Below are 144,179 nucleotides of genomic sequence, written 5' to 3'. Positions count from 1 at the left end.
TGCCATGCATATGCAAGGTGGAAGGTGGTGGGACACACGTACCAACCCCCATGCAGGCAACTGTTGATATTTTTTTCCAGCCAAAGTTAGAAACTGGGAAAGTCTGTCTTTGGCATCCCCAGCATCCCTCCCTCTGCCACCTTATTTCCCTTCTCTTTCTTAGACTTGGTGTCCAGTCTTTCCCTCACTCCTGCTTTGATATGGATCACTTTTACTTGTCTGCAGTGACTCTCCACATGTGCATTTGCATTTAATCTTTAGAACCATTGGTTGCTGTGCTGAGTACAAATTGCACTGGACCTAGAATCACATGACCTGAGTTGCCATCCTCTCTCAGTGCTTACTACCTGTGTGATCCTGTAAAACTGACTTAATTTTACTCAGATGATCATGACTCCCATCAGACCTACTTCTAGGGTTGCCTTGAGAATTAAATAAATTTAATTAACTAAAAGGGAATATAACTTATTACAACTGGGACATGACCCAATTTGTCTGCTGTTGAAGGAGCTTCGGGACCTGGTTAGAAGCTGGAGGAGACAGTCTCCATGACAGGTACAGTTTCTCAGATGCTCTGCCACTACCCCGTGTGGGCAACATCAAGCAATTAAATCACAGTGGCTAAGATGGTGGGTGGAATTTCAGCTCCACCATGTACAGCTGTCTGACTCTGAGAGGTCTGTGTCTCTTTTTCCTTTTCTAAAAAATGGAAAAATGACAGTTTCTATCAGGATTAAATGAGACACAATATAAAACTCTTAGAATAGCGCCTGATGCTAAGTGCTCTATAAGTGTTAGCTATTCTTTTCTACCTAAGCTTCCTCTCTTCTCTAGTCTAACAACCTTCATCTTGGCTTGGAAAACCAGTTACTGACCAGGGAGAACTTCATGAGGGGTGGACACCTTGGAGAGGTGGATGCTCCCATGCTTCTTGTGTCTAAAACTAGGTGCTACACCTCCTCTCATGGTCGCTTCATGGAGAACTTCATAAAGGCAACTCCACGGCTATGGAATGAATGGCTATTGGGTTTGTCTTGTCTATTAATTTCCCCATAAGGCATTGCCATGAATCGTTAGGAGAGTCTGACCAGGATCAGTGATTAGGTGAAAGCATACACTTTGGATGTCAGCAGGAGTTTGAATGGCTGTGTGACATTGCATAAGTTACTCAGCCTCTCTGGTACACTCTGGCAAACCCTCTTCTCTAGACCATTCAGTGTTTATTTTCATCTCCTCTTTTTTCATCTTTCAATGCAAAGGTTGGAAAGCTAAGTGCTCACTTTCCTAACTTACCTTGCAGCTTGATGTAGCCACCTGAGAATGTTCTGGCATGTAAATAGAAGTCTTCTGGGGCTGGGAGGGTGGGGACTTCTGGAGAATATTCTACTCCTCCAATTAAAAAAAAAAACAATGAACGTACCACCACCTCTTTGTCCTTCCTCTTGCCTTGAATACAGCTATGGCAGCCATCTTGCACTCACGAGGAAAAGGACAAAAGAACAGCACAGATGCCATCCTGACACTGTTGAACTCTTGAGTCAATACCAAACTTATGAGAGGAAAACAAACACCTCTTAATTTCATCAACAACAGGCAGTTTTTCAGAATTCTTTAGTTAAAAGCATTTCTACCTGAAACAATCAATTCCAGATCTATAAATGAGATTACCCGATTCATAAGGATATTGAAAGAATTAAACCAGATCCTGTATGTAAATCACTCTGAAGCTAACAGATGTTCAATAAATGTTAGACCCCGAAGACAAATTCTTTGCCTTCCCTCTCACTTCTTCCCCTGTCAATTTACTGAATTACATCTTAGACAACAACTACATCAGCCACCATGGTTCTCCATTCTTCTTGTTGTTTCCCAGAAATAGTTCCAGCAACAAGAAGTAGGATAGCAGAGTAGATAAGAGTGTACACTTTGAGTCAATGAGATTTGGGTTCAAACCCGAGGTCTGTCACTTATTGGCTGTATGACCTTGGGTAAGTTGTTTCTCCACTTCTGAGCCTTGGTTTCCTCATCTGTCACATGATATCAACAACACAGTATTGTGAGAATTATAAAAAGTAATTTATTTCACATAGTGCGTGGCACATAGTGCCTGGTAGGAAGTGAGTATAGTTGATGGCTACTGCTGGCTCTCACTAATCTGTTAAGTGTCAAGAAGGCTAGGACTGTGGCTGACTTTTTCTCCTTTGAACGTCAGGGCCTGGGAAAGACTAGGCATCCAGTGTGAATTGGCCAAATGAATGAATAAATGAGACAAGATGCTGTAGGAAAGCAAGTCCCCACCATCTTGCTTGCTGTTGTATCCCTATATCTAGGACTGTTCCCAGCAAACTGTGGGAAACGAATAAGTATTTGTTGAATGAACTATTGTCCTTTAATCAAAATGAGTCTCCAATTATATAATGGAGAGCACTGAAAATGAGATTCAACATAAGAAATTTCATTGTATGAACCTTTCACAGATAACCTAGTTTATTAATTTGGATATACCCAACCTTGATGCCCCCTCCATTTGCAAATTATATGTAAATAAAATGTGTGTATATCATTTCTTCCTTGTAATAAAGACATCCTGATAGTAAAAGTCATCTTAATAAGTCAAGCTACATTTTCTCCCTCTTTTGGCTTAAACAAATATCTCTGTGATACAGCCCAAATTTTTACACCTGTATTCAAATCTTTTCTTTTTACAGTTTAGTGACATCATTCTCTGCATTTTGTGAAGTTCACAATCTTATCTAAAAGATTTTTTAGATTTACTATTTTTTTCCTTCTGTTTTTTCATTTGTTAACAATATATACATATCCTTTTATAGATTTTTTTTAATATCTGAAACATTAGCAGGACCTCCTATGAAGGTCACTTACATCATTATTCATCAATTGAATTGAATTATTGCCAATGGCTTTTAAAATATACTAAGTTTTTCATAATGTTTAATTTTGTACTATTACTTCTCTTGTTGTAACATAACTGATTTTTCTTTCTCTTTAATTTTCCAGAACCTAGCCTAGAATTTTTCATTGTCTTTCAATTGTTCTGAATTAAAAATATTATTAGTGATTCTCCTTAATATTTTATGACTGTAAAAAGGAATAATTTATTTATAGCCTTAAGTGTTCACATTTTGCCTGAGAAGCAACCATTTTTTATTTAAGGAAGATTGTTGCCATCATTACCTCTCAGTAATAATTCAAGATGCTTATTATGAATAGATATAAAATTAAATTAAACCTCGAACTCACTGTTCATGCCAAGAACTTTACATTAATCAACATCATTATAACCATAACTCATATTTCTATATATTTTTTCAGTTTACTAAAGCATTTTCATATTCACTATTAAACTTACTCAATATTGTAACTCTATGAAGTGGAAATAGTTTTATTAATTTGGAGATAAGAAAACTGAAGCTCAGAGTAGTTATCCAAGCTATAAATAGAAAAGAACCAATTCTGACACCAATTCTGGCTCCATCATTATTCTGTAGGAATACCATGGAAACAAAAGAATGAAGGGAATTTAGAGACTAGTTGATGGAGGAAAAAACGGCCACTGTAGCAAACAGACCTGGAGTTGAAGTTCATTTATGCCTTAAACAAGATTTAGCTGGGTGCCTGCTGGGTTCTATGCCACTGGTACTCATTGTTGGGATAAAATGGTGAACAAGGCAGATGTGGTCTCTGCCCTCCATGAACTCACTCTCTAGTGAAGAAGAGAAAATAAATAAACAGGGATTGGGTATTAGAAAAAATCTCTGAGGTCTTCTTTTGCAACTCATTCAATTTGCAGGTACAGAAACTGAGGTCTTGAGAGGCAAAAAGACTTGTCCAAGATCACAAGACAGATTGTCAGAAATCCAGGACTAGAAGCTAAGATTCCTAACTTCCAGTCTAAAGGAATATATATAAATATCATTTTCAAAATTATTGTTGAATAATAGGCCAAAGAAAACAAAGAGACTTGGAACTGGAATTCTTATTTCATCTTTGACATATATAGGGATTACAGCACATCCATTTATTTACATACTGTCACGGCTGCTGTCACTACAATAGCAGAGTTGAGTGGTTGTGGCAGAAACTTAGGAGGGGTTTAGCTGTAAATAGCTGAGGACCAAACACAACGGCTTAAATAAGAAGGAAATATACATGGAGGCCCATGGACAGGCAAAGAACTGAGCTATAGTACACTCAGTGGGTCAGTGATGTGGTTAAGGACCAGGGATCTTGCCATGTCTGCCATCCACAGATAAGGAGTTAGATTGGTATAGTTATGTTTTCATTTTGTGAGCTCCCTAAAACACAAATAAGAAACAGCACTGGGGATAATGAATACAAATAATGCCTTGACTTTTGAGTACTTAGGGATTCACTAATTTATTCATTCGTTAAGAAAACCTTTCTGAGCATACACTCTAAGTCAAACACCACTCTGGTTGCTGGGGCACAAGAAGATTAAGACAAGGAGTTTCTACAGTGATTTATTAATATGGCCACATTCTGTGACTTTTATTTATGGAGTTATCATTACCTGGTCCCAAAGTTCCTCTAAAAATGTTTACACCAGTGTTTGAAATGGGAAAGCCCAAGGATTACGGTTAAGCACTATGACCATTTGTTTGCCCAAACAATATTTTAAATAATTGGAGAATTTTGTACAATAATCCAAATTACTGCCTTCCACATGGGACGCTTGTCTGGATTTGAGGAGTGATTCTCTCACTGGATGTAGAGGGGGCATGAGCTCTCCAGGTTCCAAATATCATCATCACTGCCTTTTACTTCACATTTTGCTGGCTTCACTCATTTACATTCCTTGCCTGCGCCTGAAGGGAGATCGCAGGTCCTGGTGTGGATGGATCAAAGTGAAATAGATGACTGCGTATTTGCTCAGCAAGTTTGTAACAGTCTGTCAGCGGCTTTTACTCTTTTGAGGATCAGAGGTCCATTTATAATCTGATGGTAGCTCTGAAAATGTACATAAGCACAAAAATCTGCATACAATTTTAGGGGGTTATATTAACCCCCAGGAAAAGGTTTTTTTTAATGTGATAGTTGTATCACTTAGGAGGGTTTTGACTGCAAGTAACAGTAGGCTCCAACTGGAACTGGCTTGAACAAGAAGGAAATATACCTGGAAGTCTGAGTAGACCTCTCGTTATGGACTGAACTGTGTCCTGCATCTCTGCAACACACACACACGCACACACACACACACACACATGCAAATTCATATGTTGAATCCCTAATCCCCAATGTGACTCTATTTAATGATAGAGCCTTTAAGGAGATAATTAAACTTAGACAAGATCATAAGGGTGGGACCTTACTCCAAAAGGACTGGTTTTCTGTAAGAAGAGGAAGTGACACCAGTGATCTCTCTCTCTCTCCAAGAAGAAAGGTCATGGGAGGACACAGCAAGACAGTGGCTGTCTGCAAGCCAGGAAGAGAGGCCTCACCAGAAACCAGCCCGACTATCACCCTGATATTGAACTTCTAGCCTCCAGAACTATGAGAACAAAGATTTCTGGATAAGCCACCCAGTATGTGGAATTTTGTTATGGCAGCCTGAGCTGACTAATGCACATTTCCAAGACTGGCAGTGGTCTAAAGTCTTCAAGTGACCAGAGATGGGTAAAACAAGGATAATATGACTCTGGTGGATTTGGACAAGGCTGCAAAAAGCCCATTCATAATAATATTAAAGATAGCAGCTAATTTGCATTGAGAACGTACTATATCCCAGGTACTACACAGTGCACTTTACATGTACTATCTCAGTTAAATTATTATAAGAGAAAGTATTGTCCCTATTTCCCCCCCGTAAAGAAAGGACACTTCTTGATGTGTAGTGGGGGCTGATAATTTGCCTGCTGGACTCATCTTGCAAAACTGAAACTTTGCAAAACTAGCAACCACCATGCTATTTTCCATCTTAGGATTTTGACTATTCTAAGTAACTCACATAAGTGAAGTCATACAGTATTTTTCTTTTTGTGACTAACAATTCATTTAGCATAATGTCCTCGGCGTTCTTCCATATTGCAGCATCTGTCAGAATGACCTACCTTTTTAAGGCTGAATAATATTCTATTGCATTTATTTACCGTGTTTTATTTATCCATTCACTCATTAATGAACACTTGGGTTGCTTCCACATTTTTGCTATTGTAACAGTGCTATTATAAATACAGGTGTACAAAGGGATTTATTATTTGTGAATGTGGATTTTTCTGGGTATTATGATCTCATTTGATTTTCCTGGTTATCATGTGACATGGGATGGCAGACTGCTAGTCATCCCCCAATATCCATTCCCCCTTCTTCCTTAAGTAGCAGAACCCTCCCTAGCACATGGACAACCAAAGTAAAGATGCTAACGCCCCACTCCCCTTGCAGCTAGATGAGGCTACGTAACTAAGTTCTCTCCAATGAGTGTGAACAGAAGTTATTGTGCAACTTCCAGGCAGGCTCTTAAGAGCTAGGGGAAGACCCTCCCCTTCCCTTTTTCCTTTCCCTACAGGCTGGAATGTAGATGTGGTGGTGACCTATCTTGGATCTTGTAGACAAGGGTACCTCCCCCCTCCACAGAAATGGGTAGCAGGAAGATAAAGGAGTCTGAGTCACTGACTTTGGCTGTTAATGTGAGGGGTATAACATCCCTCTGTCTTATGTTGGGATCTCTGCTAAGATGTTCAACCTGTATCCCAAGTAATACGGATATGTTATTATTACTGCTATTTCACAGATGAGGAAACTAGTGCTCAAATAGAATGACTTCCATGCAATCATAGCCGAGAACGGACCGGCTCTGCCTGGCTCCTTGCCTGCTTTCTTTCCATCGTACCATCTTGCCCCAGATAATGTTTAGGTGATGTATATGCCTCCGTGAGTTCATGTGTGCACATGCATGTCGTGTGTGTACATCAATTTAGATTGTTTTGTAGAATTAATCTTTCTAAAAAAATTAAAACTCTAGAGATTAAATAATATTTTAATTGTACCCAGGACACTTCGGATTCAAAGACATTTTTTAAATGAATCATTTTGTAAGGTGAAGACTAAGTTCCAGTTTTGTTTTGTTTTGTTATGCAAACTCAGATTATACACATACACACACACACACAGAGACATAGATATACACACATGGACAAATATGTCTCAATTGCCTTGATAGCCTGTGAGATTTGCTTTCAGGCTTCATTTATAATAATGGAGGAGGGAGAAATACAGAGAGGTGAGGACAAGATGGGTAATTTGCAGTACTGAATTTTTAAAATTTCCCTAGCCAATCACATTTGCAACTTAATTTGTTTTTCTGTTGCATGAGTGGTTTAGAAACTAAAACACATTAGAGGGAAGACAGTGGAGCAGACTGAAACATTGATTTTGAACCACAAATGACCATGAGTTTAGTGGGAGTATATTACTATACTTCCTTAATTCTGCCATCTGGTAAGGTTTTCCATGTGATTGATGAGAGACCATCATACAACATTACCAGAAGGGAAACAATTCCACTTACCAATACAGCTAAGCCATAATTACTATGCAAATGATTTCAGTAATGTAATAGAATGGAATCTCTGGTCATTACAGGGCAGACAACTCACAATGCTAATTGGGGTTAGTCTGTTTTCAGAAAGTAAATAATATGAACAGTAAAATAAATCCAAACTAATATTAAGTTTGATTTTGCTTATAATCAAGGAGAATGGTACGCTTCTGAAACTACATTTCTGTTCAAAAGATAAACTATACTTGCTGCAGTCTCTAGTAAAAGCACAATGACTTGGGATTGAAAATACTGGGGAACAAAATCATACTAAGATGAGATTTAGGACTTAAGAAAAATGGTCCTCAGTTGAAGGTTTTCAGGCCAGAAGATAGACGTGGAAATAGACAAGCTAGAATTCTCAGAGTTGTCTAAATATACTTGGGGCAGGAGGTGATGGCTCAGAACATGAAGAAAAAAAGAGGACAACGAGGAAGAAAACTGCTGGTAAGTCATCCTTTTAAATCTATTTTTTTTCTCCCCAGTCTCTCTTTTGCTACCCAAGTTTAAGTCTTACATTACCACCTGCTTGTCCGGTTATAATCATTTTCAAATATGTCGCCTTCTCACTTCATCCTCTGCCCCATTCATACTTACCCTTGCCCATTTCATGCTCTAGGAAAGCAGAAGCTCCTTCCTGCCACAACTAAAGTCCCACACTTTCTACCTCGGGGTGGACGTACCCAAAGACTCCTTCCATCAAAACCTTTCTCTCCCCATTCTGTACACCCACTGGGAGGGCAAAGAACCCAAGCTTGGACAATTCATTCCTTTTCCCAAGACTCATAACAATGGAGTCCATTATTCCAGCAGCACTGCCCTGCTGCCTGTCCTCCATAGCAGACAGGATTTCTGTTTGTGGCTCCCCCCACATCCTGTTTTTAGGCCAGATTCTCCAGCTTCCCTCTCATTCCCTGATCCACACAACAGCCCTCTAACAAATTCTCCTTTTATATGATCTTAGCCAAAAAAGAACCCTAACAGATACACTTATCCTAAGAAATTTAAGTCAAATCTTCACAGCATCCAATGGACGGCGGTGGGGAAGAAGGCAAAGATTATGCAGTAAATTGGGGCTGTTTCTTAAGACTCCTTGTGGTCAGTTTAAATTTGGAAATATCCTGTGAGTAGATGACATCATCATCAGAAGTGGAGGTGGTGGTTAATAACCAAGCTCCAAACCCAGACCATGTGGGTGTGATCCTCACTTCCTCCACTTCATAGCTGCATGACCTTGGGCAAATTGCTTACAAGGAAAATTCAGAGAGCAGTATGCATTCCTCCCAGGATTGCTAGGAGAATGAATGAATTATATGTGTGGAATGCATAGAGCAGAGCCTGACCCCAGCAAGCCCTGTAAGCACGTAAAATGTGATTATGAAGACCTCTGAAAAAGAGCTTATGTGGGTAAGCAAGTCAGATTTTAAAAATTGTGATTCAATACACTGACTTGACATCTGTGTACAAGGAGTTACGTAGCATCCAAAGAAGTCCCCCTGGGGCTGCAAATATTCCCACGATATTGCCACTATTCAAGCTGGGGGGTTTTATTCCTAGAATTTCTCCTTTAGAGCCTGCCGTATGTATTGTAGATAGGTTTGATTGCCTTTGTTCCAGTTAGAAAGGGATTCACTTACTAAATACCAAAAGATAGTAACTATGAGAGTATGCGGCTATGTCTGACCATTCCTCCAGGCGGTCACTCACGCCCTGCCAAAAACTTAAATTGCAGAGGTGAGGAATTATGAACCTTTGCTCTCACAGGCCCCACTGGCTCAGGAAAGCAAGTCCTGGGAAACAAGCAAGTGCTTGCCTGACAGCAAAGTCCCCAGTCCAGGACCCCAAGTCTCCCCATGGTCCCTGATGGGCTTCTTAGATGGCTTCCAAGGAACCCTCGGTCCAAGGAGATGTTCTTACCTCTCCCCCTCATCTCACTTCTCCTAGAAGACCTTGATCAGTACCTGCTTCCGCTGCTCTGCCTCCTGGTCCTTCCCCAGGACTGGGATGGGATTACTCCCCAGCCCCATCTAGAGCGCTTTGTTAAGCTCTCCAAAGGCAGCCAATCGGATGCGCGTTAACTTGAACCAGCTCCCAGCAGCTGGATCCACTAGGTATTTGACAGGCCACCAGTGTCATACTAAGTTTAACCCTCTACACAGTTCTGGATTTGAAAATAGTGGGACAATCCGTACTCTGAATGAGATGCTGGAGCTCCCAGCTGCCAATAAGAACAGGAAATCAAAAAGTCTATGGATCTCAATCCCAGACTCCATCATACACTGTGCTTTGCCTTCAGAACTTCCTGCTGCCTAGAGATGTCTTGCTTGAGCTGTGATGGTGGTGGAGATAATCAAGGCACAGGCATATTTCAGGGCAGGTCTGAGTCAGAGAAACAGTGGTGGGTGAATAGAGGCTGGCCTTGCACAGTCATATTCTGATCCCCATCTGACTGGTGGTCCAGTCACCAAGTCCTGTAGAGAACACAAGTGGTGGTGTCATTCCCCAGCAGTCCCTAATCTTAGGTGATTGGCTGCTGGCTCACCAGCGATGCAGTCCCCGAAAAGACTCTGGTTAGGCCCTTAGATGAAAGCTCGTTAGCTCCCCACAGCCTCAGAGATAAGTTGTCTCTGACGCTAGCCTGTGCCATGGAATTTAAGTACAGCGCACTGAGTGAGAAGAGACTTTGGAATAGAGGATGGGGACATCTCTCAGCCAAAGCCAGGGCTGCTCAGAAACAGGGCCACCGTTGAGGCTGTGCCGTGGCAAGCTTCCAGGAGGGAAACCTCTGCTGGGGCAGGGAAGTAGTCCCTGACATTGAGGCAGGCAAGCATGGATGAAGCCCATTCACAAGGAGCTTCTGGATTGGAGACACTTCCCACCAGCACAAGGCTCTGGAGACATTCAGTAGCACTTACCAGGCTGTGCCCAGTGAGTTTCAGTGGTTGGCGTGGGTCTTCCTCCACAATTTTAGCACTGAGCACCTCACACCCTGCTAGCAAAAGATGCCAGGTAGCCGACATTCTGAAGTCTCAGCGCTGCCATAATGGGAGAAGGGGAGGGATAATGACGTCTCTCCTTAAAACGCTTACCGAGCAGGGTTATTTCTGTAGAATGAAATCACCATCACCCTCCCAGCTGAGAGGGATGGGGCAGAGGTTAATTTAGGGCTTGAGCAGGAGGAAATTTAGATATTGTCGGGTGCCAACCTGGCCTTCCTTCTTCTGAAGACAGGGACAAGATCTCCAATTCATCATTTTAGCTCCAGCACCCAGGGCAGGGCCTCCCATTCAATGGGGGCTGGATAAATACTTGTTCAGGAACAGCTCAAAAAAAAATTTTTAAGTCTTCAGGATTACAGGAGATAGAAGTTTTCTTTCAGTCCTACTACTCTGTCTGCTTCTCAGTTGAAACACAGTGACAATCGTCATCCCCCTTCTCCCTTCTTTTTCTCCCATAATTTTTTCTCTAATCTATTCACAGAGATTAAATGTATAGTTAAAAAATGAACCAAAACAGAACATGATTAGATGTTTATTGAGCTCCGTGGAAAAGAAACCTTCCCATGTTCAGAGGTAAGCAGGAATATATGGCCATGGTAATCTTTTATCTATTCTCATTGTATCCAACCTAAAAAGGCCCACATCAAACAAAACCCATTCCAAGCTTTTCCCTATGCCTCCTTGTCCCAAAAATAAAATCTGCCCCTTATCTGAATCACCAAATCCCCATGGTACCATGTGGTTTGCTTGTTTGGATTTTTTGCTTTCTGCTCTTTGGGTTTGAGTTTTTTAAATAATATAAAAAATAAAAGTAACGCAGAAATATACAAAAAAATAAAAATTCCCTCAGTCCTCAAGGACTGTATTTCTCTTATAGGTGTTCTTTTTTTTTCTTCGCGGTACGCGGGCCTGTCACTGTTGTGGCCTCTCCCATTGCGGAGCACAGGCTCCAGATGCGCAGGCCCAGCGGCCATGGCTCACGGGCCCAGCCGCTCCGCGGCATGTGGGATCTTCCCGGACCGGGGCATGAACCCGTGTCCCCTGCATCGGCAGGCGGACTCTCAACCACTGTGCCACCAGGGAAGCCCTAGGAGTTCTTTACTTTCCTTTTTTATTGTAAAATTTAAAAAATTCGACTTGTCTCTCCCTGCCCTCCAGCTATGCAGAAGTTCATGGAAGGAAAACATTGCCTCTTACTCACTTTTAATCTACTCCATATTGGTAAAATTTGAGATTTGAGTTGGACCTTAAAGAATGGGTGGTTTCAATAGATGGAGAGGATGGGGGAAGCTATTTGGAGCCAGCACAGTGCCTGGAACTTAGGAGAAAACTTATGTTTGTTGAATGTATGAATGAATGGGAGATCTATCCTCTATGATAGTGAAATGATGGACAGAGACAAATTCAAGATTAATAACGTTTATGAATAAAAAGTCTCCTAAAAGATGGAAAAGGAGGATAAGACAAGAAAAAGAAATCCATCTCAGTGATCACGTCTTCAGCAATGTTGCTAAATTTAAACTGGTACAAATTAGCAGTTTTTATTTCCCAGCTTTTTATACTTTCTTCTTCCTTAACTACCAAATTTGCTCACACGTATACAATGCTGAATTACATGTATTAATGCTTTATTTCAAACTTTAAAAGTATATATTCTTAAAGAAGATCGCTCTATATTTTTATTTCTCCTATTGTCCTTGTTTTGTTTTGAGGGGAAACCAGCTTTGTAAAGTGAATTTACAAGCTTTCTGTCTTTCTCAATCACCGGAACAATTTGCATAAGCTAGTGAATAGACTTCCTTCACAATCTGACTGACTGAATCTTGAAACTAGTCTGATCCAAGTGTGTGATGGAGGGCACACGTGTGTGCATACATGCGTGCGTGCACATGCACACATGTGTGTGTGTGTGAACATTGATTAAATTTCTTCAAAGTTAAGAGGACTTTTCAGGTTTTCCATGTCCTCTTGAGTCATTTTTGGTACTCTTCATTTTTCTACATGTTTAATAAACTAGTTCCAAGTTTATTGGCATAAAATTGTTCACAATATTCTCTTGAAATATTTGTAATCTCTTCTGTATCTGCAGTTGTGATTTCTTTTTCATTCCTAGTAATAATTATCATTTACCTCGATATTAATATCAATCACCATTGCTGAAAGTTTATCTATTTTGTTAGCCTTTTCAAAGAACTAGTTTTAATGTTTGCTGATTATTATTTTCTGCTTCCTATTTAATTTATTTCTGCTCTTATCTTTAGTATCACCTTTTTCTCTTGCTGTGAGTTTACTTTGTCATTCTTTTTCTAATTTCTTGAATTCAATCTTTTTTTTTTGTAATTTTACATCTTCTTTTGTCTAACAATGTATTAACTCCATAAATTGAAAATATTGCAATCACTAAACCCCATTATCTTTATTTGTAGGGTTTTTATTGTTATTCAGTTCTAAATATTTTAGAATTTTTATTATGCTTTGTTTTTAAGATACATTTTGTTAATTGATCACTGTGGGTTTTTTTTAAAACTGTGGGGATTATTTGTAGTATGGGTGCTAGTTTGAGTACATTTTAGCAGGACAACATTATCTATAGTATATTTGTTTTCAGGTGTTTGCTGAGACATTTCTGTGGCTCTGTATGTATTTACTCTCTAACTGATGGGAACAGGTGATTCTATTATGCCCATTTTGTTGTATTGTTCAGATTTTCTAAATCCTTTTAAAAAATACTGTCTGCCTTACTTAGCAGATTCTGAAAAAGATATGCTTTCTTGCCATTAGTAGAAATATACCCAGTTCTCCTTAAAAGGTTTTTAAAAATATTTTGAAAACAATGCTGTTAGACGCAGATGAGTTCAGAACTGTTCAGTTTTCCTGGTGGGTTGTTTTTGTTTATGTGGTGATCTTCCTTGTCTCTAACATTGATTTTACTGCTATGAAAAAGCTAATACTAATTATTAACATACAGTTAAGCCAATATTAATAATTACTAATAATAATTAGGTGAATTAATAATTAATTAGTAACAGTTAATAACTAGTAATAGTATATTAATTATTAACATGCAATTAAGCTAATATCGATGATTAACAATTACTAGTAATAATTAGGTTGATTAATAATGAGCAAGCATTAATGACTAGTGATAGTATAATAATATTGCTATAGCAGCTTTTTTTTTCTCTTGGCGTATATAGAAAAAGGTGTTTGGAGAGTCAAGGAGGATTGACTCAACCCCATTGAGTCAAGGTTCAGGCTCAACCCCATTCAAGCCAGCTGTCTGCCCCTGAGTTCAGCACTCCTCTGCTTCCGCCAGCCCCTCTGATGAGGAAGGGTGGACGCACACCAATCATCTCAGTCTTGTCTCTCCTTGCCCTGCATGACCTGAACAGGCACGGGGTGAGGCCCCACAGGCTGGGTGAATAAGAGTTTGCTGATAAACACTTCTTCATTGGCTGCAGACCATCCCACACGCTCCAGAGCTGAGGCTCCCTCTTCTGACTGGGGTCCCCCCAACCCCTGCTATTGAATGGCATCTCCTCTCCATCCCAGCTCAGCCCTATCGAACTCTCTTTTCAGGACAAGGAGCACGTCCTAGTGTCTAGGACACTCAATGGCCATTAAGACACTTCAGCCTCATCTCAGCTCCACCGTGGAGAAGCTCTGAGCCCAGAGAACACCACACGGCCCATCTGGGTGGGTGTTTTGTCTATAAAGAGAGGGAGGTACTTTTTTTTTTTTTAAGTCTGAGGTTATTTCTAGCAGAGGGAATGCTATGAATCTGTGAATCTTATTGCAATAGGTGACCTACTTTTCACATGTTGGAAATTTCAGATGTTAAGTACTTTGCTGAGAAAGTAAACAGACAAATCCCCAGAACTGGGCACAAGATGGTGCAGTGAAGGGGAATGATGGGAGGGGCAGGGATGTGAGAATTTACTTACTAGGGTGGAGCCTGGTGGAGCAGGAAAAGTTTTCTTTAAACACTCAAAATGAACGATGACTTGTTTTCCCAGGAAATTCCCTTTTTTGTGAACTCTACATCTCTAAGAAATGAAACATGACAACTCTCAAAACATAGTAACTTATACGTAAGGATAAAACATTGTAAACATATCACATGCCTTTGAATTTTATTTTTGACCTCCAAGAATCTGAGTAATTATATCTGTTTTAAAAAAAAAAGACCAAAAATGTACACATTATATAGACCCTCTGTTTCCTGGGAAGTCTAACCTATACCAGTGTTTTCACTCTAAAGCGTTCTATAATTTGGGAGAATCCCAATACTCATCAAAATTCAGCTACAAAAAAGCACAAAATCTGAAATCACCAGCACAGCCCTTCTGCTATTTCACTAGGTGGCAGCATATAATAATAAATAATGATATTACGAGTAAATCATATTATTTACAAGTAGTAAATAATAAAACTGTGAAAAGCTACTTTAATAACAAATGCCAGCCTCACAAAGGTTCTAAAACAGAAAGAACTTCAGTGCTTTTCAGGTTAATCTGAAAGGACAGCGGACCCTTTAGAGGCATTATTGCACTCTACGCATCCACACATTCCATTTTAGGTAAAAACTCTTGAAACTAAAGTATGATGGAGAGAAGGGTTGGATTCTCTGAGACATCTTTTCTTCATTGACATTTAATCAAAGGAAATAAAAACGCACCTCTAAGCAAAGAGAGCTGTCAATAAATACCAACAGGAAGTAATAACGAAGCTTTTCTCAAAGTCACATCTTGAATTTTACTTGGCAGTGAATGATCTAGAAAAGAAAATCGAAATTTTAACTCTAAGGAAACATAGCAGCACAAATGAGAAATTTAAGGGCATAGGTAGCAAACTGGCATTCTACAGATTCAGGGCATGAATATGGTTTTCTTGACCTGAAGCGCATGCATGCGTGTGTGTGTGTGTGTGTGTGTGTGTGTGTGAAGAACTGCCCATATTAAAATTCGAGATGTTTCATACGGAAATCCAGATTCCTGGCTTCTCTAGAGCATACAGATCTGCCAGCACTGAGTCCCTATTTTCACATGCAACAAGAAGCTGGCATCAAGTGGTGGCCACTCCTTTTAACCAAACGAGAGCCCTCCAGAGTCTCCCATTTACTCTGACTCTGGTGTCTGCTTCCTAACTATGTTAGTTTTCTGTTGCCGTGCAACAATGAGCACAAACTGAGAAGCTTAAAACAGCACCCGTAGGTCAGCTCACAGCTCTGTGGTCAGAAGCCCGGGCACAGCATGACTGCGTTTTCTGCTCAGGATCTTGCAAAGCTACCGTCCATGTGTCAGCCATCCTGCTTTCCCTTCGTCTTCCAAGCCACGTGGTTGTGCTCGAATTCAGTCCTGTGCGGTTGTAGACCTGTGTTCCCTGTTTGTCTCTTGGTTCTGAGCAGGGACACTGTCAATTCCTGTTGGCTGCCTGCATTCCTTACTACGTGGCCCCCTCCATGTCCAAAGCCAGATGTGGAGCACTTATCATGCGCCAAACCCCACTCATGCCCCAGATATCTCTCCAGGAGGAGCCCAGTCCCCTTTAAGGACTCACCTGATTAGGGATGGCCCACCCAAGCTATTCTCCCGTCCTTAAAGCCAAGTCCGCTATGTGATATAAGCTACTCATGGGGGTGACGTCCCATCACAGTCCCAGTCCCAGGGATTATGCAGGGCATGCACAACATGAGGTGGGAATCTTAGAATCCTGTCTGCCACAATTGGCTAGGTTGGTTTATCATTCATTATCAAATTTGCACTGTTTTTTTTTTCAGAATAGAGCTGAAATTGAACTATTTCTATGACACGTTTCTATCAAAAATTGAGACAATGAAAAGTAGAAAGGCCATAGAGTTGGAAAACAATAAGAAAAATGTTCCTACATGTTTCCTATCAAAATGAAGTGGACCTTTTTTTTTTTTTTTTTGCTGTACACGGGCCTCTCACTGTTGTGGCCTCTCCCGCTGCAGAGCACAGGCTCCAGACACGCAGGCCCAGTGGCCATGGCTCACGGGCCCAACCGCTCCGCGGCATGTGGGATCCTCCTGCACCGGGGCATGAACCCGCGTCCCCTGCATCGGCAGGCGGACTCTCAACCACTGCGCCACCAGGGAAGCCCCAAAGTGGACATTTTTTTAGACTCAGGCCCCATGACTCATCTTTGTTGCCCAACTGGGAGTTTCAGTTTGTGGCCCTACTTTAAACCATACCGGATATGTGTTCACTGAAGACAAATGAAGCGCCTCTCCACTGCCTCTCATGTGACTCCTGGCTCCCCAGTTCTACTTCTCCCTTTCCTCTTGACTTCATGAGCTTCAATCTTTGGGGTTCCCCGAGCTGAGACACTGTGCTTCCTTTTACCACTGCTTCTCAAACTATCTGGGATGAAGAAACTTCCTTCCCCAACCCGTCACAGACTGATATATTTTTTAAATACCATAGAAATAAAATGAGTTCACCAATTAGGTTCTCAGATACTGGAGCAATGTAAAATTGCTATAAAAGTTTCCAAATTTTACCTTGTTAGAGACTGTTAACAGGTTGTTCGTGGGCAGCTACCACACCCCTAACCACACAAAGCTAATAATGACCATTCATCAAGCATGTTTTCAGTGCAAATGACATATAGCATCAAATTACATATATTGCTAAAGTTATAATAGCTAACTTTTCTTGTGGAATTATTACATGCCACTGCCCAGTATTTTTCTATCTAGCTCTTTATATATATTATCTCCTCTGGTCCTCAAAATCTACTTGTGAAATAGATTCTACTACTATTTTATAGGTATGAAGACCAGGCCCAGAGAATGTACATAAGTTGCCCACATCTACACAGATAGTCAATGCTCTCAAATACCGCACTCTGTGGTCATTCATGTCACCAACATTCATGGGGCCACAAGGAGTGCTGGAAATTGTACATGATTTGGTGTCAGGGACCAGAGCTCAAACCACAACTCCTCCAGCTCCCAGATACATGACATGGGTCAAATTATTTAACCTTTCTGAGATTCATTGTCTTCCTTGAGATGTAGCATTATAATATGTAACTCACTGGGATATAAAGGGGGGAGCCATGATTATATGATATAACTTGTGTTAGTACTTTATAAATCATAAAATTCTCCTCAAACATTAATTATATACACACGTCAATTTTTTATTGAGATATAGCTGCTGTACGATATTATATGTTACAGGTGTGAAACATAGTGATTCACAATTTTTAAACTTTTTTTCAAGTTGTGGTTCACAATTTTTAAAGGTTATACTCCATTTATACTTATTATAAAATATTGGCTATACTCCCTGGGCTGTACTATGTCTCCTTGTAGCGTATATATTTTATACGTAATAGTTTATACCTCTTAATCCCCTACCCTTATCTTGCCCTTCCGCCTTCCCTCTCCTCACTTGTAACTACTAGTTTGTTCTCTATATCTGTGAGTCTGTTTCCTTATTGTCATATTCATTAGTTTGTTTTATTTTTTAGATTCCACATATAAGTGATATCATACAGTATGTGTCTTTGTCTGTCTGACTTATTTCACTTAACATAATACCCTCCAGGTCCATCCTGTTGTTGCAAATGGCAACATTTCATTCACTTTTTATGGCTGAGTAGTATTCCATTGTATATATATACCATATCTTCTTTATTCATTCATCTGTCAATGGACAATAAGGTTGATTCCATGTCTTGGCTATTGTAAATAGTGCTGCTATAAACATAGGGATGCATGTATCATTTTGAATTAGTATTTTCATTTTTTTCAGAATTTATGTCCAGGAATGGAATTGCTGGGTCATATGGTAGTTCTATTTTTAGTTTTCTGAGAAACCAGCATACTATTTCCACAGTGGCTGCACCAATTTACATGCCCATCAACAGCGTAGGAGGGTTCCCTTTTCTCTGCATCTTTGCCAACATTTGTTATTTGTGTTCTTTTTGATGACGGCCATTCTGACAGGTGCGAGGTGGCATCTCATTGTGGTTTTAATTTGCATTTCCCTGATGATTAATGATATTGAGAATCTTGTTATGTGCCTGTTGGCCACGTCTTCTTTTGAAAAATGTCTGTTCAGGTCTTCTTACCATTTTAAATAGGGCAGTCTGTTATATTGATGTTGAATTGTATGAGCTATTTACATGCTTTGGAAATTAATCCCTTATCAGTCATATCATTAGCAAATATTTTCTCCCATTCTGTAGGTTGTCTTTTGACTTTGTTATAGTTTCCTCTCCTGTGCAAAAGCTTTTAAGCCTAATTAGGTCACATTTGTTTATTTTTGATTTTATTTATTTTAATTTAAAAGACAGATTCCAAAAAATATTGCTATAATTTATGTCAAAAAGTGTTATGCCTATGTTTTCTTTCAGGAGTTTTATGGTTTCTGGTCTTACATTTAGGTCTTTAATCCATTTTGAATTTATTTTTGTGTATGGGGTGAGAACACGTTCCAATTTCATTCTTTTACATGTAGCTATGCAGTTTTCCCTGCACCACTTATTGAAGAGGCTGCCTTTTCCTCATTATATATTCTTGCCTCCTTTGTCACAGATTAATTGATCATAAGCATGTGGGTTTAATTCTGGACTCTCTATTCTGTTCCATTGATCTATGACACACATCAATTTTTAAGGTAATACTGGTATAGTCTCTAAACAATGCCTTTCAAAACGCTTCTTTCAAATATGCTGTATCAGGGAGGGGTCAGAGAGTGGAAAGATAACCCAGAGATGATCTGTATCAGTCAAGGCTCTGCCAGAGAAACAGAACCAGCATATTAGATGGATAGATAGATAAAGAGATAATATAACGTATGTTATGTATTATAAGGAATCAGCTCATGTTGCTGTGGAGGTTGGCCAGGCAATTCCAAAATTCATAAGGCCAGCTGTCAACAAGCATAGCCTGGAGACACTTGGGCAGGAGGTGATACTGCAGTCCACAGGACCACAGGCAAAATGTCTTCTTCCTCAGGGAAACCTCAGTTCTGTTCTTAAGCTCTTTCTCCTGAAGGACCTTGGATCAGGCCCACCTACATCACTTAAAGTTAACTGATTGTAGATGTTAATCACATCTATAAAATACCTTCCCCCAAACACCTAGATTAGTGTTTGATGAATAACTGGGTACTATAGCCTGGTTGACACAGAAGACTGACTATTACATTACTGATAGCAAGAATCCACAGCAGCGCCTGGGCTGGGGGAACATTGGAATGACATGGTATCCTAGAGTCCAAATGGTGGGGAAGCATGATGGTAACTGCCTGGTAAGCGCTGGGACCACGGAAGAGGCATTGCAGGTGGTAGAGCTACCACGTTTGGTAGGGGAGCTGAAGAAAACAGGGAGAAATACTTGGCTATTCTCCCCTTTCCATCTTCCAGTTTCCACCAATGTTTCCCATGGGCCAAAACTTCAGGAAACCAGAGGGCAAAGGAGCCTGGGAAATGTAGCTTCCTGTGTCGCAAAACAGCTTGGAGGAATGAAGGACAATGGGACTGATGACATTTATATACCTAAACAAGAAAAAAAAGAAAAGATAATGTGCCCCTTCCTAGGGATGCTTAAAATTGAGAAGGCACTCATAAGGTAACTTGAAAGATGGCTTCTTCAGAAAACAAAGAACTGCTGTGTCATTCCCCCCTTTCATTCATTTAGTAAATGTTAAAGCTTTATGAAGTTGGAGATAAGGCTTCAGAAGAGGAACTTGTGTGCAATGCTTAAGAGCCTGGAGTGTTTTTCCTGTGGGTCCATGTGCCACCAAGCGCGATGCAAGTACCACTTTCATCTGATGATCTATGCACTTGTAGAAATAAAGATTTCTGAGCCCATCCCAGATCTACTGAGTCAGAATCTATAGGAATGGAATGCAGAATTATGCATGTTTCTCAAGTTGCCCAGGTGATCATGAGGCAAACTGAAGATCGAGAACCAGAGTTTCAGGCAAGATGAAGCCACAGGAAGGATTAGCAGGGAAGTGTCATGATAATATTTAAGTTTCAGAAAATGATAATACAGATAACCAACACTTATGGACCAAAAGATCAAACAGTACCTTAAGTACTTCATGTGTGGATTTATTTAACTACTCTGATGTCTCTGTGGAAGATAGTTGGTTTTTTGGCTCTGGGTAGCAAAATGGTAAGTACCAGTTAATTAGTGTTTACTAATTTCAGATATTGAAAATAACCTCTGCAGGGGCTAAATCAGAACTTCATAAAACAAGCGTTATTGGCTCCAGATTTTTTGAAGATATCTGAACACGTACCATTGATTGAGAATTCATGTGGTTTATTCAAGCACAAATTTGAGCATACTCAAATGCATCTACAAATAATACTCAGTGAGTTTCTGGCAATGTAGTAGTTTCCTTTAGCCCCATTATTAACCCTTCCCTGCACCCACACTCTTTGCCATGTGACTTTGAAGTGCCCTTCTACAGGAGCAGGGTGCTCTGCTGTACCCCCTTGACCTTGGGCTTAGCCGAGTAATTTCGCCTGTGGATGTTAGCAGCTGTGACACAAGCAGAGGCTTGAAAGGGGGTTGCACACTGGGGCTTGCTCTCTCTTGTGCCTCTGTCATCACCGTGAGTGTGCCCAGGCTGGCCTGTTGGAAGAAGAGAGACATGTGGAGTAGAGCTACACCCCACCAGCTGCACCAGCCATGGCCAGCTTAGATCAGCCAGTTTAGCCCAGATGCATGGGAAACACACTCTTAGTGTAGATTGCACTAAGGATTTATAATTGCTTATTACATGGCGTAATTGGACCATACATAGCTCTATCAGCACTATATTTCAATCCACTGCATTGCACTGTGGACCAAGAATCACATCTGCCACATCAATAAACAGAGGATGTTGCAGCCATCAAGCCATCTCAGGATGGAAATAGGATGCCTGCCATCAAACCCTCAGCCACTGCAGCTACCCCCAAGGATGCACCCTGAGGAAACTTAGGATGGATAAAAACAGGATACTGGTCCTAGATAGCTGAGGTTCATATCAAAGGAATGATTTCAATGAGCCCAAACTTTTGCATCTTCCCACACACAGAAAAGCACTAAATTCATTAACTTGCGATGTCTGGTTTTCTTTAATTAATAGTCATCTTTTGATGTTCCGACCACCTGGTTTTTGTTGCAAACTCCTCTATATCCTGGCTCCTCCCTTACATCTTTGGGGCAGTCCCTCAGAGCAATCTGAGAGTCCTGTCTCTGGGGATTGAAGTCTGCAGAAAATCTGCCAAATAAAACATAACTCACAACTTTTATGTTGTGCATTTTTTTTCAGTCGGCGGCACGTTGGTAAAACTCTTTGTAAACAGTGCTTGGTGAACAGTGCTGGTCTCCCTCCAGCGATTCTTTTCTTCTTTAATTGTTCCACCTCTGTATCACCCTATAATCATCTTCCATATTCCACGTTTTTAGAGGTTGTGATCCTAAGGAATGTGGAATGATCCCCCATTCCAGAGGTGTCTAGGAAGGAAGTTAGGATTCTTGAGGTTAGCGCTAGAGTTGAGTGAGAGTAAGGCATTCCCACCAAGACAATGACAGACTGCAACCTCAGAGGAACTGGTGAAATCAGAGGCTAAAAGAAAATGGCCAAGGTCCAGACACAGAGGACGGAGAGAGACAACAGATTCGAAGAAATAGGATAGTAGTCCAGCTCTCAAAGGAAGGCATTCAGGGATATGGAGCTGATTTTAAAGGGAATCATACATAGAGAACTCTAAGGAATCTAAAAAAACATGCCCAAACTGACAGAACTAATTAAATGGAGTTAGCAAGGTTTTAGAAAAGGCCAGTGTACAATCGTATTTCTTTGCATTAGCAACAAACATATGGAAACTGAAACTTCCAAAATAAGCCATTTATAATAGCATCAAAAGACACAAACTATTAATAACAAATTTAAATATATGTATATATAAGATCTATGCCTTGAAAAATACAAAATATTGATGGGAGAAATTAAAGGACAGCTAAATTAATGGAGAGCCATATTCACAGATTAGAAGACTCAGTATTGTTAAGATGTCAATTCTACCCAATCAGAATTGCAGCAGGCAGATTTTTTAAAGACTTACAAGCTGATTCTACAGTTTATTTGTAAATCTAAATGACTTAGAATTGCCAAAACCATTTTGAAACAAAAGAACAAAGCTGGAGAACTGACATTACCTAATTTCAAACTTACTCTAAAGCATCAGTAACCAAGACAGTGTGATAGTGGTGCAAAGATAGACACAGAAATCAATGGAACAGAATAGACAGTTAAGAAATAGATGCAAACATATACAGTCCATTGATTTTTGCTGAAAATGCTAAGATAAATCAATAGGAATAGTCTTTTCAATAAATGGTGCTGGACAACTGAATATCCATCCACAAAACATTAACCTCAGGTCTTAGCTCACAGCATACATTAAAACTAGTTCAAAATAGATGAGATGTAAACATAAAAGCTACAACTATAAAAACTTCTATAAGAAAGCATAAAAGAAAATCTTCGCAACTTTGGGGATAAGCAAAGATCTTTTAGGTGGAACACAGAAGTGTGCATTATAATAGAAAAATCGATAAATTTGAGTTTAATAAAATTAAAAATTTGTCTTCAAAAGGCACTATTAAGAAAATGTAAAGACAAGCCACAGATTGGGAGAAAATATTTGAAATGAATGTATCTGACAAAGTACTTGAATTCAGAATATATCTAGAATTCTTACAACTGAATAATAAAAGATGAATAAAATTAAAATATGCAAAGGTTTAAACAGACACTTCACAAAAGAAAATGATGTATGAATACCCAATAAACGCATGAAAAGGCAAGCAACATCATTAATCATTAGGATAATGCAAAAAATTAAAGGCAAAATAAAATACAACTATACATCTATTAGAATGGATAAATTTTAAGACTGGCAAGAAGATATGAAGCAATATTGCCAGTGGAAAACAGTTTGTCAATTTCTTATAAAGTTAAACATATACTTGTCTTCTCACTCCTGATTATGTATCCCACCCCAAATATTATTAAAATATATGTTCATACACATGTATGTTCATAGTAGCTTTATTCATTAAGAGCCAAACATTGGAAACAACCCAAATGCGTGATTTGATTGGATAAACAGATTTTGGTATATTTATACAATAAAATACCACTAAGGAATAAAAAGGAACAAACTACTGATACGTGTAACAACATAGATGAATCTCAAAAATACTGTGTTGAGGAAAAGAAGTCAGACATAAAACAGTAATACTGTATGGCACCATTTATGTAAGCAGTCAGAACTAATATGTGATTCCATACTAGAATATGCAACACTAGTCTATACTAAGTGTCTTAATCAGCTCAGGCTACTGTAACAAAAATACCATAGAAGGGGTGGCTTAAACAACAAACATTATTTCTCATAGTTTTTGAGCCTGACAAGTCCGAGATCAAGGCACAGGCAGATCTGCTGTCTGGTGAGAGCCCCCTTGCTGGCTTACAGAAACACATCTTCTTACCATCCTCACATGGTAGAGAGAGAAGAGAGCTTTCTAATAAGGGCACTAATTCCATCATGTGGGCCTCACCCTCAAGACCTAATTATCTCCCAGAGGCCCGACCTATTAGTGTTCCAACATACCCATTTTGAGGAGACACAAACATGTAGTCCATAACACTAAGAGAAACCAGATCAGTGGCTTCCTGGGATTGGGAGTAGGGGACATTGAATACAAAGGGACATGAGGGGACTTTTTGGGGTGATGGAATCAAAACTATATCTTGAGTGTGCTAGTGATTACATAACTGTATACATATTTCAAAGCTCCTCAAATTGTGCATTTAAAAGGGGGGGTATTCTTTTACATAAGTTATACCTTAAGATAAACAAGATAGCGGGTCCAGCTGTGGGGGCAGGGAGATATGGCAGGGAGGAGGCCTAGTCATTGTGTCAATGTAACTATTGTCTGCAACTTGCCTTTAATGCATGATAAGTGCATTCCGGTCACCAGACTCCATGCTTTCTGTACTAAAATGCATTGAAGATTCAGTACTAATAGTACTAATAGCAAAGTATTCTCAGGTTCTCCACCTACAAATGCTTCATACTTCTGTATTTTTATACATCTGCTTTTCTTTCTGTCATCCTCACTTTCGCACTAGTCCAAACGTATAAACATAGATAGATAGGGGGAGTTCCCTGGTGTCCTAGTGGTTAGGATTCTGGGCTTTCACTGCTGTTGCCTGGGTTCAATCCGTGGTCAGGGAACTAAGATCCCACAAGCCACGCAGCGCAGCCAAAAAAAAAAGAATTTGTAAGGAATAAAATAGATAAACAACAAGAACCTACTGTATGGCACAGGGAACTATATTCGATATCTTGTAATAACCTATAATGGAAAAGAATCTGAAAATATATGTAATATATATATATATATTACATATATATCTGAATCACTTTGCTGTACACCAGAAACTGACAACATTGTAAATCAACTATACTTCAATAAAAATTGTTTGTTTAAAAAAATATAGATAGATACATAGATAGATAGATAGATAGATAATCTCACTCATCTGGTTTACATATAAATTCTGTCAGCCATAAGCCTAGCATAGCAGACATTGAGACAAAAGAGCCTACCTGCTACAAAATGTTAAGTGCAGAGCACATCACATATTTATTTCTAAAGAATTGTATATTCACCAAATGAGCAAAGACCTGGAGAAGGTGGAAAGGATAGGGCCAAGCACACAAGCAGGTAAACTGGCCTTGGGAAAAATCCAGGAAACCCATTCAATGAGATATAAATAAAGAAGATCTAAAAATAGGGGTGTTTGAGAAGAATGCTACAGAATCGGTGGCCTTTTGTCTCTGCACTGAGGGAAATAAAGTGGACGGGAGTGAGGGAAAGAAAAGAGAATATTTTGTGACAGCCACTGGGAAGAATTGGAAGTAAGCTCACCACAGAAGGTCAGGAACGAGTGACCAGCTATGATCAGAAGTCATCATTTATTAATGATTCCAATTAGTCTTGAGTCAAAATTCATCTCCTTTGAGAGTCCTGTTTCTGCTCTTTGCCTTTCACATGCAGGCATTTGAGTATTTTGAAAATGCACAAGGTATATAGGATATATATATCTTATCCACACATTGTATATCTCTGGGTTGTGAGAACACCAATGTGTTACTATCTTTGTATTACTATACATATGTCCCTAAGTCTTCTTCTTTCCGGTTTAACATCTCAACCTGCAGCTACTCCTCAGATAGCTGTTGTTTTGCCATCTTGGCAGCTCTATCTTACAAATAGATAAATAACAACAAAAAGTTAGTCATTCTTCACAGTACATTATGTGATGGTTAATTTTATGCATCAACTTAGCTGGGTCACAATTCTCAGATATTTGGTCAAACATTATTTTTGATGTTTCTGCAAAGGTATTTTTTTGGATGACATTAACAGGTAAATTGGTGGACTTGGGGTAAAGCAAATTGCCCTCCCTAATGTGGATGGGCCTCATCCAATAAGTTGAACGTCTTAATAGAAAAAGACTGGCCTCACCCATGAAAGAAGGAGTTCTGCCAGCAGACTGCATTTGATCTCAAACTGCAATGCTTCCCTGGGTGTCCAGCCTGCTGGTTACTGCATCAGAATTTAGACTCCTCAAGCTTCCACAGTTGCAGAAGCCAATTCCTTAAAATAAATCTCTTAGATAGATGATAGATAGATAGGTAGATAATAGGTAGATAGATAGATATAAAGTTAGATATAGAGATTGAGATAGAGGCAGAAACATCCCGTTGGTTTTATTTCTCTGGAGAATCCTGGCTAATACACTTTATAAATAGTGCTTTCACATAAGCTCTCCAGTAGGTGAATTATGGAAGTCATTTGTGCTAATCAGCTTATACAGCCTTTTCAAACGTCTTTCACTTGGAAAGGAACATAAAGATTTGTGGTCCCTCCTCCATATCTCTCACTAACTATATTTTCTGAACTCCAAAACAGAGGCCACAGACTTTTCATGATGTCTAATATATCAATATAGATCTTAAAAGAGTTATACAGGGCTTCCCCAGTAGCACAGTGGTTAAGAACCCTCCTGCCAATGCAGGGGACACGGGTTCGATGCCTGGTCTGGGAAGATCCCACATGCTTCAGAGCAACTAAGCCCGTGTGCCCCAACTACTGAGCCTGCGCTCTAGAGCAAGCCCGGGAGCCGCAACTACTGAAGCCTGCACGCCTAGAGTACGTGCTCCACAACAAGAGAAGCCACCGCAGTGAGAAGTCCGCGCACCGCCACGAAGAGTAGCCCCCGCTCGCCGCAACTAGAGAAAGCCTGCGCACAGCAACGAAGACCCAGTGCAACCAAAAATTAAATTAATTAATTAATTAACTAATGTTTTAAAAAAGAGCTATACAGAGGAACTTGAAGGCTCAATTCCTTAGTAGCACTTTTAAAAAAATAGTGACTTGAAGTTAGTTTATTCCCCAACCCTTCCCTCTGATCTTCAAATAAGTCACCTTTCTTCAAATAATGCAGGGTTTCTAACGTACCAGTTATAAATATCATTACTAAAGTGGATTTGAAATTCAACATCAAATCTATAGAGAGTGATGAGGATTTTATTGGAATAAAGATGACTAATAATGTATTATCAAGAGCAGCAACGGCTAGGGATGATGCAACTGGCAGCTCACCCACATGTTACCAAAAACAGACTGCCTTTTACAGAGCCCTAACAGAACACTCACACCATTTTCCTGATGCTGGGTTCTCGGAGTCTTTTCTTTGACCCAGCTCTTTAACAGAACATTACTTACAAGCAAACAAACCCTAGTTGAGGATGGGAAGTGAATGGGAGAACAGTATACATAGGATGTATTCTCTCTCCTTTCAACTCCAGTTCACAAAGGGTGTAGTTTAGGGGGCAGAGCTGCATCTGAATGTAGGCACAAACACAGCCGATTCAGATATTAAATAAGTGAAATTTTTTATTGAAATATAGTTGATTGACAATATTATATTAGTTTTAGATGTATAGCATAGTGAATCAATATTTTTATAGATTATACTCTCTTTAAAATTATGACAAAATAATGGCTATATTTCCCTATGTGTACAATATACCCTTGTTTCTCATCTATTTTATACATAGTAATTTGTGCCTCTTATTCCTCTACTCCTAGTTTACCTCTCCTCCTTCCCTCTCCCCACTTGGTATCCAGAGTCTGTTCTCTATATCTCTGAGTCTCTTTCTGCTTGTCTTATCTTTTGGATTCCACATATAAGTGATAACATGCAGTATTTTTGTTTCCTCTGTTCAACTTACTTCACTAAGCATAATACCCTCTAGGTCCATCGCAAAATTGTTTTGTACTTGTTAGAAAATGGCTACTACCCTATGCAAACCTCTCCACCCCAGACCCCTCTTCTTTCCCTCTGGTCCGTCGATGGGGCTCCTCCAAGGCCTTCTCACCGTTTCCAGTTAAAAGGACAGTGCCTGGCAGAGTGGGAGCCCTTGGCATCCTGCTCTCTGTAGCTACTGCCAGCACCCATTCTGATTGGTCAGCATGCATGCCCTCCTGACTGCTAAATATTCTAAATATCATACCTAGTTGGATGGGGAAGTTTTGAGCATTTGTTTTCATACAAAGGCTTTTAGTTACTCAGTCTATTTTTGTTGAGAAAATAAATAATAAAATAAAAAGCAGAAGCATTTTTATAGCAATCTATACTTCATAGTTTTTCCAATACATTAGCCTCTTCAACAACTATTTATTGAGTCTTACCGTGTTCCAAGCACTGTGATAGGTATTTACACACACACACACACACACACACACACACACATCATTTACTCCTAATGACAACCCTGTGACTTAGGTGCTGCTATAATAATTTCCCCCCAAATCATGTTACTATTACCTAACATTACTCTGTGTGCTAGGTGACCGGCACTGTGGTAAGCACTTTACATGGTTTAGCTCATTTAATCTACAACAATATCATAAGATATATGTCTTTTTCATCCCCAATATATAGATGAGTCAACTGAGACTGGAAAAAATTAAGAAACATCCTTAAGGCGAATGATCTGGCAGGAACAAAGCAAGAACTCTCATCCATGTTTTTCAGTTCCAACTTTTCCACGGCCTTCTCCATTGTTCCTTGTTCCCTTGTATTAGGAGTGGACGTTGGCAGAAGTCTTGAATAATAGGGCAGTTGTAATTTCTAAGTGGCTCAAAGTATCTTGAGCTCTAACTTTCAGCTTTAGGATTGACAACTTACAGATTTCATGTTAGAGAAGTGTCACGCTCATACCAACTAATCTAACGGATATCTAGATGAAGTTCTGCTCCATTTTCTCAGTGGTCATTCTTGTCTTTAAAAGGTGGGCATTTTGCTATCCCTTACAGACTCTTTCTGTGTTTTTCTTTTACACTGTATTTGAGATGAAAAAAACTGAGCGTTCAACTTCCTGGGGACATTATAGAGTCAAGGAGTTACTGGAGACTTGCTCCATTCCTGCCCATTCCCCACTTTTCCCTGCTCTCGTGTATTGTAGGATGCTACACCATAAGTTTTGGGGGCAGGGACTGTGCCTATGTCATGGTATCCTTGGCCACTAAACTTGTGCTTAGAACATGAGAAAATAATAAATATTGTCTGAACACAGGAATAAGTATAGGTGAGTGGTGGTGCTTTTTCATTGCCTCCAAAAGAGACAATGGTCCTAATCATGATGAGTATGTGCTCCCCCAGCATACCTCCCACTCCCACCAGGTCAGAACTCCACCATATCCAGTATATGGCATCCAATACATGGTTCTCTCTTTATTCTTTCATACAACAAACATTTACTGAAATTTTCATTCCTTTACTTAACTGGCATTTTTTGAGGACCTATTACACATGAGGCGATATGCCAGATTCTGGGAATACAATGATGAAGAAGAAGGTAAGCAAGGTCCCTTCTTCAGGCGGCTTACTTTCTAGTTGTAGGGAGGAGGTGGAAATGAATGCCTCCAAAAAACAACTCAAAAAAAGAATGCACAAAATAATTACCAACTGTATGGAGGGCTATGAAAAAATAAACAGGGAAGAGAGATGGAGTAACCAGGAATAGCAATGAGTAGATGACCTTTGAGTTGAGCTCTAAAGAGGAGGGTGATCTACCCACACCTAGAGTGTGTCATACAGAGCAAAGTAAGTCAGAAAGAGAAAAACAAATACTGCACGCTAACACATATATATGGAATCTAAGAAAAAAAAAAAAGTCATGAAGTACCTAGGGGTACGACGGGAATAAAGACACAGACCTACTAGAGAATGGACTTGAGGATATGGGGACGGGGAAGGGTAAGCTGTGACAAAGTGAGAGAGTGGCATGGACATATCTACACTACCAAATGTAAAATAGATAGCTAGTGGGAAGCAGCCGCATAGCACAGGGAGATCACCTTGGTGCTTTGTGACCACCTAGAGGGGTGGGATAAGGAGGGTGGGAGGGAGATGCAAGAGGGAGGAGATATGGGGATAAATGTATACGTATAGCTGATTCACTTTGTTACACAGCAGCAACTAACACAACAATGTAAATCAATTATACTCCAATAAAGACGTTAAAAAAACAAACAAAACAAAAACAAACAAACAAAAAAAAACGATGGGACAATAGCATTCTAGGCAGAAAGAGAGCACGTGCAAATGCCTGGGCTCCTGGGGAGCAGAACGGAGGTGGTGCTACTGAAGTCCAGTGAGAAAGGGGGAAAGCGTGAGAGCAGGAGAAGCCAGGCCTTGCAGAGCTCCATAGTACAGAGTGTGACTTTTATTCTCAGACAAATGCAAGACCAGTGAAGGAAATGAGAATTTTCTGTCTCCTGTGGACTAAGGAGGAAAGAGTAAAGGCAGGAGGTGATAGTGGCTTGGACTAGGAAAGTGGCAGAAGAAATGGGAAGAAGGCAGTGGATTCGAGTTCTACACTCAATAAGGGAGGCGGATGGAAAGGATCTGGCTGAAGCAGCTGAGATGGGAAAGAGTGAGATAGGGACAGGTTTCAATCAAGAGTTTTTGTTTTGTATATATTATTTTCCATTGCCTATTAAATACCCAAATGGGGCTATCACATAAGCAGTTGGATATACAAGCCTTGAGTTCAGGAGAGAGAGAGAGAGAGAGCGGGAGAGAGATTAGAGCTGGAATTTTTTTTTTTGCGGTATGCGGGCCTCTCACTTTTGTGGCCTCTCCAGTTGCGGAGCACAGGCTCCGGACACGCAGGCTTAGCGGCCATGGCTCACGGGCCCAGCCGCTCCGCGGCATGTGGGATCCTCCCGGACCGGGGCACGAACCCGCGTCCCCCACATCGGCAGGCGGACTCTCAACCACTGCGCCACCAGGGAAGCCCCTAGAGCTGGAAATATTAAATTTAGGTATCAAGAACAGACAGATGGTATCAAAACCAAGTAATATATACAAAGATCTGTTTCTTTCATCAACACTAGTCAGAATCATGTTCATTCTATGATCTTAAGCAAATAACAACTTCTTCGTGCCTCCATTTTCTCATCTATAAAATAGGAGTCAAAGTCCCACTTCTTAGGGCTGTTGTGAGGGTTAATGAAATGATCCATACCCTGGAACTAGAAAAGCACTTCATGAGTGTTAATGGAACTAGCTTATATTTTTCTCACATAATTGCCTTCATAATCACTCTGGGTATGACTGTCTTAAGGCAACTGAATGCCTTCTGTGGGGTTACTCAGACATGCTTCTCTATCAACCTCTTGAAGTCCTGGCCAGTCATCCCGGCCCCCAGTCTTCAGCTGCCGTCTCAGACAGCTCCGGCCAGACTCCCACGCTCAGGACCCCCCAGGCAAGGGGAAGGCCCCAGTCTCATGGGGTAGGATGTCGATATTCCCTCCTCGAAGACTTTCCTCTTTTCTAGGTTTGCCTTTAGGACCACTCTAACTTGGCTTAAGGGGACAGCCCTCCTTTCTTACCCCAGATTGAAGATCGGGAAGATGCCATGATGCTCTTACACCTATGAATCCCATCTAACTCATCCTCCAGCTTTTTCTTATACAGTTGAAGGTGGTTGATGGAGTTGATGAAGCTCTGGACAGTTGAAGAATCCATTTCTTCACCTCTCAGTAAGTCCTACAGAAATGTGTCTAGCATTGCTCTTTATAACATAGGGAATTTGTCACACATTTTAACTAGCTTTGAGTTTCAGCCGGAATTCCTGCAGGAAACATCCCATTTCTCATCATATGTATTTTATTTTTAATTTTTTTCTTAGTGTCTGATTTATTAGCCCATTACGACCTCCATGTAAATAAATACTGGCCCATGAACCTGAAGTCTAAAGAGATTTAGGAAGAATAACAGTATAGAATATTGCCTCTTCTTTCTATGTGCTTATGATCGTGGGTTACTAATCTGAATAAGATTATAAAATTTGTACTATAGAAGAGTGCATGAAAAAGCCCATCTGGATGATGTTTGAGTTTAAGGGAGGATGATAATTAATTGCTCCTTCTCTTCAGAGTCCAGAACCAATTAAGAAATAGAGTCCAATGCACAGAGGCCAAAACATTAAATTTATAATTCAGCAAGGCTAGATTGGAGAATGGAGCTCATCCTGTAGCAAATGGAGGCTTCCGCCCACTGCCAACTCAGAAAGGCAGGCCACTGCATCCCGCAAGATGAAAACCTGTCTTTGAAGTCTACCATATAGAAGCGGGAGCCACGGATGCATGCCGATTGTTGAAAGGCAGATCCCAGAGAGACAGTCACATGACCCATTTGAAAGGGAGCGAGAATCAGAGAAGCTTGGACAAGCGGACGTCCAACTTTCCCTACCTCCCAAATAAGAATGGTGAGAGAAGAGAGAGATACTTAAAGCATTCCTTGCATCCTTTTCCTTCCTTCCTCCTTTAAGGAAATGTCGTCCAAGAACCCAGGTTGGTAACAGTAACACTACCCACATTTTAAGTGCTCAGCAGCCACACTTGGCTATACTGGCCACTGAACAGCAAAGATAACGAATCATTCTGTCATTACAGGAAGACTTATCAGCTCTGTTTCACTCTGTATAATTACATAACAATGTAAGATAGAATATATTTGTTTCATGTGGGTGTGCCTTGTTTGTTCAGTGAGCTCAAAAGTTTTTCATGGGCAGGACTCTTCTCTTACACTTCTTTTGTATCCCAGAGCGCTAAGCCAGTGCTGGGCATGTATGGAAATAGTTTATAAGTATTTGTTGAATTGAATTTTTAGTACTAACTTGGCAATGTGTTATGAAGTAGAGTAGTAGAAAGAGAACTAATTTGGAAATCAAGAAACCAAGTTTCTCGGCCAAGCTCTTCTGCCAGTTAGTGTGTACCTTGGAATATCTCACTTAACCGAAGTAGTTCCTAGTTTCCTCAAATGTAAACAGTTATAGATTAGGCTATATTGGAGGATTTTTCCAGGTTTGGAATTTTGTGATACATGTGGAGTGTTCACTTTTAAATAGAAATGCGCTCATGCGCGCACACAGACACACACACTCAGAATGGAAAACTAGCCTGTTAAAGAATATTCTAGCCTGTTTAAAATCTCTGGAAGTAACAGTGCTCCCTCAATAGGAAGATCTAAATGCTATTAACATTCAGAGAGTAGAGAAAAATCACCTACAAGTGGAAAAACACTGGGAGGGGAGCATCATGAGGTTCATTTGCTCTGACCCTGCCAGGTGTGAATTTTTCAGGGGAAGGTGTGTAGGAAGAGTTCCTGCCAGAGGGAGACTGTGAGTGAAGAAGAGGGGGAAAGGCAGCTGTCCTCGGGGAGAACTGAGTGGTCTAGATGGACTTGAACACCAGCAGCTTCAATGGGGGAATAGAGGGAGAGGGTGAAAAGGCCATCTGGAGCCAGGTTGGGGAGGATCTTGGTTACAAGCCATGGAGTTTGTATATTATTTGGTCAGAAGTTGGAAGACAGTCAAAGTTTTTGAGTAGGAGAGGAACATAATTATAACAGTGCTTTAAGAAAATTAAGTCGACAGCAGAGTTTGGAATATATTTTCTGGTGAGATTTTGGAAGCAGGAAGATCACTTAGAGGTCCAAGTGGAAGTAATGTTAATTAGTGTCAACGCAGGGGAGCTGGAAGGCAAACGACATGTGTGTGGTGCTTTAGAGTTCACAAAGTTCTTTTCCCATCAAGTACTTCAGTTGATACGGCAATTGTGGGAAGTAAGTTTCTCAATGACAGACACAATGCAAGGCAATCAGTTTGCATCAATAAATCTTAATTGAATTAACTTCAGGAAGACTCTAAAGGACTTTACACGGGAAGGAAGGCAGTGGGAAAGCAAAGATGACTCATAGACTTCAAACTAGAATAACTCGTTCATTTGTCAGACATTTATTGAGCTCTTATTATAATGCTAGGAACTGTTCCAGTTGCTGGGCTGCAGCAAAGAATTTGACGTACAAAGACCTCACCCTCAGGGAGCTTACATACTAGGAATAAGAGTTCATCAATAGATATATAAAGAAATATAAAATATCATGGGGTAAAGAGAAAAAAATCAGGGTGAGAGGATGGAGGGTCAGGAAGTTCTTTTTTTTTTTTTGCGGTACGTGGGCCTCTCACTGTTGTGGCCTCTCCCGTTGCGGAGCACAGGCTCCGGACGCGCAGGCCCAGCGGCCATGGCTCACGGGCCCAGCCGCTCCGCGGCATGTGGGATCTTCCCGGACCGGGGCACGAACCCGTGTCCCCTGCATCGGCAGGCAGACTCTCAACCACTGCGCCACTAGGGAAGCCAGGAGGTTTTTTTTTAGTGTATTCAGAGTCCTCTTTCTGGAAGTGGCCAGGACAGAGGCATCTGGAGGCATCTGGCCAGGACAGAGGGATAACAAAAGACCAGATTTAGAAGGGTCTCATAAGCCAGGCTAAGTCATTGTGTGGAAGAATCATTCATAGAGGAACAAAAGTGGACATACAGAGACCAGCAAGAGGGTACTACAGGGGTTCAGGCAAGAGATGATGATGCCTTGGACTAATGTGATATTTTTAGAGAATACAAAAACCAGCCAGATTCCCAATACATGATAAGATAAGGCTTACAGGATCTTTTTCTTGGATTTGTTGTAGCGTGGAAGAAAAAGAGAGAAATCAGAATGCTTCCGAGGGTTTTGCTCTGAGTGGTTCGGTAAATAGTTGTGCCCTTCTGAGATGGGGAATAGTGGGCAAAGGAATCAAGAGCTTTGTTTTGAACCTGTTATCTTTGATCAACGTGCTGAACATTCAAGCGGAGACGTTGCAAAGGAAGGATATGATTCTGGAGTTGGGGGAGATGTCTGGGTTAGAGATCTAAATGTCAGATGGCTTTACCATCACCAAAAATAGAGGAGCCAGGAGGGGGAAGCTGTTCTCATACTTATCCAGTATGTATTAAGTACTTAGTATGTGTAAAGGATTTCTCTAGGCCCTGGGGGTGCAGAGGCCAAAGACATGGTCCTTGCCTTCGAAGGGCTCACAGGTTGTCAGGAATACAAGCAAAGAAACCAATCACACTATAGTATGATAAGTTCTATAGCAGGAGTTTCCAGGGGTGATACAGGAGACTGCAGAGGGGCAGCAGATCCAGAATTCAAGGAAGTCTTCCTTAAGAAGGTGATACTCAAGAGAAGTTTTGAGAATTGAAGAAGTGTTGTCTGGGGGGAAAAAAATCCAGGCCCAGGAAGAATGGCAATTCAGGTGGAGGGAACATACTTTATAACATAGAGGCACAGGATAGCATGGCATGGTCATGCATCTGTGGTTATTTCGGTATGACTGGAAAAGAGGGTGCTTGTAGGAGGGCGGCAAGAGATGAGACTAGACAGGTGGGCAGGGATAGATCATGCAGACCCCTCTAGGCCATGCTGAGGAGTCTGCCAGGTGGAGAAGAGGACAAGTTTAGTCTTAGAATTGCTGAGTTTGAGATAGACATGGGACATGTCGAGAAGGTAACAAAAAACAGAAGATCAGAACTCCAGTGAATATTGGGGCCAAATTCCTCCTTTTATTTCTAGCTATATTTATAATATTTCAGCATCTCCCTCACAGAGATCATTGTTAAAGACATAGACATGAATTAAACATCCAAGAAACAGGAAATGCAGAGAAAAGAGGAGCAGGAAAGGAACAGAGCTGTAGGCAATGCCCACAATTGGAGAACTGGTAGAGGAGCAGAGTCAGGATGGAAATCAGGGCCCGAACAGTCAGAGAAGGTTAAGAACTGGAAGAATACATCGTCACTGTAGCCAAGGACAGAGGAAGGTGTGTGAAGGGGACTGTTGGTGGCAATGTCATAGACTCAGTGAGGTTAAGGAAGGTGAAATTTGAGGGAATGTCATCCAATGTGGTGACCAAATGGTCCCTTGGTGACCTTTGGGAGAGTAATTTAGAAGCCTGGGGGTGAAACTCAGCAGCCAGGGGTTAGAGTGACTAGGATTGGAGTGAGAAAGTGAAGCCAGAGAAGGGGGACTTCCAAGCCTCGAATGCCAAGCCTGTCCTAGTTTCACACCTGGCATCTGCCGTTTGTATTCAACCTTCACTTGACCCTTTTTTCCTGGCTTTCTGTCCTGCCTCTCTTATTCCCACTGTCTACTTCCCAACAGGACAGCATCTCCTGCCAACAACAACCCTAGCATTCAGCCAGCCAGCAAGCTATGAACTGAATCATCAAGTAGACTTTATCAGATAACAAAATAGGGCAAGGTTTACCTTGATGAAACATGTGCTGTCATCGATTCTGTAAAATGAATAGAATCTCATTAAGGACACCTTTGACCTGGAAGAATTCACACTAATCTATGAACAGTGGTTACTAACTGGGTCCAGGCAACTAGGAGGTTGCGGGGACAGGAGATGTTTTTTCATTTCTACCATATGCACCATTTTATTGTTTTAGGTTGTTGTTGTTTTACAACAAAAATCTGTTGGTTTTCTAGTTTTAAACATTTTGGTTAAAAAATAAAAACATGACACGCCTCCCCCACCATGCTTCTAAGCTGCAGAAGTACCATTTGGCCAAGATCACCTATATTTCTTCTTTTCTTTATGTTCTCCTCCCATCAATCTTTGGCAGCTAGAATTAACTCAGTGGAAATGCTGGCAAACTCTCCAGTCAGACATTCGTTCTCTTTAACATCTGGCCATATCGAGATAATTGTTCTTCTATATCCATTGATATCTTGCTTTTAATTAATTGGATCTCTGCATATCCAAAAGCCACTTATGCAAATTAAAACAATGACTCCACTCAAGAAACTGGGAATGATAACCACAGTCATTGTGAAAATGAGTGAAGCTAATCAAAGCCCCATTGTCATAGTTTTCTTCTTAGTGACCAACAGCTGAAACAAGTGGAATCAGGAAAAGAATAATTGGCCATTTATTCCAATTCCCACCATTTATAATAGTAATACACAGCACAAATAGCAAACAGATTAAGTAGTGCTCCCATTGAGCTAATCAGTTAACAACATGACAGCTTTACCTCCCACTGCTTGAATCTTTCCCTTCTATCTCTGACTCATTCGGACCCCATTCCACTCCCTGGACTATGACAGTAGCCTCCTAGACTCTACTCTTGTTCCTCTTAGGCATAGCCTCTGCATTGGTCACTGGAATGAACTCTCTAATACAAAATCCAGGCCACTACCTTGCTTAACACCTTTCAACCTGGAATGTTTAAGCTTTTTATCATAGCATCAAAGATGGCTGGTTTCTTGGCTCCTACCTGTGAATCTTCTGAACTCAGGCTCGTGGTGTATGAGATGAAGATTTCATCTTGATTTGGGACTATGGTGTGGAGCTCAGATCACTGCCAAACTCCACTTTCTCTTGTGGTGAGTTTCCCTTTGGGGAACCAGAGTGTCCTCTTCTGTCACTGAACAGTGGTCAGGACTGCCACCGTCCACTGTAGCAGGTTTTACTAATTTTAAGATTTGATGGAGAGGGTTAGTACCTCACTTTTTCCCTCTCAGAAGGCTTTTAGGATCCTTATGCAAATACATCCACCTTCTCCCCAAACCTCTGCAGACTGAGCAGAGGTCTTGGCTAAATCAACAGCATTAAAAAAAAAAGTTAACAGTATGCCATTTTCCATAGTCGACATACCTCAATTCTTATATTTATATAGAGGATGCAACTCCGAAGTGACTTTCTGTTTGCCTCTAAATAAAAAATTCCACCACACCAGGTACTCATCATAGGTATAAGCACAGACGTATATCTTAATTCTTTTTATGTCTGCTTAGAAAATTACTTTTCTGAAAACTTCCTTTAGTAATACTATTGATATTTTATAGGTGATCTGACAGATCATTTTCTAGAGTCAATAGCACTAAGATTAGAGCCTTCTTAACTTTAACCAAAACCCAAATGAATGAACCATCTCAATCAACTGTTAATTACTTCTTTTGCTCCAGACTTCTAAAAGAAAGAAGGCAAGAAGCTAATAATTACAGATTTGTCAGAGACCATTTACAGGAGCTGTTGAGACAGCATCAGCCTCTATAGACCTCAATCACACATTCACACAGAAAAATGCAGTATCTACAGTTCTTAGGATCAAGTGGCTCTTGGGAAGTCAAGGTTTTCAAACTTGGCCTATTAAAGCTCTTTCACCAATGATAACCCTGCCTCATGGAAGAGCTTCTCAGGCCTCTATCAAATAGTGACTGCAGAAGTAGGAATGTCTATTGAAGACTTGACGGGAAAAACTTTAGAAATACAAGGCTGGACCTTCTGACACCAGTAAAAATATTAGCAGGACCCACAGACATACAGTCAACTAGCATGCTGTGGTCTTTTTAAAGATCCTTAAATATATAAAAATACAGAGTTGGCCACGTGGATGTCTTCAAGTCCTCCAGCTTTCTGAGCTCATCCATTCTTACATGTACAAGTTGAAGCAGACAATGAACTTATTTAAGGACACTAGGCAGCGCTAGAACCTCTGGGAGTCACATTTGGAGCTGTCTGAGCTACCAGGCCAGGAATAAGGCTATCCAAGTCATGCAAGAGTCCCACCTATTCGGTTTGAGATGGTTAGGAGAGGTAAATAAAGCTTTGTGTCTTTCTTCACACTATAGTTCCTCATTTTCCCCAAATAATAGACCCTTATAACCCAACACTTATCCCATTTTTGTCTTAGTTCTCAGACCTCCCTGTAGTAACTCCTCAACTAAAGGTTTTGGCAGCATCCTCTTCCCTTTCAGAGTCGCCTTATTTATATGGGTTAAACTCTACAAAGCCAGGGTAGAAACTCTAAATAAATTAGTTAAATTAAGTAGAAAGGGTAGCACATCGCCATAGTCAATTGCTGCCAGACCTAGATACAGACATGGCATAGCTCTGGTCTTTTAAATAGACCATGGATTATCAAAAAATGAATGTCTGTTATTTCACTTTTGCTAAGTCCTTGTATCTTCAGAGGACATCATCCCTTCAATATCCTAATGAAATTGCCTGGGCCCCGTACCACGTGCCTTGGGAAATCCAGGCACAGACACGTGCATGCAGGAGCCATATGCACACACTTAGCCTATCCCGTTTCAGTCTCTCCAAGGCACCCCAAGAGGTTATGTTTCTAGTTGTCGGTACGTGCTCTGAGCTACCTCTTTCCACTTCTTTGCTCAAAGATTGTTGGCATAGCGGACTCTGTGGGCGCTCAACCAAAAGGAGCTGCCCGACCTTCAGAGAAGATAGGAGACAATGACTGACCGACACAAGACTTTGAAAAACCATCCCTTTGCCTCAAGAGGAGACCAGCTCCGTGGTGGGATTCATGCTCCAGAGCTCACCGAGGGGTCACATCCAAGTCAGCCCCCTGCCAAGGTCACATCCATGAGGGGCTTTCCTCTCCTTCCCTGCTCTGGTTCTCCCACTCCCCTTCTCCAAGCACTGCCTCAAAACATCACTGTCACAACAATCCCTGACCCAGGTTCTGCTTCTGGGGAACCAGACCTAACACAGTTGGATTTATAAGATTTTTTCCAGAAGGAGACTGAGAACTCAACACGGAACAGCAAGGATTCAGATCTGGGTTCCGTGCTACATTGTTAAACCAGGAGCCCCAGCGTGAACCGCCGCAGGGTAGAGAATGCAACAACAGGACAAAATCATAACTACTTTCATGGTTTCAAAGGCTTTTATTCTGTCCTCTCTAAACTGCCTCCCCCGAAGGAGGTGAGCACAAGAACAAGAGGGCAGCAAATTCTTGGCGTAGTTACTTCCCAGAGTTTGACACTTGTATTATAAGAAGTTTCTGAGAGCTGTGGAAGCAGACACGAGGCGTGGCAACCAGACTATTTAGCTCTTATAAAACTGCCCTTCCCCAGACTCATTGCTCTCATTTTCTTTTCTTTTGTTTTATACTTCTTGTCATTACCAGATTATGGGTTTTTTTTAACATCTTTATTGGAGTATAATTGCTTTACAAAGTTGTGTTAGTTTCCATGGTATAACAAAGGGAATCAGCTATATGTATACATATATCCCCTTATCCCCTCCCTCTGGCATCTCCCTCCCACCCTCCCTATCCCACCCCTCTAGGTGGTCACAAAGCACCGAGCTGATCTCCCTTTGCGATGCAGCTGCTTCTCACTAGCTATCTATTTTACATTTGGTAGTGTATATATGTCCATGCTGCTCTCTCACTTCATCCCAGCTTACCCTTCCCCCTCCCCGTGTCCTCAAGTCCATTCTCTACATCTGCGTCTTTATTCCTGTCATGCTGCTAAGTTCTTCAGAACAATTTTTTTTTTTTTAGATACCATATATATGTGTTAGCATACGGTATTTGTTTTTCTCTTCCTGACTTACTTCACTCTGTATGACAGATTCTAGGTCCATCCACCTCACTACAAATAACTCAATTTTGTTTCCTTTTATGGCTGAGTAATATTCCATTGTATATATGTTCCACATCTTCTTTATCCATTCATCTGTCGATGGACACTTAGTTTGCTTCCATGTCCTGACTATTGTAAATAGTGCTGCAATGAACATTGTGGCACATGACTCTTTTTGAATTATGGTTTTCTCAGGGTATATGCCCAGTAGTGGGATTGCTGGGTCATATGGTAGTTCTATTTGTAGTATTTTAAGGAACTTCCATACTGTTCTCCACAGTGGCTGTATCAATTTACATTCACACCAACAGTGCAACAGGGTCCCCTTTTTTCCACACCCTCTCCAGGATTTATTGTTTGTAGATTTTTAAATGATGGCCATTCTGACTGGTGTGAGGTGATACCTCACTGTAGTTTTGATTTGCATTTCTCTAATGATTTAGTGATGTTGAGTATCCTTTCATGTGCTTGTTGGCAATCTGCATATCTTCATTTGGAGAAATGTCTATTTAGGTCTTCTGCCCATTTTTGGATTGGGTTGTTTGTTTATCAGTGGAACAGGATAGAAAGCCCAGAGATGAACCCACGCACATATGGTCACCTTATTTTTGATAAAGGAGGCAAGAATATACAAAGAAGAAAAGACAGCCTCTTAAATAAGTGGTGCTGGGAAAACTGGACAGCTACATGTAAAAGAATGAAATTAGAACACTCCCTAACACCATACACAAAAATAAACTCAAAATGGATTAAAGACCTAAATATAAGGCCAGACAGTATAAAACTCATAGAAGAAAACATAGGCAGAACACTTTATGACATAAATCACAGCAAGATCCTTTTTGACCCATCTCCTAGAGAAATGGAAATAAAAACAAAAATAAACAAATGGGACCTAGTGAAACTTAAAAGCTTTTGCACAGCAAAGGAAAACATAAACAAGATGAAAAGACAACCCACAGAATGGGAGACATTATTTGCAAATGAAGAAACTGACAAAGGATTAATCTCCAATATTCTTAGTTTTTGAAGGAATCTCAATACTGTTCTCCATACTGGCTGTATCAATTTACATTCCCACCAACAGTGAAAGAGGGTTCCCTTTTCTCCACACCCTCTCCGGCATTTATTGTTTGTAGATTTTTTGATGATGGCCATTCTGACTGGTGTGAGGTGATACCTCATTGTAGTTTTAATTTGCATTTCTCTAATGATTAGTGATGTTGAGCATCCTTTCATATGTTTGTTGGCAATATCTTCTTTGGAGAAATGTGTATTTAGGTCTTCTGCCCATTTTTGGATTGGTTATTTGATTTTTGGTATTGAGCTGCATGTGCTGCTTGTATATTTTGGAGATTAACCCTTTGTCAGTTGCTTCATTTGCAAATATTTTCTCCCATTCTGAGGGTTGTTTTTTTGTCTTGTTTGTTGTTTCCTCTGCTGTGGAAGAGCTTTTAAGTTTCATCAGGTTCTGTTTGTTTATTTTTATTTTTATTTCCATTTCTCTAGGAGATGGGTCAAAAAGGATCTTGCTGTGATTTATGTCATAGTGTGTTCTGCCTATGTTTTCCTTTAAGAATTTTATAGTGTCTGGCCTTACAATTAAGTCTTTAATCCAATTTGAGTTTATTTTTGTATATGGTGTTACACAGTGTTCTAATTTCATTCTTTTACATGTAGTTGTCCAGTTTTCCCAGCACCACTTATTGAAGAGGCTGTCTTTTCTCCATTGTATATTCTTGCCTCCTTTAGCAGAGATAGGGTGACCATATGTGCATGGGTTTATCTCTGAGCTTTCTATCCTGTTCCATTGACCTATATTTCTGTTTTTGTACCACTACCATACTGTCTTGACTACGGTAGCTTTGTAGTATAGTATGAAGTCAGGGAGCCTGATTCCTCCAGCTCCGTTTTTCTTTCTCAAGATTGTGCTGGCTATTCAGGGTCTTTTGTGTTTCCATACAAATTGTGAAATTTTTTGTTCTAGTTCTGTGAAAAATGCCATTGGTAATTTGATAGGGATTGCACTGAATCTGTAGATTGCTTTGGGTAGTATAGCCATTTTCACAATGTTGATTCTTCCAGTTCAAGAACATGGTATATCTCTCCATCTGTTTGTATCATCTTTAATTTCTTTCATCAGTGTCTTATAGTTTTCTGCATACAGGTCTTTTGTCTCCTTAGGTAGGTTTATTCCTAGGTATTTTATTCTTTTTGTTGATCACATTGATTGATTTGCGTATATTGAATTATTGCATTCCTGGGATAAACCCCACTTGATCATGGTGTATAATCCTTTTAATGTGCTGTTGGATTCTGTTTGCTAGTATTTTGTTCAGGGTTTTTGCATCTACGTTCATCAGTGATATTGGCCTGTAGTTTTGTTTCTTTGAGACACCTTTGTCTGGTTTTGGTATCAGGGTGATGGTGGCCTCATAGAATGAGTTGGGGAGTGTTCCTCCCTCTGCTATATTTTGGAAGAGTTTGAGAAGGATAGGTGTTAGCTGTTCTCTAAGTGTTTGATTGAATGCTCCTGTGAAGCAATCTGGTCCTGGGCTTTAGTTCGTTGGAAGATTTTTAATCACAGTCTCAATTTCAGTGCTTGTGATTGCTCTGTTTATATCTTCTCTTTCTTCCTGGTTCAGTCTTGGAAGGTTGTGCTTTTCTAAGAATTTGTCCATTTCTTCCAGGTTGTCCATTTTATTGGCATAGAGTTGCTTGTAGTAATCTCTCATGATCCTTTGTATTTCTGCAGTGTCAGTTGTTACTTCTCCTTTTTCATTTCTAATTCTGTTGATTTTAGTCTTCTCCCTTATTTTCTTGATAAGTCTGGCTAATGGTTTATCACTTTTGTTTATCTTCTCAAGAAACCAGCTTTTAGTTTTATTGATCTTTGCTGCTGTTTTCTTCATTTCTTTTCCATTTATTTCTGATCTGATCTTTATGACTCCTTTCCTTCTGCTAACTTTGGGTTTTCTTCGTTCTTCTTTCTATAATTGCTGTAGGTGTAAGGTTAGGTTGTTTATTTGAGATTTTTCTTGTTTCCTTAGGTAGGATTGTATTGCTATAAACCTCTCTCTTAGAACTGCTTTTGCTGCATCCCGTAGGTTTGGGGTCGTCGTGTTTTCATTGTCATTTGTTTCTAGGTATTTTTTGATTTCCTCTTTGATTTCTTCAGTGATCTCTTGGTTATTTAGTAGTGTATTGTTTAGCCTCCATGTGTTTGTATTTTTTTACAGATTTTTTCCTGTAATTGATATCTAGTCTCATAGTGTTGTGTTCAGAAAAGATACTTGATATGATTTCAATATTCTTAAATTTACCAAGGCTTGATTTGTGACCCAAGATATGACCTATCCTGGAGAATGTTCCATGAGCACTTGAGAAGAAAGTATATTCTGTTGTTTTTGGATGAAATGCCCTGTAAATATCAATTAAGTCCATCTTGCTTAATGTATCATTTAAAGCTTGTGTTTCCGTATTTATTTTCATTTTGGATGATCTGTCCATTGGTGAAAGTGTGGTGTAAAGTCCCCTACTATGATTGTGTTACAGTCAATTTCCCCTTTTATGGCTGTTAGCATTTACCTTATGTATCGAGGTGCTCCTATGTTAGGTGCATAAATATTTACAATTGTTATATATTCTTGGATTGATCCCTTGATCATTATGTAGTGTCCTTCTTTGTCTCTAGTAATAGTCTTTATTTTATAGTCTATTTTATCTGATATGAGTATTGCTACTCCAGCTTTATTTTGATCTCCATTTGCATGGAATATCTTTTTCCATCCCCTCACTATCAGTCTGTATGTGTCCCTAGGTCTGAAGTGGGTCTCTTGTAGACAGCATATATACAGGTCTTGTTTTTGTGTCCATTCAGCCAGTCTGTTTCTTTTGGTGGGAGCATTTATTCCATTTACATTTAAGATAATTATCAATATGTATTTTCCTATTACCATTTTCTTAATTGTTTTGGGTTTGTTATTGTAGGTCTTTTCCTTCTCTTGTGTTTCCTGCTTGGAGAAGTTCCTTTAGTATTTGTTGTAAAGCTGATTTGGTGGTACAGAATTTTCTCAACTTTTGCTTGTCTGTAAAGGTTTTAATTTCTCCATTGAATCTGAATGAGATCCTTGCTGGGTAGAGAAATCTTGGTTATAGGTTTTTCCCTTTCATCACTTGAAATATGTCCTGCCACTCCTTTCTGGCTTGCAGAGTTTCTGCTGAAGGATCAGCTGTTAACCTTATGGGGATTCCCTTGTACGTTATTTGTTGATTTTCCCTTTCTGCTTTTAATATTTTTTCTTTGTATGTAACTTTTGATAGTTTGATTAATATGTGTCTTAGTGTGTTTCTCCTTGGATCTATCCTGTGTGGGACTCTCTGAGCTTCCTGGACTTGATTGACTATTTCCTTTCCCATGTTAGAGAAGTTTTCAACTATAATATCTTCAAATATTTTCTCAGACCCTTTCTTTTTCTCTTCTTCTTCTGGGATCCCTATAACTCAAAGGTTGGTGTGTTTAATGTTGTCCCAGTGGTTTTTGAGACTGTCTTCAATTCTTTTCAAGCTTTTTTTCTTTATTCTGCTCTGTGACAGTTATTTCCACTATTTTATCTTCCAGGTCACTTATCCATTCTTCTGCCTCAGTTATTCTTCTATTGATGCATTCCAGAGAATTTTTTATTTCATTTATTGTGTTGTTCATCATTGTTTACTCTTTAGTTCTTCTAGATCCTTGTTAAACATTTCTTGTATTTTCTCCATTCTATTTCCAAGACTTTGGATCATCTTTAATTACTCTGAATTCTTTTTCAGGTGGACTCCCTATTTCCTCTTCATTTGTTTGGTCTGGTGGGGTTTTACTTTGCTCCTTCATCTGCTGGGTATTTCTCTGTCTTCTCATTTTGCTTAACTTACCATGTTGGGGGTTTCCTTTTCACAGGCTGCAGGTTCATAGTTCCCGTTGTTTTTGGTGTCTGCCCCCAGTGGGTGAGGTTGGTTCAGTGGGTTGTTTAGGCTCTCTGGTGGAGAGGACTGGTGCCTGTGTTCTGGTGGGTGGGGCTGGATCTTGTCTTTCTGGTGGGCAGGGCCACGTCCAGTGGTGTGCTTTGAACTTAGTATGACTTTAGGCAGCCTCTCTGCTAATGGGTGGTGCTGTGTTCCTGTCTTGCTAGTTGTTTGGCATGGGGCATCCAGCACTGGAGCTGGGTCTTAGCGTTGAGACGGAGATCTCTGGGAGATCTCTCACCAAATGATATTACGTGGGGCCGGGAGGTCTCTGGTGGTCCAATGTCCTGAACTCTGCTCTCCCACCTCAGAAGCTCAGGCCTGACACCTGGCCAGAGCACCAAGACCCTGTCAGCCACACGGCTCTGCAGAATAGGGAAAAAAAAAGAAAGAAAAAAGATTTTTAAAAAATGATAAGTAAAAAAATTATTAAAATAATAAAAGAAGAGAGCAACCAAAACAATAAACAAATCCACCAACGATTCAAGCACTAAAAACAAAACTAAGATAAACATAAAAATCAGAAACAAATCAGTCTCAGACAGCAAACCCCAAGGCTACAGCTGCTCCCAAAATCCACTGCCTCAAGTTTGGGATTCATTGTCTATTCAGGAATTCCACAGATGCAGGGTACATCAAATTGATTGTGGAGCTTTAATGCGCTGCTCCTGAGGCTGCTGGGAGAGATTTCCCTTTCTCTTCTTTGTTCGCACAGCTCCTGGGGTTCAGCTTTGGATTTGGCCCCGCCTCTGCATGTAGGTCGCCTGAGGGCGTCTGTTCTTCTCTCAGACAGGACGAGGTTAAAGGAGCAGCTGATTCAGGGGCTCTGCTCACTCAGGCCGTGAGAAGGGAGGGGTACGGATGCAGGGCGAGCCTGCAGCGGCAGAAGCCAGAGTGATGTTGCATCAGCCGGAGGCGCGCCGTGCGTTCTCCCGGGGAAGTTGTCCCTGGATCCCGGGACCTTGGCAGTGGTGGGCTGCACAGGCTCCCCGGAAGGGGGTGTGTGGATAGTGACCTGTGCTCGCACACAGGCTTCTTGGTGGCGGCAGCAGCAGCCTTAGCGTCTCATGCCCGTCTCTGGGGTCCACACTTTTAGCCGCGGCTCGCGCCCTTCTCTGGAGCTCCTTTAAGCAGCGCTCTTAATCCCCTCTCCTCACGCACCAGGAAACAAAGAGGGAAGAAAAAGTCTCTTGCCTCTTTGGCAGGTCCAGACTTTTTGACTCCCTCCCGGATAGCCGTGGTGCACTAGCTCCCTTCAGGCTGTGTTCACGCAGCCAACCCCAGTCCTCTCCCTGCGACCCGACCTCCGAAGCCCGAGCCTCAGCTCCCAGCCCCCGCCGCCCCGCCGGGTAAGCAGACAAGCTTCTTGGGCTGGTGAGTGCTGGTCGGCACTGATCCTCTTGGCGGGAATCTCTCCGCTTTGCCCTCCGCACCCCTGTGGCTGCATTCTCCTCCATGGCTCCAAAGCTTCCCCTCTGCCATGCCCCCGTCTCCACGAGTGAAGGGGCTTTCCAGTGTGTGGAAACCTTTCCTCCTTCACAGCTCAGTCCCACTGGTGCAGGTCCTGTCCCTATTCTTTTGTCTCTGTTGTTTATTTTTTCTTTTGCCCTATCCAGGTACTTGGGGAGTTTCTTGCCTTTTGGGACGTCTGAGGTCTTCTGCCAGCGTTCAGTAGGTGTTCTGTAGGAGTTGTTCCACATGTAGATGTATTTCTGATGTATTTGTGGGGAGGAAGGTGATCTCCATGTCTTACTCCTCTGCCATCTTGAAGGTCCCTCATTCCTCTCATTTTCTTTCTCAACCACTTTTATGCACAAAATAAAGCACACTTCCCTCCATTCCTTTAGGGAGTGTGGCAAGTGCTACAATGAGGGATGTGTGACGGTTTGAGGAAAGGTAGAAGGTGATCTGGGCACAAGGAAATCCTGTGGGAACCGAGATGTGCAGGAAGGGCATGGCTTCCCCTCCATGGAGCAAGGGTAACATGGGGTGCATATGCATTCTCCCTGCTGCAGCAGATGGGCTAAGTTGGAGGGGTAGACAGATTGCCAGGGGACTGCAGAAAAGAAAGCCGTCAACATGACCTGGTGATCAGGAGGTGAAGGTCAGCAAATTTTCACTGAGCTTAGGACATCTGATCTATGCCTGGAAGGATAGGAAGTGGATTACCAAGGAGAAAAGGAGAAAGGAGGAAATCCCAGTTGAGAGCCCTGAGCTGCAGAGATGTGAACCCAGAGAATCCCGCAGTGGTAGGACCAGGGAATCCTGCAGGGCTGTGGCAGGAGATGAGACTGGGATGATAGCTTGGCATCAGCTTGAGAAGGTCCAGAGGATCATGGAAGTGATTCCAGTGGGAACCACTTTGTTCATATGCCCACCCAGTGGGGAATAGACTAGAGAGAAATAGAGAGAGAGAGGTGAGAAGGCAGTGAAACCAGTTAGGAGGCTTTTGAAATGATCTCTAGTGCTTACTGCATACTTATGACATGCCGGGCACTGTTCCAAGTATTTTCCACATTTTATTTCACTTAATCCTCACAAGGGCTGAATGGGACAAATACTATCGTGCATCTCAAATGGCAGGAGGAAACTGAGACGCAGGAGGCTAAGTAAGTGGTCTGGGGGGGTCCAAGCTAGTAAGCACAGAGCAGTGACTTAAACCTGGGAGTCTGGCTCCAGAGTCGGCAGGCTGTTCTGCTCCCCTATTCTGTAATCCTCCAGGGGAGAAATGTTGAAGGTCTGTCCGAGGGCAATAATTGCTGGAATAGAGAAGAGGGAACAAGACGAATGACATTTGCAGGGTGAGTAGGTGAGACAAAGAGATCAGTACAAATAACTGAGGTTTCTAGTTTCAGTGAACGAAGGCATGGACTTTCGCATTAATAAGATGGGGAATAGCAGCTCCAGGGGTGAAATACCACCTCTGTGTGAGATGTGAAGTTTGCAGGGATTAGGAGATATCCTGGTAAAACGTTCAAAAATGTGTCTTACTCCTCCCCTCCCCTTCCTCCCTCTCCCATCCTCCCCAACTCGCATCATCACATTTGCACTGTCCTTTGCTCTATCAAAATGTCTTCTCGGGACTTCCCTGGTGGCGCAGTGGTTGGGAGTCCGCCTGCCGATGCAGGGAACGCGGGTTCGTGCCCCGGTCCAGGAGGATCCCACGTGCCGCGGAGTGGCTGGGCCCGTGAGCCATGGCCGCTGACCCTGTGCGTCCGGGGCAAATGTCTTCTCAAGAAACTGCCTGGGACAGATGCCATTGACACACTAAGGCCAGTAAGTTCTCTCTTCCTGGGCAACTCTAATCATAAATGAGAGGCTTATTCCTATCGAAGGAGTCAGTAAAAATCAAGATAATATGCTGGAGAGGAGGCTTCCTGGCACCATGGAGAAATTGACCTCCTCAAGAAGAGGACAGTAAGTCCCACCCACCACGACCAATCCAAACTTCCAAATAGATCAGGGTCTCCCATTAATTCAATGGCTGTGGACAGACTTGGGTAGTTCTCAGGGTTCTCTCACAGGACACAAAAGCCGTTGGGAAGAGAGAACACTGGAATCTCAACTAATTCCCAAGAGCATACAGGTCTTCTTTCAAAAATGTTCTTGTCCAAAGCACCATATTTTTAAGAAATCAAGCATCTCTCTCTACTTCTTCATCTCTTCCTCCCTCCATCTCTCTCCTGCCCTCCTGTCCTCCCTCCTAGTTGTTTTTACTTAAATAAAGTCATCAATAAATGCAAAAGGCTATTCATTGTGTCATAATTTATAATAGCAGAGGATTGGACACAATCCAAATGCCTATCCATACGGGACTTAGAAACTATGATATGTTCCCATAGTTCTGTCATTCAGCCTTGAGGAAAAATGAGGAAGATTCCATACATATCAATATGGATACTGAGATAAATTATGTGCAAAAAGCAAGGTGCAAACTGGCAAGTCCTATGCCACCTTTCCTATATATTTTTTTATATTTGCATAGAGAAATATATTTGCATAAAGACTATTTTCAGAAACAACATTAGTTACCTGCAGACAGCAGAGGCAAGCAGGGTGGAGGGTACAGGATGAAAGCAACAGGGCCCTGGGTATAACCATTTAATGTTGCCTTTGGAATCATACAAATCTTATGTTCAAAAAGTAAAATTAAATGTAAAAAAACAAGGAAAATAGCTCATGCAGAAATTAAAAGGAGATATTTTACAGAAGTAATCCACAGGAAGAAGTCAAACCATGGTGTATGGCCCTCTGGACAAACCCTCAAAGTAGGGGGACCTACTAGGCCCCGGCCGGTCCTCTCTAAACGGTTTTCGGTGGATGGGTATAGGATGAGAGGAGGACAATGGTGGGGAAAGACGGGGATGGTTGGAGAAAGGGGACAATATGGCTCAGGAGGAGAGAGGTCCAGAGGAAGTGACAGGAGAACAGGAAGGGAGAAGCAGCATGATCAAGACATCACTTCCCCAAATGGCCTCCTCCCCCAGCCTGCAGAAACTTCTCCCTCAATCTTGCCACAGATCTTCGTCATTCGCCAAAACTTTTTAGAAATATTTTTTCTAAATATTTAGGGGAGACCATCTTCCCTATTAGCATTATTTGCTTGTGGGGCAGGATGATACTAATTTAAAATACTAAACTGTGTCTTTTTTTCTCCAGGTCTGACCATTCTTTTCTCTCTGCTGTCCTGCCCCCATCGGAGCAGGGGAGTGCCTACATGTGTATTGCCTGGGGAACAGATGTGGAGGGTAGAACACAAAGGCCTGTCTGTCCAACTTTCACTGCCCCACCCACCAGGAAAGAGGGAAGAAGAACGAGAGAATGATGTCTGGCATACTGAGAATGAGAGGATCCATCTAATATTCCGGGCACAGACAGGAAGACTCATGGCCATGTGGCCGGGACCCTCCAGGCAGAGCCTGGCCTGAGACCTGTGCTCCAGGCAAGGCAGGGAGACAGAATGAGACCCACATGGTGTGAAAGGACTATGCAGAGACAAACCTATAAAGATGGACAGTGAAAAAAGCCCAGATCCAACCCCGCCCATTCTCTGGCCGGGGACAATATCCGGAACTGTGACACATGTCAGGAAGAGAGCCAGCCCCGGGACAGGGTGAGGATTTCCTCTTCTTTCCTTTTTCCAGCAGCCTATTACGATGTGAGTCTAAAGTTAGTATTAAATTCGTCTACAGATCACTTTCATGCAGTGTTTATTGCACACTTCAATTTGGGGGATGAAATATATGCCCAATATCTCTGATTCTTTCTCAACCTAATTAGACCCACTTATACTCCAAGCGGAATTGTGGCTTGGTGCAGGGAAACAGAAGAAGGGCATCTCTGATTTTCCCTGGGCTCCCCCAGCCCCGTGCTGTCCCATTGCAGTGTCCCACCTACACAGGGTGCCAGTGCCGGAGCCCAGAGGCAATGACATGTCCGTGGCGTAGGGAAACAGCAACACAAAGACGGAAGCTTGGGGAACTTGTCAGGGAGGAATCCTGACTGCTCAGTCCACCTTTATTTAATTCATGTGCCCAGAAGTAAATTCCACAGAGGTCAAACAAATACGCTAGACTCGAGAACAGCCAACAAAAGTGTCCTGCACTTTGTCCTGAAGGCAAAAACAAACAAAAAAACAAAACGAAAAAAGGGTCAGAACAGGGACAGGGTGGAAGGGGATGCTAGCTATAAATATAAAGGATTCAAAGAGAATGGAGTTTGTTCAATGTCCTGGAGGTCCAGTAGCTGATGTCAGTTGCTACGGAAGGAGAAAAGTTTACTTGAAGGTAATCGCAGTACTGAAACCTGTCCCACTTCCTAAAACAAAGTTAACCTTTGGAGCTGTGTGAACTGGCAGACTGGCAGGTGAAATGATTACATTAGGATAAGAAGAGTGCATTTCATATGTTCTTTTGCCCTCATAAGATTGCTATAGATTGTACTAAAAAAAAAAACAAAAAAACCCAATAATAATTAAGGCCATCTACCAGTCCCTACTTACCTAGACTAACTGGTTCTTTTTTTCCTAATAAATTTATTTATTTATTTATTTTTGGCTGTGTTGGGTCTTTTTTGCTGCACGTGGGCTTTCTCTAGTTGCGGCGAGCGGGGGCTACTCTTCATTGTGGTGCGCAGGCTTCTCACTGCGGTGGCTTCTTTTGTTGTGGAGCATGGGCTCTAGGTGCACGGGCTTCAGTAGCTGTGGCACGTGGGCTCAGTAGTTGCGGCTCACAGGCTCTAGAGCACAGGCTCAGTAGTTGAGGCTCACGGGCTTAGTTGCTCCGTGGCATGTGGCATCTTCCTGAACCAGGGCTCGAACCCATGTCCCCTGCATTGGCAGGCGGATTCTTAACCACTGTGCCACCTGGGAAGCCCTGTCTCCATGTCTTTACTTCCTTCTCAGTCCTCCTGTTTGTCTCCCCAGCTGAGTGTTTCTCTCCCACTCATGAGGTGGCTGGCACTAAGGACAGTGATGGTGTCATTGCTGCTAACTCTAAAGGACATGCTTCATGTGTCTCCTACACGCCCTCTGCTGCATCCGTCATCATTGGACCCTGCTCTTCCTTGACCTGACTTCCGTGATAATACCCTCCGGTGGGTTTCTTCCTGCCTCTTTCATGGACTCTTCCTGCCTCTTTCATGGACTCCTCCTCAGGCTAAGTCTTTCTGGAATGTTGGTGCTCCTCTACTTTTCCTGGGTGCTCTTCTCTCATGCTATATACCCTCCTGGTAGATGTCACCCATCCCCTTGTCCTCAACACCCAGATGCAAATGACACCCATATCTGTATTGGACCCTGATTTCTCTCCAAATCACTATATCTGCATCCATATCCTATTTCCTGGACACCTCCCCTTGGCTATCAGTGGGCTGAAATATGTCATTTTGATTCTCTCAATGGAGGCAGTTTGATCTTAAGCAACGGTCCCCAGACTTTTGGGCACCAGGGACCCATTTCGTGGAAGAAAATTTTTCCACGGACCCGGGTGGGGGTGAGGGATGGTCCAGGCGGTAATGTGACCGATGGGGAGAGGCAGGTGAAGTTTCGCTCGCTCGCCCGCCACTCACCTCCTGCTGTGCGGCCCGGGTCCTAACAGGTCGCAGACCCGTGTCAGTCCATGGCCCGGGGACTGGGGACCCCTGATATTAAGGACTGAAATGAAACTGGCAGGGGCCAAAATGAGACATAGTAAAATTTGTTACAGATGAAAGGCTGACTTGAGGATCAAATATCGTTGCTAAATTTAAAAACTGCAAAAATTCTTTCAGAAAATATTGGGCTAGGTTAAAAAAGCAAAGTAAACTACAGTGGACAATAGCCAAAACAGCAAATGGTAAAAAACTTTTATTGCTCACAGATTAATGAAAAATCAGAAAAGATTTGATAAAATTTACATGTATAAAATTTAACATGGTAAAAATAGTGAACCTAAAAGGAAACTTGCCATAGTAAAAGCTATAACCTATAAAAATTTGACAAAGATGAAGAAAAGAAGTTGAACAATCAAGGCTTCCTTGTAAAAGGTACATGAGAAAGATTTTATCCTGATGGAAATAATGTTGGTTAAAAAAAAAAAATGAAAGTGAAAACAATTGGAAACAGTTTTAATAGGCTATATAGAAAATAGATCAGGGCATTAAATTGTCTCAATGGAGTTCACTCTGGAATATATCTTTGCCACAGAATTCATCCATGTTGATATCAACCTAGCAGAAATGTTTACATTCCAGAACAAAAGCCAGCAGGGCCAAAATATACAAGTGCTCAAAATGATGATGTCAAAATGTCCCACACTCCCCACAGGTACTTCAAACCCTACAATTTCCAAACCGGACTCACTTTTCCTTCCCTACGTACATCCCAAATCACTTCTGTTTCCTCTCCCTGACTCCTCTCCCCTCCTTACCACCTTTTCCCCACCATCACATCTGATCCCATTCTGCCTTTTCTGGCTCCTAAATATCTCTCAATATGTTCTTATCATCCCGTTCCCAATGTGGTTCCTGCTGTGGAGGCCACCATGACCTCTGGGCAACAGCCTCTTAACTGGTCGTGCTGGTTCCCTTGAATATCGCAAACTACCCACACACTGCCAAGGAGGGAGATCTTTCTGAATCTCAAATCTGATCATACATTCTTCACAGGTTCCCTCTGCCTCATGCCTGATATGCAAGGCCTCTCATGGTACTTACATCTCCAGCCTCAACCCCGCGGCCACTGCTAGACAATGTCTCTCTCTGCCTCCTGACTTGCTGTCTTCTCTCTGGCTCAAGAGCATCCTACCCCATGTGCTTCCCCTACCACCCCAAATCCTGCTGCCTTCATCCAACCCCAAGAATCCCTGTGCTATTCCTTCAAGAATTATATTGCAGGGACTTCCCTGGTGGTGTAGTGGTTAAGAATTTGCCTGCCAATACAGGGGACACAGGTTCGAGCCCCGGTCCGGGAAGATCCCACATGCCGCGGAGCAACGAAGCCCGTGCGCCACAACTACTGAGCCTGCCCTCTAGAGCCCGCGAGCCACAACTACTGAAGCCCATGCACCACAGCTACTGAAGCCCGCCCGCCTAGAGCCCGTGCTCCACAGCAAGAGAAGCCACCGCAATGAGAAGCCCGTGCACCACAACGAAGAGTAGACCCTGCTCGCCGCAACTAGAGAAAGCCCGGGTGCAGCAATGAAGACCCAATGCAGCAAAAAATAAATAAAATAAATAAATTTATTAACAAAAAAAGAATTATATTGCAATTGTCTGTTTTCTTATCTGTCTCTCCCAAGAAATTATGAAGTTCTCAGGGAAGGATCATGCCTTATTCACCATTATATTCTTAGTACCAAGCACAGTGGCTGACATGAAATAGGACCTCTCTATGTATTTGTTAGACAGATGGATGGATCGTATTTAATCTTCACAACAATCCTGCACAGCAGGCATTACTACCCTCACTGAAAGAAGCACAAAGAAGTTAGGTAACTTGTGCAAGTTCCCATAGAAAGTAAGTAGCAGTTAAGATTAACCCTATAACAGTTTAACTATAAGGCGCATGTTCTTTTTATTCCACCATGCAGTGTCTTTTAATTAGATGCAACCCAAATACAGATATGGAGACACAGTTCTTACAAACATGGCATTGAGAGTCAACAGGGAGAATAATGCATTAAAAAATAACAACAGAGTGTGGTCATGTAGTTGTAGGCGCACGGACATACAGAAAAGAGACTAGCCATGGGGAAAAGGGAGGTTAGGGAAGACTGGGAAGGGGTATACTCCAACTAGGGCTTAAAGGATGAGTAAGAGTTTGACCGGCAAAGTTGGGAAGTGAATCCTGGACAGATGTAGAAAATGAGTTTAGTTTTCTCATATACCAGTTGCTGCATCAGAATAAGCTTAAGAAATTAATATTCTCTCTGAGTGTAGTTTAGATGACAAAGCAGCTAATGCCAATATTTTGACATTTCAAAACACTAAAGTGATTAAATATATGAGTGTAAGTGCCAGTGAAGATGATTTCTCAGAAGCATTGGGCATTATGATGGAAGTGTCTTTCCTGGATGCTGCCAGGTCCTCAGGCAGGCCATTATGAACACATTTCTTCGTGTCTGGTACCTCGTCAACCTATTCTTCTGTGTTCCAAGTGCTAATTAAAATTGTATGCTGCCTGCCAAAGGAAAAGTGCTTATATTAAAACAATGTGTCTAAATTAAATGGCTCAAAACAGCCTGATTCCAAGCTGACGTACAGTTCTTACCCCACGCTATAATTGTTGGGGGAGAGGGCTGAAACTCAGACATAAAATTTAACAGTGTATTCCTTCTGATATTTATAATTAATCAAAATAATCTAGAACTTTAAAGTTTCCAAAAAGCAGCTTCCAAGCCATCATCCCATTTTACCCTTTCAATAGACTAAAATGATTTGATTTGGGATTTTGAGGTGAAATATGATATTCTATACGTGAAGAATACATTGCTTACGGTTAAACTGCATCTGTGATTCCTTGTCAAAAACCTAACCCTTTGTCTTATAGCCAAACAAAACAATTTTTTTAAATGTTTGTTTTACAAATTTTATACAGAGATAAATTCTCAGTTAAAAAGATGTTGGTAAAAGTTCTTAGGGACTTGGACATTGAGAATAAGACTTAATACACAGTAAATGCCCCATAAACACAGATCGACTTTCTAATTGTTCTACTTAACAACTATGGGTAGAAGTGCAAGCAAATTTCACTATATATAAGGCTCAAAAAAACTATGAATTATTCTTGTCAAGAAGGCCCAGAGGTAGTGTTAGCAACCTTTTAATCCCCTAATTCCTCATTCTACTTCCAGACCATTTTTGCCCATTCTTCTGTCTAGTCAATGCCCTGCCTCTCCCACCATTTTTTCCCTGGGTTTAGCCCTGGAAACAAACCCAGTCTTGAAGCTCTACTCAAACACTCTGCATCTTCCTATCCGGCTCCCTCGGCACACGCTGCTCCATCTGCCTGTAAGGCCTTTTAGCTACCTGTCTCTGCCCCATTTTCTACCTGACAAGCACATCTTCCAAGACCTGTTCAAATGCCACTTCCTTCTAAGCTGTCCAGGCTCCCCCTGAACAGAATTACTCGGTCTCCTCTTTGAACTACCATGGCACTCCATTCATTCCTCTACTGTAATACTTATCACACTGCAATGTAATTTCTTGCGGACAAGAACTACATGTCATTTTCGTTGTTACTCTAGGGTTTTGTGTAGTAACTGACATAAAAAACATTCAACAAGTGTTTGCTGAATAAGAAATACTAAAGTCTGTTAAGTAAAGGTAAGCAATTTAAGGTAAACATTATAATTTAGAATAGGGAATTTGAGTTCATCAGAAGAAAAATAATATTACAAGCTTATGCCAAGTCAACATTTAAATTCAGCCTAAATACCCCAAGAGGTACCTAAAATCTCTTAAGTCTAGAACTTAAAGGAAACTTCAAGACAATATAGCCAATCCTCTGCTGTATGGATCAGGGAACTAAGGCCCAGAGCTCATCCTAAGTATCATGGCTAGTAAGTGGCAGCACAGAATCCTAACCCAGGCCTCCTGACTCCGAGTTTATAGCTTTCCCCATTTAATCTGCTGTCTCTCTATCTGAAGACCTTTTCTAGTCTACTGCCATCACTTGATATTAGATTGTAGAGTCTAGCCCCAAACAAATATGCCACACAGTTTGGCAAAGAAGCAAAACAATCAGACTGTTTTGAGAAAACCATCCGTTAGCTAGAAATAAATGCTTGCATGGGTGAATCCACCTGTGTGTTTATATAGGTCCCTTAAGAATTAACAGACACTGCCTCTATGAAAATTTAGTTAAAAAATTACAAACTCAGAAGAAAAAAATCCTTGCTGATATGTTGTTTTTAAAAACACATCCTTACAAATACAAAGAAAACTATTTTCTTTCAAGGGAGAAGCCAATTATACTACTCTCCATAAAACAGAACACTGGGAACTTCCCTGGTAGTGCAGCAGTTAAGAATCCACCCGCCAATGCAGGGGACATGGGTGCAAGCCCTGGTCCAGGAAGATCCCACATGCCGCAAAGCAACTAAGCCCGTGCACCACAACTACTGAGCTTGCGCTCTAGAGCCCACAAGCCACAACTACTGATCCCATGTGCCACAACTACTGAAGCCCGCGCACCTAGAGCCCGTGCTCCGCAACAAGAGAAGCCACCACAATGAGAAGCCCGCGCACTGCAACGAAGAGTAGCCCCCGTTCGCCGCAACTAGAGAAAGCCTGCGCAGCAACAAAGACCCAACCCAGCCAAAAATAAATAAATAAATTTATTTTAAAAATAAATAAATAAACAATGTTTTTTCTCCTCAAAGATAGAAATCTGGACTGGAAAGCTTGCTAAGCCATCGCCATGTTCTCTCTCATCAGTATTTTGGAATTTTCCAGAAATTTAAAATTTAATATGAAACAAACCTTACATCTGATCTTGAATAAAGGGTCTCATTAGCCAATAAAGCATGGATTTACGTTCATATACTTTTATTACATAAACAGAACCTACTTTTAGGTCTTCAGAACAGACTATCTTTTATAAAATATCTCTTGTAACAATATACAGTTTTCAATAGGTCCTGTTTAAAATGTTTTCAGTCCTATATTCTTGTGCCAGAGAAATGCTTTTAGAAAAAAGATTTTGCTCATGACCGTTTTAGTTAAGTTGTAACAGGTACATTAGAATCAAAGGCACATTATTCAATTTGTGCTAGATCTTCCAGAAACAAACTGAGTTGATGTCCTTTAGCAATCCATGGAATAAAGCCCAGACAGGATAAAACATAATAAGCATCAGTCCAAAAAAAATGATTGCCGAAGATAGAAAGTATTATTACTGAAACTCAGAGATTCAATATACTCACATAAATTTACTGCAAAGCCTTGCTCTGGGGCCCTCAGTATATTTTATTTCTTTAGAACATCAGTTGCAATGCTGCTCGGATTTTCTGAAAACATCAATTCATACTTTTCTCTTGGAAAGACAAGGGTGAATGAATTAAATTCAGTACTACATTTTGTGAATTAGGTGTGTGGTATTTATGGTTTAGAGAATAGAAGTCATGTACTGCTAAAATAAATTGTCAGTTGGGAAATACAGAATTATTTTAAACTGTATTCTATTCAGTGGTTGAATCTATACTACCAAAATGAGTGGTACAATAGTAATCATCTCAAATACCTCTTCAGTTGCTGTTAAATGCTACCTTCAAGCGGTGTTCTTTTTTTTTCTTTTTTTTGCGGTATGCAGGCCTCTTACTGTTGTGGCCTCTCCCCTTGCGGAGCACAGGCTCCGGACGCACAGGCTCAGCGGCCATGGCTCACGGGCCTAGCCGCTCCGCGGCATGTGGGATCCTCCCGGACCGGGGCGCGAACCCGTGTCCCCTGCATCGGCAGGCGGACTCTCAACCACTGCGCCACCAGGGAAGCCCCAATTGGTGTTCTTAAGAGTTATGCATGTATCCAGTACGGAAAACTTGTATAAAGCACAGAAACCCTGAGTCTTGGGGTGAGGAGTGGAAAGGTCAGCGGGAACCACCAGTTCTCCTCACACAAAGGGATGAAGAGCTAATGCTTAGCTCATAAAGTTGGGACATTAAAGATGACACACCTTGGATGTGTTATCAATAAAGTTACTGCATTTGAATTCCCTGCATTCAAATTTTAGACCCAATTACAAAGTCACTCTGTAATTAAGGATTTCATACTTTTCTACGAACCTTCAGAGTATAGGCAAATATCTAGCTCTTTATAACCCAAGGGTCCAAGAATCTGAAAAGGGTTTGGAAGGGTTTTATCAGAAAATTATAGAAGAGGCCATCAGGGTAATCTGGTGTAATACTCTACAGTGGAGAAAATGAAGCATAGAGAGGTCACATGTGTCACCTTAGATCAAAAGACTCTTTGACTGGACAGCCAGAGGGTCCAGGCCTTCTCTTGATTCAGCACCCCTTCAAGTCATCAAAGTGCCTGATGTTCCCGTTACTCAGGAAAAGTATATGAAACTAATTTCAAACATATTTTAGGGGAAATATACGAGAAATGTTATCAAGAGATAAATTGCTTTGTAGTTGAAAAGTAAAACCTACTCAGTCTAAACAAAAGGAAGCATTCGAAGTCAGCACTGAGGAGAAAGAAAAAGGGAAATCTTATTTTTTTCAGCTCCTACTGTAGTATAGGTATTGCCCCATTTACCAGCGAAAGATACTGAGAACCAGAGTTTATAGGCTTCATAAGATAATTTTCTGGAGCTTGAATCCATGGTTCCTACACAATGTGTTCAATGTATTTTGTTTAGTCACAAAATCACAATCATTAAATCTTTACTAAAATAGGCTATTTATTGTTTTAATTGTGTACACTACTCACCCAATTTTCATTCTTTTTAAAAACAACATTTTGCGTTTTGCTATTTTCAAAATACAATAGCTACATGGTAGATATTACCACCATTAGGTAAAGAATACAGTTAATTGAGATTGACATATATACACTAATATGTATAAAATGGATAATAAGAACCTGCTGTATAAAAAAATAAAATTAAATTTTAAAATTAAAAAAAGAATACAGTTAAGAATACGTGTAGCAATTTTACAAACTCTTAATTGAATTTATATAATCATAGTTATTATGCATATATATTAAAATATAATTTGAATATATAAATCCCTTATTATTTAAGAAGTTTCTTCACTCATTGAGTTTTTTTCCTTCAGTACTGTTTACATGTAAGACTCTTCTCCGCTTCTCATTCTTGCTCATCACTTTCCTCTACTGAAACTATTCCCCACCAATGAATTATCTCTTTCACTAGCAACTAATATAGTGACATGTTAACAGCACACCATCCTACTGTTTGCTGAATTAATGTTTTAAGTTCAATTCCTGCAGCTCATTGTTATCCAAATTCTGCTTTTAACTTATAATTTAACTCAGAATGTTATTTGATGTCTCGTTAATGGCGAGGGTTATCATGTTTTTGAACTACTCCTATTATTTCCTAACGGTGGCATTATGAATCTAAGCTTCTATCTTTTGTTCTACAACTGATATCAAGAACATTATGATATTTTAAGTTCTATTTATTGTTCTCAGAGAACTGTTGGTTTTCTATGCTTTGTAACTATTTCTTGAGATTATGTGTAACTTAAGTTTTGATGATTTAGAATAAAAATTTCGTAATACCCTTTTCCTGGATTCTGAAAATTTGCCAATGGGTTGAATTAAGTCAGAGAAAAATTTTCATATACAGTAAGATATCTGATTATCTAATTATCAATACCTAGACAAGGAAAGAATAGTGTTAATTGAAAAAATTATTTATATTAATGTTCATTTCAAAAATGCTTTTTAGTATATTAGACTTATGTGTTTGAAATTGTGCAGTTTCACAAAACGTCAGATAAAATAATGCAGCTCCAGTGAAAAGACCCAATTGATGAAAAGCTACAAGAGCTTCAGCTTTCCCATTTCTGCTTTGCTCCTCTGCTATAACACCTTCAGACCTGGCCTGGACACACTGCTCCCTCCCTCTCTTTGCTGACTATTTTAAAGGACAGAGACAGGCCTTGGAACACCATGTTCTTCCTCAGGCTATTACAGAAAATGAGAGAAATCCATTCCTACAACTGGCTGCCTTAGGAAACAGAATTTTAGATTCCTTCCCTTCCAGCTCCTGTTGAGTTAGAAGCAGGGGCCATAAGCCAATAAATGTGGTGAGACAGCACTTGGGAACTGACATAAACAAGCAATAAAAGCCTACTTCCTTATTCACAATCAGTGCATAATAGAATGGGATGGTTTTACACTATAAAAGATCAGAGAATAATAGAATCTGAGCTGTAAAGGAATCTTAGAGGCCATACAATTTTCAGTACCTTTTGATTTTCAAAATGATTCTGAAGATTTGACCAGAGCACTTGTTTTTGATTGATTCATTAAGACTCAGTTTTGACCAAATATAACCAAAACAGAGAATTTCATGGTCACAGGAATGTTTAGAAATGTCATCCTCTGAACTGTTCCATTTTATGAAGGGGAATAAGGATGTTCCAAAGGCATCAGTTCCTCCTTTCACTGGCGGCCGAGGGCCAGTTCCCAGCTACGGGGCCTTTTTGGTCCATCTTGGTCGCTCGCCCGTCTCTTACCCTGCTGTTAGACTGTTAGGCGGCTGCCCGCAGCACGGTGCCCAAAATAGCTCACCGTGAGTCTGCAACCAGGTGGGTACTCGTGGTGACAACAGAACACTAGTGACAACAGAACACTCAAGGTCTTTGGTGAATCAACACGAGATCGACTTTGCTCTATTCACACCCGTTTATATCTGGCTCTCAAGTTTAGGTCTAGGGTAATTTCCAGACAGCTTAATGCTAAGGGAAGAATTACAGTTTTCCGTTTTCGAATCAAAAGGGTACCAGAGGTACAGGTGAAGTTGGCAGAAGAGAACTCGACCTGTCACGGTCCCCCTAAATGGAGTGCCCGGCCCCTTCCCCGAGCCCCGGGCATCTTCACTTCCAGGAGTCCTGCGGGGGCGGTGGTCTCGGCACCGCCCTCGGTGCGGAGTCACACGCCTGAGCTGCAAAGGACAGTCACCCCAAGTAAAGAGGTCGCCCAGGTGATGGAGCAAGGGCACCACGGCGGCCAAGAGCTGTATCCGAACCCTAATGCCGAAAGACAATCTAGTTTGTCCGCGGGCGCGGAAAACGTATAAAGCACACAGCTCCTCGGGCTGAGTCCCTGAGACCATCGCTTCTCCTCCGCGCCCCCCCTGTTGGGTAGCATCTCCGGGCTCCTCCTTGCCCAAGTGCTTTGGAAACTGTCAACAAAAACCTAGAGGCCAAGGAATGTGGCAGGTGATCATAACTATGCAGAGGAGATGGAGCCCAGATAGCGGACCTATGGGGCCGGGCCTCGCGGGGGTCGGGGATCTGGAGCCGGGCCCTCAGAGCCGCGGCCACGCGAGCTGTGCCAAGACCGGGCGGGCGGCGCCGGCGCACTCCGGGCACCGAGCCTGCAAAACGGGCCCCGGGCGAGCGGCCGGCCACCTCGCAGACAGCGGGCAGCAGGCGCAGCGGCCGCCGCCCCTGGGCGCCTCGGCCAACCCTCCGGCCGCCGCCGCCTCCGCTCTTGCCCCGCTCCCGCCGGGGCCCCGACCCGAGCCCCGGAGGCGCTCGCTCTCCCCGGCCGCGCGACCCGGCTGCATGGAGCCCGCAGCTGGGGCCAAGACGGCCGAGCCCGGCACGGCGCGGGAAGCCAGCGCGCGCTACGGCGACGGCAGGAAGAAGATGGCGGCGGCCGTGACGGCTGCGGCCTCTCACGCGCAGCTGACGCTAATGGCGCGCGCCGGCCGGCGGACCGCGGATAGTGGTGGCAGCGGCGGCCCGGGCTCCACCGAGGGGCGGGGCGAGGCGGGAAGGGGGCCGGCCGGAGGAGGAGGCCGGGCGGGAGGCTGCAGGGAGGCGGTGGGGAAGGTTTGTTGTGCTCGGAACATGGCGGGCGTCGGCGACGTGACTGCCCAGAGAGAAGGCGGCGGCGGCGGCGGCGCCGACATCCCGGAGAGGGAAGGCCGCGGAGACGCGGAGCAGCCGGGCGGCGGCGGTCACGGGCCCCCGCCGGCGCCTCAGCACACGGAGACACTGGGCTTCTACGAGAGCGACCGCCGGCGGGAGCGGCGCCGCAGCCGCGCAGGTGAGAAGGGCGGGCGGGCGGCGCTAGGCCGCGGCGAGGGAGCGGAGGGGGGCGGGGGGCGCCGTGGGACTGCCGGCTGCGAGCTCCGGGGTCGCCGCTGCCTCCGGGGCCGCCGTGGTGTGGGCGCGCGGAGCCGCCGCAGCTCCCGAGGCTCCGCGGCCGCTGACAGCTCCTCGGGCGGGTCCGCGCGCAGCGCCGAGGCCCCGGCGGCAAACGCCCAGCCAGGTAGGTGCGTCCGAGAGAGAGGGCTGTGGCCCGGGGAGTTCGTCCCCACTCGCTTTCCTGCTTTTGAAAGGTCTTTCAAAACAAAACAGAACGCCTGGTATCCTCACGCCTCGATAACGTTGGCGAGCATCTCCCCACGTCTCAGGGAGCCCAGAACTGAGAAACGCAAGACTGATTTCATTATCTGTGTGTCAAGGTGACTTTTGTTCTGTGTTTTAAGCGAACTTGAGTCATCGAAACCTGTTAACTTGCCCTCTAAATTTGTGTTCTTCTGCTGCAGATAACAAGGTGGTAATAATGACCGTAAAGTTCAGTCATTTTGCTCAGGACATAAATATTTAGCACTCCTGCAAATGTTACCTGTGAACTTTTCCTAAACCGAAACTTAAGCCACTTTGAAAAAAAAGAAAAAGGCTGCGTAAGATGCACTTGTGGATCCTAATTTCAATGACCGGTTTTAAGCATATTGTTACAATGTTGTTTCTTTAAGCTATAGGAATTTATTCTTATTTTTAGGGAGTTTTTAAAAGTTGCATTTGTATTCATATTGCAGTTGTGTATTAAGCTTAAAAAAGGGGAAGACTGAGATGTATGTTTCATTGAATATAGGGTGATAACAGCATTTTAATTCTTAAATCTAAGTTTTGAGCAGGAACAGACCCGTAACTACATTAATTTCTTCCAACTAAAAATTTGCTTCTGGTACACAATAGGAGCTGCATTAGCCGTTATTTCCTGCAGTTCATGCAAATAAATGTTTAAGTACTAAGGCTACTGCATCATTGATTGCACTCGGGTATTGAAGACGTGGGAGTACTTAAATGCTAACTTAAGGCTGATCAGGTAAGATCCTGATTGATTTGCTAATTATCAGAAGTAGACGTAGGTTAGACTTTGAAGAGGACTTTATCTTTGAAAAATTAAGTACAGACTGTGCCTTGTTTTGTCTTTTTCAATGAACCACTTAGAAATTCTCAACTCTAAGTTGTCAGTTAAACACTTGCTTGGGAGAGTGTTTACTTTCTAAATTGGTCAGATTTAAGTAAGACAAAGTATTAAATCTCTTAGCTGTCTGTTTACTTACTTGGACTTCAAAATTAAAAGCACTCTGGTGCAAATAGAAAAAAATGTAGCCAGGTTTCACTATAATTTCTTTGAAATATTTATGAGTTTTAGGAAAGCCAACATTATAAAAGCCTTTGTTACTGTTTGCATGCACAAAAAATGAAGTTGTCACGTGCCTTTTGATGATCATAGATGTTGGGCTTCTGGAGTAACCCTTAACACCCCTTCCGTGGCCCTGCTGGTCATGGGTCTGGATATCTGGTACTGTGGACTTCCATTGACTTCACGCCGCCTGTGCATTCTTCATCATCATGGGTTACGGAGCGTGGTTTACTTAACATGTTTGAAGCCGGACTTTTAACCCAGAGTTGCAGGAAGTCGTTATCAGGGACACACTTCCGGCTTTAGTCTTTGGGGTAGTCATTGTTTCCCCAATTCTGGACGTTATGTTGAGGAGAGATGACCGTGGCAGCTCTTGGGGATGAGGACTTAGGTGAGAATCCCAGGAGTATTTCAGCTGGAGTCACCAGCCAGCGTTGTTGTGTCTGGGCCTGCACATGGGCCCTTTGTTCTTTCCCCCGGGTGTCTGTCTCTTCTCCGCTAGTTACACAGCTCTTGCCCTTGCCAGTGCCCACTCTCCAACGCTGATGCTGCACTGGTCAGGGCATCGTCGCTGGAGATTAGAATTCTTTCAGTCACTCTGAAATGCCCTGGGCTGCTAAGTGGCTTCTGCATTCACCCTAACCCTGCAGCATTGCTCCCTTCCACTGCTCAGCATCCTTTCCTTCCTCTCCTGTCCGGAATTTAGAAAACTCTTACCTAGGGGCTGCCCTGGGCCAGAGGGCCTTGGAGTGGCACCACCTAGTGTCATGTGAGAAATATTTCTTCCCGAATCAAATGTCTTCCAAGCCTAGGTGCTTGCACTTAAGGTGTTACATGTCCATTTTTTATATTCTGGTGCTGCCTCTGATACTCTAGTCTTCCCCCCCCCCCCCCCCCGTCCCCTGCCAATTCAGGGCAACCTTTGTCTTTACTTTTTTTTGGCGGTACGCGGGCCTCTCACTGCTGTGGCCTCTCCCGCTGCGGAGCACAGGCTCCAGACACACGGGCTCAGCGGCCATGGCTCATGGGCACAGCTGCTCCGCGGCATGTGGGATCTTCCCGGACCAGGGCACGAACCTGTATCCCCTGCATCGGCAGGCAGACTCTCAACCACTGCGCCACCAGGGAAGCCCTGTCTTTCCTTTTGAAAGTCATAATTTTAGTGTCTTGTTGGCATGAACCATCAGTTAGTTCCAAAGTCCCCGTTATCATTTCTCCCAAGGAATTTAGGACTCTTATAAATTAGACGTTTGTTGGCCTGCCCTAACCATCTACGGTCCCGTAAATGAATATACAGATTAGGTGATTATCCACACCCGCTGAATCCAAGTAAAATAATTCAAAACATAATGTTTGAGGTTCCTGTTTTTATTTTATACCTGTCTGTGTTCATTGATAGTTTTTTTTTTATGTTGGGAGTAGGAGTTTATTAATTAATTAATTTATTTTTGCTGTGTTGGGTCTTCGTTTCTGTGCGAGGGCTTTCTCTAGTTGTAGCAAGCGAGGGCCATTCTTCATCGCGGTGCGTGGGCCTCTCACTATCGCGGCCTCTCTTGTTGCAGAGCACAGGCTCAGTAGTTGTGGCTCACGGGCCTAGATGCTCCGCGGCATGTGGGATCCTCCCAGACCAGGGCTCGAACCCGTGTCCGCTGCATTAGCAGGCAGATTCTCAACCACTGCGCCACCAAGGAAGCCCGTTTATAGGTTTGTAGAATATTTATGTATATTAGTTTGTATATATACAGCTACATCAAGGGTAAGCTTTCTTTTTGTTTGTCTTTTCAAACTCTTCTAATCACTTTGTTCACTGAACTCCCTCTGACTTATATGTAGCCTGGCAATGGGCTGAGACTTTTCTCAGGTTCTAGTACTTAAACCTTAACATAGATAGGAATGGATATCCCACTCGTCATTCCTGGTTTCATTCTCTCACTCATAATGGTCACTGTGTATTCCACCGTAGCCTTATGTGGTCACCTGTCTTGAACTCTGGGTATAGTAGTCATCAAGAACCGCAGATTCATCTCTTCTGTCTTCTTTTTTTCCTCTTCTTAAAAATATGACCAACTTCTATTGTCCTTTTTGATATAAGACCAGATAATAAGTACATATGACTGGGACTTCCCTGGTGGTCCAGTGATTAGGACTCCATGCTTTTGCTTTCTCTGTTCAGGTTTGATCCCTGGTCAGGGAACTAAGATCCTGTAAGCTGCATGGCACGGCCAAAAAAAAAAAAAAAAAAAAAAAAGTACATATTACTATGTTTCCATGCTTGTGCCCCACTTCACAGGTCTGCAGAAGTTCTAAGTGGGAGAATTTCTGTATAGCCATATTCCCATTTAGGAATCTAGGCCCAGCAAGTCAACTTTTGACTAAGAATTAGGCAATCTGTGCTTGGCTTGGTTCAGTTGTTCAATTGCTTTGTAGACTCTATGCTTGCCTAATCCATTTGGCTCTGTTTCATAACTCCACTACTAAATAGTTTAGTATCTGAAGTATCTAAGTTGGCTCTAGTGACTGGAGACTTAACAGTAGAAGACTTGTTGTAAAATAAATATAACACCTACTGGTGAGGATGAAACAATACCTATATAATGCAGGTATTGGAGTATGCATAGGGATAGGTATTGCTTGTAAAACAAAAGAACTTGAAGTAAGGTATGGGTGAACAGTATGGTTTTTGACTGTAGCAGTGCCATGGGCCCATTTTGTTCCTTTTTAGGTGGTGACTCGTCACTCTGGAGCTCTCCATCCCTTGTGCTTCTCTCCTCTTTCTTTACATTTTAAACTTCTTGCTTTACCTCCATAAGAGAATGAACAGAGGCAGGAAGAAAGACTAAAACTCAGAAAAGCCAACTGATCTCCTTTTTAGCAGCTCCCACAAAAGATTTTGAGTGGGACAAGGGTTTTAACTGTTCGTATTCACTATGTCCCATTGTGTATTTGAAAATTTAACATTTTGAATATTAAAATACATTCTCATTTAACCAGTCCTGATCCTCTATAGTATGTTACATAGTTATTCTTATGGCCCCAAACTTATCCCTGATGGATGATTAAAGGCTGTGATTCTGAAAATTATGCTCTAGAGTAAATCAGTTTCTCATTTACAAAGGAAAGTAAGAATAATTGTAAAACTGCCTGAGAAATTACTTGGAGTGAACACAGCCCTGTTGCAGATAAAGTAAAATTAGCTTCTTCTCTTCTGACAGATGATTGCTCTCCTTTGAAAATTCTCACTTGCTTTACTTAACAAGTACTTGTAAACTGAACAAGCAATGAAAAGTTATTTATTTTGATCTTTGACTGGTTCAATATTCTTGACCTTTTTAAGATGTTTACCTTCCACCTAGTTTACCTTCCAAAATTCAGTCCTAGCAGCTCATTTGCAGCCCACTTTGGGGATGCTTGCATAAAAGAGAAAGAGGTCTTTGGAAAGACTGTATCATTGACTGTCAAGTTAATGATTTTTCGTTCCCATTTTTAGTCCCCTACTTTGTAACCTTATGACCTTGGAAAAAGTCACTTCTCTTTTTGTATCTGTTTTCCATCTATAAATTTATGAATATTCTACCTATTCTTTACTTCCCTAAGTGAGATTATTTATAAACAGTTTGAGGACCTTAAAAGTTCGACTGGAACCTTTACTGTATTTGACTTAGGAAAGCAGAATTGCTGTCATTGATTCCTAGTTGGCCTTGTACAAGGGTGTGCCTTTGTATTTGTGTAATAAACTTGTAACTAATATTTTAGTGTAACTTTAATGAAGCCTATTAAATTTTTGCATTATTTAAGACTGTGGAGATTTGCATGTTTCATAGTATTTTCCTAGCAGTTAACCAATATTACTTTACAGGTTTTTGATGGTCAATGGTATTTTAAGAAAGATATATTTAGACATATTACTGAACATGTAAATATATGATTACTCATTACTTCAAATTAATACTTTTTTATACTGAGTTTTTATTTCTAAAACAAGCTCTCTCAGAAGATAATTAAACAATATTTCTTCTTTTAGGGATGAGGAAGAAACCATTTATACTGTACTTTTTCTCAATTTAAGATACTGGATCACAAGGCAATTCTGTGGTAGATGAATATTGTTTAAAAATAATCTGGAAGAATTGATCCAGGTTTATGATTGGTATTATTTTCCTAGTGTTAAATATTCATAATTGGCAAGACTAACTTATTCAAATGTAGAAGCTCGTTTCTATTATAATTGTTGATAAATAGTAAAATACTTCTATTTTTTAAAAGACTTTTACTGAATATTTCTTCTTGGTGAGATCTGGATAAATGAACCAAAATTGGTTGACATCTGAAGAGTTCAAACGGTATTCAGAAAATAAACAATTGGATTATTTTATTTTGGAAAATAATTTGCACTTAAACTATAAAGAAAGATGTTTGGCATAACAAATGAAAGTGACTCTTGCTAAGAAGGAATGAAATATCACCATGGTATGGAAAAAGTTACGGTTCAGTTAGCTAGCAGAATTCTTGAAGAGTGGCACCCACAGGTCAAAGAACAGTAGTAGCCTTCCTAAATCATTAGCCAGGCACTCTACCCAGTATCACGGGACAAGTGAGTTCAGGTAAGTCTGTAGAATGCTAGAGAACAGCGTTTAAAACAACAGCAGCAACAAACAAAAGCACTGAAACACAGCTATACTTTGGAACAGAAGATTGAGTAGCATCCTGCAGACAATATCTATGGCCAGGAAAAGATTGGAGATGGGGAGACCAGACAGAGCGGCAAGACTACCCTGTGCCTTAGGAGCTCGGGCCACCGGGCAACAGAATCTTGTTCTTCAGCGTGAATCAGACGGCTCCTTCTGACAGGTTGAAGCCAGATCAGGGCTAGGTCATCTTCTCTAGTACGATTGTCAGATAGATGGGTGATAATTATGGTCCAGGGGAGAGAGCACGCTGGACTTGGAGTTCAGAGATCCAGGTTCTATTCCCAACTTGCCCCTTAGCTTTTCAGTGACTTTGGACAAGTCTCCTAACCTCTGTGAGCCTCAGATTCTTCATTTGCAAAATGTGAATGCTGTTAACTGTTCTTTAGCTCTCAGAATTGTGAGAATTTCATGAAGTAGTGTGAGCAGGACCTTTGTAAACTACCCCAGGCCATCTAGCGGGAGGATCCTAATCCCTTAAGTAGGGCCAGTTCTCCAGGAGTGGGGGAAGAGGAGGAGGAGGTAAGAAAGCTTTCAAAATATTTCACCCCATGAAGCTTTTTTTTTTGTTGTTAGTATTGCTTTAATGTTTCTTTTAAAACCATTCCCCAGCCATTAGTATGGTGTTAACTGTAGGCAAACACTGCCCTTACACTCAGAACTCACTGCTGGCCGGACATGAAGAAGATCTGGGTACATGGTGCTTGCTTTCAGAAAGCTCATAGGCTGGTAAGGGAGCTGATTAGTAAACAGTGTAACTTCATAGAAGTAAACCCAGAATGCTACAGGAGCACAAAGATGGGGGGTGGGGGGAGACCCAGTTTTCCAGAACACAATGGCCTGTTTACAAAAGCACTTGAGACAGTGATAGAATAATCTGGTGCCAAAAAGCACACACTTTAGGATAGACTGCTTGATTTGAATGCTGGCTCTACCATTTGGCTTGCTCTGTGACCTTGGAGACCTCCTTAACTTCTCTGTGCCTTGGTTTCGTCATCTATAAATTGGGCGTAATTATAAAAACTGTCTCATAGTTATGAGAGGTGTCTACTCAAAACATGTTTTATCATTTGATTTTTAAGTGTTTACTTTTAAATTTTCTATGGAAAATCAAAATTGGTGTTTATAACTAAAATTCTTGCATTTCTAGAGGTAAAATCCTGACACGACACTTTTTCATATTTACTATATAGTTAAAACACTTTCATAGGTTTATATTTTATAACTTGTTTAAGGAAAATTAGTTACTTAAGTTATATAGTTTGTTAAAGATGCTTATTTGATGTGTTACCTTTTATCCATGGAAACAGGATTGCAGAAATAGCAGTAAACATTAGGTAACCACCAAACTAGAATTGGTTAATACTATAGATCATGTGAAATTACTAGTCAGTAGTTCAAGCATTGTGTCATGCTTTGCAGTTTTCATATCCTTTCATTCAAGTCCTCTCTCAGTCCCTCGAACATCCTTTGTGGATGGCAAGCAGGTAACAGGTGTTGTAAAACTGCTCCAAGCCTTGGTTTCCTCTTCTGTAAAATTGAGATCCATGAGTGGAGCGGGGTCACGGCACTAATGAGTGACAGAACTGGTGCCAGAACTTCCTTCTTCTAATTGCTAATCCTGTGCTCTCTTTGTGCATCATAACAAAACCCTTATTATGGTGGAAGTTCAGTCATCTTGTGGGCACCAGGGAAGGCACCATTATGGAGGATAATTTTCTAAGTAAACAAGGGTACAGTGTTGGGCTGCACCCTGCAGGCCTACAAGCCCTGTGCTTGCCCAGCTTCAAGACTGAAGAAAGAGCCTGGACTCAGCAACAGAGACATCAGTAGTTTAATGGATGGGGGATCTTACACACGTGAAGCAAGGTCCTGGAGTGACATCCCACAATGTGTGGCTGACAGCAGGCAGGACATGGTGGCAGTCTTCGCTGTCAGGGAGAGTGGGAGATTACCAGTTATAGGGCAATTGACCCCAGGTAGGCTCATTAGTTACCAGGGAAACCAGTAGGGGGCACACCCCTCACTACCCCTTTGATAAGAACAGCCACTAGCTGGGGCTTGAGGCAAGTATATAGGAAGATCACTCATGTGCCTAAGATGTAGGTGAAGCAGGCACTGGCTGGGCAGGGGAAGTACAGAGAGCAAGAGAACAGCCTCCTTTAGTGGCCTCACCATACATGCAGCTGTCTCAACCTTTTAATTTAATTTGAGTTTTTTAAAAAAATTATTTATTTATTTATTTTTGCCTGCGTTGGGCCCTTGCTGCTGCACCCAGGCTTCCTCTAATTGCGGCGAGCGAGGGCTACTCTTCGTTGCGGTTCGCGGGCTTCTCATTGCGGTGGCTTCTCTTGTTGCGGAGCATGGGCTCTAGGCGCGAGGGCTTAAGTAGTTGCGGCACGTGAGCTCAGTAGTTGTGGCGCACGGGCTTAGTTGCTCCGCGGCATGTGGGATCTTCCCGGACCAGGGCTTGAACCCTTGTCCCCTGCATTGGCAGGCAGATTCTTAACCACTGAGCCACCAGGGAAGCCCTTAATTTGCTTTTTAAAATTTAAAATTGTACGGTAACCTGTTTATCTCCTTCACACACTGTGATACTAGTGCGCTCCCCAACTTCCTGCACTTACTGGGAACGATGCACCCAGCCACTCACCAGCTGTGACTGCATTGCGGTGCCCTGTCCTCCTAGGGGTCGAGGGACAGGTACCTGTTGGGGGACCTTTTCCATCATTTGGATGCATACGGACTGGAGGCTCCTTAGCTCCGGCGACTGCTGAGTCCAGTGAGACACCAGGAGCTTTGCGTTCTTGCCCTGCTAAGAACACCCCAGTCTCAGAACACACCTGCCTCAGTCACGGGCTCTCTTCCCAAGAATCTGCTACTCTCTGCTTTTGCCACTTCTAATTTCTGATTCTGTTTTTCTCTCTGCTACACCCTCCATTGTGATTTCCCTTCCTCTTCTCTGATCCACACATTCTTTCAGCGAGCATTGGTTGAGCACCTCTTACGTGCTGTACCCCGAGGATGCAAAGGTAGAGGAGAACACCAGACAAGAAAACGCATGTACCGTGTGGAGCTGAGTTGGGGGAGGACTTGTTCTGCCTGGGGAACCTGGGAAATCTTCACGGGGCAGGTGACTCTGCACGTGTTCACCTGTGGAGGCTGGAAGGGAGTTCTCAGGCCAGTGAACAGTGTGATCCAACTGACACATTTGCCAGCAGTGAGAAGTGATGTAACTAGAAAATCATAACCTTGAGGTTCAGGGAGGCAGTTCAGGGCGGCACTGCTGGAAAGATAGCCAGGGACCAAGGCTGCAAGGCTCTGGTGTTGCCACTGCTGAGGTGTTGACCTCACCTGGAGGTCCCACGACCCCCAGAGGGTTTCCATGGCTGGCCTGCGTGCACACGGACAGGCGCCAGGCCAGGTGGGACCGAGGGGACAAAGGATCGGAAGGAGGGCTCCGGTCAGGAATCCTCTGCAGTAACCTGGAGAGAGAGGACGAGGACCAAATGCAGGCTGAGCCCGGAAAGAAGAGGGCACAGTTAATAAACATTTCGAGAAAGAGTCATTAGAGCTTGGGGAGAGGAGGGAGGGGATGGTCAGAATTGGCCCCAAGCCGCCAGCGTAGAACCCTCTGTATCACTGGTGAGCCCTGAGCTAACAGCAGGGCTGCAGGAGGTCGGGGGAGGGGGAGGGGATTAGTGGAGAAGAGGTGGTGTTTGGATTTGCTAGTTTAAAGGTGCCTTTGGGATTTCCAGGTGGCAGTTGGAAATATTGGTTCAGGCTCAGGAGTCAGAGCTGAAGGTATGGTGACTTAAGGATTTAGATGATGGTTTTGACCTTAGACAGCCCAAATAGAGTATGTGTAGGAAAAAAAAGACAAGAAAAAGAGAAGGTGGCTGATGACACATCAGAGAATATGGCCTTAAAGGATGGCTGGCATTTTACTGTAACCGTACTTTGTTCGGATGTAGTGAATAGAGCACCGAACCGACCAGCAAATGCTTAAGGGTCCGGTGGTGGAGGAGGCACCCCGCAGAGACTTAGGTTAGCAAAGGTGATTCCGAGAGCAGAGCGCCACTGATGGGGGTGGCAGGCAGGAATGTGAAGCTGGGGGCAGATGCCGCTCAGCAGTTATGGTGAAGTGACCTTTGGGGCTCATGACTCAGCTCGCTGGCGCCAGTGAAACTTTGTGTAAGTGCAGTTTCTTCCGCTCTCTGAATGTCCTGTTGCTTCCCAGTTTTCACAGGAAAGAACTGATATTTTAGATATTAGCTAATTAAAACATCCCTTTCTTTCTAATTGGAAAACTGAACTGTGTGCACATATAACTGTTTGATCTTTCTTTTCCATTTTAGCTGTCTTGCAGCTCAAAAGACTCTTTTTCTCTCCTTCAGACGGTAGATCATGTCCCGTACCTAGCCAGCCAACAGCATATTAGAAAGTTCCTAGCCAGAAATTTTACTCTACACAGATTTGGTTATACTAAGGCCTTTTTTTTTTCTTTTTCCTTTTCATTAATTTATTTTATTTTAATTATTTATTTTTGGCCGCGTTGGGTCTTCGTTGCTGCGCGCAGGTGTTCTCTAGTAGCAGTGAGCGGGGGCTACTCTTCTTAGCGGTGATCAGGCTTCTCATTGCGGTGGCTTCTCTTCTTGCAGAGCACGGGCTCTAGGTGTGCGGGCTTCAGCAGTTGCAGCTCGTGGGCTCAGTAGCTGTGGCTCACGGGCTGTAGAGCGCAGGCTCAGTAGTTGTGGTGCACGGGCTTAGTTGCTCCACAGCATGTGGGATCTTCCCAGACCAGGGCTCGAACCTGTGCCACCTGCACTGGCAGGCGGATTCTTAACCACTACGCCTCCAGGGAAGTCCCTATACTAAGGCCTTTTAGTCTGAACATCTGTTAATATATGCAGTGAAGTTTACATCTTGTGTACATGGCTTCAACCACAGATGTACTGAGAGTACCGTGCTCGTGGTGCACTGGATGATTTGGCCTGCCCCTGCGCTGGGCTGCAGTAGGTGGAAGTCCGGTTTTCTCTCCATCTGTTTCAGTCTCCTGTTTCAGACAGCTTTCATGGTATCACTGACTCTCCAAATGGGTTATGAATCTTGTATTTTAAAAAAATGTGTGTAATTTTTTTGGGGAAGCTGTAACTTCTATACATAAGCAAACCACTTCACCTGACGCTCAAAGAACTAGCGATCTGTCCCAGTGTTGGAGGAAGTAAGCTGTTTTTAGGCCCACTGGGAGATAATATGTCCACTTCTGAGTCTTCCTAAGGGCTTTTCAAGGGTATTTTGGACTATACGCTGTTCTCCATCCCTGCAACCTTTAAATCCTAGCATCACATAAGACGTAACTATGAGGGTCGATCACTCGTAAATGAAATCAACCTCCCCTCTTCGTCATTTTTTGGAGGGAACACCAATACTGTATTTGGTAAAAGAACTACGAGGCCAGCTCAGAGCAAAGAGGACAATTTGAAACCTTTGGTGTGCTGAGTTCTGGAAGAGAGGATGGCCTCCTAGAGAGTAGAAGTAGGGATGTCTGTGAAGTTGGGGACTGAGAGGTCACCGAGGTGCTGGGCTGTCAGAGAAGTGTCACCCAGTGGGAAGATTGGGATCAGGCATTAACACCCTTACTTCTCATCTCAAGTCCTCCAGGTACAGCCAAATGGAAAGCATTCCACCTCCTTTGGCCTTTCTTTCCTCAGCTGAGATGAGATGACTGTGGGTGAATTTGCCTCAGAGGAACCGAGGAAACAGGTGGACAAATCCAAGGAAAGGGAGGTCTTTCAGATCGGGTTGAGGTTCTGTTTTGTATGACTTATTATAATTACCATCATGTTGGGAAGCCTTCACCTGGGGAAGTGGCACTATTTAGATACTTGCAGGATCTCTGAGGCTGAACAAGGAAGAATTTGCACCAGTGTCTGTGTACTTCACCCAGGATAGTTCTTGGGCTGAAGCAATGCCTGTTAGGTGACTTGGCTCCCTTTTGAGTGTGTGTGTGTGTGTGTGTGTGTGTGTGTGTGTGTGTGTGTTTGTTTCCATTTTGTATGTACTTGGTATCTACTCTTTTTACCTGCCTTCATCTCTCTATCAGTCCAGGTCCTATATCACCTGTAAGACCCAGGACTAGACTCTCACAGAACACTTTTCTAACTATTCTGGCTCATAGTAATCGTCCCTTTTATATTCCTGTGACTTTTTCAGTTTATATCACACAGAACAGCAATTTTCTCAACAGTCTTTTCCGGTGGTTTGTGTGCAGTTCAGTTCTGGGCACAGAAATGTAGATTACTTTGTTTTATTCTCTTGTTGTTTTGCATATACATTACCTGTAGCACCAGCTAGCATGGAAGTTCCTTGATAAATACTGTTCTTTTTGTTTTGTCATTTTTTTTTTTTTTCCTGTAGAGCTTTCATTGTTGAGGTTCCTCAGTGCTGAACTAACCAGAGGGTACTTCCTTGAACATAATGAGGCCAAGTATACAGAAAGAAGAGAAAGAGTGTACACTTGTATGCGAATACCAAGAGAATTGGAAAAGGTACTTTTTTTTTAACTCGTCGTTTTGAAAATGATGTCAATATGTTAATTCTATTAAAAAAATTGTGAACAGCTTGAGTTGCGTTTTTAAAATATTGGAAATAACGTGATCATAAATAATTAAATATATTGGGGGAGTAGGAATTCCCATTCAGGAAGAGTCTTTAAAAGTGTATTTTTAGTGTAAGATCCAGTGATTTTTAACTTTGCAACTTATTAAACTTACCATATTCCCATTTGTGTCCCACCCAAATAACTTTTTCAAGGAATTGCTCTCTACTTATTCCTTTAGTTCTCTTCAGTTTTGTTTTACTAGAAGCAGTTTTCTTCCCATTCAGAGTAATATAAATTATTTAATTGCACCCTTTTTTTTTAAGGTTTCAGTTTCTCAGAAAGCCCTCATTTTTAAAAACAGTTTCTTCAAAGAAAAAAGACAATTTGTTTCACCTTCATCACAGAAAACATCTCAGCATAGGATAAACATAGTAATAGCAGCACTAAATCTTTGCACATAGGGCGCTCCCTTGATTGTGTCCCAGGCCATCAAGACCAGTCAGATACGAAATCAAGGCCGCTCTGTCTGCATTGATAGAGTTGACCAGTCTGAGCAAGAAGGAAAGAATTAAGAAATAATTCAGCTTTAGCTATACTGAAACACGTTTTCATACTTTTATAGTAACGTAAAATTTGTAATGTTCCAGTCACTTCTCTAGAATCATACTTTACTATTGGAGTTGGTATCGGAAGAGTTTGGTTGGTTTGGAGTTGGGTTGCTTTCTCAGTGTATTATAATAACAAGAGGTGTGGTACAGTGAAAAGGAAGGATGCCCGGTTTGTGAGATGTTGCTTTCAGTAGGTTCTTAGTGGCGCATCATGTGCTGAAGCTTTGGAAAGTTCTGTATTAGGGTGAGATTTAGAGAGCTAGGGAGCCAGCAGACATTTGAGACAATGAAACAGCTTGTTGCCTTTGGTCAGGATCATTAAACATGCGTAGCTATTATTGTGTTGCTGCTTTTCTGGGGAGTTCTAGGGTTCTGTGGAGGAGTGAGGGCTGGAGGTGAGGAGGGAGGTGGAGGCCTGGGGGGCACCCTCGACAGCACTCCTCCCCAGGTGCAGCATCAACCTTATTTTGTGTATTGGAGTTGCTTTAAGATTTTGTCCTGGAGGGACCTAGGGGGTGATGTTTCTTTTGCTTGAGAAAAAAAAAAAAATTTTTTTAAGGTAAGTCTTGTGTCTTTCTTAAAACACTTTAACCTGCTTTTCAAAGCTCACTGTTTTCTACCAATGATAAGTCATGGCTGGAAATGTGAGGACACTGCTGGAGGCGTGGACCTCTGCGGCCTGGACTCTTGTCGGGGACAGTGCCGGCCTCGTCCGCCCACCTGTCTGAGCTGCTCTGGACTCCCATTTTGCTCTGGGAGAGCACAGAGGGATTTGCCTGCAGTCACAGGCAGACTTTATGGACACGCCCGGGAAGCTGGTTCGACACGGAGAGGTGTCCATCTGACCCCTTCTATCATCCCACCTGTGGCAGAAATAGTGCGTGATGGCAGCATCCTCTCGTAATTCTGTCACCTCATCAGAGGCAGGTTCAATACACCCATCGTTCTCTCTTTACTAGCAACATTGAAATCACAGACAGGTTTCTGGGTAGATTTCTCACAGAAACTTGTAAGCGTTTCATGTTTGTTACTGTATTAAATTGTCTTCTGGGGGAAATCCCTGCAGGTCTTTCTGGGACTGCAGTATAAACCATTGTTTTTCAAACTGTGGTCCGTTACAGGACCACTGATAGGTGGAGTAACCCATACGGTTACTAATCAGTTAGGATTTATTTTTTTTTAATTAAAGAATAGAAAAAGTATCAGATTGCATTCATTGCCTGTGCTAAGGGTAAGTATTTTTTCTTAAAACTTAGGTCTCACTTCTATGTGTATAAAATGTATTAACGTCAGAAAAGTTGAATGGGCACTGCTCATGCACAGTTGTAATTATTCTAATCCTGTTTCCCATGAGAGAGGCTTTTAGCTTTAGGCCTATTTAGGAAATTTTCATTTAGTCTCTTAGAACAACACTTTAGCAATTTTACTGCTTAAAATGTACGAAAGAATGTCTTCTTTTTCAGTTTAGAGCAATTTCTTCTTCTAAGACTAAGTGAAGCACAGAGGAAAGTTAGATTTCAGTTTAATTCCAGGCTTAAATGTCTCTCAAAACAGCATGAATTCACTCTGCTCTCTCTAAGGCCTTTATTTGATATGTGGGGATCCCACTTCAGACTTCTATTGTGAGAGGTGAGAGGCTATCTAGATATTCACGCTAATCTAATTTATTTTTTATTGGTTTCCTTTGTGTTTGTCTATTCTAATAGGTAATACCTTATTCGTTTTTTTATTGTTCTTGTTTTTTTGGGTAAATGCTAATATATTTTCACCTAACCTTTGCAGGAAGAGAAAGTTGATAATTAAAGAACACTTTGCGTCTACAGGGATTGCAGATACTATAAAGCATGTAATTACTGCATATTATACTTTAAAGTCAAGAGAAAGGTCAGCTTAGTATCTCTTACCGAACCTGTTTAATGATTGTAAAAAAAAAAAAAAAAAAACCCATGTTTTTTGTGTCAGTGGATAAACACATTATACTTGACATTTAATAAAGGTGAATTGCTTACATATTTAAAATAGTATTTCCAATTATTAGCACTTTTTTACATTTGAACTTTTCAATCTTAGGTAAGCGTATGAAATTTTGGAGCATTTTGTTGGCTTTGGGGCAACATTTCCTCTTTTCCTCCACAATCCCTTTTCCCCTGTGCCCACACACACCCCTTGGGTTCTTGTCCTAGATCTGCTGCTAACTGCTTACGTGGTCCACTTTGGGGGCTGTGTTTTTCTCTTCCATTACAAGGAGGAGGCTGAACTGTACTTTCTGTGCATCCTGAACTGAGAGCCAGGATAGCAACGTGGGTTAAGGGCATGAACTCTAAAGGTAGTCTGCCTGGACTTGAATCTTGGCTCCACAGTTTATTAACTGTGGGGCCTTGATTAATTTACTTCTGTCCGTGCGCCTCGGTTTTCTCATCTGTGTGTTAACTATGTGGTGAGCCTTCTGTAAGTGTTTTAAAATCTTTACAAGCCTCTCTTCAGCAAATTGGGAATGCCTTGCCCTGGGAGAGCAAGAAAAATTTTGAAAGGTTTCTTGTCCCCAGGTTGCGTTCCAGTGGAAGTCTCATTTGCAATAGGGGTAGCTGTCATCTTGGGCTGAGTACAGCAGGAAGTGATTGGGAAAGGACTGATTTTCAAGGTTCTCCTGTGTCCCTCTTTCATCTCCTGCTATACTTTCATCTTCCTTCTTTGCTAGCTAATAAACGACTTTTCTAACCCTGCAAGGGCCATGATTTTCTGACTCTCAGCCCTCTTGGATTGCTGACATCCTGCAGAAAGAGCCTTTAGGGAAAACTGTTTTCTTCCCTCTTTTTAGCCAGACTGTCTTAGGGTAAAGCTTATCTCTTTCATGAGGATTTAGCTAATGGCCATAGAGATAACATACCTTACACCCTGACATTTTCTGCTGAGCCCTCAAGTCTGACCTCAGCAGGCACGGGGCTGGAGCTGACAGTTAGGATAGACAGTGGTTGCTTTAATCAGGTGCTGGTGGAACCAGGGCAGGGGATCACCAGTTTCCCAGAGAGGAAATTCCTGGTGAGTGACTTTCACTGCTTCTTACCCCACTTGGCTTGGCCAGTTACATCCCATCTCTGGCATCCATTTCTGTGTTACTAATAAAACGAATAGCATTTATCAAATAAGGATTAGATGCTTAGCACTGTCCTGAGCACCTGAAATGAAATAGCATTAAATCCCATCAGCAGCCTCCTGAGGTATAAGTACCATGAAAGTTCTGTGTCCTCTTCCTGCCACACTCTGCCGTCCCACGTAGACGCCCAGACAGATCTCACCTTCAACCCATGTTTTGGTTGAAGCATATGCTAGTGTGTGTTCTGCATTTTGACCCCATAGGAACAGTTTACCCCACACCATGTACAAAATCATCCCTTGTCCAAGGGCTAGTTTTGTCATCTGAGTGAATCCAAAACTGCAGGAAGTAGTGAAGAAATGCTCAGCATGGTATTGGATTGGCCAAAAAGTTCGTTCGGGTTTTTCCGTAAGGTGTTACACGTTTCCTTAACATCTTAACAGAAAAACCGGAACGAACTTTTTGGCCAACCCCATATTTTTTAAAATTCCCTAATGTATTTAAATACTAATTTAGAGAGATACAGCTCACTCATGCATTTATTTATTAATTTCCTCTGTCTTTGTTTTGAGTGCTCACTGTGTTCCAGGCACTTTTACAGTGTGGCAGTAGAGAGATAAACATAAGACTCGTGAAGGTAATGGCAGGGTGATGAGGAGAAAGGTCACTTCTGTACATTTTACAGCCTGTGTGGCGGGGACAGGGGTGGTTGTACTAGGGAGATCCAGAGGTGGGAAATTGCTAGGAACACACAAGAAAGGACAGGTACACTGGAAGGTTGGGCTGGATCCAGGTTACTTTGAATGGTTAGGCTAAGGAGTTTAGACTAGCTTTGGGAGGAAATTGAAATTTATTTCTCAAGAATACTTTTAGCTGTATAGGTAACAGAATACCTAATGGTGACTTTAAAAGGTTTTTGAAAAAAATTTTTTTTTTTTTTTTTTGCGGTACGCGGGCCTCTCCCGCTGCGGAGCACAGACTCAGCGGCCATGGCTCACGGGCCCAGCCGCTCCGCGGCATGTGGGATCTTCCCGGACCGGGGCACGAACCCGTGTCCCCTGCATCGGCAGGTGGACTCTCAACCACTGCGCCACCAGGGAAGCCCTGAAAAAATTTTTAACAAGTGAAGAGGAAGGAGATCTTAATTGTTCCAGCGGATTAATGAGGCCAGCATGGACTCAAGTCCTTTTTATCTTTCTGTTTCACCATCACTGGCAAATTGGCTCTCAGTCCTCCTTTTAATAGAAAGATGACAGCTGCAACCTTGGGCATTACATCTGCATTATAATCAGAAACAAGAGGAGACGGACAGTGCCACCTTTTCCACTGTCCCTTTTATAAAGAATTTAAAGCTTTCCCAGAGGTGCCCCAGCATGCTTCCTTCCGCTATGTCTTATTAGCCACTGAGTCACACAGCCATCCCTGCTGCACAGGAGACTAGGCCAGTGAATATCATGCTTTTCCAACAAAGGGAGAAACAGATTGAGAATGATAATCGGGTTATCCACCCCTCAGAGCTCTGCTTCTGAAACATAGCAATGTTCAACATGGATTAGAAATAAGAGAAGCAGGGAGAGCTTAAGATCCCTCCACAAGTACGCTCTTTCTTCAGATTAAAATCAATTGATTAGGGCTTCCCTGGTGGCGCAGTCGTTGAGAGTCCACCTGCCAATGCAGGGGACACGGGTTCGTGCCCCGGTCCGGGAAGATCCCACATGCCGCAGAGCGGCTGGGCCCGTGAGCCATGGCCGCTGAGCCTGCGCGTCCGGAGCCTGTGCTCCGCAACGGGAGAGGCCACAACAATGAGAGGCCCGCGTACAGCAAAAAAAAAAAAAAAAAAAAAATCAATTGATTAATTTTACCTCTTAAGAAATTTATTCCTCGTGTTAAATACATGTCATATGTGGGATGTGATTATTATGAAGCCTTTTATCAAAATTACTTTTCTGTAGTTACATATGTTTATGTAACCTTGCCTATATCATAAGAGGTAGAACTAAAATGAAAATATATTTTTGACTTTACCTTATAATTCTGTGCTTTTTGACAATCTTTTATTTCATCATTACCATGCTTTGTATGTTATAGTTATTTAATATATTTTTTTAGAAAATTGAGTCCAACTGCTTAGTCTTAAATAGAACTACTTAAGTTCATCAGGTTGAAGATATAAGTATACAGTAGGTATAGAATACTGTGTTTGGGGCATAGACTTTGTTATTATTGGAAGGGAGAGGTTACTGTCACAGAGGGAACTCTTGGGGTCGAGGTGAACAACCTTAGCTTCTCATCTCGGGTCTGCAGGGAAGAGCCCAGTAGCCCGATCATGGTGTTCCTTTGGCTTTGACTTTCTTCGTCTAAGATTAGGCACTTGGACTAGGTCATCTCAGGAGGGTGGGTAGTCCATGACCGTGTGAATGAGTTTGCTGACGAGGGGCAGAGGAAATGGGAGTAATGGAAACGTTCACAGCAGGGAAATTTTACATCTCTAGTGGAGGAACTTAGTTCTGCTTTTTTGAGAGTTGGAAGGGGTAATAACATTTAGGAAAAAATAATTCAAAAAGTTCCTTTCAAAATAATGAACTTAGTGAAAATATATAAAGCCTTTTTGTTGTTTCACAGTGTAAGTGTATATTAAGAAAATGTAGTTATAGCCAATGTTTCACCTTTATTTCAATAAAACAGTCCTGAGATTTTGTTATGAGAGTACTTAGATCTGTTTATGGCAGTGATTTTTTGGGGCATCCTACTCGGTTTCTAATTTTCATGAAAACGTGTGGGGAATCATCCCTCTAAATTGTTCTCATGATGCAGCTCTTGCTTGTGACACACCCTGACTCAAGACGTCCACCACATGACTACTAAGACACCGGAAAGCCTGGGGTATCTGCTCATGTCAGCATCTCGGCAGCCTTGGCTGGTGTTCCTCCTGGCCTGCCTGACGCTTGGCGCCCCTGGCTTGCAGCAGTGGTGACAGCAGCTTCCACGTGTCTTGTGTGACAGTCTTACCGTTCCTAACGCTTCTTGGCGTGGGGCAGGTGGGAGTGCAGATCCATTTTGGCGGGGGCACGAGTAGCCCACTTCAGAGGGAGGTCTTGGAGGTGATGGGGGATGGCCCAGGCATCCAGGGCTTCCTTGGCCTGGTGTCAGCCCTGTACCTCTTAGGCACATAGGATCCATCAGATGGTTCTAGGGCAACCAGCCAAAGACTTCAGGCCTCCGTCCCATTCACTGATGTGTTTAAAAGACAATTTGTGACCTTGGCACTGTGGGGCTATGTTTATCTTTTTGGATCAGTAACTTATTTCTGTCACGTTAGCTTTGGAAACAGTCTAAGCTCTTTCTCTTCCTCTCTCTTTCCATCGTGCTGTATCAGGCCACTGTGCTGTCTCCCTCAGACTAGTATTCTCCTTCGTAACTGTTCCTGCTGCTTCTCTCAGCCTGCTGCAGTGCTGCTGGTCGCTCCCTAAAAAAAGCAGATTTGAGTCTAGAAGGTGTGTGATTGTAGCCTGCAGCAGCTGCTAAGACCTCGCAAATGTGCCATAGGGTCCTGAGGGCACACCCAGCCTTGTACATCACAGCCCTGTTTGTCCTTGCAGAATACCAAGTAATGGCCCCTGCCTCAAGCAAGGGTTGTTGTAAGGACTAAGTAAGTTAATACAGGTCAAGTGCTTAGAATATTACAGTATTCAACAATGACTAAAAATAAGAGAAGGAGGAAAATCTCAAGATCTTTCCATGTGCAGTCTTTCTACAAATTAAAATCTTCAATATATTTATTTACCTCCGAAGAAATGTATTCCTTGTGTTAAATATGTCAGGCATAAGTTGACTGTTATGAAGTCTTTTATCAAAATTACCTTGTTTTCTGTACGCACATGCGTTTATGTGGCTTTACCTGTCATGAAAGTACTTGGCTCCTTGTAATCCCTTTGTTTACCATCTCCTAGAGTGCAGACTTCCCAGGGGTATGAATTTTTGAATTCAGATGAATAAAAATTGTTTTATTATAGGGATGACCTTGAAGCAGTAATTGCTTTCAAAGTCAGTCATTTGTAAACTTCCTTATTGATAACCCAGTCTCCTTGACGTCCTTTTAATTGATCCCCGCATGTGAGTTTGTTGAGAACTTCCAGAGCACAGGATAAAGATTTGTGCCCCTTAGTGGTTAACTGTGCAGATTCCTGACCCTCTCATCTGATGATTACATTCTGGCCACACAGCCTCCCACTCACGTTGCACCCGAGCACGCTCTTGTCTTTGCTTGAAATGCTGTTCCTCCTTTCTGTGCCTGGCGGCAGCTAGTACCCATCTTGTCTCCTGGTGGGAGATCTTTGCTAACGCTGTTCCTCCCTCCCCCAGGTGCCCATCCCAAGTTCACCACCACCACCCCCCACTGCCCCCAGCTCGCTGCTCAGACTTGATCTCAGCGCATCCAGAGCACATCCTTCATCCGGCCCTTACTCTGCAGTCTGTGTCCCGCTCGCTAGATTTGAATTCCCTGGAGAAATTGTCCTTCCTAAATGACCTTTCAACCCCCGTGTAGAATTAAGCAGGACGCGGGTTCTGCTCTGACAGGAGTAGACCCAGAGCTTTATAAACTGAGACCAGGGGAAGGAAAGAAAACACCCTTCCTGCTTTACTACTGCTTCCCAACTCCCACCCCAGAGCAGCCGCCCTCAGCTCTGGACACTACTCTGTGGTCATGGTGGAGGAGGTAGATTCAGAATTGCCAGAAGATGGTTTGTGCAACTCAAAGAGGCATATTCCAGAATCACTGTGCTTTAATTTTGGCCATAACATTTATTGAAATTTCAAATGGCATTAAAAGGAAGGCAGGAGATTTTTGTCAAAAAAGGAAGCATTTTTAAAAGGTTAAGAAACCTTGCTCCACTCTCCACAGAGAGAGGCTGGCATTTTATTTATTTCTTTTGAGGCTAGTATTTTTCATATGATTAAGAGCAATAGTGTTAGGTTCACAACGAGTGTGGTAAGAGCTGGTTGTGGAAATTTTCACTAGCGTGTGATGTTTTGTTGACCAGAAGTGTTACAGAATTGTTGTAGTTTTAACATTGATGTTCAATTATTAAAAACTTCTGTTAAATCTTTTTTTTTTTTTTAAACATATAAAGCCAAATCCAGTGGCGAGGTTGAGGCTGAGTGACAGGTGTCTTCAGTAGAAATAGTGCTTTAGTTTCAAAGCCATGTCTTCTGCAGACCTACTGGCCTTGCCTCTACTGCTCAGGAACTGGGCAAGCTCCCGAGTTTCACTGCAGAGTCGGGGCAGGGGCGGCGTGCTCGGGTTGGAGGTGAGGATGGACGGAGGCCCTCAGGCCCTGTGCACAGCACCTGGCCAGTGCCTGGCCGTATTGCCCAGTACCCGTAAAAGGCTTCTGAAGCCTTTGCACACAAGATCTCCCGCCAGACAGAAAGTCCAGGGAACATTAGAGCATGCAATATATGTTTCGTTAAGAGAGAGAAGGAGGAACAAATCAAAGACTGAGCTAGCTCTGGAAAGTTTTCACACAAAACCTTCTGTAGCATTTTGTCTTCCATCCCCGGGAAAATAACACGGAATGGAAAAGAGGTACAAGCCAAAAACTCCAGTGTGGGGTTTCTTCTTGAAGTTTCTCCATTATGCTTTGGTTTTCTGCATTCTGTTATTCATGTAGTGGCCAGTTCAAAGAGATGACATATTTATAAGGCCTCCCCCACCCTGCCCCCCGTAAAGGTGAGATACAGCTAAAGTAAGATACCGCCTTCTTCAAGATGGATAAAGTGAGGTGGGGCTGGAGCAGCAGTACCAGAGGAGGAGAGAAATGGGGAAATGGGGTGAGAGAGCAACAAGGGTCCAGTGCGCAAGGCATGACTGTCAGCTGATAGGACGGATGTTCACCCGTGGTTTAAAGAGGCATGTTCCAGAAGCATGGTGCTTCTTTGGTTTTAGCCACAACATTATTTATTTTGAAATTTCAAGTGGCATTTAAAGGAGATTTTTGTGCTTCTCGAAACAGGGTGGCATATGACACCAATTTCATTGCTTTATAGTCTCACCTTGTGTATTTCAGGGCCGATTTCATTAGCTGTTACTTAAGACTGCTTGAATGCTTTATGGTTATTTGGTCCAAATGAAGAGGAAATAGTACTTGCCTATTTTATCAAGATGCCATACCAATTAACTGAAGGTGTGAAAGTACACGTTATTCTTGTTAATAATATATACTCAAACCTTTTTATTTTATTAAGATAACATTTTCAAAGCTAGCAGTAAATCTATATGTGTGAAATGTTTATGCCTTTTGTAAATTTGATTCATTAAATGCCTTTTATTTCTACATTTTTTATGACACTAGGCAAATTGGCAAAAGGCAAGTTAGCACAAAGAAAATTACGTTAACTCCTATGCCTAGCAAAAATAGGGAGTAAGATCTTTTTGCTGTGCTTAAACTGCTTCAAAGAGAACATGTAGGGCCTTGAGGCAGACAGACCCAGGCGTGAAGGCCAGTTCCTTCACTCTGACCCACAGCCTTGGGCAGGTGTTCAGCCGCCAGAGCTGTGGTTTCCTCATGTGCTGAGCAGGGATGAAAATCACTAGCTCAAGAGCTGATGGGGGATTAAGTAGTCAGCACTCACCACTCGCCTGGAGGATGGAAGACACAGGAGTCCCTCTTGGCACATCTCCTTCAGACTCCTGGATCACCAGGTAAATTAAATGAGATGCCCTCCAGCGCCCAGTAGGGCGCCAGGCTCACACTCAGCCCAGCAGGGGTTTCTTTACCTCCCTCAAGGATGAATGTTTTCAGGATTACATCTTGTTTACTTTTTTGGGAAGTTTTCTCATTTTCATTTGTAAAGAATTTAAGAGAATGCTGTGCTTTGTGAAAAAAGTTAACACCTGAACAGTAGATAGAGGAGTTGGGTCACTTTTCCATGTTTCTAAACCCTGAAAGGCATCTCTTTTGCTTTACTTGTGTATTGCATGTTCTCACATAGATGGATGCCTTCTTTCCACCCAGTTGAAGTTTCTTTAGATCACAGCCACTTGCTTTCCTTCCATTTTATTTTTTAAATTTTATTTATTAATTTATTTTTGGCTACGTTGGGTCTTCGTTGCTGCACGCAGGCTTCCTCTAGTTGCAGCGAGCAGGGCTACTCTTTGTTGCGGTGCACAGGCTTCTCATTGTGGTGGCTTCTCTTGTTGCAGAGCATGGGCTCTAGGCGCGCGGGCTTCAGTAGTTGTGATATGCAGGCTCAGTAGTTGTGGCTTGCGGGCTCTAGAGTGCAGGCTCAGTAGTTGTGGCGCACGGGCTTAGTTGTTCTGCGGCATGTGGGATCTTCTCAGACCAGGGCTCGAACTTGTGTCCCCTGCATTGGCAGGCGGATTCTTAAACAACTGTGCCGCCAGAGAAGTCCCTCCTTCCATTTTAATATTGAGATCTGTCATATCGACAGCTCCAGGTGGTCTTTATGTGGTCAGCACACAGTGGGGGGAAGATTTTTTCTTGCCCACTGAGTTTACTGGGCTGGTTTAAAATGTGAAGGGGAGGATAAACAACAAGGTCCTACTGTACAGCACAGGGAACTATACTCAGAATACTGTGATAAACCATAATGGAAAAGAATATGAAAAAAGAGGGCTTCCCTGGTGGTGCAGTGGTTAAGAATCCGCCTGCCAATGCAGGGGACACGGGTTCGAGCCCTGGTCCAGGAAGATCCCACATGCCATGGAGCAGCTAATCCCGTGCACCACAACTACTGAGCCTGTGCTCTAGAGCCCGCGAGCCACAACTACTGAGCCCGCATGACGCAACTACTGAAGCCCACGTGCCTAGAGCCCGTGCTCTGCAACAAGAAAAGCCACTGCAATGAGAAGCCCATGTGCCGCAACGAAGAGTAGCCCCCGCTCGCCGCAACTAGAGAAAGCTGCACACAGCAACAAAGAACCAAAAGCAGCCAAAAATTAATTAACAACAACAAAAAGAGTATGAAAAAAGAATGTCTATAACTGAGTCACTTTGCTGCACAGCAGAGATTGACACAACATTGTACATCAACTCTACTTCAATAAAAAGAAAAATTGAAAAAAAAAGTGAAGGGAAGGCCCGTTAGACTTTTGTTACTGTTGTTTACCATGATACTAATACACATTCCTCTAAGCCTAAGAAAGGTGACTGTTCTTTAAAAGAAGGTTTGATTCTTTAAGAGACAGTTTTCGTCATGATTACTTTTCTCATCGGTGTTCTTGTTCACGCTTCTTCCTCCCCTGGAAAGCTTCCTTCCCCTGTTCCCACCCGTCCACCCCCTCCCAGTTTACCCTCTCCAGGTGTCAGTAGCCCTCATCTCAGATGTCATTAAGAGTCTCCTCTTCTATGGAGCTTTTTCTAAATCTCCCAAAGTTGGGTTGGCCATTCTTTCTCAGGGCTCCCCTGTTCCTTGTATACTTAGTTCTATCATAGCAGCCGTTACCTCTGCATTGACCTCCTTTATCTACATGGTCGTGTCTCTATCTGTGAAAATGCGAATAAGCTTGCTGAGGGCAGGAACCCCCTCATGAGGTCCTGCCAGGCTCTGCCCGCCAGGCTGAGCATCTAACTTGGCCCGTATTAACAGCTTAGTAGATGCTGATGAATGAGTGATGTGTTAATCCCCAGTGTAGGGTCACGAGAAAGACAGCCACTTACACGGACACAGCAAAATACCTTCTGGGAATGTCAGGTTTCTGTCATTTTCTGCCTTTGGAGTGTAAACAACAGATCACCAGCAAACAGGGAAAGGATTCTTGGTGACAGGAGAGTAAGGACCACTAGCTTTCGGTGGACCTTGCTCAGTCTTTTGTAGCACTCCTTTGTGTGTAAAACAAGGGGACAGACAGAAAGAACTGTGACTGTGCTGACGACAGGATGACTGACTCAGACCAACTACTAAGAAACCTGGCACATATATGTATACATACACATACGTGTGTGTGTATATATATATTTTTTCTTTGAGACATTCTTGCAAAAAATTAATAAAATGTGTCCTTTCTTATAAAGGTGTGTTAGTTTGCTAGGCTTGCAGTAACAAAGTACCATGAACTGGGTGTCTTAAACAACAGAAATTTGTTTTCTCACAGTTCTGGATGCTAAAAGTCCAAGATCAGAGTGTCAGCAGAGTTGGTTTCTTCTGAGGCCTCTCTCCTTGGCTTGTAGGTGGCTGTCTTCTCCCTGTGTCTTTGTGTTCTTCCCTCGGTGTCTTGTCTGTGTCCAAATTTCCTCTTCTTATAAGCATAGCAGTCATATTGCATTAGGGCCCACCCTAATGACCTCATTTTAACTAGTTAACTCTCATCTCCAAATATGGTCACATTCTGAGGTGCCAGGGGCTAGGCCTTCAACATCTGAATTTGGTGGGGAGGGATGCGATTCTACCAGTAACAGTGTGGATTTTAACTGCTTAATATATATATGTAGGACAGTTTATTGACTAAGAATACATCAAGTGCTGTGTGTGAGGGTGTATATATCATACCGTGTTTGTGTGTCAGACATACAGAAAGTCACCACTCTTAAAATAGGGGAGTTTAGTAGCCTGGGTATGGCTACTTCTCTAAGCCATCAAAAGATTCTGTCCTCCTTATGTGGCAGGTATACAAGAAAGGGGGAAACATTACAGATATTAGCAGCTATTCCTCCAATTAAGAATAATGCCTTCTCTGTACAACAAGTTAAAGTATACATGAAATTTTGTTAAAATTAGTAATCTCTTTACATAAGAGTAAGGTTAGACTTTACAAGTTTTATCTGAAAGGTTTTCTATAATATCTCTAAAGTTTGAGGAAGTACCCAGAAAGCTACATCAGATGCTGTGGTCAAGGGCAATTTGTGTTTTAATTGACTTGTGTAGGTGGTAAACCAAAGACTCTGGAAGAAGAACTACAAACTTGCATTTTGAAAAGGGATTTTTCATTAGAATATGGCTTGTATACACAAGGAGAAGTACTAACTTGTTATTCCCATGGATAAGTTATAAGAAATGAATTTCCTACAAAGCTTAGAAATTCCTTGATTGTTTGAAATTTTCATCTGTAATATTTTAAAGAATATTTATTTTACATTTTGTTTTTTATGTTCTTCTCTGCTTTTAAAATCCAGCTCATGGTCTTTGGAATCTTTCTGTGCCTGGATGCGTTTCTGTATGTGTTCACCCTGCTTCCTTTAAGAGTTTTCCTGGCGCTGTTCAGGCTCTTCACACTGCCTTGCTATGGCTTAAGGTAAGTTTAAGATTATGAACTATTTTAAACATTTAAGTTATTTTTACTACTTGTAGTTGAGCTAAATAACCACTTGCATAGATTTTTTAGAATAGGGATAATCATTAAGTTTCTTTCACACTTTGGCCCTTAATGCATAAATGAATACTGTTTATCTTTTTAAGGAATATTATATAATATGCTTATATAATATTTGTACATTTTATATGTACTTTTTTTTTCCAAATGGTTTTGGACCAGAACTTTGCTTTGGCTAGTAAACAAATGTTAATAATGCAGGAGGCTGTGTAGAAGAATAGAAAAGGCCTAGCACTGAGAGTCAAGGACCAACCACATTGCCACTGTGCTAGCTCAGCCTGTACTTTTATTTTCTTCAAGTCCCTTGGCCTCCTGGGCATCATCTGTAAAGTGAGGACCAGGTGCTAGGCTGGGAGGTGGGCGGCGGCTGGCATCAGAATCTCCTAGGGAGCTCTTAGTACAGGGTTCCTCCTCCGTCTCATTTGAGAGTGTCTGTCTTCATGGCCTAGCTAGCCTTAGTTACTGCTTACAGGTGAGACCCCCCTCTGATTTGTGAGAGGGGAAAGCTCTTGAAGACCATTGTCCTGGTGGGAAGGATCAGACAGTCTGGCCCAGCATAGATTAACTGACGAGTCATCAGCAACTTCTCTAAGCTTGTGTCCCCATCAGTAAAAAGGGGATGTTTAGAGCCAGCATCTGTTACCACAAAGACTGAGAGATGTGCAAAGAATACCTAGTGTAGTGCCTGGTTTGTAGTAGACAGGAATAAATACTAGCTTCCTTCCTTCTCTTCCAAAACTGGGAACAGGAAGATGAAAATGTAAAGCTTATGTGAATCTTATTGCTTTTTTGGTCTTGAGGTTAGAAATTTGGATTTTACAGGTTTTTTCTCTGTGGTTATATCAACATGCCTCTGCTCTGTGTGGTCACTCTCTGTAACATTATTACAGTGTTCTTAGCATAGTTGCCCAATTTACGTTTCTCACATGCGTCATTTTTCTAAATACGTTTCATTCCGAAAAAGTTGCAAAATACTGAAATGGACAATAATATGTGAAACTTTATTTAACTATAAAGTAGGTGACTCTTCCATGGTATATTAAATATATGAATAATAACATTATCATCAGTAACCATGGAAACTGAGTTATAAAATTATTGATCAACATACAGAATTATATGTTGATTTTTTTTTAAGACTAAAGTCATGGAAGAGTCTCTTTTAAAGTAATGAACAAGCATATACTTGATATTTAGTACGTACTGAATAACACATAACAGTCCTTTTAAAAATGGCCTTAATCAGTCTTAATAAGGAAGAAATCCCTCCAGTGTAAACTGGAAGAATTTATCAATCATGATGATCATATTGTGATAAGAGTAAAAGTTCTTCTTTGCGAGATGGCATGGGGTAGATTATAAGAATTAAGATCACATCATTGTTACATGTGATACTTCACATTCTATAATCTTCCTCTCCTTCCAGAATGAAAGAATTATGTTATATATTTTATTAATTTCTTGTTAATGAAACGGGAGTATCTTTTTTAGGAATTTACCGTCAACTTTAAGATATTCAAGTACGTGCTTTATGCCTTTGGGAGAATTTTTAAGAAGACTTTATTCGTATCAGCAAACCTTTTTTTTTCAGACATTTGTAGCATGGTACTCCAATATTCAGAAAGCCTAACCTTGTATACTATCACTATTCCTTTATCACTGTTGGGAGCTCAATAGAATCATGGTTATTTCAGTTACCTTTTCAGAAGACCAAGAAAAAAATCTAAGACATTACTAAATGGAAGTCTTCATGTGTGATTGCATAACAAGAATAGACGCATGGAAAGTTGGATAAAGCCCAGGTGAGGCTATCTGACATAAAATAGCTCGTGTCTACACTATGAGCTAGATTATTTTTTAGTTATTCTTTGATCAACAATGTGAGGCAAGTTCGTGCTCTAGCTGTCTTTAAGCAAATGGCTTTTAAAGACAGAGCATGTTCTCCGTGGCTGTTGGCACTATGAGATATAGCATTAAAAGGATGTGTAACCTAAAATCAACAAGAGCCATCTTGTTGTTACACAGGTATCTAAACTGTGTCCCTTGTCACTTGGGGAGCAAGGCACCAAAGCAGCATTAGAGAAGTCTTTCAGTGTTTGTTCTAAAAACTGGGAGAGGTGTTGCAGAGAGCTGGGAAGACTTCATCCCTCTACTCCTTGTTGGCTTTAGTGTGAGTGGTCAGTGGTCCCTAGAGCCAACCTTTTCTAGGTATTTTAAGGGGGGTTTTTTTTGGCATAAAAAGTAAAGGTGATAACTTTCGTATATTACTTTAAAATACTTTTCAATCTAAATTAATTTGAATAACATTTTAAAACAGAATTCAAGTCCGTTCTATTTTCAAGTTTTTATGGCCAAACTGACACTAGAGGGCAGCCCATCACACTACAGTGAAGACTCCGCTAAGTTTTCCTGGGCAAACAGTTCTTGCTATTTCTGCAGTTTGGATCAACTGAAAAATTACATTTTATGCCATCACTAATAAATATGTGTATATATAACGTGAAGTGCAGTTAAAATTATATAACAGAACTTCAGCACTTTAAATACTCCGTGAGTGTAGGCAGATTATACAGAATATGAAGATACTGCCTTTCTGTCTTAGTGCCTTAAGTATACTTTATCAGAATTAGCAAAACTATTGTTAATATTAAGTCTAAGACCTTTCAGATATTTTAGGAATATAAAAATACATTTTATTTTTACAAAATTATTAATCAGCCAAGTTTTGTCATCTTATAGCTTTTCTTCCAGCATTCTGTACTTCCATTCAAGATTATTTGATTTGTCTTGCCTGTAGCTGTATCATGTCCCATCTTTTTAAGCAAACAAAAAGTGCTCTTTCCTTCAGTCTGACTTTATTTTTTCAAAGAGGTAAGAAGAAATTAAAGAGACCAGCAAAGAGGTTAATTGCATTCTTTTTTCTGTTTTCTTTTTCTCACTCTCCTGTATTTTAGTTTTCTTTCTGTTAGAAAAAAAAAAGAAAGTTACTATTGATATCTTCCTAGTCTCTTAGTTGTTTGAAATTATTCCCCAAAAGTCGGGTGGGGGGTGGGAAGGGATATTTGTCAAAGTAATCAAGATGCTGACATGAAAACAGCAACAGTTTGCAGGCTCTAGTGCTGTGGTTTCAGTGTCACATCATAGCAGAGTACTATTATTGCCCTCTTTTCAGAAATGGGATTGGTGTTCTCACCTCCTCTACGTGCAGAGTTGTATCTGGTACAGCGTTTGTGAGAGGCTTCCGAAAGCTGACAGCCTCCCGGGTTTTCTGCTTTAGAATTGATTTTTTGAACCTATTTCTAAATCTTCTGCAGACTTGCCGTGGGTTTTGGTTTGGGGGTGTTTGTCAGTACTGACAAACTAAATAGACTTTCTGCCTTTCACTAAGCCTGAGGGCCAGGGCGAATCTGCAGCCCTTAAGAAACCAGCCTTTATCGTGACTGCTCCCCTGGTGGACATTTTGCCAGCTTTTGACCCTGTTAAAATATTTTTCATTTTGAGATGTTGGCAGGGTTATTTTCTTGACTCGATGGTTGTGTGTGTGTTATCTGCAAAGGGTGTACTGCTTGCATAAAAAGTTTACACCTGTCCTTAGTAATTTCAAGAATATTTAGGTGAAAGCTGTTGCTAATGAATTTACAGTCTTGAAAAGTCTTTGCCCTTAACTATTTTGTTGTAGACTAAAATAAAGAAATACATCCAGAGTCTTTAAAAGCCAACTGATTTATGTATGTCTTCCCTCTTTCTCAGGATAGTATAATTTTTTAAAAACATTTGAGAAACTTCTTGAATTAGGATAATTTTTTTAATGATGGGGACATGAAAATCAGAATTAAGTTTTGATTTATTATATGAAGTATCTTTGTTCTTGGAAGAATGAAAGTATTTTGTTTTTTAGAAAAGTAGACTGCTCTATATTATGCTAAAGAGGTGTCCAACATTATTTTTTCCAAATTTACTTATAGAATAAATAAATAATAACCAGTTGTATGTGTGTTTTTAATTCACCTGGCATTTTTTCTGGATCCTTTTTCCTCCTCCAGCCTGTGGCTTCATTTTGTGTTGTAGAAGCCTCAGTCACATTTGAGTTAAAAGTTGAGGGAGATTGTAGAGAAAAGCAATACTATCTGGTGCCAGGAACTGATAGTTTTGAATACTTTGCTAAAATATTTTTAGACAGTAATAAGTGTAGAGTAGGTTTAAGTAATAAATGCTAGAGTATTTTTCCTTTACTATTGGAGCAAATAAAATATGTGCAAGTAAATTTTACTGATTTCTCACCTCGGTTTTAGGCATAACTCTTACTTGGGCTTTATGTACTTTTTTGTTTTTCAGAGGCAATGGTGTCTTTTTCTTTTGAGAATTTACCCCACAGAAAGCTCTCATCTCCCGAAGAATTATGAATTTCAAATGCTTGAGAGTTTCTTAACCCATTGGGTTTCTTCCGTATGCCTTACCTCCTCCAAGGTAGTTCTACCTAAAATTAACTGCACACATATGAACACACACACACATACATAATAGATTTTTCTCTTTTTAGATATAAGCCTTATTTTTGGCCTGAGTGATTCATGCCACCCCTGTCGCGCATGTAGGGAGAGCTCTTGGTAACTTTCTCTGGGGAAACAAGTACGTCTGTCATTTCCTCTTACCAGGGCTGGTCTACGTGGCTGATTTGTAGAGAGCAATATATTTGTTAGAGAGTCTTCCTAACCTCAGTTTTATTGTCCGCTGTTTCCTCACCATGACGCTCTAAGTAGCGTAGCAACATTACAACCTTCTCTCTTTCTTTCTCTCTCGTAAATCAGACCGAAGGGAGGAGCACTTTCACTTCCTTTATAGAATGGAATGTGGTGTCACAGGGACTCCTCGTGGTGAGTAAACCCTGATTTTTCCTTCTATACTCTTGGCCAAATTGACATCAGTACAAACGAATACTGATTATAATGAAAAAATATAGACATAACCATTTGGAGATGGACACATACTGAAGAAAATGTGGTTCCCTGTCCTTACTTGGTCATAGAGCTTTGTCCACATTTGTGCAGGATTTCACCGTGATCTCATCTAACATAAGAAAATCACTTGATAAAATGATCTTTAATTATACATGTCGGACTAGACCTGACATCAAGTACTTCATTCCCAATGCCACCTCAGTCAGCTGAGCCCTTCAATGTGAGCAGTTTTTATTTTGCATCCTCCAAGCGCCAAACATAGCTTATAAAACCAGTGGGTTTTTCCTAGTATAGTTCGAAATTATTTTCAAAGCCCAAGGAACGCTTTAGTCATTCAGTTTAAGCTTTTATAATTATTTTTCTACTGTCTGTCACAAAAACTTAAGATTTAAAATTTTCAGTCTCCTAATTAAAGAAAATATCTTAATCTTAATACTTTATTACAGTTTACTCTAAAATTATAAAACGACTTATCTTTCAAAAATGGAGACCATTTTTAATATTTCACGTTTTTTTCAATAGTGCTTATATATCTTCATTCTTTCAGTTATACCACAAATAGCTAAAAATGTTAAAAGAGAAAGAGAGAAAAAAAGAAATCCCATCTGCGTATTTTGTAATGAAGTACTCATGCTGATACCTTGGCATGTTTCAACGCCAGTTTGAAAATTAACTAGGCAGGGCTTATCCCAGTTCTCTTAGTCATTTGTGTTGCCTCCTCTTCTTTCCTGATCTTTTTCTGTTCACTATCAGTTTTTACTTTAATCTTAGTTGGCATAGTACCTTCTGCTGAACAGGGTGCAGGAAAAGCCTACACCTGATCATCTTGGTTTACTACGTCATTCTGTTCCCCAAACGTGCCCTTGAAACAGCTGGGTCACTTTATTCGGTAATTGTGCAAATCCAGGGAAAGTATTTGAAAGACCAAAAGATAAAATTTAGAAATGTAGACAATTTAATTTCTGTAAGAGTGGCTTAACTTGAAAATTTAAAAAAATTTAAGTTGTGTTGACTCTCTTGTTTAATATTACTTGTCTTGTGATAACTCACAGCCAGCTGTAAATTAGATTTAGTGGGTTTTTCACTTTGTCCAACAGCTTCCTCCGCTTGTTTATGTGTTAGTGTGGGATTTTCAGTGCTTGCAAAACGAATTGCCAGTAAGCACTGTTTAACAGGCATTTATAAGGAAGAGCTTCAGCCTGAAAGTATTGTTCATAAACCAATTCAGAGTTGATTGGCAGGGCTGTAGAGAAGCTTCTTATGGAGTTGGAAATACTTATCATATATCATATCTAAAAATGTCCTGGCAGAGAAGGAAACAAATGCTGGAACTGGTTCAAGTTGTTTTAATCAGCTGGACTTATTTTGCGGTTAGATTTTTTCTTACTCAGAGAAGCTGTGATGCCCCCTTAGAAATGATTTTTTTATTTTTGCAACTTTCCTTTTTCATTTACAGGGAAATTTATATGAAAACAAGACCCTTGTTTCTTAAGAGTTATGCTTTTATTTTTTTATTTGAATAAATCCTCTTAATTTTGAAATTAAGGAGAAAATCAGAGTCATCTCTGTAGCACCCAGTTATGATGTAAGCAATGGAAAATTTTCACCAAAGCAGAGAGTGCACATAAAGCAGTGCACAGATCCAGTGAAAATAGTCCTTTTTTCCCTCTTTTTAGAAATGAAAAATTATAGCTATTTTTGGTTTTTAGCACAATAATTTTTCCATATGAGATGACAGTACAGTGATAAATTATACAGTATTAAATTATGCTGAAAGATAAAAGATACTGAGTTGCTGATTCCTGTAAGTTTAAAAGTTCTTTTAAAGAAAAGTCTGGGACGGTAGATGGGAGTGAGAACATGCCTTCTGGAGCCAGATGCAGAGGGTCAGATCCCTGGTCCCCCACATCTGATTCCTGACCATGCAGCTGCAGGCACGTTCTTGATACTCTTTGCGTCATCTGTGAAATTGGGATGGTGATGTACCTTCCTCATAGGATCTCATAGGGTTGTCGTGGAAACTAGAACAGATACGTGCCAAGTGCCTAGAATGGTGCCTGCCTCATAGGACCTGTGGATTGTAGCATAAGGTGTTTCTTCAACTCTTCCGCCATTTTTACAGCCTGGTTTAATCCTAAGCAAAAGAAAGCTAAATTAAAGTTGTTTATTTAAAATTTAAAAATTTAAATTTATTATCATCTTGGTTTAAAATGTGTGGTATTACGTTATTTGGGGAGACAGCTTTCCAATGTTTAGTAGCTAATTTCTAACAATGACTTGTATCGAATATAATAATATTCCTCCTTAGATATACTAACACACTGTTCCTTTGTTGCAAATGTTTATAAAGAAACAAAATTGGACAGATAGGTATTAAAAATCCTTTTATCTCTTAAATAAAGTGCTTTGACTGAGATCACTTAACTAAGTAGATGCCAATCTAGTACCAAAATCTCTAAGTATAGATTTCTACTTTAATTAGTTATCTAAATCTTTTTGGTAATTAATGCAAATTCATTAATACCACCCTACTTTTCGTTCCTATCGTTTTCTTTAGTTCATAAAACATGACCTCTAGTTCTTAAACACAAAGGCCCCCGACTGTGGGTGATTTGTGCTTTTCAGCATATGCTCAGCTGTGCCAGCACTTCTGAGGGGGAGGTGGGTGTGTGCTCCTGGCTGATGCTTCGGGTTGACGCTGGCCATCCAGGGGAGACAGGCACACGGGCCAGACGCCCAAGAGTGTTCAGAATGTCTCCTCTTCTCATTGTTTGACTTAAAAATATGTTTACCTCCAGCTCTTGACAAAGCAGCTCTTGACCGCTTCCATTTTTTATCTTGGGGTCCAGCAGCGAATTACCTCGATATTTGAACAGCCGTTGGCAGAGTTCTGTGTTCTGGGCTAGGTGTTTGGATATGGGAAACACAGCTCACTCTGGATTTCATGAGGAGAAAAGGTCCAGAGTCTACAGGGAGAGAGAGGAACAGCACTGGAGACAGAAAGGGACAGAAAAATGATGATAGACATTGATCAGCTTTGTCCTTGAGGCAGTTTTTCCCAAGATTTCAACTTCAACTACTAAGAATAACTTCCCTCGGCTTGTGCCGTGGTGGTATGACTTGGACACGTGGCGTGACTTGGACTATTCTGACCCGTCTCTCCATCTAGCTCGTTGGTTCAGCCCAGTGTCTTCTCATCCTCTGCTAGCCCTCCCTGGACCCAGTCTTCTCAGAATTTGTCTCTTTTCAGGATTTTTGCAGATTTCCTATTCTCTCTGTGAAGAGGTCAAATTCACACCTGACTGAAAACCTCTGCATACTACAATGTAGTACGCAATGCAGTGTGTATTGTAGAAAACAAGTGTGAGGTTCTGTAGCACATCTGGCAGAATTGGCATCGCATGCCTCGCTGTTATCTTATAGACCAGCGTTCTGGGTGGCAGTTACGGGTTCCTTGTTGAGCCCTACAAGGATCTTTGGAAGAAAAGAGCCCCCGATCTGAATGTGGACAAGGGCTAGGAAGGAGCTCCAGAGAGAATAAGTAGCCAGGAAATACCAAGTAAGTAGAGAGCTCAGGATGCCAATAGGCCGCTGGAAAGGGAGCTCACCCCTTAGGTAGGTCCTAATGTGTTGTCACAACGGGCAGAAATGAAAAGACTCTGGAGCTCCTAATGCCAGTCTTCAGGCTTTTTATTGATTGTATGATACATATGTAAAAGCTGCCAAAGCAGGAGACTGAGCATTTTCTATCTTGAGGAATCAGCCTGTAGTTGACTTAGAGAAAACACCTTTCCCATTCTTGTCACGGGAATTTTACGTTCAGTGAAAGAAGTCTTAAATTTCTTCTTTTCTAATGTATTTTTTTGCTGTGTCTTAGGAAGACATTTCCATTCACAATTTAGGTTTAGCTCCTTATACTCTGATCTCAAAAGTAAGGAATGATTCTGCTTGTATTAATTAGGAAAAAACCACAGTTGACACTTGAGCGACTGGGGGTTAGGGCACCAACCCTGTGCTCAATAGCCAGCCCTCCGTATACACGATCCCTCCGTGTCCGAGATTCCTCTGTATCCATGGTTCCTCATCCATGGACTCAACCAATCGCAGAGCACGTAGTACTGAAGTACATATTTATTGAAAAAAATCCACATATAAGTGGACCCGTGCAGTTCAAACCCATGTTGTTTAAGGAGCAACTGTATTTTCGACTCATGTCATAGACGGCTAACTTTTGTAATATAAAAGCTGTCCTACAAACCAGTAAGAGAAAGATGCGGGGAGAGAATTCACACACAGTATAAATAACTTAAATATACAAAGAAGATGTCAGTCTCCTAATGAGAGAAATTAACATTGAAACTACTAGATTCAATTTTTCACCAGTGGCATTGGCAGAGATCCCAAAGTTGATCAAATGCTAATTGATGCACGTGGGCTTACAGGTGTCTAGTGCAAGTGTAAATTGGTACAACCCTTGCAGAGGGCAGCGCAGCTGCTATTATCAAAATGTCAAGTGAACATAACCCTGAGATTCCAGTTTTAGGACTTTATCCTATAGATTCACTTTCACTGACATGGCATGACATGTACATTGCATCATGGTTTATAGTTGCAGAAGGCTGGAAATCTGTCAATGATATGTTACATAAATTATGATACATCCACACAGTGGGGCACTGCACTGTCATGTAAATATGAATTCCTTATGAACTGATATGGAAAAATCTGTTACGCTGTTAAATAAAAAGTGCAAAGTGCAGAACACCATGCGTAGAGTGCTAGCACTGCGTAAGAAGGGCTGAGCCAGTGGGGCTCCAGGGCTTCCCGGTGAGGTGGGAGGCTTGTGTCTTCTTCGTGGAAATCCATTGCTTCCAGGCACTCTATCAGCAGCCGCCTGCCTTCGGTGTTCACTTGTTTAGGTTCCCCACTTCTAGCAGTAATTCTGGTTTAATATTTTATATTCTCTCCTTGGGCAGAAAATTTCATACTGTTGAGTAGTCAGCATAACTTTCCTTGTTAGTTTGAAATTTTTGAAAGATCAACCTAAGTCCCATTACCTTTGTTTGCCACTGTATGTCCAGTAAAGATTATTTATTCAGGGACACAGAAGGTAAAACTCATATTTTCATTACTTCTCATATATTTCAGGGACAGACGTTTGCTTCAGCCTGCCCAGGTGTGTGACATCTTGAAGGGTGTCATTTTGGTCATCTGCTATTTTATGATGCACTATGTGGACTACTCCATGATGTATCACCTGATAAGGGGCCAGTCCGTCATCAAGCTCTACATCATCTACAATATGCTCGAGGTGAGTCTGGGCCCTCATTTACCCTCCAGGCAGTCCAGCGCCCCAGCCTGCACAGGCCTGGCCGGTGGCACACGGCTCCAAGCCTTCCAACACAGAACACTTTCCTGCAGGCTCTGGTAATGGTGCTTCTGGCCTCCAGTGTTCATCCGGTCATTGGCGACCTTGTTAAAATGCACATTCTGATTTAGTAGGTCTGGGCTGGCACTGGAGAATCTGTCTTTCTAACAAGATGGTGCTTGTGCTGCCGATCCTGGGACACACTGAGGGTAGCAGGTCCTCAGGGCACAAAGTGTCCTCAAGTAGGGAAGAGGGGCACCTGCTGCCTAGACATTTCTGAGTCAGTGCTCCCTTGAGAATGTAAACTGTCAAATGGTAGAGAAATTTATTTTGCAAATTCATTGGAAACCTATGTATACTTTTTGCTAGAATTTTTAAATTTATGAAGATACTTTTAGGGTTATGTGTATGTTGGCTATAGTAGATTTATATTTTAAGTTGCTTTTGAATTTTCACACCAAGCAAGTAAACAATTTCCCGATTTCTCTAAGTACTTAACATTTTGAATACAATATGTCTTCCAAGTACGCTTTAAAACAGTCATCATATGAAAATCTGCATTTACGTAAATTAACAGTTACACAAAGCAAAGAAAAACATGCTTTGCTTTATAGGCAGAAACTTAATAAGTCAGATAGATAGTAAGCCAACCTGGGTTATATAATTAACCTCTGAGACTCAACTTGCACTTTCCTATACTGCTCTTTGGGGACACAAGTAAGGTCTACCTGTCTTTTCAATTAATCACAGACGGGCTTGTCCTGGCGTAGACACGTGGGGTGGTGTGGAGGCTGCTGGCCTTTCTGCCCTGAAGCTGCGCTGCCTGGGCAGCTGGGGGCTTTCCATCTCTTAGTAGAAGCCGCAGAACTCTAGCCGTCCTGGTTAGTCCTTAATACATTGACTGGGATGATTTAAAAACCACACCCCAGCTTCCTGGTTGTAGGCTCGTTGCCGTACACTTGCTTTGCCCCGTTAAGTGTGGGTGTGGTTTGTGAAGCAGAGTAGCCATCCTGCTCTCGCCTCCCTCCCACAGAAGGAAAAGCCCAGGCCTCCTTTCTTCCCCGGCCGCGTGGGTGGCTCTCCGTGCCAGCACCCCACTAATCTCCTCCATGCCTTCCCTCCAGGGGATTGCAGGTTACCGGGCTTCTCCCTATTCCCAAACTTAAGGCAGACGCCGCCTGATTTACGCCGCCTGATTTACACAGCCCTCTACAAGGTGGTGGTATTACTGTTACTAGGAAACAGGGCAAGCAGAAGGATCCATGAATTGCTGATCGAAGTGGCTTAAGTACTGATTCACTTTGTAGACTAGAGTTGATGAGTGGTTTCAGCATAGTGTAGAAGAGTCCAGGCTCTGGTATAGAGATAACTACCTCCAATCCTGGTTATCCTGCACATGGCCGCCGGTTGCTGAATGACTCTAACCTTCAGCTTCTCATCTGTGAAGTGGAGATACTAGGGGAGTTACCAGGAGTACATGAGACAGCCCATAGAGGGGCTTAGCACAGACCAGGCATGTGGTAGGAGCTCCCTAAATGGTAGCAGTTTATCCCTTCGTTCGGCAAATATTCAACCAACACTCCCTACATGCCAAGATCCCAAAGATCCAGAGATGAACAAAGCCTAATCCCCTGGAGCTTGTATTCTACAGGTGGGAGAGAGGCAGTAAACAAGGAGGTATTTGGAAATAATGAATAACCGTGATGAAGAAGAACACGGTAATAGTCAGAGCCCACGGGAACCACAAAAGACTGGATGGTCTGGGAAGGTCCTGTCTTAGAATGTGACTGAATCCTGATAAGCCCTTCTGTTTTCTTTTTTTATGTGCTTCTCTTTATTTATCATACTGTATTCATGGAGATCAGAACTTGAAAATGTCTTTAGGAAGCAAATCTGCTTATTATATTCTTATATAATAAACCTCAAACAAATTACAGCTATTGTTATTTACTGCTTTAGGTGTGAGTAGAGTGGGTCAAATGATATATTTGTCCTAAAGGATTTAAGTTTGAATCCTGAATTTGAGTTCAGAGTTTTAAAACCAGAGGAACTGTGATTTTGATGTATCCTCTCCCTTTTATTTTTGCTACTAAAACTTTTCTTGTTACAAACAGAGTTTACTAGACAAAGTCTAATTCAGGTAACACAAAACTTGAGCACTCATTGTGTGTCAGAGAATAAGGAAACGTAAGTGAAGAAGTAAATAAAGATCCTGCTCTCTTTTGGAGCCTAGCTTCTAGTAGGATTTAAAAAGTGAGATTTCCAGTATTTGAGTTCACCTCTGAATTTTAGTAACATATTCAAATGGAATATTGAGAAACACCTTAACAAAATTTTTCTCTTTAGGTAGCAGATCGTCTGTTTTCATCATTTGGACAAGATATATTAGATGCTCTCTATTGGACAGCAACAGAGCCCAAAGAAAGAAAAAGAGCCCACATCGGGGTGATTCCTCACTTTTTCATGGCCGTTCTCTATGTCTGTATCCTTTTAGACTTCTCGGAAATTCCAACCATCAATGCATATTTTACATTATTCTATTTGGTTAGCTGTTTCTCAGATTTAAAGATGTGTGTGTGTGTCCATATCCTGAAGACTAATGTGAACCCTCTGCTTTCTTTTGAGAAATTGCTTATAATAGTACAGTTGACCCTTGAACAACACAGGGGCTAATTCAAGTATAACTTACAATTAGCCCTGTGTATCCAAGGATTCAAGCAACCACGGACCATTCAATAGTGTAGTATTTACTATTGAAAAATATATGCGTATAAGTGGACTCATGCGTTTCAAACCCATGTTGTTCAAGGGTCAACTGGATTGTAAATTAATTTAAAGGGTCTCATGTGTACATGACCCTTTGAACTGCTAGAAAGTAGTTCTGTTCTCAGTGTAGCTGATTATAAGGAAGAATTTTAGAATAAAGGGATAGTATGTTTATACATATTTTAGATTTATATAGATCTATATAACTTTTTCATACATATATTAGAATTTTTTTGAAGTTATCTTTAAACCTATGAATTCTTTGTTTTAACCTTCAACTTAAAATGTATACAATTCATCTAGAAATAAAATCTGAAATTGGTTAGGGAGGAATTTTTGAGCTTTTATTTCTCCCTCCTGCATCTCCTGAAAGCTTTTCTTTTGGAGAGTGAATGCTTTACTGTATAGCACAGTATGCACGTGTGTGTATGTATATTTACACACACATGCATACCTACACTTAAGGTCCATATGGGATCAGGACTCATTCAAAGGAATGTGTCGTGTGATTTTTTTTGTCTGTACTGTCTCTGAAAGAACAATGCTTGAAAGAATTGGATTAATATTTGGGAAGTTAAAGGACTATGTAGGAAAAATTTCTGTGGAGAGTAAAAACTTGTTCCAAGTATAATGAAGTAAAAAGTTGCTGTTCTAATTTAAATAAACTATTCCATATGTAATATGGGTATAATTCTGCAGCTTGTGGATGTCTTCAAAAATGACATTTGAGGAAGAATCTTAATTATCAGACATTTCTTATTGTCTTATATTCCCTGCCCCCTGCAGAACCAGAGAGGAAAATCAGTTCCAGACTAACTTTTACTTTGTGTTCTCTTCTATTTTAGAATGCGAATTATCTTAATTCACAATGTATATATCTAGGTCTCTTCTTTCAGTATTTACCGTAGTTTATTCCATTTATTTAATAAACTTTTCTGAGATCCTATTTCCCAAGCATTGTACCAAATGCCAAAGATCCAGAAAGAACAAGACAACTGTTTTCCAGGACTCAACAGTCTAAATGACTGGATTCATTTCTGCTTTTGTTTTGTTTCATATGAGTTGCATACATCTTATCCCATCAAATTTATATCAACTATATCTAATAGGGGAATTACAAGGGTAATAAAATACTTACATAAGACTTGATTTAGAAAGCATAGTCATCTTTTTTCCCCATTATAAACTTGCAAGATTTTATAGCATTATCTGTTAATATAAACTGAAAACAGACTTAAGTTTTTTCCTTGACATCACTTACTGCTAGTTTTGCATGCGATCCTTATAATGGTTCAGGCAACAACTCTCAACGTGGCTTTTAACTCACACAACAAGTCCCTGCTTACTATTATGATGTCTAATAATGTAAGTATGAGATTTTATTTTACATTTTTGAGGTTGTATGGTACTTTAACAGTAGTATTCTGAATGGGAAAAATTATTTTTTCTAAATGTTATTTATTCCCTGAGAAGTTTTATATGTAGCATATCCATTTTTAAAACTGTGTTAATGATGAAGATGATATTTGTGTTTACTATTTCAGTTTGTTGAAATTAAAGGAAGTGTTTTCAAGAAGTTTGAAAAGAACAATCTTTTTCAGATGTCAAATAGCGGTACGTACAATCAGATTCTACTTGCAGCTTTATGCAGTATTATTTTGTAACTCATTCTGGAACTCTAATGTCACGATTCCTATGGGCCACTGTTTTCTTTGACTTAAGCTGTGCTTGCTTTTATTCTCCCAACATCTTTACTAAGTATTTTTTTTTATTATTTTCGTTATTGTAATCTCAGGATGTTTAAGATAGTAAAAAATTACAGGTATTTGTATCTCACCTTACCATACTTTCAGAAGCTTCTCATTGATCCAGAAATTTCTTAGGAGCAGCTGATATTATTCCATTTTACAGATGTGAAAGTTGAAACAGAGAGTAATTTGACTTCCCTAAGGTCACTCACTTAGCTACTAAAAGAATTTTGGTGATAAACCTCAGATTGGCTCTTAGTTCTAGGCTTTTTCAGTTGTGCCTTACCGCCTCCTTTCTAATTCTAAGATGTGTGAGGGCACAAAATTTATCCCCAGAAACCTTATCTTACATAGTTAGGATAATCATAGCAGCACAGTCTTGGTTCTCAAGGTGTGGCCCATGGAACCCTGGAGGGGAGTCCCAAGACCCTTCCAGGGAGTCTGCAAAGTCAAAACTGTTTTCATAAGAATATGAAGACATTACTTATCTCTTTCACCATGTTGCCATTTGCACTATGGTGGAAAACAGGGGTGAAAAAGCCAGTGAGAGATCACCACGCGCCCACTGGAATGGCTGGTCCTGTGGCTGCCAGTGTGTGTCAGTGACGCTGGGGAGTGCCCCGCACTGATGGTGGATGTGAATTGCTGCAGCTGCTCTGGGAAACCTTTTGGCGGTTTCTTACACAGTTACACATTGACCTACCCTATCACTCACCAGCGGGAACACAGTTTCACAAAAGGACTTGTACTTGTAAAGAATTGTAATGGCAGCTTTATTCATAGCCCGAAACTGGGAACAGCCCAAATCCTCCCATTAAGAAGAGAGCAGATAAATAAATTTTGGTATATCTACACTGTGGGACACTATTCAGCAGTTAGAGAGAACTACATATATTCAGCTACATGGATGAATCTCAAAAGCCTCATGCTGAGTGAAAAGAGGCCAGACACAAATAAGTACCTACTGTGTGATTTCATACTTATGAGGTTTATGATCAGATAAAATTAATTTATGATGATAGAAATAAAAGAGTGATTACTTACTGGCGGTGGGGTTGACTGGGAAGGGAGCAAGGAAACTTACTGTAGTGATGGAGCTGTTCATATTTTAGTGATGGGAATGGTGGCATAGCTTATGCATTCATCAAAACTCAATGAAATTGTACACTTAAAAGTAAAATTTCACTATACATAAATTTTTCTGTACGTATATTAGACAAGGAAAGTAATGGCATATGAATATATTAAAGCAAAGGAGTGTTTAGAATTATAGGAGATTTGATAGCTAGGCAAGGAACAGAAAGAACTAATGAAAAACTTTAGATAATTCTGTGGAGCAGTGATAGACCTTAGATCTCAGAGCTCTGAAGGGCAGTTGGCATGGTGTCGTTCTGTGCAGTAATATTCTTTCAAACGTGTGCTGCCAAGCTCTTTACGTTTGAAATGTAAGAGGAGGGGAGGGATAGGAGGGAAGGGGCATGCTCTTCTCAGCTTCAGGAGTTAACTCTAGAATATATTGCTTCAACTATAAGAATTTCACTTGTAGCAGAAATCATATTATTTGTATTTAAATTAATAACCTGGTTTGAGTAGGCATTCTTTGTAGAGTTTTAAACTAGACATGCAGATCTTTAAGTTATAAGGGTTTTCAGTCTTTATGTATCGTGAGGAGGAGATTGTGAACGATTTTCAACCTTATCGCCAGTATGTTGATATAATTAATATCCCTTTTTCCTTTCTTTTATAAACAAGTCCCCCAAATTTTAATCTCTTAGCTTAGAAAGATAAGGAATTCAATATTTCAGCTCTAAGAAAACTGAAAACAGTAGCATATTAATAAAGCAATGCATGTGAGTCTATAAGGAATTCAGAAGTATATTTTGGCTTAAAATGGTTAGTAATCAGCATGAAAAGTTTTGCTTTTTGTTAGAGGTAAAATAATTCACGTTACAATGCAGGGTGATCTGCGTTGTACCCACTTCTGTCTCCCTTCAAGTTTTATAAGAAATTAATTTTACCTAAGGTAGAATTTTAAAACCTGTTCCCAGGTAAGAAAAAGAAAAATCTGTCGGAGACAATTTCGCTGATGTTGCAGGCGGTGCTCAGATATTAAAGGAATAGGTAAGGAGTCACTAACGCCTGCCTTTCACGTGGTGACTGAGTTTATTGCCTCCTCCACGTGCATTAGCATCTATGAAATGAGAGCCAGTCCACAGAATGCTGCCGGTCACACACCAGCTATTTCTTTCCCTGTGAATTTCCCTGGGAAACTGAGCTGCCATGTACATGGGATCAAATTTAGTACCTCATGCTAGTTTAATGTTGAAAACTTGGTTTGGAAATTTTAGAGTGACTTTATCCCTTTCAGTTTCTTGCCTGACTGTACATTGTCTTTAGGGGAATTACCTGAGGACACACGAAATAGAGTTTAGTTAATAAAACCCAACTTTTAACATTTTGTCCTTTCTTCCACATCATGTCGTATGCCCCAGCTGAGTATGGAACCTAGACCTTTCTGACCTGGGTTCTTAAAATGAAATGTTTTACATAGCTGTTAACCCACTGACAATGTGAACTGTACGTTCAGAAAGATCCTGCAGGAGTTAACATTGGTCTGAAGTAAGGTTCCAGCTCAGGGTGATTCTGTTTAACTCTCTTAACATAAGCCTGAGTACCTGCATTAATTTGAATGACTGTTGGAAATAAAAGAGTCACTCATTGCACATTTAAATTGTGACTGTAAATATGTTAAATATCCCTGTTAGTGGTGACTTAGAAGAGGAAAAAGGAGCTTAATAATTTGAATATCAGAAATATTCTTAAAGCATTAATCACCCGTGTTTTTAAGCTCATTAATAAAGATTAAGAGAAAACATTCCCATTTTGGTAGGAGTTCCACTTTTTGACTAATGCGAGTTCAATCCAAGTCAAAACTGTGTTCTGAAGATGAGATATGACGTAAATACGTTGTGGATTGCATTATTAATATTGTAAATAGATAAATTATTCAATCAGCAACATATTTACATCTTATCATTATCAGAATCTGTTATTCTAAAAAATGTTACTTCTTTATGTAAGATTTTATTTTATTGCAGAGGAACTGTGTCAGAATTTCGGTATACTTTAGTGATGCTCAAATTTTAAAAGTCAAATCTCTGTAAATTATTTAAATGTACAAAAAACAAAGTTGTGAAAGTACAAGAATGAAACATAGTGGGATTTTTTAATAGCCACATAGCAGCCTCATTTTCATAGTTAGATTGATAAATGAGTGCTTTTTTTATTGTGTTTTTAATCTTCAAACTTACCACCTTTCACGTCCCTCATAGTGTAAAATTGCATTTATCTACCAGAATCTATCAATTTTTATTAATCTCTACAGTATTTTGAAATAGTCTGCTTTTCTAAAATCTATTTGACCTTAAATATCCCCCTAATAAAATGGAGTTTTGGGCTTCCCTGGTGGCGCAGTGGTTGAGAGTCCGCCTGCCGATGCAGGGGACACAGGTTCGTGCCCCGGTCCGGGAAGATCCCACATGCTGTGGAGCGGCTAGGCCCGTGAGCCATGGCCGCTGAGCCTGCGCATCCGGAGCCTGTGCTCCGCAATGGGAGAGGCCACAACAGTGAGAGGCCCGCATAACGCAAAAAAAAAAAAATGGAGTTTTTCCCCTTTTATCAGTATTCTTACAATTGAAATGATTATAGGTTTCCTCTGTGCCAGCAGCTACCATGTGTCCAAGAATCAGATATGATTAATTTAAGCACTGCTGTTGTTTTTGTTTTATTATATAAGACTTCATAAAAATTTTGTTGGATTATCTCAAATACTATTTTAAATTTCACAAGGCAGTTTCTTTCCAGGTAATTCTGCAGTGAACCAAGTCAGTATCATGGAAAGTGGAAAGGTCAGAAATAAGTACACTTCTTTGCTAAATTTGTTAATGGAAATTAGAAATCCAAAGGGCTTAGCACACATATAGATGCAGCTCTGTGAATAACTGTACAGAATTCCAACTGAAAGTACATGAACAAATTTAATTAGTCCCATAAATTAAGTCCCACAGTTAACTATACATAAGTAGCAGAGAATGCATTTTATTTAGATTATGATGGAAATTATTCTAGGACAGGCTTTTCTCAACTTCTTTTTTTTTTTTTTTTTTTTTTTTGCGGTACGTGGGCCTCTCACTCTTGTGGCCTCTCCCGTTGCGGAGCACAGGCTCCGGACGCGCAGGCTCAGCGGCCATGGCTCACGGGCCCAGCCGCTCCGCGGCATGTGGGATCTTCCCGGACCGGGGCACGAACCCGTGTCCCCTGCATCGGCAGGCGGACTCTCAACCACTGCGCCACCAGGGAAGCCCTTCTCAGCTTCTTTTAACCTATACTCCCGTTTGAAATCACAGAATAAGTTGAAAATGTGATCTAGAACTAGTCACAACATGTGTGCTTTACACTCCAGAGTGTGCTTCCTTGCAATTCTGCAGTGCCCTTCGAGGGGGCACGCCTGTGCTCTTCACCTCACTGTGCTGTGAGCTTATACCCCAAAACATGACATTTCGTAAGAAATAACGCTATGGATTCATAATAGAACAGCAAATTGTGACCCCTAGCCTTTGAAGAAGTAAAGGTACAGCTCAGACTCCTCACAAATAGGGGCTAGGAGCCAAGCTACCCTAGAAAAGAGGTACTGCTACTAACTAGAGAGAGTTCAGGAATTTAGGGAAGAAGACACATGGAAAACGCCAGCTCACTTACAGAGGCCAAGGTTTAGCTGTAGAACAAAAGTCCAAATCATTTGCTGTAGATTGACAGGGTAAGGTGGAAATCAGAAAGGAAGAACAAAGCTGTCCCAGGAAGGACTTCAGAGTGAAACTGAAATGCAGAGGGCTATAGGGGGTCCCACAGTTGAATTCCTGAGATATTAGATTTATTAGGGAAATGACAGATGTGTACAGGCTTTTGAGATGGGCACTACATGCGTGATGGCTTCTAGCCACAGCCCGCCCATTGCATAGACCCAACACGTGGATGTACCAGACTTACCACAGACAGATTTATTTCATTCCATTTTTTGGTTACATAGCATCTTAGACTCTGATAAGAAGATAACAGCTTCAAAAGTGAAATGTGTAAACTAGCCTTTAGCAGGAATTTACTTATTTGCTTTTATTAAATTCATTCAGACTAAGCTCAGAATACTTAGTAACTTACGGTAAATATCATGAAACCTAATTTTTTGCTCGTTTTATTCCCCTAAGTTCCACATATATCCCTAGTAATGCTATCGTAATACTAGCACTTTCTTAGCTGAAGGAGTCATCAGGTCGGTACTTGTATGCTTACTATTCACCAGATCGGAAATAGTCTGGGAAGCAGGGGTTTTATGTTACCCAAAGTCTTACATTTTACACTCTTCTATTATTTCTTCTTCTATAAAATGAAAACAGTTTTCTTACGTTCCCAAAGACCACTGGAGCAGTCTGACTCAATATGAGCAGATTGATGGTTTGAATATTTTTTGAAGTCTGTAGAAAACCGAATTTCCATACTAGAATTATGTTGGTGAAAGAAGTAGATGGCCTACCAACGTAGCACCACCCTATATATAATTTTACAGACATTTTATATATTTTTTGTAATATATTAATTTTACACACATTTACATATATAATTTCATCATGCTCTGACTAAAAGAAAGTTATTTTAGATACATACTATATAATTGTTATTTATATACAATTTGCTATATATCTACTATTTGTTAAACTTTCTTTCAGATATTAAAGAACGATTTACAAATTATGTGCTTTTGCTAATAGTGTGTCTAAGAAACATGGAACAATTTTCTTGGAATCCAGGTAAGTAACTCTTAACAAATACGGTGCCTTCCAATTTTACTCTTGAACCAAGAATCATTCTCTTCCATGGAATAAAATGAATATTGCAGAAAACTCAAAATTTTTAGCTGTTCACCTCTTTGGGTGTTGGAAATAACCGTTCCAGTAGGACAGATTGAGTGTGCTCTCTGTGGTATGGTGGGAGCCAGACCACGTGCCGTGGTGTTTGGCCCGTCATTTCCTGTGAACCACACAGCATCTCTATAGAGCTGTGTACCCAGTGGGTGAGTGGACCCTGTCGAGCACTGCAGCTTCCAAGCCTCTTTGCTGATTTTTCTAACTGTAGTGTGCTGTGGTTATCTAAATACAGTCAGATCTTTTTCATTTTACGGGTTCACCAGAAGAACTTTTACTCTTTCCTAAAATTTATCTTTTACTCATTCACTGCCTATGAATTAGCATTTTGAATAAAGATAAATTAAAGAAATATAATGTAAAGCAGTAAACTTTGTTACTTACACTCTCTGAATCAAGGCTGGCAAGGAAGTTGTTGAGATTCCATGAATTTTCATCAGTCATTCAGCTAGCAGACATTCACTAAGTATATGTTATGTGCTGGGCACTGGCACAGGTAAGAAGGACTAAGATGTGCGTAGGAATCACAAGCTAATAGAGGAAATAGATAGGTAATTATAACGCAGTCTGGTGGTGCTGAAGTCAGCTTGGTGGGAAATGATCAGGTATCTCAAGTAATTTAGAATTTTTTACGTCTGACATTTCTGTATAACCTTGTTCTTAAGCATCGAGGTCATGTTTTGCAGTTTAGTACCCCCAATGCCGTGCATGTTATAGGTATTTAATAACTTCTTGTTAGTTTTCAGGTGTGTGTGAAACATCAGAAACAGATGTAAAATGAGATATGTGATCTTGGAAATATATTTCCAGAAGTTATTTTCTTGTAGAAAGCATACAATCAAATGGTATATCTTAACAGTGGCTTGACGTCTCATCTGAATAGATCCAAAGGCTACTTGACCTGTGGTAGCAAAGCCCCTCCTACACACACACACACACACACACACACACACACACACACACACACACACACACACACACACACACACACACACACACACACACCTAGATTCTCTGCATAGCTGGATTCTTGCTTTATAACTAAGTCAGCTAACAGGATGTCCATGAGAGGCAGTAACGGGCGAGTGTGGCTGGTCCCAGCAGAGCCCGCATGGGATCAGCAGTCCCTAAACAGCGGTATTGTTGCGCCCCAGGATAGTAATCCCTAAACCTACTGACAACTGGATGTTTAAAGTCGTGTTCTCATTTGTACTTGATTTTCAACAAGTTGTCTTAGTTTTCTTTGCAAGTATGATAAGAGGAACACTTCTTTGTTGGTAAATTCATCATTCTTTTACTCTTTGTTTTTGTTTTTTTTAGGTTTAAAAAAAATTTTTTTTTAAACCAAATACCACTTACGGAAGCTTACCCTAAATTCCCAAGATGATGAATAACATAGAAATAGTACAAGCTTTCCTGTATGCCTGGCCCATTGCTATGCACTTTACATCGTCTCATTTAATTCTCATAATGGTGAAGTGTGGATACTTTTATCTGGTAGATGAGGAAACTGGAACTTAGGTAATTGCCAGCATCATCTAGCCAGTCAGTGGCAGAGTTTATTGTTGAACGAGGTTCCCTGATTCCCCAAACCTCAACAGGATGTGAAATTCCCTAAGACTGCCTTGTCTTGTCAGCAGGCAGAGCCCCCGCTGTGCTCTTTCCACCCCACCTTCCAGCTGCCCAGGTGCTGGGTTGCTACAGGTCCCTGCCAACAATTGCGATCCTTTTCTTGCTCTGTCCCACTCATATCCTTCTTCAAGGTCTAAGGAGGTTATCTGTTGGCATTTTTTTGTCAGGTACTTGGTGCTGAATTGACATTCTAATAAATATGGTAAAGATGAGCAAATCTGACAAATAACATCTGTATGACAGTGAAATAAATGATCAGTAACTTTAAGTCTTAGTGATCAAGGAGGGAAAAAAATTTGTTCAGTTGACTTCAGCACATGTTCCTAGTAGTTATTCACTGTCACATTAAGGCAGCCAGAGAGTTTTACAAGGAGCCTGCTTAGTTAGCCGTCCCACCAGTCCTCCCGTGCTGGTCCGGAAGGAAGCCAGGGGCTCTGCTCACCACTGTGCCCCCTTCAGTAGGGGTTGGCACAGAGGAAGCACAGAATAAATAATTGTTGAATGCCTTATCTTTTATCTGGATAAAATAGGGCTCTTCTGATAATTAATTGAATGCTGGTTCTCTCTCTGTTATCACTTATTGAAAACGTTATAGTTTTGCCCTGTGGAGATTGCAGGTTTCTGTGGTAGCCTGTGATAGGATATTACGGATTCTCTTCATATTAAAAGATTTAATTGTCTCTCTTCTCCCCTACTTTATAGATCATCTCTGGGTGTTGTTTCCAGATGTCTGTATGGTGGTTACATCAGAAATCGCTGTGGATATTGTAAAACATGCCTTTATCACAAAGTTCAATGACATTACTGCAGATGTATGTATTTTAATAAGCAATTCAATGTTTGGTGTTGACTTCTGGTTAATATTATAAAGTTGTAGAAGAGCAAGTTTAAGTTTACTGCATTTATGAAGAAAAATAGAAAAGTACTACTACTTTAAAGTTAGAATTATAATTTTAAATTTCTAAAAATAATTGAACTACTGAAAGTACATTATTTCAATGTTAAACAGTTCTGGTTCCATACATTTGGGTAGAAGTATAGATTGACCAGTAGTTGAGATCAGGGTGTCAGTAACTCAAAACCATTATAAACTGTTAATAACCATCATAATCTGTCTACTTAAACTGTTTAAAAATCACATTGTTTCTATTTAAAACATTAGATATCAAAACTTCTCTCTCTGCCTAGATTGTTTAATATTTTATATTTAAAAATTGATTCTTTTTCTGTGATTATGAATAGGTTTCTGATAAGTCCTAGAAGACAAGAGCCTTATGTTATATTTTTCTAGTGAAAGCATTTGCTGGAACTTTGAGAGATTTGTTTTATATTATAACCAGGTATTCTGTAGAATTTCCAGAAATAGAAATGGGGCTTTAGGCTTGTTGTAAACAAAACGTAGGCAAGTTTTCTAGTGCAGTCCTCATTCCTACCTCAGGCCCAAAATGAATAGTAATTTCACCAGTTATCTAGATTTGGTTTGGTTGTGCTTTGTCTTAACTCTGATGCGTATTATTTCAAAAGGCAAAGACTTAAAATGTAATGCAGTTGCAGCTGCTACAATGTGATGATTGGATTATGGGGTTTCTGAATGTTTTAATATACTTGAATAAAATATAATTTTGCACTTTTTTGCATAAACGGTGATAAAGTAATTTTACCCTTTACTCTCTTGGCTTCCTCCAAACAAGAATCCCTTTTCATGGGATCATTTTCTCAGCAACATAAGTCAAAACTAATAGGCTTGATTCTAATACTTCGTGCAGTTTTTAGTGGAATACTAGTGCCTTCATAACTATGTTCTCTAACTCAACTTTATATTATGTTTAGCGTTCATTTTTCTAAGAAGGCATCATTATCATTAGATATACAGTAATAATAATTTTTAAAGTGTTCATTTAATTTAAATTTTCAGAATTATTTTCTGTGCCTTACACTACTTAAAATATAACCATTCCTCCCCAGATTCTAAACTCTCAGGATCATAATCGTTGAATATTTATCCCTCTTTAAGAGAAACCTTTACAAAGCCTGTGAACTTACCAGCTGGGGGAATTGAGGCTATGTTTTACCCTTATTGTAGGAAAACGAATAAGAGAAAAAACTACCCAGATGTCGCTTAGTTAGTAGCACCTTCTTTCTGGCTAGTTATTGAACGTCTTATCTACAAGGTAAATCTTTCCACGTTGTATGTTTGCACTATATTACTTAATATTTCATTCTTACTTGTCTTTAGGTCTACAGTGAATATAGAGCCAGCCTTGCTTTTGACCTTGTTAGCAGTCGACAGAAAAATGTGAGTATTATATTGAAGACATAGTCTGAAGTTAACTGAACAATGGTTTAATTCAGCATGGGATATTAATTAAGGGAAAGCTAGGTAAACTTCCTACTTATCTCTGTTCTTGACCCTAAATGTTTACAAAATAATAAAAATAATACTAATATGTAACATTACATAGGGTATGGTTTCTGCAGTGTTGTAACAGTTATGCAACTTTGTATTTTAAACTTCTTATGAACACTTAGATTGCCACATCATTTTATTAAATTACATTATAGGTGCTAGGTTCTCGCTCACAGCCTCACCTGTTTATAACATTTGCTGGTGATGAGTGAATTGTACTTTTAAAATGCTATTTAATCCCGTAAATCCTTTTCTCCTTTCTCTGTCTAGGCATATACTGATTACAGTGATTCCGTGGCACGGAGGATGGGGTTTATTCCTCTCCCACTAGCTGTTTTAGTAAGTCCATACTTCTTTTCCCTTTTTTATGACGAGATGATTGTCATTATGGAATATTAATAAATGGATTATCAATAAGTTTGTTTTAAAAGGACTTGATATAAAAATTAAAGGTACATGACTTAGAAGGAAATTTTGTTTTATAGTATCTTCCTTTTGGACTTTGAGCCATCCAATAGGTAAATGATATTAAGGCTCTATTTTATGTAATGGCTTTCCTGACAAGGAGAATATTCATTTTTGCTTATTCATTTGGCAACGATTTTTCTTTTAGAGTGGAAATACCTAGTGGTTGGCATTGATGTGGCCACTGTAACACATATTGGTGGAAGTATAAGTTGATCCAGCGTTTCTGAAGGGCACTGTGACGGTATTATGCTTTGATGAAGTAATTCCAGTTCTAGGAATTTATCCTAAGAAAATAGTTATAAAAGGCACATGATGATTTATAGGCAAGGTTATGCATTGCAGTGGCATTTATAGTAGTAAAAATTTGGCAACAGATGAAATAGATAAATATGGTATGCACAAATGAAGAAATACTCTGTGTTCGTTATAAGCACTACTTCTTAAATTTTTTCCAAAGTTTTTACAAGGATATTTTCTACTGTTATACACAGGAAATATCATATATATTTTTTAAATAATAGCACTGAAATTTACTAGATCAACCAAAAAAATTAGTCATCAACTTCTGATATTTTAATGAATTGCTCAGAACAGCCTTGCATATAGTTACTATAATATTTAATTAAGGCTGTAATAATGTTAATTAAGATTTGCTGGCTGCACTTATATATGATTATATTCTTTTTGGGGGGGGTTGTTGTTATTTTTTAATTTTTGGCTGTGTTGGGTCTTTGTTGTTGCACGCGGGCTTCCTCTAGTTGCAGCAAGTGGGGGCTCTACTCTTAGTTGGGGTGCATGGGCTTCTCACTGCAGTGGCTTCTCTTGTTGCAGAGCATGGGCTCTAGGTGCGTGGGCTTCGGTAGTTGTGGCACACGGGCTTCAGTAGCTGTGGCTCGTGGGCTCTAGAGCGCAGGCTCAGTAGTTGTGGCGCACAGGCTTAGATGCTCTGCGGCATGTGGGATCTTCCCAGACCAGGGCTCGAACCTGTGTCTCCTGCACTGACAGGCGGATTCTTAACCACTGCGCCACCAGGGAAGTCCCTATATTCCTTTTTGGCTACCTATTCTCATATCAAAACAAATGCCATCTTTTTGTCAAAGGACATCTGAAGTTCTCTTATAATGCAGAGTCCCATAGAAATTAACTTAAGAGAGGTATAAAGAAGTTGTTGATTATACTAACTGTAGTTTTGACCAGCTTGCGTAACTTTTTTTTAGAGGATGGATGATTAATAGATTTAATGTTATTTAAACTTCAGCAGGACTCTTCTAATAACCACATCCTAAATGTTTTCAGTTGTATTAGGAGCTTGTTTTTATTATGTACTAACTAATTCAACTTTCTTTTGCTTGGGAAAAGGAGCTCCTAGAATTTTGGAAAAACAGAAAATTTTTCAAGAGTAAAGTTATTTGTTAAAGGTGTAAGAGATTGATGAAATAGAATTTAAAATTTTTCTACATTTGTTTTCTACAACTGGAAAAAGGATACAACGGTGTGAGAATAAACCTAGGTTGCCTGACTTTTTTTTTTTTTAAAGGATTGGTTAAGTGGTTGGATTTAAGTGTGTCCCTGCTTTGCCAAATAATACTTATTTATCTAGTAACTTATTTGCCAGAAAACTCGATTCGTAATTAGTATGAATTTTTTAAATTAGTAGATTTTTTAGATTTTTCTTCAGTCTTTGTTTTACTCTTTAAATAAGTTTTTATGGTTGTTATACGAAAAGATTTAAGTTTAATTAATAATTGATTAGCAGAACACTTCTGGGAAACCTCCTGTAGTTTCAAAGGGGATTACGTAGTTATGCGAGGGTCCAGCAGGTTTTCTTTTGCAGCGCTTTTCTCACAGAGCGCCAGAACGACACCCTAGCTTTGGCAGAAATCTTGGGGCCCTGAAGAATAAGCTGAGGCCTCAGTAACTAAGATAATTCTTTAATTAAGGCCAAGAGTGGCAGTGTTTCCTTGTAAATGTTACCGTTGGTCCTAGAATGAATTCATATCCAAGAAAAGTAAAATAAATCATATGTTAAGGTCTCAAGGAAATTGGACTTGGGACACATGTATCTTAAAGTTACCTAATAATATACTGGGTAAAAATGAAGTCGTTTAAGCCTTGAATGTGATCGTTGGTTTGCCTTTCATATTAATGAATAAAATTCTAGAACCATGTTACTTTCCATCACAAACGTTTGTACGACAGGTCATTTCCCCATTAGAGACTGTGACAGAGATGACGACTTCCATATCTTTCCTCATCGTGAAATTTTATTGAATATATGGCAGTCCATTCTGTCTATCTCCTCCCAATTGCTCTTTTATTAAAAGCTTTTTTTTTTTTTTTTTTTTTTTTTTTGCGGTACATGGGCCTCTCACCGCCACGGCCCCTCCCATTGCGGAGCACAGGCTCCGGGCGCGCAGGCCCACGGGCCCAGCCGCTCCGAGGCATGTGGGATCCTCCCAGACCAGGGCACAAACCCACGTCCCCTGCATCGGCAGGCGGACTCTCAACCACTGCGCCACCAGGGAAACGCTATTAAAAGCATTTTTTAAATGTCATTTAAAATGTATCTTATGATATTTATTTAGAGACCCTTCCATTTGATGATAACATTACTAGATAAGGTCAGTTATTTTCCCTGACTTTCTATTTTCACATAGCAGTCCCCCATACCCTAATATGTGGGCTCATTATGAAGCTGAACTTATAACGTGTAAACATTTTCCAGCAACAGATCCCACCAGATTTATTCAGCAAACTTCCAAGGATAGTGCTGTTACTCCTATGTTTCTGTGAGATAAGTAAGAAAATAGGTGTTTAATCATAACTATCCAAAGGAGGCAGAACATTTCTGGCCTTTAAGTGATTAATTTTGCAATAGTATTTAGTTTTTTTAAACAGTACAAACCCCCTAAGGTTCCCTTTTCCCTCTTCCCCTGCAAGTCATTGGGGGTTCTTAGAGAGTCAAAGAAAAAAGGACAGAAACAGCAGGAGCAAGGGAAGTGCCCACTAAGTGCTTCTAGTTCTGGTAGGGACACATGCAGCAAGATGAATTCATTTGTATCTTCCAGAATAATTTTTATGTTAAAAGTCAGCTGATTTGCATCTATGTATTAACATACAGGTAAACATGTCATTCATGAGCTAGGTATAGTGTCTGACTTTAGAGTCAGCAGTTGAACATGGCATTAGCCACAGCCATCCTGCAGTTGTCTAAAGAATCCAAATCTACCACAGAAGCTTTCACAAGCAGCCAGATTCTGATATGAATCAACAAAACTAGAGCTGCTTTCTTCAGTTTAGACAAAGGCCACAGGTATGTGCCCAAAGTGTTAAAATCCACATGGAGAAATCTTTATTTAAATATTAACTAATAACTCTGTTTGTATGTTTTGTTTATGTGTTTTGTTGTTTTGGTTTGTTTCTGGCTAGCTCATCAGAGTTGTAACAAGCTCAATTAAAGTGCAAGGAATCCTGTCTTATGCCTGTGTCATACTCTTCTATTTCGGGTAAGATTAACCATTCTTGAATATGTTTTTGGTTATACAGTAGAGTATAAATGCAAGATGTGATGGAAGTTAATAGCAGCTAAATCATAACAATATGCCCATCCCAGCTGTCTTGGGGGTCTCCCTTGACAGCATGTATCTCCAAATGTATTTGTGACTCAGTTAAATTCTAGTTAAATTAAATATGCTGTTTGGTAGTAGTATTAATAGCACTTTAGATTTAATTTTAATCTTTTAGTGAAATCATTTAAAGCCCTTTCTGCCTAGGACTTAAGTTTCATCCATGTTTTATGATAAAATCTGCCATTGTAATCAGATATTGTTCTGTTTTAAAAAAAATCTTTGTTTCTACTATATTTGCCATACTGATTATTTAGCATGCTCTAGGCCTATGTCATATAAACCCAAAGGAGATGCAGAAATGTATCATTTCTCTGCCTGTGACTGGTTAAACTTTTATCTGCAGATTTGTTGGTCTCACGTGGCTTATATCTTGTTGGGAAAGACAAAGGGTAACAAATTAACAACTAAAATACTTTAAGATAGTAATAAGCGGTATGAAGAAAATAATATAAAAAGGCATTTTTTGCCACTGCTAGTTTTTTCACTACGTGAATTTATGATAAAGTAGCCCCGCCTAGGTTTAGGTTTACTTTAGAAGAAAGGGACCCCATCCCTGGTCCCTGTGCTCACGTGCAGTGGCGCATCAGGTGGCGCATCAGGAGCCGTGCTCTGGGCGGCAGTCAGAACTGAGTGTCTCGAGAGGAGAAAGTGAGGAGAGGATAAGCGTAGCGGTAGTGACCTCAGCCAGAGATTCACCCAGAATCTGCCCCTGGGACGAGGTCCGCTTTCCAGAGACATCTGGGTATTTCCAGTTCCACGTTTTGAGTGTGTTTTCTACACTGCTGTCTGCCTGCTAACTGACTCAGCAGGTGCTCCAGAGGTGTCAGGAGCCCAGGAGCAGTCAGTTTTCACTGTCTCCACCAAGTATGTGAGTTACAAATAAACTTTCTGTGCCCTCAGTGCCGCGTTCAGGCTACACGGCCAGTGTCAGTGATGCCCAAAGCAAGATGTGGTTCTGATCAGATTGCATACCATTTACTATTTGAATGAACATAGAAATGCTTTACTGTATTAAGGTAACTTTCGTCAGCTACTGCCATTAAAAAACGTGAGATCCTCCTTCCCTGGCACAGATGCTCACACTGCCCTGCGAAGTTCTTAGTATCATTCCTTGTTTATCTCCACCCTGCCAGGCAGAGAGCGTGGGCGAGGATGGCCGGCGGTCCGGCAGACCCCGGGAAGGGCCTGGGCTTCAGCTCTGAGGGAGGCGAACCACTGGAGTCTTGTGAGCACAAGAGGGCTAGACCCATCTGGCTTTTTGCAAGGGCCGCTCTGGCTGTTGTGCAGAGAATGGACTGGAGTGTAGCAAGGAGAGAAGCACAAGTCAGGCGAGGTCAGGAAGCTGCTCCAGTCGTTCCCCGGAAAGGTGACCACAGCTGGAGTTGAATGGTGGCAGTGAGCGCTAAAAATCTGTCAACTAGAGATACATTGAAGGTGGAGATGTGCAGGACTTGCTGATGCATTGTGAATGTGAGGCGAGAGGGAACACGAAGCACCAAGTGTGATCACAGGGTGTGGGGCTCAGGCAGTTAGGGTGATGGGCTGGCCGTCCACTGTGATGGGGAAGCCGGTGAAGACAGACACGTGGGGCTGGTTCGCCTTGGTTTTTTTGGAGGGTTGGGGCTGGAATCGAGAGTCCTGTTTGGGTTTTGTAAGCTTGAGATCCTCCTAGACATCCCCTAGTGGTGTCAAGGAAGCAGTGGAAGGGCTGAGTAAGGAGGGCGGGGGAAGTTGGGGCCGGCGGTAAACCTGGAAGAGTGGCGCATGCACGCGGAAGGTCCTTGCAGCCTTGGGTCCTTGTGAGGCCCTCAGTGCTCCGGAGTAGGGAGTGGGGAGGCCAGGGAGAGTGAAGGAAGCCTGTTTGCTTCTTGTTTGACCTCCTTCCACGCCCCTCTTCGGACTTCCCCTCACTGGTGCGTAGTTCCGTGTCACCACCAGGATTTCGTATCAGGCCTAAGAAATAGCCACCCCCATCTTCACTCACTGTAGAACTGACCGTGAGATCCTTGGTGTTGTGCCATTTAAGGGCCCCTATTTGTGTGACGATACCAGTGTGAAGAGTTTTTTTCAGAATTTTTGCCAGATTTGTTTCAGTTGCCTAAAAAGATTATATACCTTTTGGCCCAGAAATCCCACTTCTGTAATTATGTATTTTGGAATTTATCTTAAGGAAACACAGATCTAACGTAAGTTTTCCTAGCCAGAAACTTTTTAATAGAAGCAAAATATTAGAAATAGCCTAAGTAACCAGAAATTAAGGGCTTTGAGGGGCTTTGTTATATGATAACCAATATCGTGAAGCATTGTGAGACCATTAAGATAATGTCATTAAGGAACACCAGCGGTTCTGGAGAATATTCATGATGTATTGTCATGTCAACAGCAACGATGGGAATAAAATAACCAATTTTGTTGGCGTGTCTGTGTGCTCAGCACTGTTCTGAGCACCTTACTGAAATCACCTCTATGGATTAACCTGTTAGGAAATTCACTCAGATCCACACAGATCCTGAGCAGTGGAGTCAGGATTCGAACTCAAACACTTGGCCCCTGGAGTCTCTGCACTCGCTCTGAACTCCAATCCCCTACTGCCTTCTGAAGAGACCCCGTTTCTGGACAGTGAGAAGTATGAATAGATGTACATTCAGAGCAAAAATGACTGAAGGATAATATACCAGATGTCACAGTGATTTGCACTGGAGTGTGGCATTATAAGTTTTTGTTGTTTTTCATCTGCATTTGCTATATGTATTTGTTTTGTAATAAAAGAATAAATGTCAATTTAGAACCAGATGAGACTTCTAAGTATAATTTCTTCTTATAAAGAGGACTAAGGAGTTTTTCAAAAATGTTCCCCCGTGGTAAAGAAACCTCCAGAATCTCGGGTTTTGCATAAGGAACTGGGCCCTGCGGCGCCTGGGTCATCCTCTCTCCCCCTCCCCTCTACCTGCCCAGTGACTGAGAGGGACTCCAACAGTAGTTGGTCATTTCTTTCCTGTTTTAGGTTGATTTCTCTGAAAGTACTGAACAGCATTGTCCTGTTGGGAAAATCATGCCAGTACGTGAAGGAAGCCAAAATGGAAGAAAAGTTGTTTAACCCTCCCCCAACCAGCGCTCCCAGCAAACCATCCAGTAAATCACAAAATAAATGTAAACCCTCTCAAGGTAGGTTTGGTTCTTTTTATCACTTCTATGAATCATTCTATAATGAATTAATTGTCTGAACTCCACTTAATAAAAAAATCACTGTTCAGTCGATGTTTAGCAGTGCTTTCAAGATTGGATTTCACTTTGCTTAGCTGTTGATTTTTAATGTTTATGCTGTGGATCTCATCACAGGTGCCCCTAACGCAGTGCTCCGAGCTTTTTCACTCCTTCGTTGGTTGTTCGGTAGATGATTATTGGGCACCTGTTACCTGACAGGCCCAGGGATACAGCAGTGGGGCAGGCAGAGCTGGATCATCGGGGAGAGAGAGGGAATGGATGTGCACTATGGCAGGTGGCTGTAAGTGCTGTGGAGAAAACTAAAGCAGACTCAGGAGAGGGACTGTGGTGGGAGTTGGGGGCACTCCCCAGCCGTGAGGAGCCGGCATCCGGGCAGAGACCGAGCCTTCCAGGGAGGAGCCTCCCAGGCACAGGCCATGCGTCCAGAGGCCCCAGGCAGGAGCGTGCTTGGCGTGTCAAGGGACAGCCTCTCCCCCGGGATCGGGAGGGACTGGAAGGGGGTCCAAGAGACTGCCCAGGGCTCCGGGTCACCCAGGGCCCTGTGGGCTCTCGTGAGGATCTCAGCTGTTCCTGTGTGAAGGGGTTGTTGCAGGGCTTGGAGCGGAGGAGTGACACGATCCAGCAGACATTTTAAAAGGACTGTTTTCAGTCTTTGTGGAAATTAACCTCAAGAAGGGTGAGCCCAGAGCTTCCCTGGTGGCGCACTGGTTAAGAATCCGCCTGCTAATGCAGGGGACACGGGTTCGAGCCCTGGTCTGGGAAGATCCCACATGCTGTGGAGCAACTAAGCCCGTGTGCCACAACTACTGAGCCTGCGCTCTAGAGCCCGCGAGCCACAGCAACTGAAGTCCACGTGCCTAGAACCCGTGCTCTGCAACAAGAGAGGCCACCGCAGTGAGAAGCCCACGCGCTGCAAGGAAGAGTAGCCCCCGCTCACCACAACTAGAGAAAGCCCACGTGCGGCAACAAAGACCCAACACAGCCAAAAATAAAATAAATTTATTTAAAAAAAAGAAAAGAAGGGTGAGCCCAGAGGTGTAGGCCAGTGGGGAGCTGCCTGGCTCAGTGCATGGGTCAGCATGTGAGCGGGCAGGCTGACCAGATTCTGGATAGGTTAGGAGGGGCCCAGGGCTTGCCAGTGAGGTTGTGCCGTGGGAGAAGAGTTGAGGATGATTCCAGGGCTTCTGGCCTGGAAGATTTGGAGGAAGAACTGGGGCAATGTGTGTGACAGGTAGTATATGAGATGCTGGAGATAGAAAGGTAAATAAATCATGCTTTAGCGCCTCACAGACTGACAGGGGAGACAACAAAAGTGGATAATCCAAATTGGTGAGTGAGGTTATAGACAGGGGCGTGGAGGGCACAGGAGAGGGGCCCTTCCTGGAGGTGGTGACGCCTGAACTAAATCCTGAAGGGTGAAAAGAAATAGGCCCAGGTGAAGATCGGGGCACGTCAGGAAAGGGACCAGCGTGGGCTGAATCGTGGAGGCCTGAAACAGAAGAGAACTAGTGGGTCAGTAGTCCAGGTGTCAAGTTTGTTCTGGAAGGAATAAGAGATGAGACTAGAGCTGGGCCGGAGGCCAGTCTGAAGAGAGAGCCATGCTCGTCATGTATGCTTTATTTTAAAATAGAACAGAAACTTGTGATTAACTTGAAAATAATTTTTAATTTTAAAGAACACGTAAGTACTATTGGTGATATGGGATTGCATTCGTTTCAGCTACCTGGATAGTTCATAATGGGTCCATATGTGTTCTGTTAGGCTAGGCTCCTTCAACACAGTAAGAAACTAATAACCATCAGTCTTGCTTTCAAGAAGCCTCCAGTTGAAGAGGGGATAAAACCTGTAGCGCACACTGCAGTTCAAGTTCACTGGATCCAGAGCCCCGTAATAAGAAGTGCATTTTGCGCGAGTGCCTTTGTGTCTGGTCAGGATGTTTTGGAGGTCAGGAGACCACTGTCCAGAGACCATTCAGGAAGATATTGCAAGTCAGACAGCTCGGGCCCAATTTGCATGTGAACAGAGGGACTGGCTGTCAAGACAGCATGGAGTCCATCATGTTCCAAAAGAAGCAAAGGACAGCAGGAGGGAGGGACGACCCAGAGAGATGAATGGATTCATCGTCTCAACCGTGGCAACGGTTTCAACAGGTGTATATATGTGTCAACACTCATCAGATTATCCATTTTAAATATGTACCATTTGTGGTATGTCATCCTTACCTTGATGAAGCTGCTCTTATAAGGACTGAATGTATGACTCGGGGATTGGTGGGTCCAGGCCCACAGACCACTGCTCCTCAGGCCAGGCTCAGGATCGCCATGGCCCAAAATACACATTAGAGGTTTTGTCCATTGATTTGTTTTTACTTCTGATTTGGACTTCCTGGACATGAAATGCTGACCATGTCTAATGTGACTTCACATAAGAGGTGGAATGGATTAGAGTCTCCTTAGCCCTGATGTCCTGAGTTTAGGAAACAATGTTAATTTTTCAGCTCTGGCAACAATCTTCTTATTGGTTTTATAGGAGGAGGGTTGTTACATAGGAGTTCTGATCTTTCCAGAATCAGGTAACAGTGTTATTTGTGTGACATGATCCACATAATAGCTTTTATATAAACTTTTGGATGAGGAAACAGAACTAGTGTAGCCTCTGAGTTTCATTATAAACTCTGGGGCGTATACAGCATGCTGTCTGGCTATTACTCGCTTTATCCAAAAGCGTGGATAATCAACATTTCTTTTCAGTACCACTATATTGGTAAGCTTGTGGTTATTATAAGTTGGGGGGAAACCCTTTTCTAATTAAATGAATCTGTTTTTCCACAGAAGAAAACCTGTCTGCTTCGGTCACCAGCCAGCCTCTTCATCAGAAGGAAAATGTCATACCACTACTTGTGACAAGCAATTCTGATCAGTTCCTGACAACTCCAGATGGTGACGAGAAGGACATAACGCAAGAAAACTCTGAATTAAAACACAGATCCTCAAAGAAAGATTTGTTAGAGATAGACAGGTTCACAATTTGTGGAAACCGAATTGACTGATTTCTGTAGCTGCGTGTGCCAAAGATACAGAGTCCCGGGGCAGCAGATGCTGTGCTACCAGGATGGACAGATGCTGAAAATGGCACTTAAATATTTATTTAAGAACTTAAATTATTAATGGAAAGCAAATCTTAGTGTCCTTCTTCCAGTGATGTGCTCTGGCTGAAGGTCAGGTCACGTGAGTCCGCCAACAGTGACCTCCAGCCTTGACTCCTTGGAAAACTTGACGGATTAGGAAAAGTTCCTGCTGCTTGGCAAAGCAGCAGAATCTCTCTGGGCCCGACAGGAGCAACACGGACATCACTTTTGCTTTGTCAATCTGTGCTTCCAGAAGATCAGATTTTGATGTGAGTCCTCTTCAGTATAAGGATATACCTGGAAAACTGTGAAGCTCTTAGCACGATGCTCCCTTTCCAGCCTCACTCTGTTTCCACAGTTTTCAAACGTCACTTCATCTGCCAAACCGTTAAAAATAATAATAATATTTAAACTTAAGTCAGGTGTTCTTACCACCAGAATAATCTTTGAAGATGTACCTGAATTAATCAGAATAAAAAACTACCTTAAATAAGACATGATGAATAGTAGCACTTTATAGAGAAAAAATAAAAGACCCTAAGCCAGTTTATTTAAAAAATATTAATTAATGAAGGTTATGCATCACTGAGAAAATGTTTCATAATTTTTCAGTTTACTCTTTACAGCAAACGTGAGCTGTGTATTGTTTCATTGCAGTGGATAAAATAGGAATTCCCTTACAGAAAGCCACTTCCTGTGCTGAGAAAGCGGAGCAGTGTTAACTTTAACTGTAGTTAACTGGTTTCACTTTAAACTAATTAATTGCTTCCTAAACTGTTACAGTTAAAAGGATTTGGTGTTGAACAGGCTGAAGAACTGTCAGTATACAAAATTCAAAGGTGTCGACTTCAAGTGGGTTTTCCAAGCAACAGTTTTGAAGTCCATCTTCTAGCAGATGGGGCAGCATCTTGCTCCGGCTTCTGGAGTGCATGGGTGGGTCTGTCTGTGTGCCTGCGCCTGGGCGGGCCTGTGTTGTGTGGGGAGGTGTGGCTGTCACGTGCACCTGTGCCGGGCTGGGCAGGCTGTGTGGGGGAAGGGAAGTGGGGAGTTCGGGGCGTTCAGGTGGCTGCCTGGGTGTGGACAGGTGTTTGTGCGGGGATGTTGGGAACAGCGGCCAAAAGGTGCTTTTTGGTTTTGTTTGAGATCAGTATTCCATTTCTGCTTAATTACCGGTTTGTGGCCCACGTCATAGGACAGGTTATTTTCCACCACATTTTACCTTGAGGAACCTTTCTGCACTTTTATAAAAATTTTACAGGGTCTAATTTCAGAATGTCCAGGTGTTAACCGTTAACTGTTAACTTCCTTTGATGGTTTCATTTTAAAGTTTTCATTTTAAAGTTCAGCTCTTGTGCTGATATTTCCAGCACTTGACGTGCAGAAGGTAAATTGTAGCTGGTTTGTCTGTTTCCTGGGTGAAATGTGAAAAAGCAAGCTTTAATGCTTTGGCTTGTTCCTCTGAAAAAACAAAAGTGGATTTTAATGTTTTACATTAAAGCTAAAGAAATCGAAATTAACATTTATGTAGGGTAAAAAAGAAAATTGTACAGAAATGCTTTTGTGAAACCAGGAATTATTTTAACTTAAAGATGAAAGACTTTAAATTGTTTTGTGTATGTTTCAGTGAAGGCCCGTTTTAGGATTATTATTCTTTTTTCCATCTTCTCTTCACCAACATAAAGAACAGTGTCTGTGAGGAATGGGAACAGTTTGGGGATAACTTTGCCAAACATAGCCCTGATCAGAGCAAAAATATGATTTGGGTATATCTTTCAGTTCAGCTTGAATTACTCTGTTACTGTGCTGTCATTTTTGAAAGATCTTTTTTTGGCAGAATATATTGGGAGTTTGGAATAATGTTCATTTCCTCTGTTAAAATGGCATTCAGTACTAATTTTATAAGTGCATCTTGTGTGAAACTCAATAAATTCAATTTTATAATCTTTTTTAAAAAGGTCACTGAATTTATTTTAATAATATTTACTACTATATTCAGTGGAGTGAATTTCCCACTCTATAATAAGAATTTACTTCCAATTCACAAGTGACAGGACTGTCTAATTTGAATTATTCTTTTGGTTTTAATGGGAGAAAAATGTTTGATTTTTGTCTTTGGAGGAAAAAAATAGACTGGGTCTTGATCATAGACCATTTAATATCTCTCAGCAAATTAAGGTACTTCATTTTGCAGCTATTTGAATGTCACACCATGTGCTTTTCATATCTGGGGGTCAAGTTTAAGACAGTACTTCGGTTAAAAAAAAATCTGAGGCACAACGTAAGTCAGACTCTTAGCTTTCTCTTTGGGATAGAAGTATAAACACCAAGAGTCATTCAGAGCTTGTCCAAATTTTCTTTGTACTTCTTGTACTTCGGCTAGCAGTTAGACTTTATACTCTTTATACATATACATGGAAGAAACTTGTTAGAACCTCAGAAATTTTCCTCCCATCCCTGGTAACTCAGCAGAGATGGATATAAAGTCACAAAATAATTTAAAATCACTACATTTTGGACTGTTTCAGTTCCATCTATTTATTCTTTCAACAAAGATTTATTAACACTTTCTATGTGTCAGGAACTGCTCTAGCTGCTGGAATCAGCAATGAACCAAAGTCCCTGCCCTCCTGGGGAGGACTGATAGTAAACAAGTCAGTGAAATAACAGCTGCTGTGGGCAAGTTGCCTAATAACCAAATGATCTCTCAGGTCTATTTCAGTTTTAAAATAAATATAGTTCTTTAACATCTTAATGTAAATCTGGTTTTTTTTCCTATTGGATTTGCTTAAAATAAAATAATCGTATAGCAGTTTCACAGTGCTTCCATAAAATAGAAAAAAATAAGAGGGACTTCCCTGGTGACACAGTGGTTAAGAATACGCCTGCCAATGCAGGGTGCGCGGGTTCGAGCCCTGGTCTGGGAAGATCCCACATGCCGCGGAGCAGCTAAGCCTGCGAGCCACAACTGCTGAGCCCGCATGCTGCAACTGCTGAAGCCCACGCGCCCAGAGCCCAGGCTCTGCAACAAGAGAAGCCACCGCAATGAGAAGCCTGCGCACCGCAACGAAGAGTAGCCACTGCTCACCACAACTAGAGAAGGCCCACGCACGGCAACAAAGACCCAACGCAGCCAAAAATAAATAAAAAAAAAAAGAAAGAAAATGTTGTTTTTTACTAAATACTGCTAGTTGTCCACCAGCATCTTCTGTGGCATAAGCATAGAGCTGTGGCTGGGCACCTAGCTGCCTCTATGGGGACTACATTCCCAAGCCCCTCTTGCTGTTACATGTGGCCAAGTGACGAATTCTCACCAAGAGATGGAAACCAAGGGTATATACCATCACAGGCCCCCTACACCTCTCCGTTTCCCACCAGTTGGAACCCAGAGAAGGTGTGGCCCCTCCCCAGCCATGCAGGTAAATGCACGGGGCTCAGTGGATGGCAGAGCCTCAGCGGGGAAGGAACCCAGGTCCCTGAATGCCTCTGCGGAGTGGAGTTGCCCATCAACCTGGGACACTCAGCTTAGACTATACATGAGAGAGATGTAAGTGGTTTTGGTTCTAAGCCACTGAACCTGGAGGGTCTGGATTACAGCCCACGTTCATAACACTTGGAAATCTGAAAGGGCCTATTTAGAGATCTCTACATAAAAGGAGTGGATGTTAGACCTAACTTCCTAAAATGGGTGCTTCTGAAAGTACTCTTTAGATATTTACTATTTGTTGTTTGTAGAGGAAAAGATAAAACGACTATGCCCCACTTATTCAGCAGTCAGACTGCAACACCCTGGGTCATCACGACATTAAGTGTGTTTATAAGTGGCAAAGTCCTATTTGTTCATATACTCTACAGAAAAGATGTGCCCTGTCCCTTGTCTCTCAGGAAATTGTACAGGAAGAATAGATTATGAGTACAGTCGAACAGCACAGAGAATTGGAAAGAAAAGGAGTTAGTATGTCAAAAGAGCAGCAGAATCGCGATAATCCGGGACCAGTTTGAAGCAAATGGTACCATGTACCTGACGGCTGAAAATATCCAATGTGTACAGTTGAGAGGGGAAGTTGTTAAGAAAGAAATTGACGTTCGAAGGGAGCTTCTGTTATCTGAGGAGTTTCCTTAGTAACAGGCAGTGCTCCGCAAGTGCAAGCTTGGCCTTGCTGTTGTAAATTTCAGTAAGAAAAGAAAAGCAACACACACTGGCCAGTTAATGAAAGGCACCGTTTTGGCACAGCATAGTAAAGTTTATTTCAAGTCGTTTGATATTTAAAGTGATGAAAAAGAAGGGAATGTATCTGCACGATGTAGTTTGCTTTTCACTTACAACTTTCTTTTTGGCAGGTGAGGAAACGAAGTGAGGGTCTTGAGAGTACAGTTGGCACCTTTTTGAGGGAATTAGATCAGGGATTACAGAGTGTTTGTGCTCTTGAGGGGTGAATCACCTGCAAAGTGGGTACTTTCAAAACTGCAATTATTTTCAACAAGCTTATTTTCATTTCATTTTAGATACGTCTACGTAAAAATGTAAATACTCGGGAAAGAGACAGCTATCATGTCAGGGTTAACCAGATAAGTGAAATACAACAAAAATGCCTAAATAGCTTGTCGGGCTTGATGTAAAATATTCATGGCACGGTCAGTCGCTGTGCACAGCACAGAACTAAATAAGCTGTGCTCTCTGTTCACAGAGTTTATCTGCAGCCTGACGGGGGACCACTAACTGAGGTAAGTGCTACCGCAAACATGGTGCTGGTTGCTACAGGACATCGGATTCAGATGGGTTCACCATGTTCACTGTAGCCCTGGCATTTTGTACAGTTCCTGGCACATGGATGCAGCCAATAAATGTTTATTGGATGAATAAACCTGGGAGTCATTGTGGAGGATGTGCAATTAGGCTGCTTTGAAAGAAGAGTAGGAATTAAATGGATTAAAAAAAAAAAAAAGGAAGGACAAGTCAGAAGTGAATGAATGAAGGAAACCCTTTAAGGAGGTGACTGTGGTCATTCATGCCAGAGTAACAGGACTTAAGGGGTGTAGGGCATGGTGACCTTGTGGACGTTGGATGTCTAGAATGTTTACCCCTCTAGGAAGTCCGGGGAGAGCTGGCTGGCTGGCTATGTGGTGTTGAGTCAGGGACTTCCTCCGTGTGCAACTGCAAACCTCAGTTGTAAACTGGGCTTGATAATATTCTCAGGGTTGTTGGGAGGAGCGAATAAGATAATGTATCTAAAACTCGGCTTGTAAATGATAAAGCACTGTACAGATCTAAGTTGTGCTGACCATCATTACCTGATGCCTCACAGCTTAGATTAGTGGTCGTCAAAGCGTTGTCCCAGAGCAGCAGCATCGCATCACCTGGGAAGATGTTAGAACTGCACATTCTTGGCCCCTGCCCAGCCATGTTGAATCCGAAGCTCTGGAAGTGGTGCCCGACGATCGAGGTGATTCACGTGCACGTTCAAGTTTCAGAGCCCCTGGCCTAGAGCCATCACTGTCTAGGATCTGGACCTCACATTATGGGGCCAGAAACAGCTCCAGCTGCTCTTCCCAAGGTAAAGACCGAAGAGACTAAAATAGAATTGGGGAGCCAAAGTTCTCTAGCATATGCCAACGTTTTATTTAAAATCCACACTTCACTGATGTTGCTTGCGCAAGACAGGGCAGTTAGATGAGGCAGAGCAGGGCTGAACCGGTGTCTTCCAGATGTTCAAGCCTCAATGCTCCGCCTACTGCACCCTCAGGGCTCCACCCCCAACCTCTGGCAGTAGAACTTTTCAGATAAATCATGCAGAAATCATAGAGCGCTGGGTCAAGATATCACATGACACTCCAAGGTTTTAATCACCAAAGTCGAGGAAGAGAGAAAGGACACACAGTCGACTAAGTTGTGCAATTGAGCACCAGAACCCTTTGCGGGAGACTCATCCCCTCTGGGAGCAGCCTGCTGTTCTGAGAACTAGTGACACAGCAGACAAGGCAGCAGGGTCCTTCACTTGGAAGCTTACTTTCCAGTGCGGAAACCAGACCACAACCTTGGGAACAGCTGAGTAGTGTGGGCGGTGATGGGTGCTATAGAGAAAACAAGATAATGTGATAGGGATGGTCAGGGAAGCCCTCTAAAAGCTGACATGTAAGATGTGGCCTGAGGTAGAAGGAACTCCTTTAAGGCAGAGACCAGCAAGTGCAAGGTTGCTGAGATGAGAGTGAGAAGGGTGTATTCTTCCCACAGAAGGAAGTCAGCAGGGCTGAAGAGATGTGGGGTTAAGGACAGGATGCAGCTTGAAATGCAGTAAGAGGTGGGCTATGGCAGGGTCTCCAGCTCCTCCAAGCCCAGGGGCCAGGAGGGGCCAGGATATTCCTGGTTTGGGGACCAGATAAGGAGTTAGGATGTTGCTTTTTCCTGCCGTGTGAAGAGTGGGTTGTAGGGCAGCTAGCATGGAATCAGGGACATGTGTGTGGGGGGGGTGCCTTTATGGGATAAACCAGGGGAGGGAGGCCTGGAGTCGGGGCAGGGCCAGGAGCCCCCCAGTCTGACTTGGTTCTGTCTCCACCTCGGAAGGAAAAAGCAGCACCTCTGCAGGAACCTTTAAACCTCCGCTGGCCGTACAGCCACATAACAAAGGTTTCGACTTACACTTCATCCTTGTGTTTTTCCAATACTGACACTGCACGTAGGCAAAATCAATCTTTGTCTGATTTTCTGTTTCTCACTGGATGATGTAGTGATGAGCAGCCTCCTGAAATGATTGCGCAGACAGGCTGGGACCCAGTCACCGGCTCAGGATGGAAATCACATTTGCATTTACAGGCAACGGAAGGAAGCACCCTGAGAGCCCCAGGCTGAATAGCAGGAAACTGGGCTCAGCTCCCTCATTGTCCGGACTGGACTGAGAACTGGAAACAAACATAAAATAGATAGGTAGTGGGAAGCAGCCGCATGGCACGGGGAGATCAGCTCCGTGCTTTGTGACCACCTGGAGGGGTGGGATAAGGAGGGTGGGAGGGAGGGAGACTCAAGAGGGAAGAGATATGGGAACATATGTATAACTGAGTCACTTTGTTATAAAGCAGAAACTAACACACCATTGTAAAGCAATTATACTCCAATAAAGATGTAAAAAAAAAAAGAAGCTGGTGGCGGGGTGACATAAAGCCATGCAGTTTCAGATCCTACCCATCTTTAATTAGAAAACACCGCATGAAAGAATATGACTTTCCCTTGTAAATGTAGTGGATGTTCATTTCTCCTTCAAAGATAACATGTTTAAAGATGATGTAGGTCCTAGAAAGATGGAATTTTAGCCTTGAAGGGGCTCTAACAGGCACCCAACCTCTGTCCCAGGACAAGCTACTTTTCTCCTGTACCCCAGTGTCATCTAGCTTTGGCTTGAAGCAAGAGCAGTAGTAGTAATAAGAATAATAATGATTTTTAGAGCAGTACTTATTAGACATCTACTGCAAACCATCATACAAGGCCCTTTTAATTCATACTTCATCTAATCTGTTCAATATGCCTGCAGGGTCCCCATTTTATGGATGTGGAAACTGAGGCTAGGAGGCTTTTCACAACAGTCATCCGGCTAGGGAAAAATAGGACCAAGATTTAAAGGCTGGTTCATCTAATGGCAGAGCACTGGTCCTTCACAGCTGTGCAGTGCTCAGACCCCAGGACAGCCCTGCACCAGAGCTCTTACCAATACGCACAAGACGTTTTTCTTAAATCAAGTGGTTTTCCAACAAAAGCGTGAGCATTTAACAAATTTTCCATTCCTCCTGACCTCTTTTCAGTTCACATTTTCCAGTCTCTCATGTGATTCCAATTCTCCATAGGTTGGCTTTGCTGAGTGCTATTTTTAGAATTTGGACGATGAATGGATTGTTCTGGTTCTACTGCTTACTGTTGCATCACCTTTTTTTTCTCCCTAAGGAACCTAGACGGTGTGAAGCATGACAACATGGATTTATGTGATGCTTAGCATTTGGTTTCTCATTTACTCCTGCGTGGTGGGTCCTGATGTCCATGTACCAACTGGGAGACCAAGACCTTGGTTTTCCAAGAATTTGGGTGTGGTGCCAGGACCTTGGAGCAGGGCTCCTGACCATGGGGGGGGGGCACATGCTTGCTAAACACGTGGGCATAACATGCCCCCCATTGCTGATCACGTGCTAAGAAAGGAGGGTGGGGACCACCTTCCTGGCTTGAGCAATGGTAAATAGCGCATAATTTAAAAGCTTTTGCCAATCCTCAGGTAATAGACATTTGTTATAGAAAAGTCAGAGGACTATTAAGAAAAAGGTAGAGATGTGGAGAGGAATATCTATAATTTTACCATCTAATTTGTTGTACTTTCTTTCAAACTGTTTCTGACAATATATACACAGGTGTAGGTTTCTACGTGTAAATATATTTCCATGATACTCTACATACTGGTTTATCACACGCTTCCTTTCCTTTACACGTGGTGGACATTTTTCCAAGTCAATGATTTAAAATATTTTTAATGGCTGCCTAGAATTCCATTTACGGCCATATCATAATTTGTTTAATCAATTCCTTTTTGTTGGGCATTTGATTTTCTCGTTAGCATAAATTCCTAGAGCTGGAATTCCTTGGACAAAGTCTCCAAACAACTTTTGTTGTAGTTATGAAATTACCTTCTAGATGCACACATGAGCATACCTGGAACCCCACACTTCCACCAGCCCTGATCTAATCCTTGCCAACCTTACAGAGGTTTAAAAATGGTACCTAGTTTTAAGAGTGTGATTAAATATTTTAAAAATATTTATTAGTTATTTTTCATCTTAGTGGCATGTGTATTTATATCTTTAATTTTTCTTTTTGGTGTTAGCTGCAAGTGGGGCTGGGAGATGGGGACTTGAGAGCTTCCTGATTGGCCTAGACCAGTGATTTTGGAAATTTCTGATGGAGGCCCATAATAGGTAATAAAGCTGACCCTTGAACAACAGGAGGGTTAGGGGTGCCAACCTCACTGCAGTCGAAAATCCAAAATCCGTGTATGACTTTAGAGTTGGCCCTCCCAATCCATGCTTCCGCGTCCTCAGATTCAGCCGACCGTGGATTGTGTAGTCCTGTAGTAGTGTTTATTGAAAAAAATCCACATATACGTGGACTCAGTTTAAACCCGTGTTGTTCAAGGGTCAACTATACATGGCACATTGAAACCAGTGTACACACACATATGTAACTGAAAAGTAAACTTTCACCGAACAATACTTACCTCCACTCTGATTTATTCAGAAATTTTCAGTTTATAATTGTTAAATGCTGGTCACACTATACTAAATTGATTTCATAATCTTGTGATGGATTGTGTCCATAGTTTGAAAAACACCAGTTTACACCGAGCATCATCAACTACCTGGAATATACTGGCTCCGAACAAAATCAGGGTGTCATTAGCACAGGATGAAAGGGAGGGAGACATCAGGTAGACATGTAACAGAGCCGACATCAGACCTTGAAGGGTGGGCTCGTGTGAACACGTGAACCCTGGCAGAGCGGCAGTGTGAGTGAACAAGCATGCGTCCAGCACCAGGCGGGCTGGGCTCTGGGACGGACGGAAGGAGATTGTCTGGGAAAGTTGTCTGAGCCCCACCTGCCCCAGAGGACCTTGACTGCCAGGCTGCAGGAGAGCCCCTTCAGGGAGTGCCTTAGCCAGCCACGCTGCTGGAACAAATTACCAAAGACGAGGGTGGCTTAAACAACAAACCTTACTCAGTTCTGGAAGTCCAAGGTCAGGGTGCTGGCAGATCTGGTCTGATGAGGAGCCTCTTCCTGGCTTGCAGGCGGCTGTCTTATCTTTGTAGCCTCACCTGGCGGAAAGCAGAGAGAGAAGGCTCTCTCCTGTTTCTCCTGTCTCCTGTCTCTTCTTATAAGGACACCATGATGGTTAATTTTATGTATCAAGTTGACTAAAGGATGCCCAGGTAGCTTCCCTGGTACCGCAGTGGTTGAGAGTCCGCCTGCCGATGCAGGGAACGCGGGTTCGTGCCCCGGTCCGGGAAGATCCCACATGCCGCGGAGCGGCTGGGCCCGTGAGCCATGGCCGCTGGGCCTGCGCGTCCGGAGCCTGTGCTATGCAACGGGAGAGGCCACAGCAGTGAGAGGCCCGCGTACAGCCCAAAAAAAAAAAAAAAAAAAAAAAAAGATAAAAAAAAAAGGATGCCCAGATAGCTGGTAAAACATTATTTCTTGGTGTGTCTGTGAAGGGCATTTCCAGAAGAGGCTAGTGTTTGATTCAGAAGAAGAATAAAGAGATCCACCCTCACCAATACGGGCAGCGCCATCTAATCTGTTGAGGGCCCGAATGGAACAAAAAGGTGAAAGGAGGGTGAATTCTCTCTCTCCTCCAGCTGGGATGTCCATCTTCTCCTGCCCTTGGACATCAGAGCTCCTTGTTCTCAGGCCGTTGGACTGAGGGGCTTAAAACCAACAGCCTCCCCAGTTCTCAGGCCTTCAGCCTCGGACTGAATTATACCCTCAGCTTTCCTTATTCTCCAGCCTGTAGACAGCAGACTGTGGAACTTCTTGGCCTCCATAACCTTGTGAACCAATTCCCAGGATAAATCTCCTCTTGTGTATAACTATATATATCCTACTGGCTCTGTTTCTCTGGAGAACCTAACAAGGCACTAATCCCATCCCGAGGGCTCCAGCTTCGTGACCTAATCACCTCCTAAAGACCCTACTTCCTAATACCATCACATTGGGGGTCAGGGTTTCGACATGTGAATTTTGGGGGGACACAAACATTCAGCCCATAATGGAGAGAGTTATCCCTGGGCAGGAGTTCTCAGATCCCCAGTGGCCGTTCTTCAAGGTTCATTTTAGGATAGCAGGATCACCCTCCTCCGGGCTATTCACCAAGCCCAGTGTTGTTTCTTCAGGTGTGTTCAGATTGCAACTACTTCTCTGCACTCTTTTCCTCATGTAGGATAAGTTTTCCTAGTGTCTTTTCAAGCACGCATCGTAACGAATCCTCCCCCAAAGTTCTATTTAAACTCTTCATTGGATGTTTCTCCAATGGCTAAGGACAACTATGCAATGCAGATCAGCAGTTACATTCGATGGGGCCCACATCCCTTGAGTCACAATGTATAGAGCATCCAATGAACTAGGCCCTGTCTCTGGGACACAGCACTCAGCATCCTCTCATTCCCCTCCATCATTGTTGCCCCAAAAGACTGGGGACACGGCAATTGATCCCCATTCTGTCTAGGCCAGGCACAAAGTTCCCCCCAAAAGGAGGGTTTTGCTCAGTTCCTTAGTGTCCAGAAATAAAGCATCTCTGTTTTCACCAGTGGATCATTTCAATGCCATTGGAGGAGTGCTTCACCAAATCTTTGATCACACCGTGTCCTGCACCCTGAGTCCTGTCAGTTTGGAGCCTCTTTGTCATAAAGTTGATGGTCAGTGATAATGGAGAGAAAATCGATCCTCTGTGACTGGACTATGCTTGTAAGGGAGAGATCATCTAACAGGTTATTGTGGACATTGCAAACGTATGTACTCCCTGTACATGTACAAAGGAATATTACCTAAAGGGAATTTCAATTCATCATCTTCCATTCAGTCATTCATTCAGTCAACAAACCAAGTGAGAAGAAGAATCCCAAAGAATCACTTTTACTGTACTGTGTTGCTTATAAGAAATAGCCTTCTGGAACTCACTGTGGTATTTACTGGAATGCTACTGGACTCCGTATGTTTCTACATGCTACTTCGAATCCTTGTTGTTAAATGATGGTCAGTAAAGAATTAAGGAACGAAGAAACAAAAATCTCCATTCTCTGGTGAACTTGGACCCCTGGACTGAGAGATGAGAGAAAGGATCTGATGTGATGATGATGAAACCTTGCATTTGTGTAGAACCTAATACTTTCTGGACTGTTCTCATTAATTATCTTTAATAGATGAAATAGGTTTGACTATACTCATTTTTCAGAGTAGGAACACAAGACCTGGGAAGGTTAGATAACCTGCCCTATAGGTGACACATCTGGCTAGTGATGGAGGTATGACTCACCCAGATGCAGCCCTGTGGCTCGCAGCTCCGGGTTTACCCCACCCCACCCCCTGAGCAGGGCACCCTAGTGCCACTGCAAATTAAATTCCTACGATTTCCTAATTAAAATGGTATTAGTTAGCTCTGCCATTTTTTTTAACATCTTTATTGTAGTATAATTGCTTTACAATGGCGTGTTAGTTTCTGCTTTATAACAAAGTGAATCAGTCATACATAAACATATGTTCCCATATGTCCTCCCTCTTGCGTCTCCCTCCCTCCCACCCTCCCCATCCCACCCCTCCAGGCTGTCACAAAGCACCAAGCCAATATCCCTGTGCCATGCGGCTGCTTCCCACTAGCTATCTACCTTACTACGTTTGTTAGTGTGTACATGTCCATGACTCCCCCCCGCCCTGTCACAGCTCACCCTTCCCCCTCCCCATAGCTCTGCCATTTTAACACAGATGACTGATAGGGATGCCGTCTTTCCTCTACTTAGCAAAAGGCCTTTCACTTACAAATACGTAGTGAAGCCACAAGATAACCCCCCTAGCAAGCTGCTGACCGGGTTTGAAAAGCCGAAGCTATAACTCAGTGCAGACACAGTATCCTACCCAGGAATTAGAATCTCTCTGTGTGTTCCTGAACTTGGTCTAGACTCACAAGGGCAGCCTCCCAACCCCTGGGTTTCATCCTAGAGTGGGCCATTTTCCCTTTTTTGTTGTTTTGATCAAATGACAGAAAGCTTTTATTTTCAAAAAGCCGGTTACAACTCACCAAGAGCCCACATACCATGATTTCACTGGATGTTCAGGGCAATCCCATGAGGTCAAAACACATAATTCGGGCTTCCCTGGTGGCGCAGTGGTTGGGAATCTGCCTGCCAATGCAGGGGACACGGGTTCAAGCCCTGGTCTGGGAAGATCCCACATGCCACGGAGCAACTAGCCCCGTGAGCCACAATGACTGAGCCTGCGCATCTGGAGCCTGTGCTCCGCAACAGGAGAGGCCGCGATAGTGAGAGGCCCGCTCACTGCGATGAAGAGTGGCCCCCACTCGCCGCAACTAGAGAAAGCCCTCGCACAGAAACGAAGACCCAACACAGCCATAAATAAATAAATTTTAAAAATTAAAAAAAAAAAAAACATAACACTGGTTTGTGTTGCTGCAGTGCTCCTTCCCACGTCTGGACTCTGTGTTCACGTACGGTGGGTGCTTTAGGTCATTCATTCTGCATGTACTTTTTCTGAGCTGGGTACCCTCACAATCTACTCCTTTTTATGGATAAGACTCTGACTTAAGACAAAAGCTGCAAGTTCAAAGGAACACAGGAAGTGGCGGAGGCAGGATTCAAACCCAGGGTGTCTGGCTTCAGACCCTGCTGAACCACCATGCTGTTCGCTCCATCTGCAGCCTTTCTGCAGCCCTGGGGCCATGTTTGCCACTTTGATCATGGTCCTGTCCAGAGAGCAGGTGGGACTGGCAGACAGCAGAGCGTCATAGAATCATCCTCTCCTTTCGGCCCCTCCAGAAGGCATGGACACCAGCTGGCTCAACCCAGGAAGCCAAGAGACGCAAAGAAAGAAGCTCACTTCTGTTGCTGGCCTGCTTGATGCCAGCAAGAGGGCTGGGTCCTCGCCACACACTGTCTGAGACCTCACTGCAAGGAGAGAGTCTTTTTTCTTTTTTTTTAATGCTTTTATTTATTTTTTTAATTGAAGAATAGCTGATTTACAATGTTGTCTTAATTTCTGCTGTACAGCAAAGTGATTCACTTATACATGTATATCTTTTTATATTCTTTCCCATTGTGGTTTAATCACAGGGTGTTGAATATAGTTCCCCATGCTATACAGTAGGACCTTGTTGTTTATCCATTCTACATGTGATAGTTTGCAACTGCTAACCCTAACCTCCCACTCCAGCCCTCCCCCTCCCCCCCTTGGCAGCCTCCAGTCTGTTCTCTTTGTCTGAGTCTGTTTCTGTTCTGTAGATAAGTTCATTTGAGGCATATTTTAGATTCCACATGTAAGTGATCTCATATGGCATTTGTCTTTCTCTGACTTGCTTCACTTAGTGTGATAATCTCTGGTTTGGTCTGTGTTGCTGCAAATGGCATTATTTCATTCTTTTTTATGGCTAATATTCCATAAGGAGGACAGTCTTATCTCAGGTTTATAACTGAGGAGCCTGAGGTCCAGGAAGGCCAAGTGAACCCCCTAAGATCATACAACAGTTGGTGGAGATGAGAATTGAACCCAGTCTGCTGGCAACCAACACCACGCCCTTGAGGCCGACGGTAAAGTGACGTTATCATCCCCATCCAGGATCAGAGAAACAGTCCCAGGGGCGCTGGTGCCAATCATGAAAGACAAGACGGTAGGGAGCCTGTTGCGTGTTGACTTGATTCTCAGTAAAAACCAGGCTCAAGCAGGACTCAGAAGCCCCTCACGAAAAACCTCAGTAACTTTCGTATCTCAAGGATCAGAAACCAAGACACATCACACAAAGAATACGCTTTCTTTACGGAGGACCAGATGTGGTGGTTTCCAAGAAAAACCAGCACCCCTGCGGAGAGACGGGACCCACTCAGGACCCATCTATGAGACCTGGGCATCCAGCAAAGCTAGACTACAAAACACACGAAGGAGGGTGGCATTAACAGAAGGGAGACTGGGGAAAGCTGGGGGCCCAGGGGAGACCCTTCCTCCAGACACACTCCCGCGGGGTTGAGGAAACAAAGGCGGCAGATTGGAGCCCCACCGCCGCCCTCAGTCCCGCCCTGGACCCGCGAACCGTCTGCGTTCAGAGGAGGAACCCCCTGTGAGGCTGGTCCTCGGGAAGGGGTGGCCGCCGCCGCCCCCAGTGCCTGCGGGGATGGGTGGAGGACAGACCCCGGGAGCCCCGCCAACCCCAGCAGAGAACCGAGCCCCCCAGGGCGCCGGGGATGGGGTGGGGAGGGCAGGGTTCCGCGGACTCAGAGAATGGACCCCCAAGGATCAAGTCTGGGAAGCCCTGGAGTGGGCTACACTCTTCATCCTGTAGCAGGAAGTGTTTTTTGTTTTTATTTTTTTTAATTATTTAATTAATTAATTTATTTAAACATCTTTATTGGAGTATAATTTCTTTACAATGGTGGTTAGTTTCTGTTCTATAACAAAGTGAATCAGTTATACATATACATATGTTCCCATATCTCTTCCCTCTTGCGTCTCCCTCCCTCCCACCCTCCCTATCCCACCCCTCTAGGTGGTCACAAAGCCCCGAGCTGATCTCCCTGTGCTATGCGGCTGCTTCCCACTAGCTATCTATTTTATGTTTGGTAGTGTATATATGTCCATGCCACTCTCTCACTTTGTCCCAGCTTACCCTTCCTCCTCCCCATATCCTCAAGTCCATTCTCTAGTAGGTCTGTGTCTTTATTCCCGTCTTACCCCTAGGTTCTTCATGACCTTTCTTTTTTTTTTCTTAAATTCCATATATATGTGTTAGCATATGGTATTTGTTTTTCTCTTTCTGACTTACTTCACTCTGTATGACAGACTCTAGGTCCATCCACCTCACTACAAATATCTCAATTTCTTTTCTTTTTATGGCTGAGTAATATTCCATTGTATGTATGTGCCACATCTTCTTTATCCATTCATCTGCTGATGGACACTTAGGTTGCTTCCATGTCCTGACTATTGTAAATAGTGCTGCAATGAACATTGTGGTGCATGACTCTTTTTGAATTATGGTTTTCTCAGGGTATATGCCCAGTAGTGGGATTGCTGGGTCGTATGGTAATTCTATTTTTAATTTTTAAGGAACCTCCATACTGTTCTCCATAGTGTCTGTATCAATTTACATTCCCACCAACAGTGCAAGATCATCAAAAAATCTAGAAACAATAAATGTTGGAGAGGGTGTGGAGAAAAGGGAACACTGTAGCAGGAAGTTTTAAACTCCTCTGCCGAGCTCAGGGCTCCCCGAGGTACTTTAAGGGCTTCTGTGGGAGGGCCGGAAGGGGCAGGGGTGCAGGGGGCCCAGGAACAGTGGAGTCCAGGTACCAGGACCCGGGGGGCGCACAGGGGCTGGGGGGCGGTCCGGAGCACGGAGTGGGGAGGGCACCGAAAGGGGGAGGGGAGAAACAAGGGATGACGGAGAGCAGGGGAGGGGCAGTGGGGTCCGCAGCACAGGAGTGTGGGCTCAGGGTGTGGGATCAGAGGGAGTCCGGATTGCAGAGGGTCTGGGGCACCGCGGGGGTCAGCGCACACGTTCTCCTTTCCCACCCCCACTTAAAAGGAAGCTCCGCTTTCATCCTTTCTTCTCTGAGGGCTGCTCCGGGAGGGTCCCTCTCCTGGACACCCTTCCGTCTCCCCACAATCCGGCCGTTCAAAGGGCAACACTTGGTACAGCTGAAGTTGTGTCTGTTCTGATGGGCCGGTGCTAGGCCTTTGGGTTGTGAAATATTTTCCATATCACTCTTGCTTCTGAATAAAATGCTATCTGACAAAAATTTTCTACTACTTTAAAACAATTGAAAACCATTCCGTTCTGCCAAGCCACCTCTCTCTGTGTCCAAGGTTCCTCACTGGGGCCTGCAGTTGATTTTGACCCACAAGTGTTTTCAATTGGGACCATCAAAAGGTGTTTTAAAAATCAGGTAATTTTGCTTAAAAATATAATTTCTGTTTTTTAACTTGCTGTAGTCCCATCCCTCATTTTCCAGCTCAGCAGTAGCCTTGAAAAATAACAGTCTGCATTCCCCGTACTGGATGGAACAGAACAAAGCTGGAGTTCTTTCAAAACATCATTCACAAAGAACAATCATCATTTGACCTGTCTGGTAGCTCCCTGGAAGACCCACACTCAGAAAGCTTGTCTTTATTTTAACAGACTCAAAGTTCACCCAGTGTAAAAGTCTCTCCCACTAGGATGGCCGTAATAAAAATAAATACATTTTAAAATAACAGGGGTTGGCAGGGATGCGGAGAAATTGGAACCTTCACACATTGCTGATGGGAATGAAAAATAGTGTAGACTCTACGGAAAAGTTTAGCAGTTTTCCAAAATGTTAAACATCGTTACCATATGATACAGCCATTCTCCTGGATATATACCCAAGGGAAATGAAAACTTACCTCCACATGAAAATGTGTAGCAATGAATTTTTATAGCAGCATTATTCATAATAGCCAAAAAGTGGAAACAACCAAATGTCCATCAACATCAAACAGAGGAACAAAATTCCATACAATGGAATATTATTTGGCCACAAAAAGAAAAGCACTGACTCAAACTACAGCATGGATGAAATTTAAAAACATGCTAGGGCTTCCCTGGTGGAGCAGTGGTTAAGAATCTGCCTGCCAATGCAGGGGACACGGGTTCAAGCCCTGGTCTGGGAAGATCCCACATGCTGTGGACCAACTAAGCCCGTGAGCCACAACTACTGAGCCTGTGCTCTAGAGCCCGCGAGCCACAACTACTGAGCCCGTGTGCCACAACTACTGAAGCCCACGCCCCTAGAGCCCGTGCTCAACAACGAGAGAAGCCACCACAATGAGAAGCCTGTGCACCACAGCAAAGAGTAGCCCCCGCTCACAACTAGAGAAAGCCCGCACACGGCAATGAAGACCCAACGCAGACAAAAGAAAAAAAAATCATTAAAAAAAAATGCAAAGTGAAAGAAACTAGACAGACTACATGTTGTAGGATTCCATTTATAGGAAATGGGCAAATGCATAGAGACAGAAAGTATATTATTGGATCCCAGGGCTGGCGGGAGGGGAAATGGGGTTTGACTGCTTAATGGGTATGGAGTGTCATTTTGCGGGGTGATGAAAACATTCTGAAATTAAGTAGTAGTGATTGTTGTACAACCTTGTGAATATAATAGAAGCCGTTAAATTTTATACTTTTAAGTGATGAATTTCATGGTATATGAATTATATCTTAACATTTTTCATCAATTAGCAAAAGTATGGAGGAATTTGCTGTAATTTTTGCTGTCTTATGGACCAAATGTCAGCTCCAAATTGTACTTTTGATACCGGCCTTCTACATCTGATGCGTATTCTGACTTCTCCAGGCAGAAAGCAAAGAATATGAATATTTATTCTGGATTTGATTGGAGAGAAAATAAGAGCAGAGACTGGTTTTAAACCATTTCAGGAGCTGGCTCCCTGACTAGCCGTTGTCAGCTTGCTCACTGTGGAACTTCATTGCTTCTGTACTCGTGTCTAGAGGAGTTGGTAAGGGAACACTTTTAAAGTCTAAAAATAAAAGTCAGTAAGAAAAATAATGGAAATTGTCAAGTTACAATGCAAAAGCATGAAGTGTGAAGATATTTGAAAATTATATAACAACAAGGCTATTGCTAAACAAATAATAAGAAAGAAGCACAGTGGAAGAGAAAAAAGCAGGTACAAAATTGATTCTTGAGAAAATAAATGAATACAGTGAATAAACATAAAAATATACAATCTCGCAAGTAACTTAAAAGTTACAAATTGAAAATGAGCAGAAGATCTAAATAGACATTTCTCCAAAGAAGACATACAGATGGCCAACAGGAATGTGAAAAGAATACTCAACATCACTAATTTTTAGAGAAATGCAAATCAAAACTACAATGAGGTATCACCTCACACCGGTCAGAACGACCATCATCAAAAAGCCTACAAACAATAAATGATGGAGAGGGTGTGGGGAAAAGGGAGCCCTTCTATATCTTGGTTGGTAAGTAAACTGGTACAGCCACTATGGAGAACAGTACAGAAGTTCATTAAAAAACTAAAAATAGAGTTACCATATGATCCAGCATTCCCACTCCTGGGCATATACCTGGAGAAAACTATAATTCGAAAAGATACACACACCTTGTGTTCATTGCAGCACTATGTACAATAGCCAAGACATAGAAGCAACCTAAATGTCCATCAACAGATGAATGGATAAAGAAGATGTGGTATATTTATACAATGGAATATTACTCAGCCATAAAAACGAATGAAATAATACCATTTGCAACAACATGGATGAACCTAGAGATTATCATACTGAGTGAAGTAAGCCAGACAAAGACAAATATCATATGACATCTCTTATATGTGGAATCTTTAAAAAAAAAAAAAAGAGAGATACAAATGAACTTATTTACAAAACAGGAATAGACCCACAGACATAGAAAACAAACTTATGGTTACCCAGGGGGAAAGAGTGGGGGAGGGATAAACTAGGAGTTTGGGATTGACATATACACACTACTATATATAAAATAGATAACCAGCAAGGACCTACTGTATAGCACAGGGAACTTATACTCAATATTTTGTAATAACCTGTAAGGGAAAATAATCTGAAATATATATATACATATATATATATATATATATATATATATCTGAATCACTTT

At 41.8% G+C, this 144,179-nt stretch overlaps 1 protein-coding gene across 2 annotated transcripts; it reads left to right on the top strand.

Annotated features, from left to right (window-relative positions):
• Positions 1-61,924: 61,924 nt before the first annotated feature.
• Positions 61,925-126,699, top strand: TAPT1 (transmembrane anterior posterior transformation 1). Of its 2 annotated transcripts, XM_067735580.1 has the most exons (14): positions 61,925-62,729; positions 75,227-75,357; positions 89,246-89,364; positions 99,549-99,711; positions 102,115-102,250; positions 103,802-103,899; positions 104,079-104,148; positions 110,063-110,143; positions 112,592-112,701; positions 114,126-114,185; positions 114,567-114,635; positions 118,194-118,270; positions 121,398-121,558; positions 124,450-126,699. In XM_067735580.1, exons 1-14 carry the CDS (start codon positions 61,940-61,942, stop codon positions 124,665-124,667), a joined length of 2,283 nt encoding a protein of 760 aa, XP_067591681.1. In that variant the 5' UTR covers positions 61,925-61,939; the 3' UTR covers positions 124,668-126,699. The 2 variants fall into 2 exon arrangements, with proteins under 2 accessions (XP_067591681.1, XP_067591682.1); XM_067735581.1 differs by lacking the exons at positions 121,398-121,558; positions 124,450-126,699 and adding an exon at positions 120,890-121,184.
• Positions 126,700-144,179: the final 17,480 nt, after the last annotated feature.

This window comes from Pseudorca crassidens, chromosome 4, assembly GCF_039906515.1.
Source record: "Pseudorca crassidens isolate mPseCra1 chromosome 4, mPseCra1.hap1, whole genome shotgun sequence".
In the NCBI taxonomy this organism is placed as follows: Eukaryota; Metazoa; Chordata; class Mammalia; order Artiodactyla; family Delphinidae; genus Pseudorca; species Pseudorca crassidens.
The sequence above is the reverse complement of the archived record's forward strand: the minus strand, read 5'-3'. Positions and strand labels throughout refer to the sequence as shown.

Bases quoted from the DNA above. Each gene is read 5' to 3' on its own strand.
- TAPT1 (XM_067735580.1), top strand. From the start codon at position 61,940: ATGGGGCCGGGCCTCGCGGGGGTCGGGGATCTGGAGCCGGGCCCTCAG. The intron at 75,358-89,245 runs GTACTTTTTTTT...TTTAAAATCCAG, and splicing joins TACCAAGAGAATTGGAAAAG to CTCATGGTCTTTGGAATCTT. The intron at 102,251-103,801 runs GTATCCTTTTAG...ACTTACTGCTAG, and splicing joins CATGGCCGTTCTCTATGTCT to TTTTGCATGCGATCCTTATA.